The sequence below is a fragment of the Engraulis encrasicolus genome, chromosome 3, assembly GCF_034702125.1.
Source record: "Engraulis encrasicolus isolate BLACKSEA-1 chromosome 3, IST_EnEncr_1.0, whole genome shotgun sequence".
In the NCBI taxonomy this organism is placed as follows: domain Eukaryota; kingdom Metazoa; phylum Chordata; class Actinopteri; order Clupeiformes; family Engraulidae; genus Engraulis; species Engraulis encrasicolus.
In genome coordinates this window covers 49125130-49229180 of record NC_085859.1, presented here as the reverse complement: position 1 = coordinate 49229180, position 104051 = coordinate 49125130, and the positions used below count along the sequence as shown (strand labels likewise).

At 41.1% G+C, this 104051-nt stretch overlaps 5 protein-coding genes and 1 long non-coding RNA gene across 7 annotated transcripts; 3 read left to right on the top strand and 3 right to left on the bottom strand.

Moving 5' to 3' along the window:
* The first annotated feature begins 9675 nt into the window (after positions 1 to 9675).
* zgc:158260 (uncharacterized protein LOC571389 homolog) lies at positions 9676 to 17683 on the top strand. Its single transcript, XM_063195609.1, has 8 exons — positions 9676 to 9813; positions 11088 to 11478; positions 12271 to 12422; positions 13149 to 13317; positions 14602 to 14799; positions 15570 to 15707; positions 17183 to 17260; positions 17424 to 17683. Exons 1-8 carry the CDS (start codon positions 9758 to 9760, stop codon positions 17529 to 17531), a joined length of 1290 nt encoding a protein of 429 aa, XP_063051679.1. The 5' UTR covers positions 9676 to 9757; the 3' UTR covers positions 17532 to 17683.
* Positions 17684 to 17992: 309 nt separating this feature from the next.
* On the bottom strand, positions 17993 to 22011 carry smn1 (survival of motor neuron 1, telomeric). The gene is made up of 7 exons (XM_063195610.1): positions 21916 to 22011; positions 21667 to 21738; positions 20509 to 20619; positions 19911 to 20099; positions 19508 to 19588; positions 18860 to 18970; positions 17993 to 18264 (listed from the first exon to the last, which is right to left on the bottom strand). The coding sequence occupies exons 1-7, from the start codon at positions 21961 to 21963 to the stop codon at positions 18193 to 18195; spliced, it is 684 nt and encodes a 227-aa protein (XP_063051680.1). The 5' UTR covers positions 21964 to 22011; the 3' UTR covers positions 17993 to 18192.
* Positions 22012 to 22211: 200 nt separating this feature from the next.
* LOC134446270 (uncharacterized) lies at positions 22212 to 23972 on the top strand. The gene is made up of 5 exons (XR_010034391.1): positions 22212 to 22309; positions 22719 to 22826; positions 23207 to 23275; positions 23512 to 23555; positions 23853 to 23972. It is a non-coding gene; the product is annotated as an uncharacterized LOC134446270 (long non-coding RNA).
* An 822-nt stretch (positions 23973 to 24794) lies between these two features.
* Positions 24795 to 37271, bottom strand: mccc2 (methylcrotonyl-CoA carboxylase subunit 2). The gene is made up of 17 exons (XM_063195608.1): positions 37051 to 37271; positions 36715 to 36781; positions 36247 to 36331; positions 35694 to 35795; positions 33190 to 33317; positions 32162 to 32274; positions 31744 to 31857; positions 30921 to 30985; positions 30705 to 30804; positions 29983 to 30078; positions 29328 to 29400; positions 28990 to 29066; positions 28686 to 28752; positions 27880 to 28036; positions 27243 to 27357; positions 25520 to 25605; positions 24795 to 25033 (listed from the first exon to the last, which is right to left on the bottom strand). Exons 1-17 carry the CDS (start codon positions 37183 to 37185, stop codon positions 24916 to 24918), a joined length of 1698 nt encoding a protein of 565 aa, XP_063051678.1. The 5' UTR covers positions 37186 to 37271; the 3' UTR covers positions 24795 to 24915.
* A 158-nt stretch (positions 37272 to 37429) lies between these two features.
* Positions 37430 to 46058, top strand: rhbdd3 (rhomboid domain containing 3). Its single transcript, XM_063195607.1, has 6 exons — positions 37430 to 37996; positions 39144 to 39394; positions 40207 to 40339; positions 41392 to 41518; positions 44357 to 44596; positions 45886 to 46058. The coding sequence occupies exons 1-6, from the start codon at positions 37822 to 37824 to the stop codon at positions 46040 to 46042; spliced, it is 1083 nt and encodes a 360-aa protein (XP_063051677.1). The 5' UTR covers positions 37430 to 37821; the 3' UTR covers positions 46043 to 46058.
* A 5295-nt stretch (positions 46059 to 51353) lies between these two features.
* Positions 51354 to 103122, bottom strand: emid1 (EMI domain containing 1). Of its 2 annotated transcripts, none has more exons than XM_063195605.1 (15): positions 102613 to 103122; positions 95662 to 95775; positions 91600 to 91703; positions 79874 to 79960; positions 76879 to 76940; positions 76199 to 76295; positions 73927 to 74025; positions 72965 to 73051; positions 70948 to 71043; positions 69680 to 69732; positions 62008 to 62070; positions 61877 to 61921; positions 57770 to 57814; positions 53412 to 53496; positions 51354 to 51506 (listed from the first exon to the last, which is right to left on the bottom strand). In XM_063195605.1, exons 1-15 carry the CDS (start codon positions 102798 to 102800, stop codon positions 51361 to 51363), a joined length of 1371 nt encoding a protein of 456 aa, XP_063051675.1. In that variant the 5' UTR covers positions 102801 to 103122; the 3' UTR covers positions 51354 to 51360. The 2 variants fall into 2 exon arrangements, with proteins under 2 accessions (XP_063051675.1, XP_063051674.1); XM_063195604.1 differs by lacking the exon at positions 53412 to 53496 and adding an exon at positions 52871 to 52961.
* Positions 103123 to 104051: the final 929 nt, after the last annotated feature.

The following is a 104051-nucleotide window of genomic DNA, read 5'->3' as shown; positions in this document are numbered from 1 at the left end:
ATAAAAGTAGTTTCATTTTTGAGCACGTTGTGCAGACCTACCTCTTCTCCCAGATCCATTAAATTGGGAGTTAAATCACATAGGCCCATCACTATGGCTTCAAAGTGTTTTTTTGTTTTAGGACAAAACTAGTCCATACAATTTAAAGCTTTAACTAGCCTACATAGTTACAATTACATAGGCCTACAACATCATTGTTTTATTAGGCTACATAAGCTATCCCAGGAAAAGGAGTGCTAAAAGGCTATACCATCATTAAATCTTGCATTTTGAAGTGTCCACTTGTAAAGGAACACACACTGGCCATATAATCAGAAAACTTATAGTTTGAACGGTTTGGCCAATATAACGCACCCTATAGACTACTGTACGTGAATTTACAAATCCCAGAGTGGCAGGGGGAAGCGAATGCCCAATTCCCAGGATGGGATGGGCAGGGCAACTCAGACGGGATGGGACTAGTCAGGGCTACTCAGCAATGCTGATATAGGCTACACTATTGATGCCCACTCTGCAATGCTATTCATGCACGATGATGCAGACATGTCAGTAGGATTATTTCTTCACACGCTGTGGGAATGTGTAGTTGTTTGTTGCAGACAGTGCACTTTAAAATGGCACATATCTTGTGCTTGGATGTGCTTTGTCTGAGTGTTCAGTTTGAGTGTTCTCAGGTAGGCCTAAAATCCAGGTACAAAATTGCTGCTATCAGTGTTTTGCACCGAAAAAGACATGTCTATTACCACTGCACAATTAAAAAAGAGACACTTTGGTAGGCTATAGGTCTTTCACAAAAGCCGAAGTTTGTGGTACTCTATGTGCAAACAAGACTGTTATGATGTCACACATTTGATTTTGTGGATGATGATGATTATGATGATGATGATGATGGTTACACTTATACAAACTAACAATGTGCAGTCAAATGATGCTTGCATGTACAATCAGTTGCTTTCCCTTTTTTGTCCTTTTTTTTACCTTACCTTATGAAAGCTGATAAGCCAGAGACTCACATGTCATCATTGTTGCATTGGATGCCTGATTGCTTCCAACAATCAGTGTCTCTGCTCCTTTTACAGTTCCCTGGTGACATGGAAAGTGACAAAATGCAGGTTGGGGTGGCAGATTGACTTTTTTTTAAAGGTGCACTGTGTATTTTTAGTAGTTCATGTCCAGAATTCATGCTGCCCATTAAAAGATGTTACCTTTTTAATAAATGCTTACCACCACCATCAAATTTTAAGTATTCCTTCTGACTAGGAAAATTACGCTTTTCATACATGAAAGGGGATCTTCTCCATGGTCAGCCATTTTGAGTTTCCAGAATTAGACTTTTCTAGCTGGAAAATGCATTGTACTTTGGTCTTACTATGTAAATATTAGTTTATCACTTTGTAAATATTCATGAGAAAGTATCAAATTTGGTCAGCAGAGTTTCAGTAGCCTAAGTAAAATAGTTGCAATACCTACTCTGGCCACAATCTTACACAGTGCACCTATAAAGAAGAAGAAGCATCTGACTAAATCAGTCCATGTAGTAGCCCCTACACTGCACGCCATACCTCCTATACGCTGTATAGTAATTGAAAAGTTAACAACCACAGTACACAAGGCCTACGACCTGACACAGGGCCTTTAGTAATGGACTTGGTCATTGCCATTCTGGTAATAGCAAATTTATAATGCCATGTCTTAAAAGGCTGCTCAAATTCAGGGGTGAAGAAAAACAGAAAAAGAAAAGAAACCGATTATTCAGTGTTCTCCCCACTAGGACACCATTGGCATCCAGGAAGAATGCAGGCTGTGTCCTGGTCTCCATGACTCTGTCTGGTCTCAGTGAGCTCTTTGGAGCCATGAGTCATTCTCTGAAGACTGATGCTCTCAAACCACCACTGCCCTTGTCAAGTGAGAAATCCAGTCCAAACGTCCACTGCCCTGAAACCCAGTGGACACAGGCTGATGGCATGGAATGTGGTCTTCTTTATCTGGTGTTGAGCACGTATTTCAAAAAGGCTGCTATCAAGCTCAACAGCGCAGACTATGAGTTGATTTTAGTCATTTCTTTGAACTGTCATGGGACAGCTGTTACGTTCAACAACAATAACCTGTATTTACATAGCATTTATATAATATTTATTATACAGCATTTTTTATACAGCTCACTCAAAGTGATTCCAAATAGGCCTATACGATTCTCTCATAGTCTGTTCTCCTCTCATCCTGGCTCTGCTACCACTTGATAAATATTTAGGTCAAGCTCACTTGCACAGGCCATCACTCAATGTGGCACTTCAGGAAGCAACATGGCCATCATGTGGTATTAGGACACAACCATGACCAGTGAGTCTACTTTCAAAAGTATACATTCAACGGGAAATGTTTTTGCCATAAATATGGTGAATAGGTTTAATAGCCGTTGAATAGAGGCAGGCTCTCAATAAGTCTGCTGTTAAAATGCTTCTGGGGAGCAGAAATAGAGTAGGCAGCCGTGGCCTAGTGGTTAGAGAGTTGGTCTTTCAATCTAGGGGTTGCAGGTTCGAATCCCCCCTGACCTCTCCCTACATCTCCATCCATGGCTGAAGTGCCCTTGAGCAAGACACCTGCTCCAGGGACTGTAACCAATACCCTGAAAAAGAATTACTGTAAGTCGCTTTGAATAAAATGAAAGCGTCAGCTAAATGCAATGTAATGTAATGTAATCAATTTACAGCTATACAGGTGGATGAAAGAGGAAAGGAACAATATAACAGGAACAAACGAGAGAAAGAAAGAGACCTACTGTAAGGGGAAGAAGGGCAGTCAGGCGCTTGAGAAAAATAGAGAAACAGAATGAGAGGTGAGAGAAGAACAGACAACAAGAGAAACATTTGAGTACTTCTCCAGCTCCATAATTCACTTGTTATCTGGTATGTTTTCACACACTGTAAATACGACTTTTGGCAGTGCACCCAGAACATATGCATGGCCCAAATTCTAAGTCAAAGTTCAATTTTCAAAAGTTTATTTGCCATGTCAACAAAGTTGAAAGGAATTTTTTGTAGCATCCCCTAACATCAAAACAAAAAAACAAATCAAATACAAACAATGGACAAGACACACAACTGCAAAGCACATACAATAAATAAGTGATTGTGAGATGGGTAATTTGTACTCTTGTAATCTTTTCCTTCCTTCACTCCCTCCCTTCCCTTTCCTCAGAGAAATTAAGTTGACTCATACCAGTGACAAAGTCAACAACATTAAACATCATTGTCTTAAGATGAGGATGAACGGGGGGCAACGTGCCAAGACTAAACATGAAACATTATTGTCCATCATTATCATTTGGATGCCCTAATGATATGAGACTCATTATTCTTCTCGTAACATTATGACTTCCCCAGCAGCAGCATGGGTGTGAGGTGAGGCATGGGTGTGTTTAGCACTGGGAGACGCCTGGTATGCCTTTCAGATTTTTCAATTTGAGTATGCACAAAACTGAACTGGGATGTGTTTCAAATTACACAGAAATCCTCTGCGGTGTCTTTTTAACAGCTGTCTTTGAGTTCTTCCCTGGAAATGTAAAAAGGCCTTCACATAACCCTGCGTATGTTCTGAGTTTGTAGGCTAGAGGTGTTCCAGAAGCTGACACCAAGAACTGCAAGCTTCTCAGAAACACAGAGCTCCTGCGTATGCTCATCACAGCAGGAGAACGAGAATGCCAAGGATAAACATTCACACTTTTTTTGCTTTTTTTGTAAGAGGGGGGGGGGGTGTATGAACTTTCGCCTAGGAGCTTTTCCTTCTACCTGCAGACCTTTGAGACAGGCCATTGAAAAGATTCATTAAAATTCACATAAAATATAAAGAGGCTGCTGTAGCATGAGCAGACTCTGACAATGCATGTAGCAACGACACGTAAGTCAATATGCACCAGTAAAGAAATTATCAAGTAAAAATATAGAAGACATCTGGCTGCACCAGCTTTCTCCTTTTTATTTTATGCCCTGTCCTGTCCTACTTGCACTGTATAGTGTCAACCCTAAATGTGTGTGCAGTACGTGTCCCTTTGTACTTTTGCACATACATGGTGCTTGTGAGCTTTCCCCAATATTTCTTGTGTCTGTGGTGCAGAGAGTTTTTCTTGGCACAAAATCTAAACAACAGGACAGAACAGATGTGGATCGACTGCTGTAGTTAGCAGGGAGTCTTGTTTTCTGTTCAAATACTGGTGTCATTACTCTTACTGGCTCAGTTAATACTGCCCTTGACACTTTCAATAGAAGTATGCAAAGGTTTGGTTATCCTCCTGTTAGAAGGTTATCTTCCACACACCGCGCTCTTCCGTCTTGTTGGTGCGTCTCTGAAGTAATCTAGTAGTAGGGAATGGATCGCACTCAATTTTTCTTCTTTCTTGTGGTTTTATTTTATTTTAACTTTGCAGGGACTGACATGACAGACGTTTCGGCTGCACAGAGCCTTCTGAGGCTCTGTGCAGCCGAAACGTCTGTCATGTCAGTCCCTGCAAAGTTAAAATAAAATAAAACCACAAGAAAGAAGAAAAATTGAGTGCGATCCATTCCCTACTTATCCTCCTGTTAGAAAATCATTACAATGTTTGACTTTTGCCTATTGCAACGACGCCATTTTACATGTTAAATCTTGTAGAAAGAGATGCATTGAAGTTGTGAACTAATGTTCATGGGTGCCACAGAATCAACACACAAACAAACAAAAAACATGCTTGTACATAGATTTGGGCACCCCAAAGCAATAATTATGTTAATATTACGTATAGCCTACCTTTTGCTGATATAAAGGCCTGGCCTGTGGGTAGTCCGAAATATCGCAGCAATTTGGATTTAAAAAAAAAAAAAAAAAAAAAAATGCTCGGCCCAAACTGTTAAAACTGCTTCAAGTTTCTTGCCTTCCTTACTTTGACAGCCTGGTTTAAATCAATTCATAAACAGTTGGTGGGCATTCCAGGACTTAAAGACTTAGTAAATATTTAACTATTTAAATATTTTAAATATGATGAACATGCAACATTAGCAAATGTTTTATTAATGCTTTATAAAACATCTACAGATAATATGTTCAAGATCTTCTTTTAACAGAGTATGTTTTAATAATGTACAAATAATTTATAAATGTTTGATAAATATAAAATAATTAATATAACATTTCCCAGTTATTTACAAACATTTGTTAATGTTTTGTTCATAATTTGTGTTATTAATGTGTTATTAATGCTTTATAAGCAGACATTATTATAAAGTATTACCATAAATAGGCTAATAGTAATATCCCACAACACCGGCTTTTGTTCACTGCATCATTCTTGGAGTTGATATAGTCACCAAAGACACTGAGAAAAACTGCAACAGGACCTGAGAGTGATATTTTGGTCTGGTAGGTCAGCAGGTCCTTGAACCCCACAGGGAGTGAATGGGTGCATGCCTACACCAAACATGGGCTCAGAATATTTATGGCCACTGACAAGTTCAGGGAGGGGTTACAACTTGAATGGAAACCACACTTGTGCAGCTTACTGCAGACAGACTGGCAAAAGACCCATACTTTTGCAGGACTGTATTGATCCCCTGGGGATCCCCTTGGGGATCAATGATGTTACTCTACTACTGTACTTTCCAGAAACAAGGGGAAATGTAAATGTACAAAATATAAGTACAAGACTGCTTCCTCTAGTTGTAAGATGGATTAATTGTGAAGAGACTGTTGCACTCGTGGTAGTTCTTGCTCTCTGAACTTGGAATCACTGGCATCTCTGATGTGTCGGCCCAGCCCAGAGGTACATGAGAAATATTAGAATATAACTCTAATTTCACTGCTTGTCTTACATTTTAGTATACCTATGCATCTGACAAATAAAACTCATAATATCCTTGTATCTAGGATAAATGCTAAAATTGTGAAATTGATAAGAGCTCTTCAGAGCAGGGGCGTCAGCAGACCCAATGCTATACAGGGGCACAGAAGGGCACCAAGAGATAATGCTAGCGCGCAAAGTGCGCAGGCAAAACTTTTTTTTTTGTTATTTATTTTAAAAAGCTTTTAAATTAATTGTATTATTGCAAGTAGTGCATGTACACTATTTTGTGCACATTCTTTAGATTGCTCTGTATGCTAAACGTCAGCTAAACTCCAAGATAGCAAGATTGTTGTTTTCTTTTGTTAAACTCATACCGGGGCACAATAAATCAATACCCAGGCACGTGCCCCTGTAAAATAGGTCTAGCAACGCCCCTGCTTCAGAGTAAAAAACACATGACAGTTGCTTTCTTATTTGACATGACCTGCAGTTTTGTCACTCTGGCCCTCTATTGTTTCTCCAGCCAAAGCCATCTCACTAGGCTAAGACAAAACCAGTGGTGCCCAGTGTGTGATGGGCTCAGATTGAAATTCAACAATCATAACATCTGATCAAATGTCAAAGTGTCAGTTGACTCCTTTTTTCTTACTGCACCAAGGTGACAGAAATGAGAGCAAAGAAGAGGCGCATGATGGTTAAACACCCACTTTATCACCATTTACACTTGTTTTTACGTTATTGCTGTATTGCTGGTATTCACATTTTACTTGTTCACACTGTCAATGGAAATGAAAAGAAACTGCAGCATTTGCTCTGCTTCATTCTGGGCCAATAAGTCAATCAATCTAAATGCCCTGCACTTACCAAAGATAAGAAACTATCTTCAAAATGGTAATACTGCCAAGTCAAACATATCTGTATGTACAGCAAAGAGGTTTACTAACAAGACACATGTTTTTACAACGTCAATTTCCAGCCCTGATCAAACGAAATATGGTATGAGCTCAACACAAGACATTCCACCCTCTGAACTGTAAAAGACATATCCTACTGACTGAATAGAGCCTTTGGGGAACACTTGTATAATTTCCAATAAAAACAAAATGGAAGCGGAGATGGCGGTATTGTCTGTATGACAAGAAAGGGGGGAAGTGGAGCGCGACTGGTGTGTGGTGGGAGTTATGCAAGTGTCAGTGGGGAGGCTGCGGGCCCTGCCTCCTCTCCTGTTGCCTCAGGAAACCTAGTCGACCTTTAGGCCCCTGACGGCACAGCGCAGGCGGTATACTGCAGGAAACCTTTCCATGTCTTTCTTGTGCAGAAACATAAACAAGAACTTAATCTCGTGTCCTTGCGTGTCCATGTCCTCGCCTTCCTTTGCCGTCTTGCTAATTCCCCGTGACGACTTTACTTTGAAAATCATATTAGTCATAGGAAGACATGCTTATGGAAAACTTAGAAAACAAAGTGGTCACATGAAAATGAATGGGAAAAAATAAAACACATTACCATTATCATGCTTTCGATACTACTTCATCTTTTACTAACACATGAAACATCATGCATTTGCATGTGATTAGGATCAAGGTCTGTATTATAGGCCTACAGTAGGGGCCTATATACAGTGTACATGTAGATACACAAAAAGGAACTTAAAGGGACACTGTGTGAGATTTTTAGTTGTTTATTTCCAGAATTCATGCTGCCCATTCACTAATGTTACCTTTTTCATGAATACTTACCACCAGCATCAAATTCTAAGTATTCATTATGACTGGAAAAATTGCGCTTTTCATACATGAAAAGGGGGATCTTCTCCATGATCCGCCATTTTGAATTTCCAAAAATGGCCATTTTTAGCTGCAAAAATTACTCTACTTGGACCATACTAGAAAATATTTGTTTAATACTTAGTAAACTTTCATGTAAAGATCAAATTTGGCAATAGGCAGCCCAATTTCAATAAGCAGCATAGTTGCAGTACCTTTTTTGACCATTTCCTGCACAGTGTCCCTTTAAAAACAAAATATCACTGGCCAATGTGATTGCATTGTACTATATAGTATACTATGTTTGCCGTTATCAAAATGGGCAATGACCAAGCCTTTATATCTGATTCGTAAGACTCACCAAATACTGTGTTGCGTGGCCGGCGATTTCATCTGTAAGGTCTAGCGCAGAGGCGATTCTAGTGTCAGTGGGGACCCCAAGCAATAACCCAAAAGAATGAACATTCGAAACAAATCGGCCCTATTATAGTTTAAAGTTGAGCTATTTTTCACCATGCACTTGGTTGGGGGCCCCAAGCGGCTGCTTGCCTAGCCTGGTGACAAGATGCGCCTCTGGTCTAGCGTCTGCATGTAACTCACCCAACCCATGTGAGCAAGGTCTCGCCATGGAAAGATACCACTACCATGCTGCTCAGGGGAGAATGAGGAGAGGAGAATGGAGCCCAGTACTGGTTTAGTCCATCCCCCACCCACCTGTCAGGAGTCAGGAATTGACCCTTATCATCGCAAGTCCAATGTCTTAGCCAGCCTTTGACTGACCGAGGCAGTGGTCTTATATTAGAGTCTGTGTGTGGGTAGCCGATGTAGGCCTACCACGGGCGTCAGCTGACCTAAAGCTATAAAGGGGCACAGTAGGGCACAGAGAGATAATGAAAAACATTTTTTGTGGTTATTTATTTAAAAAAAATCTTGTAAATGAATTATATTATTTCAAGTAGTGCTAAGTGCGCTATGTTGTGCGCATTCTGTAGATTACTCTGTATGCTAAAGTTGAGCTAAATTCCAAGTAAAAAAATAGCAAGGTTGTTATTTTTTTGTGAAACTCATACTGGGGCACAGAAAATCAAAACCCAGGCACGTGCCCCTGTAAAGGTCTGGCGACGCCCCAGCGATGTACCTGTTGCATGTAACATTGTAAAAGTTAATCGTCAATGTCATGACTGAGGCCAGTGCAGTACTCATAAAAAGAATTAAATTTTTCATTTAAGCAAGGTACATGTATTTAAACGCTTGTGTCCGTTTTCATCCCCTTAGTTTTAAAGTGTTCATCACTTTTTAAAGTGTGCTTTATTTAGTTCAAGAATACACAAAGTGTGTAGCCTACTTATACTGTGTATTTAAAGAAAATGTCTGGACTTAAAGTGTGTATATACAGAGTGCGTGGTGTACATTTAAGATGTGTATTTAAAGTGAGTATCTGGCACGGCAGGAAGAAACAGGGAAACAGGAAAGCTTTTAAATCTTTTGAAGGGTTTAAATGTCCACTGATGACAGCACAATGGAGGGAAGTCCTTCTGGAAAACAAAAACAAAACCTTTTGTGTTTTTGTTATGAAGAAATGAGAGCCAGGCCAACTGTTCTGAGAAGTAGGCTAGGCTATAGAGTCAAGAGCACAATGAGACAGGTCATGTTGCCCTTTTTATAGAATAATAATAACAACAATACCAATAACAGAAATAATAGTAATAAGGAACGTTATTATTATTATTATTATTATTGAGAATGGATGATCTAATTGCAGTGTTCCCTGATGAAGTTGACATTCCCTTGGAATCAACTTGACTGGCACTTTGGCGTAGAACTAACTAGGCCTATTACACATTTTTTTTAAACATTAACTGTTTAAAAAAACAACAACAACAAAAAAAAAAAAAAAAAAAAAACGCATTGACCTGTGCTGTGCTCTGACCTAGCTGGCTTTTATAGAGTTGCGGTCCCTTCGACCATACGACCATTATCTATGTTTGCTGTAACTGTAACACTTTGTTTTTGCTACTTTGTTTATTCGGTGACATTCCACAGACAGAATGCGTCTAAACCGAAGATTCTAGAGCCGAGCTCTCTGTCTGGAATCTTTGGTGTGTAAACTTTGTTTTGATGCCATGACAACCAACCGAGACGCCATGTAGCCTAGATTGTCAAATTGCTTGGTAGAAAAATGTCCGACGATTTCAGTGCCACTGTTTTAACAAGAAACGCGCCTTCTTTTCCTTGGTGAGATAGCACATTTTTAAACCATCAATATCGTTGCATTTTTTGTAAATAACGAGAAAATGGACTTGTAGAACGTTTGAGCTCCTGCCACGCTAGATTCAGATTCTGCCCATCCCGTGAGAGCCAACATGCTGACAGACGGCTCCATATAGGGCTCTGACAGAGGGACAACATCTAAAAACAATCTGTATGGACTGTGATAATTCGACTGTACTTTTGCTCCTAAGAAAGAGGATGCTGCATAATGATAATTAATCCATTTTAAGTACTTTCTAATCTTTTATTTTAACTATTTATTGCTTAATGAGCACGGAATGCTCTATTTCGTTGTAGGCCTTGCTACAATGACAAAATAAAATAAGGGGTTCTAAATGCTCTATAGATAAACTTCATTCCAAAACACAGTCTCTGTAAAGATTCTCATTCATCCATGGCATGACATTTAAAGGAGCTAAGCAACTGCTCTTGTCTTTGGTGCACTAAAGCTCCAGACATACAAGGGTTGGACAAAATAATGGAAATACCTGTCATTTTGCATCTGTCATTTTTGCTTCCACAGTTGATCCTGTTGGATGTGGTTCATCCTTCTTGGTGGTATATGCAGACATTACCTTGGATACCGTAGCTGATACATCACAAAGAATTGCTGTCTCGGTCAAAGATGCAAATGTTACATGCGCACCAAGAATGTCTCCTTTTTGAACTTTGATATGTCACCCATAATGTTGTGTGCATTGCAAGATTTTGAGCAAAACTGTGCTCTTATCCTGCTAATTAAATCTTCACTCATCACCTTATTGGTGCAATGTGCAATTAATGAAGATTAGTCAACAGGCTGATCCACTTGAGCCATGTAACTTCACACTCTAAAATGACAGGTGTTTCCATTATTTTGTCCAACCCCAGTAGCTCACGTGACTAGACCTTTTCTCGAATTCATAAAATAGTAGGGTTTGCCCATTATGCATGCTTCGATATTCATCATTCAACGTTGTGTAGCGAGGGTTTCAGGCTTGCAGCCTGTGAGGGTTGCTGGTTCCCGACACTGCCAGTTGGGTGGGAGGAGTGATATGCCAGTTCTCTTCCCCCATCCTACCAACACCGAGGATACCCTGGGCATGGTACTGTTTTGTCACACTGCTCCCTTCGCGGCACCTGTTGGGATACCCACATGCATGATGAGTGAGCCCTAAATGCAATTTCACTGTGTGCTATGGAGTGCTATTAATGGCAATTACAATTGAAGTAACTATCACGTTCATGTTTTACAACAGGTACAAACAAAAGGTGTTCTTCAAAGCAGAATCCAAGAAGAAGAAGCAGCTGTGTGGGGCTCTGGATGGTCATCGTTGGCGCTTTGTGAACGCCAGGCTAGACGACTTCAGGAATGGATACCCTTTAGAAGCAGCAGCTGAAGAGATCTTTCTTCCAAGCCAATGTAAAACAGCTCCCATAGTTTTTGGGAAAACTGGGTCAGCGTCATCATGTCCCTCATTGGCGAAAGCGAAGAACAGGTTGCCTCCGCTCTCCAAGGAGCAGGTGTGCTTCTCCAAGGAGAACCCGCTGAAGCAGATGCGCAGTGAGCAGGTGGAGGCCGTGGAGGCCGAACTGAGGAAGCACCCCCTCGCTCTCTATCCCCATCTGGAGACTGGCATGGCTGCTGAGGTGAGCAGCGAGGATGGACAGGACCAGGGCTGAACTGGGGACCAGACCAAAGGCCAGTCTTTGAGGAAAGAAATAAATAAATAACCCAACAACATAGGCCCCTTGGCCCACTGAAACATGGCCCATGTGTCAGATTAGCAGACCAGGCTGCCCCCCCCCCCCCCCCCCCCAAAAAAAAAAAAAAAAAAGCCCAAACAAAAAAACACACATTACAAATTTGCACAAAATGACACAATTTAATTTCATGAGTCATAATTTATTACCAAAGGTGACAACATCATTTAATTTAAAAAGTCATAATTTATTACCAAAGGTCATTACACAGGGGGGTAACTTTTGGGCAATGTTGCTGACAATGGGTAGCCAGGTGAGACACAGGGCAACAGAAAATGTGCAGCAGTCAACTAGATAACAGAAAATCTATTGCCAAGGTGACAAAAACTGCAAAGATGGATGTCGAAATTTGCTGCTGTTGCTGTTGACCTGTCTTCAACTTAAGTAAGTTGGCCTATCAGGCTCTGTGTAATGTCAGAGTAAGAGTAGAGCTATGGTAGTAACGATCTTTTCAATGACTTATGCTGCGTTCCACTGGTGGAGCAGTTTGCATTATGACGCTACATAGTTCGCAAGCCTATCTGTAATGCATTGGAAGGCCTAGCTGATGAATGTGAATTATTCCAATCCATATATGAAGTGTTTTTTGATACTATTAAGAGATGTAAATGGAATGAATAAAATCAACTCACCCAATCTCACCTGACCCAATATTATTATTTTTTTTCTCACATGCAGTTGTTTGATGAAGTGCTTTTGGTGCTGGATCCTGATATGGACATACAAAGGACTTTTGGGCATAAAAGTGAGAAAACGTGTCAAGATGTTGGTGAGTCAGAGAATACTCCACAGGAGGAAAGGGATGGAATGGTGGCACCTGTGAATGAAATGCAAGTATACCTTTCAAGTGCAAGTATTAACTCTAAATATCTATGAGAACAATTGAAGAGTTCAGATGCAAAACCCCCTAAGTGCCTTTTCAGAAAATAATCTTAATTCATTTTTATTTAATACAAAGTTATGAAAATTGCATATTTTTTATTTTATTTATGTAATATTACTATTTATATGTATAATCAAGTACATGAATGTAAACCAAACCAACAACAGGGTTCTCTAAAAATATAGAAGTGCAGGTCTTCAGAAATGGAGTTAGGGGGTTTTGCATCTGAACTCTTCAATTATACAATAATCGTATCCGGATCAAATACGTTTTCAATGTCCTCTTTTCTTGGCTGGACTTGCTGGAGTACCTTGTAGTCCCCCAACAGCACTGTTGGCATACTAATACTCCTCAATAGGTGTGGAATCTTTGGCACGCAGGCCGTTTATGGGCCGTAGGGCTGTCTTATTTGGCCCCCGATATCATTTTAATGTTATGCAGTTTCACATGAAATATGACATGTTTTATAAAGCCACCTTAGAAATGACTATATTGTTAAGGTGGCCACCTTCAAAATAGGCCTAGTGCAGGGGGAAATCCTGGTTTGTGTTCATAGAACATAGAACCCCCCCTGCCTTAAGGGTATGATGCTTTTATGCAAATGGCAATAGAAGAAATCAAGGACTTTACGGTTCTATTTTAAACACTGCACGTTTTCTTCTCGCCCATGCAGACCAGCAGAGTCTAAAAAGAAAAACATTTATAGGACGACCTTTAAAGATACTCAGAAATCTTGGGATGATGAAGACCAAGGAGTGAGCGTGAAAGGCCTGCGCTCACCTTCTCAAGACGAGGACATCAAGAAAGTCACTAAGAACTTTTGCGACTGGGTTGCCTCTCTTGTAAGTGTCCTGTTAGGAGGATGTTTTCTATATCATCCAGTGGTAGAAATCGTCAATGTGCAGCCCTTTTGGAGTTACTGTAAAGCTGACATTCACTCATGGAAGAGTAGAAATCTTTGGAAAAAACATTGTGTTTTCTATGGACATTAAATGGGCCAGATGAATGTGTTGCTTTCATTTCACTTTGAAATCTAGTTACTGGAGTGAAAGCATACCAATAGTATCAAGTTCAAACTTGAGTTCAAACTGTAGCCACCATTTAAAAATGAAAAAAAGGGGTAAACTATTGAATGCCAGCTGTTCAACAAATGAAGAGTTCAGATGCAAAACCCCCTAAGTGCCTTTTCAGAAAATAATCTTAATTCATTTTTATTTAATACAAAGCTATGAAAATTGCATATTTTTTATTTTATTTATGTAATATTACTATTTATATGTATAATCAAGTACATGAATGTAAACCAAACCAACAACAGGGTTCTCTAAAAATATAGAAGTGCAGGTCTTCAGAAATGGAGTTAGGGGGTTTTGCATCTGAGCTCTTCAAATACATACATGTATTTGGTTCTCGATCTCCTTTTAATAACCTACTAAATAAGCACTTAAAAGTTAGTTCATATACAGTTTAACGATATTACAAAAATCAACTTATTGGACATTATCTCCATAGTGCATGTTTCCAGAATAACAGAAATATGTTTACAAGGGTCATTGTGACTAAGGGCAGTCATGGGTGAGCGGTTAGGGCGTCAGACTTGCATCCCAGAGGTTGCCGGTTTGACTCCCGACCCGCCAGGTTGGTGGGGGTAGAAATCAACCAGTGCTCTCCCCCATCCTCCTCCATGACTGAGGTACCCTGAGCATGGTACCGTCCCACCGCACTGCTCCCCATGGGGCGCCACTGAGGGCTGCCCCCTTGCACGGGTGAGGCATAAATGCAATTTCGTTGTGTGCAGTGTGCAGTGTTTACTTGTGTGCTGTGGAGTGCTGTGTCACAATGACAATGGGAGTTGGAGTTTCCCAATGGGCTTTCACTTTCACTTAAGAAATCAAGAGAGATGCCCAGCTTCATGAGTTGGGATTGCAATACTGTCTTCAATTGTAGTGTTACAGAGTTTTCTGCAAGGCATTTACAGTCTTAGTTCAAATGTTGAATGGTGAGAGAGTCACATAGCAAACTGGTTCTTTTCATGAGGAGACCGTCGCGTTCCATCTATGCACCATACATACAGTACTGTACATACTCCACTCTTCAAATGCAGTATGTATTTTACATCTCCACAGGGTGGTAACTCCAAGAACCTCACTGAGTCCACCTTACTGGGACTATTTGTCAGCGGCTATGAGAAAAAGCCATCTTTGATCTTCCCTATTGAAGTGGTGAAGCCCAGCAACGTTCCGGAGGAGCTGCGGGGCTCGGGGATGGTACAGAGGAGGATGCTGATGACCGACTTGCTCCTCAAAGACTCGGACACTCACGAGGTTTGTTAGTTTGGGTTGCTATTTACAATTAAGCAACTGTGGTTATGTCATCAATACATGTAAAAAAAAACCCCATTAAACGATTGAACGATTGAAGGTGGGACATTATGAAAAGTATTTAGGCCTACTGCAGTATTTTCTCAACAAAAACTGCTGCCTTTCCCCCCATGAGATAAAGTGATGTCTGTAGTCCTGCCTGTTTTCGCTGACTGCTGCCCTGTAGAAAATACTGTATTAGCATCTTGGCTTTGGCTTTGCTGATTTGTGTCTTTGACCTTGAGACGTTGACAGAGAAACAATTTAGAATTCAATCACAATTGTGCTGTTTCTTGCACTAAAGCCTTTGGAGAGAGTGTCCAGTAAAGCACATTCAAGTCTGGTTTAAAATAAAGGAATAAGGTATTTTTTTAATACCATCAAGACATTTCTTTTTGTAGTTAGTTTTTTGTTTGGTTGTTGTTAGTTTATGTTGGTTGAAAGAAAGAAAGAAAAAAAGAAACACAAAGAAGAAAGAAAGAAAAGAATAATCAAAACACTTGGGTTGCCTCTACTGTTTTTACTCTAAAAACTCATGTGTTACAATATGTAAATCAAAACCTAAAAATATAAAATCTTAACTTTAGGAAATACAATCAACAAAAAGTAACATTCCCTTTCAAATGTATTAGATAGATTACGTAATACTCTCTTACTACATGTTAAATCTCATTCTCAAGTGATAAGACCAATCACACTTTGAAAACCTAATGCTTGTAATTTTCCACGTTCAGGCTGGACGCAGAAAGCTCAAATATGGGGCATGGTACCTGGACACTAAACTGTGGAAGGCGCGGCCAGCTAAAGAGCCACTAAGGGATACGTTTGCTCTGGAGGAGGACATGTTTTTCCCAGAGAAACCTGGTCCACTGGTAGGTTAAGACAACTGCAATTTTCCTTTACTTACATTAACTGAGATCCTGGAAATGCAGGCAAACTGCACACAATTCACAAGTCTAAACCCCCGTCTTCATACTTTCACCCAGATTCTCCAGCTTTGTGCACAGAGTCAGGGTAGGGGGGAGGGACTGTGATGCAGTGCCATCACTAGGGTTGTGGGTATGCACTGAGTGCCATACCAAAGAGCCTGTCCCTTCCATGTCAAGTGCTTGTTTGGTACCCTAGAAACCTGGGTGGGGTGACTTCTCCCATTCGCTACACGGACACCAGTGGAGTTTAATCAAGTCACCATTCATTAATCAGTTATGCTTTTGGGCCTGGCCAGTCCACAGATGACTAACATGTTTTATTGTTGAGTTATAAGATTTCATGTTTTGGTTTTTGGGTGTGGCCAGTGGCAATGGTAATGGAATATAGAATATAATAATAATTAAAAAAAGCAAAAACATCTCCTTTATCCTACATAAGATGTTGGTAAGTACATATAGCCAGAGATGAAAAGAAAGATGTTTCCTTGCAACATCTACTTTTTAGTTGCTCAGTTGCTTCCTTCCCACATTATGGCAACCAATTCAACACAATAAACCAGAGGTAAAAAAAAAGTGCATAGACACTTTAAATCATTCTAAAACATACACATGCTCCAGGGAAACATCCCCTACCTTACGTTTCACAGCCTTAATCCTACAGCAAGTGAAACTCTGTACTAGCTAGCCAAAGATGAAAAACATCTCCAGGTAACTTTAGTGCAGATTTCACAGGGGGTGGGCCTGGGCTCTTCACAGAATTAGAGGAAGGCAACACAGCGGGTCAGTGTTCTTATAAACGTTTTGCCACAGCTTTCTTCACTAAATGCACGTTTTGTGCTCTCAGTGGCGCCCCATACTCCAAACCTCGAGAACCACGAAGACATTTCTTGACTGTGGCAGTGGCAGTACTTCAGCACCACGGCCAGCGATCTCGCCAATATGCTGCGTAATCTAACTACAGTATCTCAGCTTCTTGAGTGCAGTGGTCTGCACGGATCCCGTGACGCACTTTGATGATCGGTCCACCACGTGGACAGCAGCTCTTTTGCAAGAGCCGCACGATCACGAGAAGTCTGTTCTCCAGTGAGAACAAAGATGTATGCATATATGTGCTTAATCCAAATTTCAAAGAGTGAAAGTAATGAAATTAACCTTGAGAACATTGCTGTCTGTGTTGCATGGGCCTAAAAAGAGTCACACAACACTGTAGTAAACTTTGAAGTTAAGAATCTGCAGTTATCCTTCATAGCTGCCAGGTCAATGACACTTCTACTGTGAAATTCCTGCCAACAGAACCCATTTTTTTTGTTTCACACAAAATAGTAAGGTATTGGTTCAAATGTGACAAAGCTTTTGCTCATAGAAAACAAGATCCCAGCACCTTGTGCCTCAACAGATGCATTTCTTCCCTTGAGCAGGACGATGAGCTGAAGCAGCTTCATGGAACACAGGCATTGAAACAATTCATCACCAGCAGAGGCCTCAGAACACCCAGAGTAAGAAAAGACGTGTGCACTCAAATTCAGTAACAAGAATTTTATCTCAAGAATTGTAACTTTTTATTCTAGTGTAACCCTAGTCCAAGATACAGTTTTAGTCAATAAATAAATGTTTATGTTCTAATAATATTACTAACTTTCATAACTCTTCTTTGCCAAGTTCCTCAAAGCGGTCATGACAGACGGGGACAGAGAAAAAACAAGCAAAGTAGTTGACAAAACAACGCTCATGCCAGTGCAAAGAGGAACACATGCGCTCTCGGCGTGATCATTCTTCAGTAAGGCACAAAATGGTGGCCCGGATAAGGAAGAACAGAAGTAACGGTTGACCATTTTGTTTTACATTTTGTTTGGTTATCCCAAGATGAATGCAAGAAGCCATTACTTTCAACTGAAATAAAATCTATGACATAAATGTTATTACATCACCTTTGTTGTTCTTCTTGAATGTGCTACAGGATTCTTTTTACATTACGGTCCTGTCTGCTATGAAGAGACATGCAGCATCTGGCATCTTGTATCTACAGATTGTTGTTGTAGCTGAATTTCACAAACTGCTACTATGCAACCAATTGTATCCCTGGCACCCTCCATTGACTGTACTTTCACAGTAGTCCAAGGTGACAAGCACTGAGTTGACTGAAGACTAGCCTCCTTACTCTTAATGGGCTTGCTATATCGACCTCTTCGCCATATTTGGAAGGAGGAAGAAGCAGCCATTAACCACTGTTTACAAAAAAAGGTAACTTTAATAGTTTGAAAAGCATAAACATCAGACCATTGGAACAAGGTTGAATAAAAAAGGCACCAAGTTGACAGTCCCACACATGTAACCGAACATACATTCACTTCCGCACATACACTCGAACATACACGCACACACTTCACTTAACAAAGGAGTAGTCTGTTACACAACTGAAATGTTCATTTCATGAACTGTCAGAAGACTGTCTTGTGCCACTGGACTCCTGCTCCTGTGCTCTGCGCCCCTGTTTAAGACCCTGCAAAAATATCAAAGAGGTTAAACTACGTATAGTATTTGGGCAATAACAAAGAGTATTCTTTACTTTTTACTGTGTACATCCTTGAAAACATTCACAATGTTGTTCTGGAAAAGTAAGAGAAGCCTGAATAAATAAAATGACCAAAGCATCTGGGAACATACAAGAGAGGCAAACCTAGTCCTTTCAAGGTGCACTGTGTAATAATTTTAGTAGTTTCTTTCCTGACTCCATGCTGCCCGTTCACAAATGTTACCTTTTTCAAAAATACTTACCATCACCATCAAATTGTAAGTATTCATTATGACTGGGAAAATGGCACTTTTCATACATGAAAAGGGGGATCTTCTCCATGTCCGCCATTTTGAATTTCCAGAAATAGACATTTTTAGCTGCATAGTTTACTGTACTTTGGTCAGACTAATACATATTAGTTTGTTAATTAGTAAATATTCATGACGAGATCAAACTTTGCAATAGGCAGCCCAGTTCCAATGAGCAGCATAGTTGCAATACCTACTCTGGCCACCCTCCTACACAGTGCACCTTGAAGGTGCTACAGTATATCTAAACACAAATCCTACTGTGCACATACCAGGTAGTATCCTGTGTGGTAGCCACTCATATACCACGAAATCAGCATGGCACCAAGGGCTTCATTCTCTTCGATAATGTCAGCGATCATGGGTGGTGGTGGAGGAAACATCTAAACAGCAGGAGACAGTAACAGATGATCACAAATCCGCAAAGACTTTTTCTACGCCCATTTCACACAATATGTTAACCTACGTGGTTGATGTGATGCTTTCCGTACCACACAAATTTTCTGCTGTGTAAAAACCTTAGCTGAGCTTGAAGGACTGAGTTAGTTTACATCTTGCAGAACTAGTTAGGAAACATGCACATCCACCTCTCACATTCTGGCTGCTGCACTAAGGAAACATTGAACCAGTAAAACAAAGTGAAATCAGAAAAAACAAGATCTGGTTTTGATTAATGTTGTGGATTTTATTTATGTTTACATCTGGCCCGGTTTAAGTAGAGTAGAGCCTTGTGTAAAGTACAGTCTACGGCGGACTTCTGCAATACCTGCTTGTGAACAGGGACATAGCATCAAATACTTTGCCCTGTTGATCCCACATTTATACATTATAAAACAAAAATCTGAGTCCCCCCTGCCCGATATGTGGGGCCCTGGGTGTGACTATGCCCTGCGTTTACCCCCCTATTTCATGGCACTTACCGGGAGAGGAGCAGGTGGAATGAATGGTGGCGCACAACCATGCACCTGTGATCTGCGGTCAGTAGATTTCTTGCCTTCACTCTGACAGACAACATGGAAGAGAAGCACAACTAATGAAGATGTGATCTCAATGAGATGGCAAGAGAGAAGGCTGATGAAAATGCAATGTGTCTTATCCTTAGAAGGTGTTAAGTATATAATCAGAAGGATGTAGCCTTGTCTGTATTTTTTCAAGGAGCAAGGAAAACACTTGCACTATTCTCTATTTTATTCATCCTGATCGCTTATTTGCCGCACATCACATGCATAACAGCAGAGCCGTACACCTATAAACGGCTCTGCATAATACAGTGGCGCCACCTACAGGACCAACTAAGCAACAACGTTTTGAACGAGCCCTTACTCTTTCTGATTTTGCACCCTTTTCATCGCCTGTAGGTCGGAGGTCCTTCAAATTGTGCTCTTCTTTGTTGCCATAGTTCTGGTAGACGACTACACAGGTCCCACTTGACTGATCGATAGACTTGATTGTGGCTGGATACCAGTTTCCATCCTCTGTCCACAGGGCACAGCAAGTGTCTCCAACTTTCCACTGCAATAAAATAACAAGTTTTAAAAAGATTACCTTGCTTCTAGTTGCTTGGCAAGAGCATTCTCCACCTTAACATATCTGGTCTAGTGTTTTCTATATAATCCAAGAGAAAAGGAATTAAGTCCGCAAATACTGCTTGTCTTCTGTGAAAATGTAGTAGCAAGAGCACAACGTTTCGACCTTCAGGTTCTCTTCATCAAGCCTGACATGCCTGACACAAAACCCCTTCATCAAGCCTGACACAAAACCCAACATGGACATGCCTAAATAAAAACAGATCATAGGTGTAGGTGCCAGTCCATGTGACCACCCAGATCTGTTTTTGTGTTTAAACAATCTGTTGGAAGAATAGCACAACATGGTATAACAGTGCCAGTTACTGTCAGAAACGTTTTCATTATAATTTTACCTCTCTACTTGAGAATGCATTGCTCTTTTTCCTGCTACTGTTCTTTGTGGTGTTCTTTCGCTTCTTTCCAGGTTGTTTGCCTTCAGGATTCTCCTCTCCTTTGAGTGCATGCTTAAGGGTGCAAGGTAATAAAATATTAAAACACAAACACAAATCATTTACTCTTGACCAATTCATGTTTTGAAAAGAAAACTTTTATCATACTCATTTTGTACTGTGAAATTCCATACTCTGAGGAAGGGATGGAAAACTTTCATGATGAGGGCCATGTTTTTTCATCGATTCCATTGGAGGGCCATATGCAGTTGGTTGCTCACTGACTGCCAATATTGTTTGGAAGGAATAGGTGTGTGCTCTATCCGTCAACAGTATACAGTAATAATAACAGTTTGATTTAGTAGGGATTTCTTTAAGAAACCTGTTCTTTTGTTTTACGTTTTTTAAATCTACGGTCTGCAGAGTGTGGAGGCCGGCCGCATGTGGCCCCCGGGCCTCCAGCTGCCCATTCCTGCTCTGAAGACCACCTAATCCATGCTGTTCATTTCTATATTATCTTAGATCAGGGATGTCAAGCTCAGGCCCGGGGGCCAAATTTGGCCCGCGGAGCCATTTTATTTGGCCCACGAGATCATTTCAAATGTGTATAAGAGTTGGCCCACGAACACCATAACTGTAGACTAGAGTATTAAAATTTGAACATGAAAATGTGTACATCACAGGAATATGAGTGGGCCAAGGCTATTGAAACAACTTACAAATGCAACAGAATATGTGAAGGCACATTTGAACTATGATGGGAATCTGTTAAGACATACATTTAAACATGAGCAATTTTAGTCCATTTTTGTTCAAAAAAAATATTGAGTTTGGCCCATGACTTCGCTCCAGATTTTGATTTTGGCCCTCGGTCAATTTGAGTCTGACACCCCTGGCTTATATAAAACCAAGAGGCACTGGTGCAGACATTTCTACAGCCTACAACAGTTTCTCATGGTCATCCCCATGTAGGCAAGCTGGTGTGGGATGCAGGCTTTCATGAACTTGTAGGAGCTTGAAGTTCTTGTGTTGTGTGTCTTGTTATCAATGGGAGTCCTTGGGAAGTCAATGATGGCAGTGGCCTACCGCAACTCGCACAAGTTAGTTTTGAAGTGCATTTACCTTAAATGAAGCCACTGCTTTATCATAAGCCTTTATTAGAGCAGTGTCGTCCCAGATGTCAGAGTCGTCGCTCTAGAAAAAATAACAACGTGTGCTTGTTATTCCAAGAATCCCAGAAAACAGAAATTTAGCTCTTTACTAGAAATCAAAGCTTTACTTTGATTGTCTGAAGGCACGGGACATCCAAAACCCAGATACAATACAATTCGAATGAAAAACAAAAGGGAGAGTGTGACACAGTACACTTACTTGGGCTGCTCCTCGCGAGAAAAGCACTTCATCGCGATCATTTTCCATTTCGGCACTCGGTAAAATAGACGTGTGCTTTAAGCAGCCGAGTTGATATTATAGGCGTTATGTGTTAACGTATAAATACCCTTAACACAATTACTATAACCAGACAACCTTCTGTGACTCTTCCATGATGGTTGTGAGCAAACCACTCCGTTTGTTGAGCGTTCGGCGCTTTTTTGATGACGTTTCATGACAGCGACAGACGTACTGCTAAGCAACAGAGCAATCAGGCAAAACTGTTCTTGTCAAATGTTTTATCATGGAAAACCCACGTGTATCTGGAATATGTATTATGTCTTTAGCAACGTCTTGTGGTAAAAAAGTACCCTACGGAACACATTACTGATGGGTGAGTGATTTTACATTCAATCACCATCACCAGATTCCATCATCACCACCACCATCAGCTTGTGCAGTAATGTGCAGAATGATGCTGATGCATAGAGTAGACCCAATGAGTAGACCTAATGACTGATTTTGCCACAAACTCGACCACAGAAAGGGCTATTTGCTTTCCTTACAGTTCTGTGGCCATGCACTTCTAACTGACCATATAATATCTTAAACTTCTTGAGTCACACTGCTTGCTGCTTACAATAATACAGTTTCACTGTTCTTCTAAAAACTGTTCTGATCAAGGAGGTCTACTGTATCATTAGTTCTGATTAAAAAGAAAAAAAAAAGCTGAATAGGCCTAGGCTACTGAGAAGTTGGTAGTCAAGCTCCAGATAGCCTATTTTTTGTGTTACATTTCACAGCAACAGACAAACCTTTTGGGTGTCCACTGGTATGTTTCAACAAGCTTTCATCATAAACTTCCCTGGCACAACGGGAATATCAGATAATCTCTTTGCAAAGCTACAAAGGTAAGCCAGCCACATGCCACCAATCTGTGTGGCGGTTTGCAGAGCAGTTCTCTCTCTCTCTCTCTCTCTCTCTCTCTCTCTCTCTCTCTCTCTCTCTCTCTCTCTCTCTCTCTCTCTCTCTCTCTCTCTCTCTCTCTCACACACACACACACACACACACACACACACACACACACATGCCATTCAATTGGTTACACCCCACTATCCACATCAGATTTAGTGGATTGTAGTTTTTGACACCCTATAAACCAGCTTAACAGTGGCCAGAGTGGTGGGACACCCACCCTTACCAGGTTTCTGTAGAATTTTAGTGCCGTAGACTATGACACTTGGCATGCCATTTTAACCATAGACTGTTCTGTCTCTCTCCCTCCTCCCAGTTAAAGGTCTCAAAATAGAGAGATGTGTTTCAAAAGAAATTGAGCCATTTGAAGCAGTAGCAGAGCAAGGTGGGTATGAGGAAACATTTCCATTTAGTTGGTTACGGCGGATTCATTCATTCATTGCATCTTCCTTTGTTTATTGTGGCCTGTAGGCATATTAATAGTCTAATTATGATGCTGCAATATATGATGAATAGAGCGGACAGTGTCTGACAATAAGGCCTTTTTAAATTATTATCAAAACCGCCTTAGCACTCAAGTATCATCAACACACAAATTAACACCCTGTACCATCATTGCAGAACTAGAGCACACAGAGGACCATCTTCAGACCAATAATATCTCAGTGAGTTTCAATTATTTTTCACTTTTATGTTAACATAATGTTGGCATATGGGTAAAACGCTATTTTGATGTAATTATAAACACTTCAATAATGTGTGTTTTTCATAAACATCTCTAGCTGAAAGCAAATGCTCAAATTCCCTACAATTGAACGGTTCCGTACAAAAAAGCCACATACTTTACATTATGAATGTGGCCCACATTCTTAGGTGCAATATGCATGCATTTGTATGTGCTTTCTATTAATACTAATGGTGTAAATTATGTCAATGTGACCTATGCCTTTATTTTTCCACAGCTCAACACAAGTGCAACACTTTTACGCTTCATCATTGCGTCAGGCTATGACCAATTTGTTTCAGTCAATGACCTAACCGTCAGGCCTAGCAGTTAAATAATGTTATATGTGTGTTCCGGAGTTTTGTATTATTTATTTTATGCAACAATTTAGAACAGATTCTTCTGGTCTTTCGTATGTTCTAGTTAAAAACAAAACAGCTACAAAAAAAAAACCTACCACTTAGAAGTTAGGCTGTTGTGTCTTCAGTAATATTATGTGTAATAACTTTACTTTATAACTTTATTTTATTAATATATTTTTATTTATAACTTTATTTTATTAATATCCCAATCTCTACCCCTCTGATAAGTTTAATGTTCAGTGTGGTCAGCTGGAAAGAAATAAAAAGTGCTAAAACTTTTTTTTACTTCAAGTTAATGTTAACAATAACTATGAAAAAAAGCAGTTTGTGAGTGGCAAAATAAATGTTGATAATGAACAAAGCATTACAAACTGTGAACTTAAGGAAATATTTGTGGTATATTCTAGGGCTGGGACTCGATGTTTTTAATCGAATTAATCTATAGGCTTTGAAATTAATTAATCGAATTAATTTCATTTTAATATCTGACTTGAGAACAGTGAAAAACATTTTTTTGAATAACTACAATAAATAAGCTTAATCTAAAAATATTGTTCATTTTTAAAAGAAGAGAGAACTCTTCTCAATTTCAGCAGGCTGTTCACCATCAGGCGTAATACTGCCCTCCACTGGTCTAATCCAGAACTATGTAGCTATATTATACAGCGATTATTTAAAAAAAAAAAATTAATTAAGTTAATTAATCGAATCGCGTGATTAATTATTCGAAATTAATGCGTTAATGTCTCAGCCCTAGTACATTCTGATCCAGACAATAACAGAGATTTTAAAAAGCATTTCAAGTTACGACAACCAAAGAAAATTTAACATTTATTCACATGAAAAAATAGTGACATACAAAAACAGCACTGCATGTTAGAGTTCCTTAAGAAGTCACCTCTAGCCCTTTTACATCGTCAGTAGTGTTAAAAAAAGACCTCACATTCTAAACACACCAAATCTGGTCTTCTGGATTGGAGCGTTGAGGGCAGCACTTAGACTCAGACCCAGGACGAGTCGCGTGTCAGCAGGGTCAATAATTCCATCATCCCAAAGCCTGAGCAAAAAAACAAACAAACAAACACAAAACAAACAATAAAACAATTTCACTTTTGACGCATATTAAGAAGACTCGAATATGCAATCGGGTGTAGAACAGCATAGTAATGTTGAGAAGCACACTTACTGTACACCCCAATGCAATCTACACTACCTGTATAATGCTTTGTATTATGTTTGGAAGCTATGAGTGCACATGCAGATTGCATGTCCCACACTGTTATCCAGTGGCTGTTTTAGATTAGCCGTTCCAACCAGGAAATCCTGTTTTGGTTGCAAATTGGCGATTGAAAATGCTTCAAATGCATCAAACCGAGCTATGTCTGTACACAGTCATTGGTCAAAAGGGTCTAAACATCACGCTGAAGTAGAACAGGCTTCACACTACAGACACAGACAAATACCGGAACGTCCACAGCAAAAATACACATCAATGGTCATCTGCATGGGCAGAAATAGTAGTAAATAACATGATGAATGATACCTTGCGCTGGAGTAGAAGGGATTTCCTTCCTCCTCAAAGCGCCTGATGATTGGCTCCTTCATGGCAGCCTCCTGCTCTGCCGTGAACTTCAAATCAAAGCAAAATGCCAGTCAGTCAGTCAGTGTTGCATTGTTCGTCACAGAAGGGCAAAATGTTGTTGCAAAGCTACTAAAAACAGCCATACAACCACACTTATACATAAGGTAAGCGTACCCATTAAGCCCACCAAAATCTAAATTTCTTTATTTTTCAATCATCTTCACACAATTTTTTTGTGAAATGATTTCTTAAATAATAATATTTACCTCTCTTCTCAATGTTTGTCACTGAGTTGATGAATATTTCAAAGTACAATATGAAGATTTTTTACGAGAAAAGTGAAAAGTCTGAATGGGCTTAAATGGTACCTTTGGTACCATTTAAGCCCACTTGTGTTCCAAATAAGCTCATATTGTTATTTCTCTATGAAAATACCTGGTGAGGTGTGTGAGCTGAGTTTAAACAGTGTAGCCTACATGGCATAAATGGTTTCAGACCAAAATATTCTTCCAAAATGAAAGATTTGGTCAAAAAATAATGCATAAAACCTAATTAAATATTACATCATATGTTTCATAAAATTCTTCATCCAAACACAGAAATTTATTTTTTCTTATTGATTATTGTTAGTTCATTACATTACGCCTTTTTAACCAACAACTTGAGATTGTACAGCACTTTTTATGTTCCTCAAAAGCATTTTTGGGTTAGCATGCATGCCAGCTTGCATGCATTTCAATGGGGTGTACCATTTAAGCCCACCTAGTACCCATTAAGCCCGCCTATACAAAAAGCTATTTTATGGAAATAATCAGCTCCACAAAACATTTCATGATGCATTTCTTTAAAGATCAATGCCAAACAAACTGGAATATGCTTAGAATTCATACCTAACCACCTTAAGTCTTACGGTAGAGTAAGATAAAGATGGTGTGTGGTTGTATCAAGAGAATATCGGCGTTTGCTCGCTCATAAAACACATCTTTCCATTTGAAGGGAAATGCTATAATTTAGTAAAACACTGCATGTATATATATATAAATCATTACATTTACCTCTTAGTTCACTAAATATGAAAGTATTTTCAAAACATTTGACTTAAACTAGCTGAAATTCTATGATTTCTGACATGTCCCAAAACAGCAAAGTTTTGAGGCAACTTCTTGTCAGTAGTCCTGAGACTGGATTCACTTGGACGGGGATAACTTGACGATAAAAAATGTGATTTGTTTGCAATAAAAAACATTTTGTCAGTTACTAAACCCTTTAATTGGATAGGGTGATGAACAACAAAATTCACCTTTTCCCGTTCTTTAAATTGACCTCAAAGTTGAAAGTGGGCTTAAAGGGTACATGGGCTTAATGGGTACGCTTACCTTACTACATCACTGTTATGCTCCTACTATTATTTTATACTTCTTACTTTTGTGTTATTTCTGTGTTTGTGACAATAGAAAAGTACTTAAAATGGCGGATCTTATAGGCGTTTAGAGAAACAAAGCAGAAATATTTTACCCCTGGATGGCACACTAACGCTAGACGAGGGGCCATTGGTTTCCCTGGTATTTTCATCTGGGGCAAATCTTAACTTGCAAATTAATCATTTCCATTAAAAAAAAAAAAAATAATTTACTGTACAGTGGTTAGCCTTCATCTGTACAGTGGTAAGCTTTTATTCCTATACCTCCTTCCCTTCTCGTTTCTTCTGGTCTTTTGTAATGGTGGCCAGAACAGTAGCAGCCTGCTCCCCTCCCATCACAGAGATTCTGGAGTTGGGCCACATGTACAGGAACCTGGGGCTGGAGAGAACAAAACAGGGGGCAAAAAAAATGCCGGAAAGCATTTAATTAAAATAGCCTATTAATAATTCAACACTGAGCCTGTTTATATGGCGGCAATAATCGGGTTATTGGAATGAACAGGTTATTGGAAAACATTTTATTGCTGTTTATATGCTGTCCGTCGGTTGCCTGTGTTCCACTAAAGTGTGTGACACGAAGCTAGAATTTAAGGCTTGTGATTGGCTACTTATCCTTCTAGAATGTCAATAACCTGATAATAACCCAATTATGCTGGATACATGTCTTGAAAAATCAGTTTATTAGCCAAAAACCTACCTGTGCAAATCTGATTTGTCATAAACCGATAACGGCAATAAACCGATTATGAAAACTGTTTATTCAGTTTACATGAGCGCTCGAATAAACCGGTAACTCCAAAAACCGATCATAAACGGTTTATTGATGCGCATATAAATGGGCTCAATCACTGGGGTGATCACAAATAGAATGTAACTTCAAAAAAAAAAAAAAACATATTACCTGTACGCCCGTCCACACATGCCATAGTTCCCAGCTCCGTACGACCCTCCAATGATAACGGTGAATTTGGGCACGTTGGCACAGGCTACGGCAGTCACCATCTTGGCACCATCCTTAGCGATACCTCCCGCCTCGTACTCTCTTCCCACCATGAAGCCTTCGGGACACAAGAGAAATGTTATTTCACTGGTCAAAATAAGAGCATGCTGGCCTGGCAACCTGTGAAAGTGCTGTATACACATTCTGTAAATTAACTGGGGTGCTCAGTTACCTTTGAGGGGCATTAGTCTTTTTATTTTTCTTATATTAAAGGGCATTGGAGGGCTTATGATGAGGTGAAGGGGGCATTTATTCAAAAAAGTTGAAAAAAAAAAAAAAAAACAGAAGAAAAGAAAAAAAGAACCACTGCTGTAAAATTGCTTTTTAAAGTGGGTTTTTTTCCCCCAAAATAATTGCACATAATAATGGCTTAACGGTTCATGGTATGACATGCACATCTATTTTCATGTATTTTTGTGCTAAAATGTAATTTGCAAAAAGTGGTAGCTAATCTACAGTATGAAGGTACTGTATATAAAACCTGCACTTTTACAATATGGAGCATTGGGGATGGAAGAGAAAAGTGTTTTGTTTAAAAAGTATATGGATCTAAAGAGATATGTCCAAAATAATTGCACACAGTGATGTGTCAGTGATACAAATCTATTTTATTGTGTTGTGTAAATGGTATGATAAGGTGCTGGTGCTGTATACAGGTGTTGGTGCTGACGGTGCTGTATAGACAGAACCCCCACTGAAGTTTTTACCTGTTATGTTTTGAAGAAATATGAGAGGAATGTTTCTTTGACAGCACAACTCAATAAAATGTGCTCCCTGGAAAAAAAAAAGAATGTTAAAAATTACTGTCCACTTGGAAATGTCATTTTATCTTGTTTCATGACAAGCTATGCCAGCTCGATACAGACAGCATGTGAAGCCAAATGAGCCATGAAGCAAGTGAAAAACCAACAGGTTAAGCATCCAGACATTAAAAGGAATATGGTTAACAGTAACTGTGACAACTGATTCTGGGGGTAAATAAGTAGAGGTGTGCTGGCATCACACGGTCACCTTTTTAGCCGATTCTGAAAACAGAACTCCATTGTTTCCAATAATGCCAACTGGGTATCCAAATATCCTAGAAAACCCTAAGGAAATAAATAGAACAATTGCATATTAAAGAAAATATAATTTTGATCTTAAGCGAATATATTTTTTAATAACATATAGGCATACAGACTAGAAATGGTCACAAATGGTAAAGGTCATGAATAGTGCTTAACTGATTTCAATGATCAATGCTGCTATACTACAAAGTTATTTTTAATTCTCATTGGACTGAGCTACCATAAAATCAATTACCACCAACACTTTGTCTTCGTGGCAAATTATTGTCTTGTTATGCATACCTGTTACGAGAGTGTCTCCATAAAATGCCTTGAACTCATCAAATTTACTGCCATCCACAATTCTGGCGATAACCTGTAATTAAGCAAACAACATTATTTATTGAAGTATAAAGCATAAAGAAATGAATGGGACTTCAGAGGCAAATATACCCGATCTACCAAACCCACTGACACAAAAGCCTATTTTCTAGTAGTTCAGTTCAAATTTACAAATTTTAAACAGAATGCTAACTATTGATTAACACCATAGTCAGTAAACTTAGCAGTGTTATGTACTGGCCGTTCTTTTTCCTGTACAAAAACATCTTTCACTTCATGAGATCCCTCAGTCCCTCGTAGAAACTTAGTAACAGTAGTTAACATTATGCTTTTTACCCCAACCCGGACTCTTTGTTTTATTTTGTTTTGTGTCGTTTCTATTATTGAAAAATAAAAATGGGGTGAAAAAAAAATCTGTGTTTTGTCGTGTATTTTTCCACTGACGTATGCACTTTGGGTTTTACTATTTTAGCTACTGTGCCCATCTGATAATATGCATCTTAATTGCTCATAGAATCAGTCAGAGAAAATGGTTATTGTAATACTGTACATGGTTAAGTTCTTTCGTTAATTGGAAGGCACCCCACAGCAACACAGGAATGGTAGTTGCACATACCTCTCTAACGTCAAAGTTTCTCTTCAGGTTTTCTCCCACAATACCATAGAGCTCGTCAGCAGGGAAGAGGGGAGGCTCAGTTGGTTCCACGGTCACCTAGGAGATAATTCGTTACAAAATACACATTACACTGTGCTCAAGCTGCTCTCAGAAATAAACATTGGACAGAATGAAAGGGTCAAGGCTTTTATCGTAGATCAGTGTTTTTTTTTCTTTTTTTTAAAAGGTGCACCGTGTAATATTTTTAGTAGTTCATTTCCACAATCCATGCCATGCCATTCACAAATGTTACCTGTTTAACAAATACAGTACTTATCACCATCAAATTCTAAGTAATAAGTCAATATGACTAGGAAAGCACTTTTCATACATGAAAAGGGGGATCTTCTCCATGGTCTGCCATTTTGAAATTCCAGATATAGATATTTTAGCTGCAAAACGTACTGTACTTTGGTCATACTGGTAAATATTAGTTTATTACTCAGTAAATATTCATGAAAAGATCATATTTGATTGAAAATAGGCAGCACAATTTCACTGAGCAGCACAGTTGCAATACCTATTCTGGCCACAATCCTACACAGTGCACCTTTAATATTAGGAGAGATATAACAAAAACCTTCACAAAACTTAAATATAAATTGGCCTTTTCAACAAATGAAGTCAACATCGATATCAACAAGCATTCATTAAAAATATTTAGATATAGTAGCTTTACTCACATCAATATGTTTCTTGTAATTGAGATTTCGCACGGCTTTCCTTGCCAAATGTAATGCATGGTCATCATCCAAAGCATAGTGGTCTGTTACTCCAGATTTTCTGCGGCAGAAAAGCAATACCGTTTTAGTTTTTTACATTTCAACTTGATTTTCCACATCATGCATTTAAATAAGAGTACTGCAAGAGTTCCATCAGAGATTTGATGGGCATCAAACCTGCAGTGAAGATCTGCACCTCCCAGGTCCTCTGCGGATACCTCCTCCCCTGTGGCAGCCTTTACCTGTTCAACACAGCACAAGAAACAAGTATATCACTCTTTACCTGTTCAACACAGCACGAGAACCAAGTATATCACTCTTTACCTGTTCAACACAGCACGAGAACCAAGTATATCACTCTTTACCTGTTCAACACAGCACGAGAACCAAGTATATCACTCTTTACCTGTTCAACACAGCACGAGACCCATCTACATCATTCCTTACCTGTTCAACACAGCACGAGAACCAGGTACATCGCTCTTTTTATCCCATAGAGACAATCATTTTCACACAAAACAGCCTATTTGTCCAAGGACAGCAGATGTTGGTGACTTGTGTCTCACCGAGTGTCACATACAGTGGACATACACGTATATTTCATCCCCATCAGGGTGTTACACTGGCACCTGCCAGCCAGTCGAAAAGCGGGTAAAACTTGGCTGTGGCCAGTTAACATTTCAGCATCACTCACAAGCCATTTTGGCAGGTAGCTTACTCCAGCTTACCAGGAATGCTATATCAGAGTAGACTATATTCTGTTGTTTGCCCATTGTGCATCAACTGGGGGTACCACAGATGGTACACAAGATAATTTCACACGTGACCTGAGGAAGGCCGACAGGCCGAAATGTTGTCACATTAGAAACTTGTTTATTTAAATCGAGAGTGTGCAGCACTTCTCTCCTCTCACACAACAAAGACACAGATCATCATAGCACATACAGGCACATAAGAAAGACCAACACAGAATAATAAGCAATACAATGTGGTGGCCTACCAGAGGAGGGCCGCCCAGGAAGATGGTCCCCTGCTTCCGAACAATGATGCTCTCATCAGCCATAGCAGGCACATAGGCACCTCCTGCAGTGCACGAGCCCATCACCACAGCAATCTGTAATAAAATGGATTAAGTAATGCATCTGCACCCTTTTTTCCCTTTAAAAAAACATTTGGGGGGGCTTTTCAAGCCTTTATTAGTATTTTCCCCCGAGGTAGGACAGTGGAGGAGAGACAGGAAGCGAGTTGGGAGATGGCCGGAAAAGGACCCATCTTTAATAATTTCCAGAACATAAACGAAAAAACAAAACAAATCATGGCCATCCTCCAGTGTTAACCGTGTAAGCTTTTAAAGTCTAATTTTTAAAGATGATGCGTATACATGTAGGAAAAATGTTTGTTTGACAAAATAGATTTACCTGTGAACAGCCCTCAGATGAGAGTCTGGCCTGGTTGAAGAATATCCTCCCAAAGTGGTCTCTGTCTGGGAACACGTCAGCCTGCCTGGGCAGATTGGCTCCACCAGAGTCCACTGACAACACATAATCATAAGTCAAAGGCAGAACCAATGGCATTGCAATGAAAGCGGATGAGGGAGAATCAAAATGATATAAATGAAGACATTATGGATAACATTGTGGATGATCAACTTGTTTACTGAAAGGAAATCCCTAAGCTCTTTCAATGACATGAGAACACAAATATGGGGGATGGAGTGTATACAGTAATAACTATTCCATGTAAAGCATTTATTACATCTTTATAACATTAACTAATGCATATATTATTAACCCAGTTTCTTTTAATATTTCTCTTCAGGAAATCATTCAGAGACAGTACATATACAGTACATATCTTAATAATATATTTGGACATAAAGGTAGAGCCAGTTTTTTAGGGCGCGGGCAGCGGGGGCATAATGCCTTGCTCTAAACAGCCTCACAAATGTGCCCAAAACAAGAAGCAAACCTCCAGGCAAACCTCCATTAATAACTCAGATTAAATAGTTTCCTTCGAGTTTACATTGCACTTTCCTTTAATTCGGAATTGTGAAGTGTTAACATTTTTTTTATGGCGGAATTACGTTTTATTCAGATTTAAATGTAATCAATTCGGAATTAAATGTCCCATGTAAATGAGGTTAACAATGTTTACACAATGTTTACAACCAAGACAAGCAGACTTGCAACAGGTCTTCAGGAAGCTTTGGGTTCCATGAGGGATTTGGGATTGGGGGTGGGTGACATTGACATTGACTGATGACAGTTCAATCCAGTCTTTGAGAAAGCCGTTAAATGATAATCACAGGGGGGGGGGTCTTCTGCTCATATATGCAATCTAAGGTCACGCCCTAGACAGTTTTGCTATCACGGCCCAACTCTGACCTCATTTTGTCCTTCTTCCCCATTTCTCATACAAATCAAACCCAACTCTTCTGGTTACTCACCCAGGTAGATGCATGGTAGGTGGTTCTGCTGTGCAATCTCTTGAGCACGGAGGTGTTTTTTCACAGTAACTGGATAATAGGTCCCACCTTTCACTGTAGCATCGTTTGCTACGATGACACATTCAACCCTGTGGAGTACAATGACGTGATGTTACGTGATATGACGTGATGGAGTACAGGTGGTGATATTACAACTTAATTTGAAGCGGACAGAAGAGCTCTTCAGAGAGTGGTCAGCACAGCTCAGAAGATCACCAGCTGTCCCCTGCCCTCTTTAGAGGAGTTGTTCTCCTGTCGCTGTCTAAAGAAAGCCAAGCAAATCATCAGAGACCCCTACCATACTGGACATAAACTGTTTGAGCTGCTGCCATCAGGCAGGCGTTACAGGGTTCTGGGTACAAAAACAAACAGGCTAAAAGACAGTTTATATCCAAAAGCAATCTACACACTTAATTTTGCACAGCTGACTTTTTAAAATCTGAATTATTTTTATGCAGTATATATATAGGTTTCTTTGTTGATTTTTAAGCACTGTGAGCATCTGCACTTTACCAATTTCGTTGTACCTGTACAATGACAATAAAGTTTCATTCATTAATGTGTGTTTTGAAAAAACTGTATACTTGGATGTAAACATATACTGCAAGAACACATTTTCAAGTACAAAAATACACTTGAACTGGCAAAATGGACGTTGACGAGTGAATCCATCCGAGCGGCCATTGTTGTGTGAAACAGTTGCTGCCTTTCATTTATTTTTCCCCTTCTCTACTACGTTTAAACTTTGACAATGTTACATCTCTGAAAATATTGCAATCATGATTGGTTCGGCTGCATGCCAGTTTGGGAGCTGTGCGAATTTGAAAAGCCACCAAGATCCCTGAGTATCTTGCAAAGCTTAGCAGAACCACACGGATCTGGCGAGAGCCAGGTTACAAAGTCATCACTTTGATTCTCTTTTGTTGAGCTTTTGAAGCTGTCATTCTAAAATGGAAAGAGTTAAACAAGGCCAAAACAAGGAATGTGCAGAAATTTGCCTGAATAACCCTTCAATTAATCACTTTTGATACAATGGCCTATGAACACATCCTATAAACACAGACCCAAGTTACTCAAAACAAGATGGATCCAGTTCAGTTAGGTTTCTTGACTTCTTTATGCAAATAAGCTTCATATTAATCCATTCCATATCTTTTAATGGTCAGAACGCTGAGAAAGCCATTTAAAGGGCATTGTACTTTTGTTGTTGTTGGTCTTTTTGACTTTACTTATGATAGGACAGTGAAGGCGGTGACAGTAAGCGAGCGGGGCGAGAGAGACGGGGAAGGGCCGCCAAAGGACCCGGGCTGGGAATTGAACCTGGGTCAGCCGCATGGTAGACGAGTGCCCTACCGTTCGGCCACGGCAGGACCATAAAGGGCATTGTACTTGTGCTTCTGCATGAATTCCTTCTTGGATTTCGAGCAGAGCTTAAAATCATTGTCCAGCTGAAAACTCCAACCTACCCAGGCACAGCTTCACGTTTGTGACTGACTCAAGCATTCTTTCAAAGAATCTGCTGACACTGAAAGGGATCACTATTGAGGCCCTCAAGTTTGATGCGATTTCCAGTATGTGTGCTTGTCACAAAGCCTCATGATGAGATTGTCCTCCCATCAAATTTTACAGGCAATAAGTACTTGTCATAGAATTAGAGTAGGTTTTTTCCCCCCATCATCTATAACTCTCCTTGTTTTGACCACATTACACTCGCTCATTGTCATCTGACCACAGTATGATTTCCCACGTTTTACCATTGTTCACCTATGCCTATCAGATACTGTTCTAGCATACCATCTTCCTTTTCACATGGATTGTTCCAATGGATTCGTACTACACTTCAGACTATAGCAAGAGACTGTTAAAACTTTCCAAATAACACCTTGCAGCTTCTCATAACTCACAGCAAATGTGTTTTTTTTTTGTTGTTGATATTTTTATGGGCTTCTTGGGCCTTTATTTCGGATAGGACAGTGAAGGTGCGACAGGAAGTGAGTGTGGAGAGAGATGGGGTAGGGTTGGGAAATGACCCCGTCCGGACTCGAACTGGGGTCCCCATGGGCATGCAAGCCCAAGTGTGGGGGGCTTAGCGCGCTGCGCCACAGCACCCCCATAAATGTAGTTTTTAGGTCAGTGGAGATTTGTTTCCCAAATATTTTTTATATTCCAGTTTTATTTTTGCGTATTAAAAACCAGTGTATTAATGCCATTATGCAATTATTAATTAATGTAAACACACTCACTACGGAACCCTGACTCTCTTCAAACGGAGATAGCATATGTCAGAATGACATGCTTATAACAGGTGGCGGCAACTCTTGAAGCCTCATGAGCCACATAGGCTTGTAAGAGGATTGAGTGAGAGTGATGTGTTTAAAAAACAACTGACTAAGACTGACTAAGACCCAGACTCTCTACAAAAGAAAAAGCTATGAGACAGAGAGATGTGTTTGAAAACAACTGACCCCGACACTCTTCCGATTCCAGTGATGATCCCTGCAGCAGGTACCTCGTCTTTACCATATAGCTGGTATGCCGCAAACTGAGAAAACTCAAGAAAAGGCGACCTAAAAATAAAAGTATAAGAGTACAGTTGTACAATTCCCATTTTCTGTAATGTTTCACAGAGAGTTGTTCTTCAATGAAAAAGTTTTTGTACATACTGGATATGGACAATTCTGTTGTAAAATGTAACATATTTGACAATTAACTGTTATAGTTCACATACAGCGCTGTGTGATGACAACACAACCATCTCTTAGTCACAGTGAAACCATTCTGATTCTTTCAACAGAAAGTAAGCAAATAATGCAATACACAAATATATTGGATTTTTACGGAGTCGTCTTGTTAGGAGCACAGGAGGATCACATGCATGATGAGCATGCTTGTGTAGGTAATTCAGTAGTTGCATAGTCATGGCAATAAATGCAAGGAATGCCACTCTGTTCAGTAAGACAATACAAAGTATTGTGCAAATTGGTGTGATCCTCTTGTTTAATAATCTGCAAAAATTACCCTGGGTCCAGAAGTCTGTCGATGCGTTCTCTGGGAAGAAGCTTTCCCCTAGATGTGTGCAGTTTTCTGGCTTTTTCACCTCCTCCTATGAACAATAAATAACAAAGGCTTAAACATTTGTGCAAATACTAAATTGACATAGAAATTAATAGGCATAAGTTATTTAAATATCCATATATGATCTTGTAGCCAATTCACTTGATATGATACTTGTAAAGTGGATAACACTAATGCTCTGTCCTAGCAGATTTTTTATTATTATTATTATTTTTTTTAAAGGGCACACATACAACTTGATAATGCTGTAAACATCAGAGCACATCTCTCTCTCACACACACACACACACACACACACACACACACTTTTCCCCAGCAGTGTGTAATTACGAGCAATGCAAAAAGGTAGATGAAGAGGTCAGTTCACGGTTTGACCTTCTGGGCAGCACGACAAATACTAGAGCAACATACCCAGTTTGATTTTCTCTGACCTTTCCTTTAAGTCTTTGACGAGTGCTTGCATTCTTTCATAGTTTTCCTGCAAAGAACAGTAAACATCAACCAGTTAGTTGTGTAATCAATCAACAGTTTGTATTCAATGTCAGCTACAAAAACAGATCAGATGATTGGGCCTTCGGGCATCCTGTGGATCTGATTTGTGACACCTTGTACAACCCATGAAACATAGGTGGTCTGACATTATTGTACTTGTCCGAATAACCATCAATATTCCAAACATTTGCGTGGCGTTTGCTAACCAAAAGGCTGGGTGGCTAGTAAGCTAAAGGACAAACAGAGCGAACCTACTTGATAAACTGGAGACTGTACATCGGGCTGGATGCCCAGCGTGGCGACATTGTCTGCATGGTAAAGTCTCACAGCGGCTGGAGAGCGTCTGAGTGCAGATAAGGCTACTGCTGGCCGTAAAATAAGCCGAAACATTTTAGACGTAGACTGTCAACTCTACGACTGTATGTTTGTTGGGCCACTACGAGCTGTGCGAGGTCTTCGTCTTGCAAGTAACTCCAGCATTCAACTTCAGTGCATTACCGCCACCAACTGTTTGGGGTGCGGTAGTAGCAGTCAAACGCGAAGCGCAATGTACTCGTACCAATCATTGACTCGTACGCTTGTCTAATAACGGCACTGTATGTCCAATTTGGGTTCCCGTACACCCTGTCAAACGCTTCCGTAAACAGTCATGCTTCTCCGTGCGAACTTCGGAGTAGGTTGACTAGCAATAATTTTATTCAAACATTTTATTCTACCTTTTCTATCGCGTCAGCAGATTCATATTAAATTAGAGGTACAATGAGCGTCAATCAGCTTTTGATAATGGTTCATATCGGTAGGCTGGGTCTTCACGGCCAGATGTCATGTGGACCACAAAACAACAGCTCGCCTGGTCAAGTCTTGAGTTCTACTTGCCTAATAATGTGAAGAATTTCACAAATTGTAAGCGCACACCCATAGGTACACTTGTAGGTATAATATTACTCTGAGTTATCTGTTAAACGGCGTGCCCTCATGACAGTGACCGCAGGGGAACTCTGTGTGACTGTTATTATTTGAGAAAATATGCAAAACTTTCGGAGTTTAGGCCGTCTATGTAGGGTATTTGATTCTAGTTCTAGTCGCCCTGGATTTTATTTCGGCACTGCTCTACTAGCCGCCTTAAATGTGCTGGTGTGGCTCAGCGGTTATCCAGCGAGCCTCACCCTGGGACCCGGTGGAGAGTTTCCAACTTTGAGAGGTAATTTCTGTTTGATTACATTATATTGCATTTTACTCGGCGGACGCTGTATCCGAAACGATGTATTGGTTATACTTAAGGCATCCTGGGGGTGTGTCTTGCTCAAGTGCACTTCAGCGATGGATGATGAAGGTGTGGGAGTCGGACTGTGTGATTCCTCCTAATGGTAAGGGTGAGATTCGAACCTGCATCCCTCAGATCAGGGTGGTCTTTGGATCAGACTCTGATCCAAAGACCACCCTGATCTCCAGGCCACGGCTGCCCCTTGCCACAGTCCTAATCACTGGGGGTATTCAAAGCATGGTTATAAATGGGACACAGAATAGTAAAGCAATGAAATTGAACATGCTTTATTGGCAGGGAGAAGATTGTGCATTCATGGGCACAGAGCTGTTTGTCATTATTGTTTTCCTAGAAGGAAGCAGTAAGATCTGTTGGCCTATCTACCACCATAGACCTGAATTATACTCTATACGTCACTGTGTACCACTCCTTTAAAAAAAAATTATAATAATAAAGTAAGCATACTCTGAGGTTTGTCAGAGCATGTGATAAATTCACCAGCTGGGCAAGTTTTATCATCCTACCTACCTACCTACCTACCTACCTCAGTGTTGGAGATTGAGCTTAGGCCTTCCAAACTTTGGGTGCCATGCCTTTGATTCCAGATAAGACCAGACTTGTTGGCTCCCAAAAGGAAAATCGGCTGTAACTTCAATAGTATAGAAACGTAAAATGTCGAAAAATTGTCATCACGCTTTCCACAATGCCTTTATGATGAATTAGTGTCTCTAAACATAGCCAAGCTGTGTTATTTCAAGTGCTCATAACACTTTTAAGGCCTGTATGTGTCTTCAAACTAAAGATATGGGAGTCAAAATGTGTTTCCACATCATGTTTGGCACCCAGACTTGGGAGGACCTAATCTCCAAAACTGCTAAAGGTAGAGTGCTAAAACTTGGGATTCTTTCAATTGGCATCGAGCTCCTGTGTGTGAAAAATGATGCAAGTCGAAGGGGGATGCCTGGTGAGGATGTGTGAATTGACACCAAATGACCCACTTGGATATTCCCAAACGTTCTACAAATTGTGTTCCATGTTTTGCAACTCAAAGCACATTTTTAAAATGGACCTTTTCTGTCCGCAGAGTTGACTTTGTACGCGTTCAGCCATGAGGACCTAATATCCCTTGTTTGGAACACCTTTCTTCTGGTGTGGCCGGGGCTATGGCAGGAGCAGCGGTGGGGCACCGTGTCCTTTCTATCCCTGGCCCTGCTCTCTATGCTACTCCTGCCCCCGCTCTACACCGTGGCCCTCTTCATCACGGCCGATGAGACCAGCAGAATCAGCGGCTCCTCCGCCATCCAGCTGGCCCTGCTCACCGCTCAGAGCCAGCAGGTCAACTCAAGTAGTCAAGTCACTTTATTTTTTATAGTATAGTACAGGGATGTCAAACTCCGGCCCGGGGGCCAAATTTGGCCCGCAGAGCCATTTTATTTGGCCCGCCAGATAATTTCAAATGTGTATTACAGTTGGCCCACATACACCATAACTGTATTAAGTATTAAGATTTGAACATGAACATTTGTATATCACAGGAATATGAGTGGGCCCAGGCCATTGAAACAACTCACACTCAAATGCAACAGAATGTGCAGGCACATTTGAACTATAATGGGAATCTGTTCAGACATTCATTTAAACATAAGCAATTTTAGTCCATTTTTGTAAAAAAAATAGAAAACATTGAGTTTGGCCCGCGAATTCGCTCCAGATTTTGATTTTGGCCCTTGGTCCATTTGAGTTTGACACCCCTGGTATTCTTGTAGTACATTTAAACGCTATGGGTTATTCAACACTGAATGAACTAATCTCCACACATTTGGGTCTCAAAAAATTCTGAAAGTATTCCAAGTATTCCTTAGATATAGCATGGGAAATTGCACAATCCTTCCGATATGGAAAACATATTTTACTTGTGATACGGTCTACTCTGGTGTGAACGAGGCAACCTTCGGTACCCAAGAAGAGAATGGATAACATATTTTTAGCTATATTTGTATCTGATAATATCTTTAGAATAGTTTGAGAAGCAAGTGTGTGGAGATAAATTGAGACATTGAATGACCTCAACGCAGTTGACTTCAGTGTGCTTCACAACATACAGTAAATAATAACATTTCTGTAACATAAGGTACATATTTTTGCAGGTGAAGCAGAGGAGACTGTTGGGCTGTGTTCCTGTCTGGATGCTGCCATGGATCCTCCTCATAGTCCACTTCTTCCTGCTGCCGGGAGCTCCGGGCATGCTACACTTCTGTGCCATCTGTTTGGGCTACAACTGTATCTTTTTTGGAAATTAGGGACAAATGATAAGCTCTGACACTGCTGATACTGCTTTACTACTTTGATTTGTCTAAAATCATTCAAATGTTATGGTCAATGGCATGTAGCTACACTTCCGTGCCATCTACTTGGGCCACAATGGTATCTTTTCTATTTTTGGATATGAGGAACATGTGATTGTTCATGTATACTGCTATTCTGCTTTGATGTGTCTAAAATCATGGTAAAGGTTAATGGTCGAAACAAGGTGAAATGTGGAGGTCAATGGTCAAAGGTGAAATGTAAAAGTCATTCTTTGCTTTGTAAGGGCTTGCTTGAAGGGTGACAATTTCGATATGACTACTGCTCTTTTGCTTTGATTTGTCTAAAATCACTCAAATGTAAAGCTCAGTGGCATGTCACTACACTCCTGAGCCAGCTGCTTGGGCTATGATGGGCAATGGCATGTTTTTCTTTAAAGGTGCTTTGAGAAGTTAATGGCAAATAAACTTAAGCAAAAGATCCTAATGGATCACTACAGGTTAAAGGATTAGGAAACATGTTACATGGAAATACTGATTTCAATGGCAGCAATTCATTAGCCTGGTTCACACCAGACGGTGTATGTGTAGCTTCGGCGCCCCCTGGCGTCTGGTACACAGCCATAGAGCACGCTCCGTCTCCAACCAGAAAATAGGCTGAGAATTTATTGCCTCAAAATCAACGGTAACTCACATTGAGGAGTCACAAGACAGATTAGAGACTATATTGACTCTTTAAAGATTAACAGGAAGGTTTTTGAAGGAATTTGTTGGTGAGGAGGCCGTGCCGAAGCAATAAATTCTCAGCCTATTTTCTGGTTGGAGACGGAGCGTGCTCTATGGCTGTGTACCAGACGGTAGTGTGTGTAGCTCTGCGCCGCCAGGGGGCGCCGAAGCTACACACACAACGTCTGGTGTGAACCAGGCTAGCAATTCATTGCTTAGTTAATTCATTTTTTAGCACAGTTAAATCAACCCAAGTGTCACCAAGGTGCCAAGGAATGCGTCGTTTTCTTAACTCAATTGAAGACACTCCCTCGCTGATCAGTATCATTCAGCGATTTGAGGACAAATGTCTGATGAGCTTTCTGCCTGCCTGCGCATACATATCTGCAAAAGCCAGATTTCAGCTACCGACACATAGAGTTCATCAAAGGTAAGCACAGAGATCAGGTAATGGGTGGTTGACATGACGCCCTGTTTTTACGTAGCATTAGTTAAAAAACCTACAAAATTGATATTTTTCCTCTTGAAAGCAAATGTAAATGAAAGAAGATGTGGTACATCATGTTTCATATTAGTCTTAGATGAGAAGAAACATTTTTGTTCAGATTTATGGAAAGGTTTATATGGGTGGTTGACGTTTAGCGTAACGCAAAAAAAAAAGTTTTTCAAATTCCTAAAAAAAATTATGGATAAAAATTGGGAAAAAATAGAAAAAAAATAAAGCACTTAGTGGTCTGTGAAATTTCACCTTATTTTTGCCATTTTTGGGAAAATGTTTCCTGCATCAACTCATTGCACAGGCATGTCACACCGCAGGAAAATGGAGTCACACCACAGGGAATTCACTGCATTATGGCCATTTTAATCCTTTTGTATACATGACTGACATCTGAGCTCATGATAATGATATTATGTTTAATCTTAATATGCGTTTTCATTTATAAAAAACTTTTTTTCCTTCTATAAGAGCAGTCACACCACAGGACACCATAAAATGAACCTAAGCATTGCGTGACAGAAAGATTGCAATATGAAGACATATTAAGAGGTTAATAACTGAGGTACTGACTGGTTAGTCTTTAAGACCCTTGTAGTTGGCCTTGCAGCTGCCCATTCACAAACATTGACATACATGTCACCCCACAGGACGCAATTTGTGTTACGAAATTGAACTTGTAGTTAATATTACTGTCTTGAGTTTTTTTCACATTCACATATCTTAAAATAAAGTTAATATTTATGCAATCATGCCAAATGCTTCATGCATTTTTCAAAATGTTGTTGGTTAATTTATATATATATTATATTCCAGGTTTCATTAATGTTACAGTCACACCGCTGGATATTTGACATATAAACCTGTACATAAATCTTAACAAAAATGCTTCTTCTCATCTAAGACTAATATGAAACATAATAAACCACATCTTCTTTCATTGACATTTGTTTTTTAAAGGAAAAATAACAGTTTTGTAGGTTTTTAACCAATGTTACGAAAAAACAAGGCGTCACGTCTCCCACCCATATGTCAAATGTCCTGTGGTGTAACTGTAACATTAATACAACCTGGAATATATACAGCTATAAAATAAACCAACAACATTTTGAATCATTTCTAAAGCATTTGGCATGATTGCATAAATATTAACCTTAAAAACCTTAAACCTTATACCTTAACCTTAAAAAATATGAATTTGAAAAAAACTCAATACAGTAATATTAACTACAAGTTCAATTTCGTAACACAAATTGTGTCTTGCGGGGTGACATGTACCGTAAGTCAGGTTTGTGGACAGGCAGCTGCAATGCCAACTACAAGGGTCTTAAAGACAGGCTCCTAAACAGTTATACCTCAGTTATTGGAGAGTGGTGTGGAAGTTTAAGGTGACTATTAACCTCTTAATATGTCTACATATTGCAATGTTTCTGTCACACAATGCTTAGGTTCATTTATGATGTCCCGTGGTGTGACTGCTTTTATGGAAGGAAAAACAGTTTTTTTATGAGTAAAAACACATATTAAGGTTAAACACAATATCATTATCTAGTTAGCATGAGCTCGGAGGTCAGTCATGAATACAAAAGGATTAAAATGGCCACAATGCAGTGAATTTCCTGTGGTGTGACATGCTTAGGTATTGTGTTACCCAATCCTTACTTATTTTTCATGTATCATGCAAGGATATAAGGATACCAGGAGATTCATTCATCACATTCACATATTTATTACAAGTAATACAGTGAAACCATGCAGTGAAATCACAGTTGTCTACCTGTACCATGCATAGGCGTGTGTGGGTGGGGGTGTGGGTGGGTAGTAGTGTGTGTGTGGGGTGGGGGCATTGGGGGTAAATTTGTACAGAATATTAATCATTTTATGGTATCTTACAGAAATGTCACACCAATGATGTCACACCGCAGGACACATTTTCCCAAAAATGGCAAAAATTAGGCGAAATTCCACGGACCACTGACATCCCCATTTTTAAAAAATATTTTTTTCCCAATTTTTCCACCCATTTTTTCAGGAATTGGAATATGTTTCCTCCTTTAAGTGTGTTACGGCCTTAAACGTGAACCACCCTAATAAGAACTGTGTGGCAGACATCAGCTCGGGGTAGTCAGTCTATAGGCTCTGGTTCTTAACCGGCGGCCTATAGGGCTTGAAAGTGACGTCACATTCTCCGATTTCATGGGACCACACAGCATTTTTAGTGGAACATTTTAGCATGTAATCAATAATGGGTAATTCAATATTTCAATCCACTTCGAATTGTGCCACGAGCGTCACATATGTTGTTTCTGATATTTTTGTATAATTTTTCGTATGAAACACCAAGCGATTTAGAAGGGTGTGTTTCTTCACATTTTGCATGCAGACGTCCTTGGAACAAAATATTGATACTTTTGCATGAATTATCTATATTTAGCTCCTTAAACAGCATATTTGTCGTCCAACGCATATAATGACTGGAATCAGAAGATATTTACTCGCTACCATGCTGTTAGATGGTCAGCTAAGGTCCTGTGAAATGCGGAACTAAGGGGCGGGACTTTCAAGCCCTATATGTACCCACAATTCCCCTTGATCATTCCTATTAACACTGCGCTTTAGGGATGACAGCCTTAGAAGTCCATATAGTTTCAGAAGAAATAAGGGAATGCTTGAGTGATGGTCTGAGTATTTTCTGTGTTCAGCATTAAATAAATCATGAATTTAAATCAATGAATTGGCTGGTAATCACAAGTATTTATTTTCCTAATCTAGATCTGAGGGCCACATACAGCCCAGAGTGGAGGCATCAGACCTGGCTACAGCAGCCCAATATCCCTCCCCCTCTGCTCCATCAGGGATACATCCCCCATTGGACACATTCATGTTCGCCTCAGAGGCACAGGCTCTAGATGATCAGATGTTAACGGCAGGAATTATGGCCTCGCTACAGTACACTACAGAGGAAGAAGAGAAAAGAATCGAGTTGCCCAAGTCATCTGTATCCTCCCTGAGGTAGGTCATGGGTCAGTAGTTGGGTTCGCACACAACTTACAGCAATGGGCAACCTGGCTTCAGAAGCGCCAATCCAGTGCCACCTTTTCCAAATGACCTGGTTTTACCAGTTTAATTAAGGCCTGGTTCAATTGGACAGTTACAAATCAGGCCATTTGTACTATGTAGCACTTGATGGGCAAACTTATGAATTCGGGTTGTCCATCACTGGCAACTTTACAACAGCTTTATATGCATTCAGCTTTACAAGAGGCCCAGTGAGGATTGTATTACAAGTTGTTAACACATACATGGATATTCCGTTTTAAAAATGTCCCATTTAGGGGGCTGAAGTGCACCTGTCAAAATGGAATTTTTATTTATTTATTTTTATCTACATATCGTGTTTAAACATAAACGGCTAAAAAAACATTTAAAAATATCTGCATACATGTAATCAACACCTTAGACCATGCAGATGAACACATCTATTGTTTCTGGAGGATACCACTAAAATCCACATTAAAGGTGCGTAAAAAGGGCATTTGGGCACGTTTTTCGGCAGATTTATGGCAATAGAAATCAGTGGAATTTAGTTCCAATTGGGAAGGATTTTCCAGACGAGGTTTGAACATTTTCTTGGGCTGGAAATCATTATTCTCACCTGGCAACCCTGCCAGAGAACTCAGTCCTCCTTGTGCTTTCTTAAGATGATATCAGTATGGCCCTGACGTGGCCTAACAGTAGGGCACTCATCTGCTATTCGTCCGACCCGGGTTCGGTTCCTGGCCCTTCACCGTCTCTCTCTCCCCACTCGCTTCCTATAAAATATGATAACATCAGTATGGTGAACATAAATGTTTGCCTTTCTATTCCATTTACAACCCAAGCTGAAGCAGTTTGTAATTATGTTCTTACTCAAGTTTTAATTTAGCTTAGGAAGTAATCGATATACTACAGTATGTTGCAACATAATTAATTTCATTTAAAAATTACACAAACTTGAAAACTACCTTGAAGTACTATCTGCATTAACAGTCTCTGCTTGTTACTGTCTTGCTTAGATACCCTTCTTGCGGCTATTTTGAGCTGAGGTAATGGTTTTGGGTCAGCTGTACTGTTTGTGGGACTGATAAACAATAGTGTTTGTCAGACATTTTCAAGTATTCTTTGAGTAGTAAATAAGCCGAACTTGATTAAAAAAAAAAAACCCTTGCAATGGTTACAGTGGCTCAAATTCAAATGCAACTCTGTTATAATGATATTTTTTGGCCTCAGAAAATGACCCTTCACTTTTAACCATCTCTTAGGCTACAGCAACTAGAGAAGATGGGCTTTGCCACAGAGAAGGCTGTGGTTGCCTTGGCAGCCTCTCCACAGCTGGATGGAGCCATCTCCCTGCTCATCAACGGGCAGGTTGGTGAAGAGGCAGTGGTGACATCCAACAAGAAGAAAAGTCACCCTTAAGATTATTGTATATTTATTTCATTTTTTGTCACATTACAATCAGTCATGCACAGAAATAACTTTGAAAAAAATGAAGGTAATGTGCAGGCTGGGTATTTATTTAATTTAACAATACCATTTGCTGTTCATGATGTACATGGCTGGCGATTGATGGTTCATGTTTATGAAGGAACAGAATGCTTGGGATGGGTAGGGTAACTTATTGAGTGAGTTACCCACTGTTTGTGTATGGACTGTCTATTCAGTCTCTCTCTCTGGTGGCGGTGTCAAAATTGTTTTGGTGGTTTTCCAGATTGTCGCAATCGATGAGGTACGGTATACACCACGCTCATTCATGTCACCTACATTTAACACATTTATTTTTCAAATTAGAATTGACTACTGAGGAATATTTTCCATGTTACATGTATGTCATCAGAGGGTTGTCGGTTGTGCTCCAGCTCCTCCTAATTAGATAGATGTGAAGAGACAGTGAATCTAGCATCTTTATATGGGTCATTCTACGTTTCCAGTGCACTTTTGGCAAACGCAAAATGCCAATTATGAGTTTTTTTGGGTTTTTTTTTTTTTCAAATAAATGACCTAGATGTTTCCATAGAATATATATTTAAGTTTCCAAACAAACAAATTGCCAAGCTTAATCTTAAATCATTTGATAAATACTCTAATGAAAGCAAACATTTGCTTGATTATTTTGTCAACAGTTTTATGGACAAATACATTCAAATACAAGTCATTTCAAACATATATAAAAATACTACAGAGTTAAAACAACATACGTTTGAAAGTGCTTATGTCCCTTAGCAATAATGTTGTCATTAATCTGTGCAACTGATATAGAAAATGTGATTGTTGAGCTTCATAAGTAGGATTTTATGATTCACTGTGATACAGACTGGCACATTTTTCATTACAAATCTCTGTAACGTCTGATTTGAATTTAGTCACCCTCCTTACACAAGACCTCACTCTCCAGAGATAATCCCTAGTGTCTGTTCATAGGATTTTTCCAACACACAAGGGATCAATAGCACAAAAACACTTTCAAAACAGTCAACCGTGTTACTCAACTGTGTTACGGTCAACAGTGCAGGGGAACAAGTCAGCACTTTTTTAGGAGAAAAAACAGAGCAGACAAACCCATCTCCCTAGAAGACAAATTATTTTGTTTGCTTGTCTCTCAATATGGGGATAAATTGGCAAAAACATACTCCTCCTCAACTGTCATAGCTGATGCGTAATACCATATACGGTAACACGGCTTGACATTTCAGCCATTTTTAAGGTGTTGTACTAACTGAGGACCTCTGAAGTCCCACCACAACACCTTAATCAATTCATGTATTTGTATGCTTTATCTGTGTTTCTCTACATGTGATTTCTCATTCAGATTCTTATGAATATGTTGCTAACACAGTTGACAGGCAATTTTCCCGCTATGAGAACATGAAAAAGAATGCATTAAATTATGGAAGGATGGAGCTCAAAACTTACCAAAAAGTCTTCCCATATCCTGCCAGAGGTTATGACATCACGTGATGTTATTTGTATGGCCTAAGACCAAACCATTACTGATTTATGGAGGGGGTTTCAGACCGTGACACGGTTAACATAGTTTTTGTTGACACGTACAAAATGGCAAATTTCATGTATAATGGAAAGCGCAATGGTCTTTCTGACAATTTTGTCATATTGTGATGATTACTGTGAATCAACATTTGCAATCGTCTTGGACAAAACAAGTTTCTTTACATGCTAATATGAAGTCTGAATCTGACATTTGGAAAACAGGACGGCATGAAAACGCCCAAAACCAGTATTAAATATTCATTCTTGCTGAGGGAAATAATGCCATGTCTTCACTTTCTGTATTATATGAAAGGTAAATGTGTGCTAATGTCTAAATCATCATTGGATGCAGTTAATAGTTAGTGGAATTGGCAAATAAAATCCATGGACTTAAAAGCGCAGACGAATCGTAGAATGACCCATATGCTGGGTATCACCTGGCATGGGAACCTTTGGCCAATGCTGTAGGAGGGAGAGTTTGAATGGGCATGGTGAATCTAAGGCATTACACTGAACAACTTTCATCAGGCTGCTAATCAGAAGTGATTTAAATGTAAGTGTATGTGCCACTATGGTATGTAACACATTCTTCAGCTTTAAGGTTATTGAGTGATGAAGTGTGTGCCCACCACTTTGTATGCCTACATAATCTAGATTTCAGGATATGGTGGGGGGTGAAACAAACAGAGGATTCCTATAGTGTCATATTCCTTTCAGCAGAGGAAGTGGTCACTTTGTCTACACCTCACAATCAGCATGTGAAGTTGTACAAATTGAGAGAGAATGTACAAGTTGAGTTTACATTGTCTTTTTTTCATGATAGAACTGAGAATGCCAGAATAAACACACATTGATAAAACATCAAATGCCTATGAAGTTGTGTTTACTATACAGTATATAAACATAGTTAACAATGCCAGTGGGCTGTAAAGGTTCAACATAATGTTAGCATGGCAAGCCAGACTAAATGTGAGATTAAATATGAATATTTAGTCTGGCCCCGATCAATCAGACATCGGAAGATTGCTGATGGGAACTACCCGTTGTTTTTCAAACTGTGTCTGTGCCTATTGGTCAACACTTTGTTGTCACTCCCTCAAAACTCTGTCCGCTTTGCATCCAAAGATTCAAAACAAATCAAAACAAATCTCCTGCGTTGTGATTGGTCTGCTCAGTTTCAGGGCATGGGGCATTTTTTGAGGCTAGACCCAGTCGCAGGCAAAAATAATTTTGGCTGCTGGCGGTGGGGCTAGTTCACTAGGCTAACGTAATGACACAATTTAAGCAAATTTTAACACTCTTGTGTTTGACCTGTTATGCATCAAACACATTTATTTCTAAATCAGTGTCCTGACAAGACAAAAGTATTATGGGGTATTATGAATAGTTAAACTAAAGAATTATAAATAGCTCAACTAAAGTGGCATACTTGCATATAATTTAATGTTTTGTGAAATTCTAAATGATATACAAAACTTCAGTCATCAACCATATCATTATGTCATCATTTTCATTCAGATTACTGCACACATCCACACAATTATTCAGTGTTTTTTGTACATTTTAATGGGGCTTGTATATATATGCTTAGCCATGATAAAAGGAATAATACTCTTTACAAACTTGCATAAAGCAGCAGTGTTGTCCCAACTTCGGAAACTGGGGAAAAAACGTACTACACATATGATGCAACCATTATCTGAACAAGTTGATCCCAATGAACACAAGAATTATCAGAAAAATGTTAAATTGACTTAGAGAAATTATCTGTAAATAGTAAATACCCAGACAGAATGAATAAATGACGAGGTTTTTACTCTTTGAAACTGGGCTATACTGTACATCTATGCTGAGCATGACTGAAAAACTCATCACAAACCTCACAGTCCAAAAAAAGGAAAACACAGTTAACCGATATAATATATGTCATCATGGATATGGAAGAATCGGGTGATTATATGTGAGTAGTTGTGGTCCTCAGCCTGAAGTCAGGCGCTAGACTTCAAGTGCATTCACACTAAGAATAAAGAAAATGAAAACAAAAACATTACCATAATCAGAATACACAGCTATTATGACGTGAAGCTGTTTTGATCCCAAACACAATACAATACAACATGTAGTATGTATATCGCGCTATATCACAACAACGAAGTTGTCTCAAAGCGCTTTCCAAATACACACACACACAAGCACATTCCCACATCAGTTCTGGAGCCTGCTGTACAGTGCCAATGGTCCGGAGTGCATATGAGGAAGTGTGTGTTCACACATGCACACACACACACGCACAAATACAAATATTCCTAAAAAAGATTACTCTGGACACAATAGTAACATAAGCCTAGTTTCATAACATCAAGACCTAGCCCACTAGCGCAGGAGTACTGCAGCTCTAAATGACCACAGCGTTTGCATTATTCATCAAATTGCTCCTGAAGTAAGATAGTACAAATACCTCTTGGCCCTGCCATTGGTCTCTGAACTCTAAAATCAGCCTGAGTTGTGTTTATAATCAGCTTTGCAGGGTGTTAAGGTCCCTTAAATAGTTAAGAGATGATGATTCTAAAAAAGAGAATGATAAAAAAGTCTAAGTGGCTGAGGATATTTTCTTTTTTTTTTAAAGAAAGAAAGGGATAAAAAGAAAAGTTGCTGTAATATTAGGAAATATAAGCAAATAAAACTTCACTTTAATGATGCAAAAGTAAATGTATAAGGAATACTTAAATGTCAAAATGTAAAAAAGTTATATTTAAGTTATATTGCTAGTTACATATTAACAGAATGTAACTTAATGCATTCAAGTAATATATGTCATCTCTTCCTGCATACAAACCTGAACAAAGAATCCCAAAACAGATGTGCATGTATTCATACAAAGTTATGAAGTGTAGTCTGTTTTTTCAAACTTTGACCTTTGAGTGACTGATACGGGGAAGATAGAAATATATTGACCAAACAAACTACACTGACTATGCTGGACATTATCCTGGTGTCTTATTCTGTATAAATTAGATTCAATGTAAATGGAAAGATGTACGTATGTATTTGTGTATGGGAGATGTATCCTGGTGTCTTATATAAATTAGATTCAGGGTAAATGGTAAGATGTACGTATGTATTTGTGAATGGGAGATGTATGTATGAATGCATGATCCTATGGAAGTCACTTTATTTTTCCTGCACATAATTTTTTCCCTCACAATCCATTTCACTTTTCAACATTTTCATTTTTAAGAACTACCCTTTCTTAAATACAAAATCAATTTATCAACACAAGGTATTAGCACCTTTTCCACAATTTACACCTCCAGGATTTTCTGGTGGAACTTGTAAATATGGTGAATATGTCCATGGAGGTGGTCTCCCCTTATCACCCATCCATCTTCCCTGAGGCTTTCTCCCATCCTTGCTTCACATGTCCCTGGGAGAACATCACAGAGGTTTCTGCTTTTCAACAGGTAAAATGAAGCTACGAGAGAATTGACATTGTAGTTGCCTGTATCAGATATGTGAGGGAAGATATAGTCTCCTTCATGACCTCTTGAAGCATAAAGGTTATTTAGAACTCTAAGTTCTCACATATTTTTATGTTGCTGATTTGTTAAAACGAGCAAGGTTTTCACTTTGGGACCCCTCAAAAAGCTTCCTCCGTGTGAAGACATTGGCAATATGAGGGAACCGGAAAGTGGTATGACCTGTCAAAAGAGATGTCTGTCAAGAAGATGGCTACTGTCACGACCTCCTGGCTAATTTCCAGAAGGCTTTTTCTTGACAGTCAGAGGAGATGGTAGAGAAAGACGGAGAGATGACAGGGGTCCCGTTCTCCTCTTGTTCCGAGTGAAGTCGTCTGCCGTGAGACTAAATGGCCCATCTCCTGATCCGATGTCTGGCTCTGAGGCAAATAAAAACAGAAAGATTGTCTGAGATCCACAGTACTATGCACCGGCCATTAGAATACATAAAGATTAGATACATAAAACTCCATTTTGGGCCTAGCTATGGGCCCAACTCCTGCCCTCACCAGACGTATGGTAAATGTTTGCAGAGGAACTAAACTGAACGGGGAAAACAACCAAAAGACATTTCTAAGGAGCATGGGAAGCCATTGTACGTAGAAATAGAATTTTTTGTTGTGCATCTGGAATGTGCAGTCTCCTTCCTAAGGAAATATTTGCAGTGGCTTTTTTTAAACAGTAAGTAAAATCTACCAATTTTAAAACGTGTAAGGAATGTAAAATGTAAGGAATAACACCCTAAAGAAATCTCCAGGTTACCCGTAAGTCCAATTAACCTAATTACTCTCTCGATTTTACTGCAGTCAACAGTCATGAAGATCTTGTGTCGTTTCAACCTTTTGTCCACATGGTGTAAAACGTGACATTCAAAAATGTGTGACATCACAGACCACAGACCACCAGAGGTCCATCTGCACCGTTAACCTGTGAAGACTTCAAATGTAAATGAAATGTAAAAACTGACAGTCGCATTACACCTGTGTACTGTTCAGCATGCTTTAAGGTCAACCCTGTCTAATGCCATTCCGTAGTACAGTCACGAAAATAATCTATAATAGTCATGACACCGTTACAAATTTAATAGACTATTTTAGTGACCGTACTACGAAATGGCATTAGACTGAGCTGTTAAGGTACATTGTGTAAGATTGTGGCCAGAATAGGTAGCCTATTGCAACTATGCTTCGCATCGACATTGTGCTGCCTATTGCCAAATTTGATCTTTTCATTAATATTTACTAAATAATAAACTAATATTTAGTAGTATGACCAAAGGACAGTAAGTTTTGCAGCTAAAAATGTCTATTTTATGGAAATTCAAAATGGCGGACCATGGAGAAGATCCCCCTTTTCATGTATGAAAAGTGCAATTTTTACAGTCATATTGAATACTTAGAATTTGATGGTGGTGGTAAGTATTTATTAAAAAGATAACATTTGTGAATGGGCAGCATGAATTCTGGAAATGAACCACTAAAATATTACACGGTGCACCTTAAAGAGAGAGGTGTTATGCACTAAATCCATGCTAGAGCAGTGGCACCAAATGAACTCGCATACAGTATGCACTAAGCAGCCTTTTTTTCTGCATGACTTTGTTTTCATCTCAAATTTTCAATAAGTACTGGTAATGATTGGTCCCCAAGAGCCAGTGGGTGATAGCAATTTCCAATAACAACCATAGCATGCCACCATTGAGATAGACACATGCATTGATGTATTAGCATTGTGTTAACGTTACCTGGCCAGATGATTGCTTCGAGCAGTTGGACCCTTCGAGCGAGAAGCTCAAGGTCTGCTTGCAGGTCACGGTACATCTGCAAACTAACGTCCTATCGGGAATAGCAGTAATAAACGTCTGATAGGAGCAATGCAGAGGTGGAGAGTCTGCTCCACCAACCCACCCCTCTTTCATCCTTGTGTTCCAGGAGTAAAGAGGGGAGTGTTATGCAGACCTGTTCCTGACCAGAGGTGAGGATTACAGCTTCAGAGAGTAAATAATAATTTTGCTGTGACTCCAGAAAATGGCTTAAATGGCAGAGATTTTCCTTTCCCTGAAATTTTCAATTTGATCACAAAGATTTGCAGGAAGTGGAAATGATCTCCAGATGGCTCCCCCCAGATTTGTAGTATACAGCAGGTGACTTGGCCTTGATATTTCACCCCAGGGTTTTTACTCTCTGAAAATATCACCTTCACCTATGGTCCACAGGTTTGGACCTATACTTGGGACCCTGTCAGTATCTGTCCGTCGACCCTGCCTTAGACCACCTACTACTCACCATGTATACCAATCATAGTCTCGAGGATTAAAACCCTCTCGGCTAAGATCTTCAGTGCTTCACGGATTTGATGAATTCCATCGCCCTGTGAACATAGATACAGCTGTCAAGGTATCAGGCCAGCAAGAAGCCAGTCAAAGCACTTGCAAGGATGCACGTTTTTCTTTCACAATGCTGCAAATCAATGCCATTAGAATGGGTTAATGGTTCCTGTACTGTAAAAACCATCGCATAGAACACAAAGGCAACACACAGCATGTATCTTTTTATGCAAGTTGAACTTAACAATGCCATTAACAGTAGGCTGCACTGTTAAGTTGAACCAACATATCAAAGTTTAATTGCAGCACATTTCCTTCATGCTTTAAGTTGTTTCTATGCGCCACTTTTTACAGTGTCACGATATCAGGCAAAGGCCAAATGCAGCCCGTTGTGGAGGGGCACAATCTACATCCACAGTATTGTCTTACAGAATCCATTAGAATGGGTTAATAACTACCAGGAAGATGCAAGTTTTCATTCACAGTCTCAAGAGAGAATGGGTTAATAGACCCTCTAGAGCTTGTGTAATGTCTTGTTAAAGTTTCGTCTTCGCCCATAAGGCAAGAGCATGCAAGACATCTACATGCAATTTTATCCACTATGGTCATGGGTGTAGCACTCAATCTTTGTCTGGATAATGTTAAGTGGGTAGTAGTCAAGCAATTTATTTACACTGCAGCTTTAAACTATTAAAAATGTATTTGATGTTGAAATCCACATTTGGAGTGCCATGTGGAAGGGATATATCGATCTGTAAGTATTACATGATGTGTTATAAATGATTGACATGATAAACAGTGATGGGCAGAAAAACAACAGCACCACATACACTCAGTAAGGTGTCAAGCTCTTCAGTTTAAAATAGAGTTTATATAGTCTCTCAATCTATTAGGACCAGGGTTGAAAAGAGGTGGACCTAGTACAACCACAATTGTGGACACCCACACCCAATCTCACACCTTCAGCTCAGTAGTCTGTATAAACCTAAAAACTTTTATTTCAAGTACACAAAACATTATAGTGTGTCTCTGCATTGCAGTGATTATAGGACTACTGCCATTGAAATGTTAGGGTGTTCCCATGGCAATGGATTACAGGTAATGGCATTGTTGAGGAATAATGTGGTTTAGTATGAAAGGAGGAGACAAACCAATGGCTTTGAGAGATTGTAATATATGGTGAGAATGCACACATACTGTACACGGCAGCGATGTCACCATTAGTACATCATACATTGAAGTAGACAAACAGAAAATGGCAGGCAAAAGAAAACAGGACAAGCAGTAGTGGTAACATGCAGAGTGAAAAGGAGCTGCCGCTTCGAAGCTGTATCTTGTATTCACATACCTGGCTTAAACCGAAAATATTTTACAGCACTAAAACACAGACAGCACTAAACATCCCAGAAGGGATAACTGTGGCATGACACGTAGAGTAGAGATCACACAAATTTAGAAAGGGCTTGTGAAGTGATGGATATGCTGCTGTAACGATATTGTATTGAACTGAGAAATCGCAATAATCACAATACTGTATAGTGATGCAAAAAGGCTCCTTCAAAGTTCTGTTCCCGTTTGGTCCAGAAAACAACCACATGACATGATGTGATAGTGCCTCCAAGCTTCAAATCATTATCATTATCAGTTGTATTATTAGTTGCTAACTTTATTTGTGAACCGAATTGTGAGTTGAGTGTATCGTTGCAGCCCTCTTATGCTATGCATATTTTCTAAACATCTTTTGGATAACATTCGTTTTAGAAATGCCCATATAGCCTAAATACTCCTCTTGGTGTATTGAGTAATTTTAATGATAAGATTTGCATGCAACTGAAAAGGTACACAGTAACAGTACATTACAATACAAATACATTACACAGTGGAAAACAACTGTAGATGAACATAGATGAATGTAGCTCTAGTATACATTTGTAGAGGTTCAGCCAACCTGCATAAATCTGCAGCATGTTCAGTACCGAATTTCGCCAGATAATAGGCGGGGCTATTGTGAAAAAAATAATTTGTTTGTACCAAGCAATAAATAGGGGCAGGCTACAAATGCAAAGGCTTTCTAATGCAAAAATTGAAAAAAAAGGTCAAGTAGAGTGGCCATTCACTGCTCCCTTGGTGGTCACCCTCCCACCCCTCTTGTGCTTATTTTTTGTTACAAAAGGACAACGTACAGCAGGAGCAATATTATATGCACATTTAAAAATAGTTTAAGAAAAGAAAACTTCATAAAACTCTCAATTTCGTTAATATGAGGCAATGGTGCTACATTATTAGTTTCTGATCCAATATCTTTCATGCCCGTTTGCATGATAAAATAGGTTTGATGTCTGGGAGGCTTGGCTCCATACGGTGGTACAGTAGGCCAGAAGAGAGAGAATCATGGCATAAAAGAACACAATATATAGTATATGATAACTTCATTCTGAATCATTCTGAAATGGTTCAGGCTTGTTCGAAGCATTGTAATGAGTTTCTTAATGTGTTTATTAAACTTAAGCTAAGATTCTAAAATGATTACTAAAATTTTAAATTCATTAACTTTGTCTATTGTGTCCTGGTCAATTTTGATGGAACAGGTGGCTTTCCCTCTTACAGAGAAGCACATAGATAGTGATGTTAGGAGTGAAATGGTTGCCTTTGAGAGCGGTATACATCTTCCATCTCCTTCGTCAAGATGTCTGCTGCTGCGTTTGATGTTCTGGCTGGCACATAAATTACTGTATCATCAGCATACATTTGACAGTTAGCTGACTGACAGCAACTACTGTCAAGTGTGTGTTCAAGGCTGTTTCCTGATAGGCAAAAGATCATCATGTCTGAAAAGCAACACGCTAAATGATTCATCCCGAGGTTAATGTAGGCTTGTTGATTCTGCGAACATTGTTATATTTTCTACACCTGTTTACCTGTATCATACATGAAGGCGCGTGCAGCTCCTATGATCGTTCTTTGCTCTTAAGGGGCGTTGTCCATGGTCCTGAACATTATCAGCGTTTAGGCTACCTATAAAGCGGAGCGCGCCATATATTAACCGCCATAAAAAAACTGTTGAGGGGCTTGCGACATATGCCATACATGTTTATTTGTCTTTATAAACTTGGCATTAAGGAAGTGTGTTGGGTAAAAACGAGATGGTGATCTCTCCTTCGCCTGGCGCTATAGGACAGGACATCATACATCAAACTTCCATTCGCCTGCCTCTGGGGCAAGCGATGCCTGTTCTGTAATTATCACTGTGCAAATTCATGGTAATGTTGGTCTCAAGGTAATGTTGCTATTTAGCCTATTTGATCTCTCTTTTTATAATATGCGATGCGCACAGTCACACACAGTATTCTAAACTACAATGTTATGGCCCTAACCACATTAAAATATATATTCACACTGCATCCACAAAGCCTGTCTCTCCATCACATCTTGTAGGCATAGGGTGACGTCAGGTAATTTGAGCCATAAGCTAAAATGAGCCATGTAAGGTTTGAGTGTCCTAGCCCTTTAAATTTTAGCAGCCAATGACTGCCAACTACTTCAGTAGACTACTAAAACTGTACTTGATGTAAAATAATACATTTGATTGGTATGATGTGCCACACTTCAAGACTGTTGAGAAGAACTGTGAGGTAAGTATACTGGCAGACAGTTCTGTCTTGAAACTTAAAAGGTTGATAAATTGTTAAAAAACGACTTACAGCTTTAAAATGTAGTCTAAATACATGTAGGCATTCATCAGATATGTTTCTAAACGTGTGTTAAGAGAAGCTATTTTTCAGAAAATAACACCTTAATGTACTGAGGTAAATTGAGTCATGCATTTCAGGTAAAATGAGCCACCTTCGAAGTTAGCTTTTTAGCTAATATTCTAATGGTATAGGCCAGGTTTTCCCAAAGTGCGAGCTTCCGCTAGGGGGTGCGCAAGATAAAAAAATGCAATGGCAGTTTGGAGTGGGATTTTCGGTTTCTTTAAGTGGGAACACAATAAAGACTTGTAAATAATCTTTTTCTTTTTAAAATTTTAAATCAAACGTTTTCATTTAATGAGCAGATTAAGCAGAATGCTATTAAAATACACATCACTATCAGAGAAGAAGAGAACTATTAATCATGAAAGCATAGATGTGCAATCTGCTAAAAATGTGGATGCAATTCATGTGAAACAACTCATTTACGGATTGGAATCACAATGGTTTGTGAAACATTGGAAATTATACTTGTACTATAGCAAACTATTTTATTTAATTCAAACCAATCAATACAAATATTGGGCAAATGTGACATTAATATTTGAATGCCCTTGAAAACTCTTACCGGTAGGCCTTTCTCTCCGGGCTCACCCTTCAGTCCTCGCTCACCCTAAAGGCACAAAAAAGAGGTTTTAATCAAGTCTTTCACAAAGGCTTTTTGTTTCATGAACATATTTGGTTAAATAGGTTGATTCCAGCTTAAGGTAATTTGCCGATCTTCCCCATGTCTTTGCTGTGAAAGCTGTCATTCTCAGCATTTTTTTTTAGTTTGGCTCAGTTCTTGAAACAGAGATGACCTTCTCAAAACATGGACAAATATGTGAAGTTTTTGAAAATGTAATGTAGAAGTATAAATAGATCTTGCTTATCTAAATGGATAAGGTTAATTCTCAGTCTGATTTAGGGGGACCAGACGTCCCGATTTTAGAGGGACAGTTCAGTTGAAAGGGACAGGGGTTGTGTGTCCCCAGTGGTGTTGCACCAATACCGACACCAGTATCAGACGGGGCCCTGATCCAGTGCTAAAAGGGAGGTATCATATCGGCCAGTACCAACAAATAGGGCACCAATACCATTTTTTTTGTACGTCACTTGAACGCAGCCTTCTATCTCCAGACACTCGCTACGGTAGTGTTAACTATCGCTAGCTTTTTCATATGGTGGGAAAACAAACCAGGAGAAGAAAATGTCTGCGGTGTGGAAGTATTTCGTTACAAAAACACCTGCAAGTACATTGGCTAAATGCAATGGTTAGTGGTTAGAGCGCTGGGTTGGCAACCCAAGGGTTCCCGGTTCAATGCCCGACCAGACCACGGCTGAAGTGCCCTTGAGCAAGGCACCTAACCCCCACACAGCTCCCCGGGCGCCGCTCAGCAGGCAGCCCACTGCTACGGACTAGTGTGTGTACTTCAATGTGATTCACTAGTCCAAATGGGATAAATGCAGAGAAAGAATTTCCCCTAGGGGACCAAAATTGGCTCCAATCCAAATTGGCTCCAATTGGCTTCGTTAAGATTTGTGACCTGAAAGTTTCGAGAGGTACAGTTAAACCGGGCAGTTTCAATACCTCGACCCTGATCAAACATTTGAAGTCGAAACGTGAACAAATCATATCTGTTCCATCTGACATCTTGGTTGAGGAGATCAGCCCAGCCCAAGCCTCAGCCTCAGAACTTGTGTTGGATTCTGCACAGACAAAACCAACTTTGGTGGAAGATCTAGAGCTGGTGTGAACAATGTGTTCTACAAAGAGAATAAGGTCTCTGCCAACAATTCAGTTAGAGTGGGCTGCGCACCTTGTTCACAATGCTCTCCAAAGTGCTGTGGACACAGTTCCATGCAACATCAAGGCCTTCATTGTGAAAGTGTCTGGGCACTTCAACATCTTCACTGTCCGAACAGAGCAGCTAAAGGGGTTAGTTGATTTCATCGAGTTTGAGTATGCCATGATGCTGAGAAAAAGCAAGATGCAGTGGCAGTCTTTGGGCCAAGCTGGCAAGGGAGCGTTGAAGCTATACCCTGAGCAGCATTCATACTTTGCCTCTCAAGATAGGTAAGGCCACTTGTCACAATCTCGCAGTTCCTTCAGAATCCGCTGCGCGAAGCTTGGCATGGGTTGCTGTTTAGCCAGCTAACCTTGTTCAGTGACACAGTGAAGGCACTGGAGAGGCAGAAAAACAGAGTAGTCCACCTTGCGAGAGAAATTGCAGGAAAGGAAGCTGGCCGTCTTCACAGGTCTCAAGGTAATGTTGCTATTTAGCCTATTTGACACAGTCACACACAGTATTCTAAACTACAATGTTATGGCCCTAACCACATTAAATTATATATTCACACTGCGTCCACAAAGCCTGTCTCTCCGTCACATCTTCTCAGCGCTGATTAAACTCAGCCTATTTAACAACCTTGAGGTGCACAGACACACAGACACTGACTTTTCATATGCTTGTCATTTCGCCGCAGTTTCTCATGGACTGAAGTGGGAAATAACAAGTGTTTTGCCAGATGACCCTACAGTCATCATGTCATCTCAGTTTCAAGAAATGAGCCAAACCAATGGAGGAACACACTGTAAAGCATGGGCGCAGATAGCGGGGGGGACGGGGGGGACATGACGTACCCAGATTTTCATTCACGCGGACCCGTCCCCCTCACTTTTATGAAGAAAATATCTGATTTCTGCCTTTGCATTTTGCAATGTGCGAAATAGCGCCTCCCTGGACCATTCACTTTCATATGTGGCAAAAAACGGCATTACACTCTATAAACGGCTCTGTCAGCTCACTGTGTCAGCTGACTCAACAGTGACACCAGGTAGCGACATAGAATCTCTATGCTTGCGATGGTGTGGTGAGGTATTGCAGAATTAAGCAAATGCATTGAAGTTAATGGCAGTAAATCTATTTTTTCATTGGCTAACACGCACTGAAGTCCCAGATTTGAAGCGCCATTAGCTTTTTGCTTCTCTCGGTGATTGGCTTTTGACAGGGCTAGATTCAGGAAGTGGAGAAGAGCAGGCGTCATATTTACATTATATTTGTGGCTCAGACCAGTTGCTTTTGTTATTAAAGTTAATGTCGAAGACAGTCCCTTTCTTGCTAACTGTGATGTGGATTACAAAAACTGTGGAACGTGAACGATGGTGGTGGAACGCATGGATTAAAAGTTGGGATTTAGCTGCTTTCAAGACAACGTTTTAAGGTAAGGTCACTATGGGTTCATATCGTGACGCTGTTTGTAGTTGCTGAAGTTAACAGATGTTAATTGTTCAGAAGGGGTTTTTTGTCTCTGTCGTGGACCTGTTTTCGAGTGAAAAGACAGCTTTGTAGGGCCATGCCATGCCAGCTGTCAATCAAAGCCAACGCAAGTAGCTGTCGTGTCGGTCTCTTGTTTTGTAGCCTAGGCCTATGCTGTGAACATCGGACTTAATGTCTTTTTTACGGATTTTTGGAATGATGATTGCGGTGGTGTCATTCTGTTGGATGCATTTACTGGATTGTTGTTAAACGGCGGTATTAGGCCTACTAACGCAAACGTGTGGATTATGAAGTGGTGGAGTGAACTGAAGGATACAATATGACACGCAGCGTGGTAGAAAAATGACGAGTAGCCTAGTGGCAGAGAGGTTGTCTGAAGAGCTCAAGAATCACCATTTAAGTCGCTTTTATCAAAAATGTCTAATCTGGAGGAGACCATATAGCCTAGTTTGACTTGGTTACCCAGTTTCTTGCTTAGCCTACCAATATATCAATCACACGCCCCAAAACCGTGCCTGGACTCAAGTTATGTTTGCATGCAAAACCACTGCGAGACTGGTCGTCTTAAAATTTCTACAGCCATAAATCACACACTGTTGCATAGCCTGCTGTAGGCCTACATTAATACAACGTGAAATTTGTTGACAGTTCTCCTGTTTAAAGTTTGAATTGGTTGGGAAAGTAGCACATGCTGATGGGATGGGAGAGGTGTTAGAAGCGCGCACTGGGGCGGGGTCTTGGTGGGAGACTCGTGCACATTCTGAGTAGAAGCTGGAGCGGTTTAAACTTTGTGATGTTTTAATTTTTTAATCAAGATTTTTTTTTTAATGTAGTAGACCTAGGCTACTAAATCAAATAAAATTATTTAGCGGAAGATGAATAGGCGACTAACAATAAAAAAACGATATTCAGTGTATTATAATCAGGGCATTATAATAGCCTAATAACCCATCCCCCCCGGACGGTTTGTTGTGAAAATGTCCCCCCCAGTTTTTAAAAGCTATCTGTGCCCATGCTGTAAAGCCCCCCTTACCTGTGTTTGAGGCAAGCCACGCCCCGAAACCAACCCAATATTCTCCCCGTATTTATGCACTAAAATAACTGATGCCTCTAGCTCCAGACAAGAATCAATAATCATGGCTTTACATGGGGAGGGAAATATTGATTTTAGTTTGGCAAAATTATAATGTTCACAAGTATAATTTTGGTCACAGCCTCAATGCAGACAAAAGTCCAAGGACCCCCTCCAATCTCTAGAGGGCCGAACCCCAAGTTCAACCAATGAAATAAAGTCATAAAAGCCCCCTAAACACCCCTGCATCACAAGGTTCAACACATGAGGAAAGTACTGAAATTATGAAAAATGAAGATTATGGAAATTATGATATATTGAAAGACATTGTCAGGCTTCTTACTGGATCTCCTTTGAACCCTCTGTCTCCTGGGTTTCCCAGAGGTCCCTGGAAAATAAAAAATATTAGTGACAGTGCCTTCTGAAGAAATTGGTGATTGATGGGAAGATTTGGCTAAACGGAACTTAAGATACCTTTTCACCTGGTGCCCCCTTAGGACCCACTGCGCCTTGTGGACCTGGTGCCCCTGGATTCCCCTAGAAAACAAAAGGCATATCCTTAAAGTGACACCAAACCCAATTTCCTCATTAGCCAGAGTATTTCAGGCTGGCGGAGCCCTTAAAAAAATAAATAAAAAATTCCAAGCAGTGCTTGTAATTGCAGAGGTCACCAGGGGCGGTTTTAAGGGGTGGCATTTGCCATTTGAAATAGGGTTTGCCACCCCAGCTGCCACTAATAGACTCTAGCCGCAACAAACGCGATACGCGGAGCTCGTACAGGTAGCGTGCCCACGCAATTAGCGGTTCAACAAAACATCGTTTTATCCCCACACACTCTTTGATGCATTTTTGCGTAGACATCATGGTTGTGAATTGGGACATATGGGGTACCCATCGAAAGCTTATTCTCTTCTTTCCAGTGGTATGCATGTGACATTCAGTTGTCATGTACATGTCGACAAAAATGACACATATAAGCAGAGAGGTGTGATTTTATATCCTGAAGAAGACAAAGTCGCAGAGAAAATGCACTGTATTTCATTCGTTTTGTTTTCCTTCTTCCATGTGTACCAATGACGATTTGTAAGTATGCCCATGCTCTATAGTCCATGTGATAAATATATAGATTTGTTTTGATAGGCTGAATGGAGATTAAAGGGGCATTCCACCGGTGGAGACATGAATATGTTACTGAAAGTGGGTCATATTTATAGTAGAATAGTAACATACATTTCTAATTTGGTGCCTTCTTGGCCAAGAAAAGGCAGAAAATGACTTTTTAGTGCTTGTGGATTTGTGACAACAATCCCCATAATGCACAGAGATGCTCAAGTTCCACAGGCCACACCCAGTTATTTGGGACTCTATGCATCATCCCTCCCTCAACTTGCAGGCAGTGTTGCCAGATTGGGCTGTTTCCCGCCCAATTGGGCTGCTTAGGATGGTCGTGTGCGGGTAGGCTGGTTTTGAGCATTTTTTGGGCTGGAAATCATCAGCCTCATCTGGCAACCCTGCTTGCAGGTGCATCACAGTGGGACAGACATCACTGGAAAGGAGAAGCTGGAGCACACTACAGCTTAGTTTTCAAGACTTTATTTTGTGCACACACGCGACCAACGTTTCTGTGTTGCTACACCTTCTTCAGAGTCAAATGATAGCAAGAGAGAGACACACATTTCAAGACTTGACATTCACAGGTGATCCTACTTGGTTTGGCTAAATTGGTCTGATCTCATTGCAGGTAATTGACCCCACCCCCCAACACCAGGACAACATTGTAGACAATTAGACAGCTTGCCAACTTCCCAAAACAAAATAAAAAAGTGAAAAAAACAATACACAAAGAACATTGTCAATAAAACCACAGCTACAATTATTACAAGACCACAGCCGCGATGCTGGAACAATTTGTTACAGAGAGCAAGACATATTGTGTTCCTCATTTATGCCCTGAGGCTCCACTGAATTTAGAGTATGAATCCAAAATGCCTTTCTACGAAGCCTCTCTGTCTAATTGTCTGCAATCTTGTCCTGGTGTTGGGGGTGGGGTCAATTACCTGCAATGAGATCAGACCAATTTAGCCAAACCAAGTGGGATCACCTGTGAATGTCAAGTCTTGAAATGTGTGTCTCTCTCTTGCTATCATTTGACTCTGAAGAAGGTGTAGCAACACCGAAACGTTGGTCGGGTGTGTGCAAAAAATAAAGTCTTGAAAACTAAGCTGCAGTGTGGTCCAGCTTCTCCTTTCCAGCTATGCCAGTGACTTACTGGCAGTGTTGCCAGATGAGGCTGATGATTTCCAGCCCAAAAAATACTCAAAACCCACCTGGAAGCACTAAATCCCGCCCAATTCTATTGATGTCGATGGGAAAGATTGGGCGAGTTTTCCTGTAAAATGCCATTTTTACCCGCAGACGGCTATCTCAAGCAGCCCAATTGGGTGGGAAACAGCCCAATCTGGCAACACTGCTTACCGGAGCCTCAATGCCAGTGATTTCAAAAGCACTGGGACACTGATCTGTGATAGGTCTGTTAGAGCATTAGGTCCAACCCCCTATGGGCGGGGTTGAAAAGGTGGGAAAAAGGCTTGTAGTCTCAACAGAAATCCACCTCTCTTACACTTCCTGTGTCGATGATGCAAAATGACCATTTTTACATCATTGACATAGGAAGTGTTAAGAGATGAATGCGGGTTTCTCCTATCTCAGGGGGAATTGAGAGATTTTTGCAAGACCATTCAAAAGTATGACTGGGTGTCTAGCAATGGAAAGCCTAATGCAAAATGGGTGGAGTGTCCCTTTAATGGTAAACTTTATGGCTAATTCCTGAGACTTCATTTCAATCCTTCTGTAAATTCTGCTAATTTCTAAGGCCAAAATATTCACTGGCATGTGCTAATTGCTGTCTTTGTGGTGGAATGGTGCTGTTGGTGATTCTGTAGAGTATTTAAATGAGTAACCACTAAGCATGGTAGCATTGTTAAAGGTGTCAAATTGCAAGCTCTTGGCAGCATTGCAATTACAGGGACCAGATTGTAGTATGTAAGTAACTCTTCATTAGCAAAAGCCAGTCTGAGTAGACTTAGGCCTAACTGTTTTTCCCTGAATGCTCAAGCTCATTTTTGTTACCTAAGTCTTCACACAAATACCAACAACCAACTACCACACAACTCAGTAGCAAAACTGTCTGGATAAATTGTAAACCCAACACAGTTGCACACAGATGTAAAAATGAAAGGTCTTTGTACCAAATTATTATTATAACACACTCCCATCACATTAGCAGCACACATTGCAGCAGCTAGACGCAGTGGATGAAAAACACTCTTTGCTTCTTGGTTTTTCTTTTCATAAAGTAGGCCTATAGTTTTGAGGATGTTAGGATTTAATGAGTGTGTTGTGTCCAAATCATTTTTGTAACAGGTAAGGTTATTTGGTGACAGGTTTTGGTAGCTGTGATGAGTTCTGCAAAGTCAGCCTAAGTTACGAAACTTGAGCTTTAGGGAACTGAAGAAAAACTGTAATTATTGAAAGATATTTGAAATGACACACAAAGTGCAAGCGGTAGAAAATAATTCGATTAATCCACAAAATGTATTACTTGACATAAATTGTGACCAGGGCTCGAAATTAAAGGCCAACTTTCGATTAAACACAGTTTTACTTACTCCTTTTGAAGATCGGACGGTCACCCCAAGTTAAACTCACTTACAAGGCTCTCATAGCGGTGCGTCACCTCGCCTGGCTGTGTTTCCCGGTGTTTCCCAATTGACATAAATAATGCAGAGAAACGAGCGAATCACGAAAGCCTTTCTGTGTTTCGTCACGTCGAAAGAAGGCGTTGCCCACAAAGGTTTATGTCGACCCATTTTTCTAAAAACATGTTGAGTAATTTTTTTCTGTTTGTTTTCAATACAAGCAACGTCTGGTGGCCCGAAATCTAGCTTAGCTTAGCTATCAGCTGGTTGCTACTCTCAGGTACACACACAGCACAAAGCCTCATCCATACAGCAAGCCCACTCTGGTTGCTCCGTGCCTGCAGCTCGCCTAGGGGTCGCTGTCGCTCCCTGAATGGAGCATGCACGCCTCCGTTGGTGCCCCTATAGTGCAGTACCACCCGGGGAAGTGGCGACTCTGTTTTCCATTACATTCTCTCCAAGAACAGGAGGACTGAGCCAATCAGAGACTCATTTCCACGAGAGCAGGAAGAGTGAGCCAATCAGAGACGCATTTCCACGAGAAACACGGAACACCCTCTCGTTTCTCCACAAGCCACCTTGCTGGCTTGCAAAAACGGCTTGAAACAAAGCAACCAGAACGTTTTTTAAAACAGGACCAACGCGTAACACATTCAATAACAATGGGGAACTTACTTTACTTTACTTAGGCCCATCGCTCCCAATGGAGCATAGGCCATCAATGACTCCTCTCCATGCAGCACGATTTTGGGCTGTCCTTTCCGCCTCTCCCCAGCTGGTTCCCAACCTCTTCAGCTCCGCCTCAGAGTCCCGCCTCCAGGTGTTTTTAGGCCGTCCCCTCTTCCTCTTTCCCTGTGGGTTCCACGTCAAGGCTTGCCGTGTGATGGTAGTTGCTGGTTTCCTAAGGGTGTGCCCAACCCAACCCCACTTTCTCCTTAGTATTTGTTTCTCCACTGGCTCCTGATTCCCTTTCCTCCAGAGTTCCTCGTTGCTGATTTTGTTTGGCCACCAAATCCTGAAAATCCTCTTCAGACAACTGTTAATAAACGTTTGTAACCTTTGTACGGTCTTCTTTGTCATCCTCCACGTTTCAGAGCCGTAGAGCAGGACGGATTTTATGTTTGAATTGAAGATCCGGACTTTGGTTGTCATAGATATCTCCTTGGAGGACCAGATGCTCTTCAGGATGATGAAGGCTGCTCTTGCTTTTCCAATTCTTGCTGTTACATCTTTGTCGGTGCCACCCTGTTTATCCACGATGCTGCCCAAGTAGGTGAAGGAGTCTACTTCCTGGATAATTTCCTCTTCTATTACTATTGGATTGTTGGTCAAGTTATTAAACTTCATTATGTTGGTCTTCTTCCTGTTTATCCTTAGCCCTACGCCTAGAGATGTCTTGACCAATTCGGTGGTCTTTTCCTGCATCTGCCTGTGGTTGTGCGAGAGGAGCGCCAGGTCGTCTGCGAAGTCTAAGTCATCCAGTTGCGTCCACAGGGTCCACTGAATACCGTTTTTCTTTCCTGATGTTGTGTTCTTCATGATCCAGTCAATAACTAATAGGAACATGAAGGGTGATAGGAGGCATCCTTGCCGAACTCCGGTCCTGACCTCAAAACTGTCAGACACTTGGCCTGCATGTAGCACCTTGCATGTCATTCCTTGGTAGGTCTTTTTAATCAGGCTGATGATCGTCTCTGGAATCCCGTAGTGCCGCAGTAGTTTCCACAGTGTCTCCCTGTCCACACTGTCAAAGTATTTTTCATAGTCTACAAAATTTCCATATAGGGAAGAGTTCCATTCAATAGATTGTTCCACAATGATACGGAGAGTGCAGATCTGGCCTGAGCAGGATCGGTTGCTTCGGAATCCGGCTTCCTGGCCTCTCAGGAAAGAGTCCACAGCTTTGCTCATCCTGTCCAGTTGTATGCAGTTGAGAATTTTTGCTGTGGCTGAAAGCAGGATTATTCCTCTATAGTTGTTGCAGTTGGTGGGATCGCCCTTTTTTGGGATCTTGATGAGGGTTCCCTCTCTCCAGTCTTCTGGGATTGTCTCTTCCTCCCAGATCTTTGAAAAAAGGCTGTGCAGCATATTGAAAGCAGTCTTTATGTCAGCTTTGCTAGCTTCTGCTGGTATTCCATCTGGTCCTGCAGCTTTCCCATCCTTCATGGAAGTGATTGCTTTCACAATCTCTGCTTTGCTGGGCTTACATGAGTTAATTGGTAGTACTGACACTGCTGGAGGCAGGCATACCTGGTGGCTCTGCTGGGATAGGTTGGTTCAGTATCTCACTGAAGTGTTCTGCCCAACGTCTTCGCTGATCTTCATTTGTTGTGAGTGGTTTTCCATCCTTGTCCTTCACTGGCTTGTCAGTCTGTTGGAATTTGCCTGCTAACTTTTTAGTTATCATATAGAGGTCTCTCAGGTTGCCTTGACCTGCTGCCATTTCCGCTTGTTTGGCCAGATTGTCTATATGATCTCGTTTGTCCTTTCTGATGCTTCTCTTCACCTCTTTATTGGCTTTTGTGTAGTTCTTCTGTGCCCTTGCTTTCGCCAGTCTTGTGGTACTCGTGTTCAATTGGTCTTTCTTCTCCTTCCTTTCTTTCAGCCTCTGATGTGTCTCCATGGATAGCCATTCTTTGTGTTTTGTCTCCTTTTTCCCCAGCACTTCTTCACATGTGTCCTTCCACAACTTCTTTGTGTGTTGCCATCTTGCCTCCATGTCAGTGTCAATGTCTTCTTCCAGTATCTGTAGCTGATGGTATCTGTTTGAAAGGTTGATCTGGAATTTTGTCTGCACTTCTTTATTCTTGAGAAGCCCAACGTTGTATCGCATTCTTCCGCTGGTGGTTGTGGAGTGCTTCTTCAGTCGTAGCTTTGCACTCATTATCAAGAGGTGATGATCTGATGCTACATCCGCACCTCTTTTTACCCGCACATCTTGGCATGATCTTCGGAACTTTCTACAGATGCAGATATGATCTATTTGGTTCTCTGTGATGTGATCTGGGGATCTCCAGGTGGCTTTGTGGATCCTTTTGTGGGGGAAGATGCTGCCTCCGATTACCATTTGGTTGAGTGAGCACAGGTCTGCTAAGCGCTCTCCGTTTTCATTCATCTTAAGGGCTTCCACATAGGAGGTCAATGACGCAGAGCAGTGAAAGCCGAGAGGAAGCTGCAAGGCTGATCCCCCTTCTAACTCCCAGGAAGCACACCAACATCGCCACATGGAACGTCAGGACTATGTATGAAACAGGGAAGACAGCACAGGTCGCACAGGAGATGAGAAATTACAACATCTCTCTCCTGGGGCTATGTGAGACAGGACAACTGCGACTAACATCAGGAGAGATGGTGTTATATTCTGGCCACACCGAAGATGGCGCACCGCACACGGAAGGGGTGGCTCTGATGCTGGCCCCACAGGCACAGCGTTCTCTCATTGGATGGGAACCAGTAAGCCCACAAATTATCACCACCACAGTTGCCACCAAGAAGAAGAACATCAACTTGAGCATTATCCAATGTTATGCCCCAACAAACGATGCTGAAGAGGAGAGGAAAGACGAATTCTACGATCAACTACAGTATGTGCTAGCCAGACAGAAAGCAAAGGATATCACCATTCTCATGGGCGACTTCAGTGCCAAGATTGGAGCCAACAACACAGAAGGCTATGAATACATCATGGGAGCACATGGATTGGGGCAGATGAATGAACAATGGGGAACACAACAATATTAATGAAATGACGTTGAGAGGCCATCTTTAAGATTTTTCATCACCAACCAAAATGGCTAGTATGCTGATCTTACTAGCCAAGCACACACACTCACCAAAGTTGGTATCCACCAGCCAAATTGGCTGGTATTAATTTAGAGCCCTGATTGTGACCAATAGCTTTCCTTACTGTGACCAATAGCTTTAATACTTGACATCATTTCAGACATAGAACTTTAGGGTGCAGGGTTTCACTTTAAGGGATTCACTGCAGGCCTAACACAGTGCGTGTGTGTCGTAGCGTTTATCATTTACACTTCGCCACCCCTGTGCCCCCCCAAGAATAAATGTCTAAAACTGTCCCTGGAGGTCACTGGTACTAGGCTAGCGCAAGTGAACATCCTTTTTATCGACATGGCATCATTCAGCGTTTGGATAATGCACCGACTTGAACCGTGTATCGTGTGGTGAGCACTACGACTTTGCATGTTAACTCGTGTTCCACAACCCTGTGATCGGTTAAGCTGGGGGGGCAACCGCCATTCCGACACACCTCCACACAATCATACCGCCATTCCGACAACATGTTACTCTTGTGGGGAGCTGTCCATGCGCGAGCCTACACCTAAACGGAATTCCCGAAGCTGACCACGTGCGTGGTGCTGAAATATGTGTTTGTTTTTTAAGCATCGCTGGAGTTGCAGTACATGTTCATATCATTCAGTACTTACATTTGGTCCGATTCGGCCAGGCGGGCCCACTGGACCAACGGGTCCAGGAGGACCTTGGAGGGAAAATAGAAAAAAATCAAATGAAAGGGAAGAAGGCTCTTGAAGAAGTATACTAACGGTCAAATAGCTCATCACTCATTCAAATTACCATACCGTAGTGTCTGGGTGGGTTAATTATTATTGTTTTGTTCCCAGATATAATAATATTTAAGTGCAGTAAAAGCGTTCTATACATGTGAGAAGTGATATAATATAATATACACTTGTGTCTGTCTGTGTTCTCTAAGTCTGTGTTCCCTACATTAGCTTATGCGGCTGGCTTGAAACCTTGAGGGATGAAATGGTAATGTGGAGTAAGTCACCAATATGAATTCAATTATTTCGTGGTGCATTTGTACACTCATTTGTGATGGCCACAATGTTTACAGACCCATGAGGTCTTTAAATTAAGTAAATACGCTCACGTTAGCAGCCTCGTGAGCAGCCGGCATATTTGTTTGATTTTTTTGTCATTCCTGGACCATGTTACTCGAAAGCATTGTTGTCAACCACTTAGCAACTTAGTAGGTTGTCAATGGGAAATTGCATTGGAACTTAGTTAGCAACGATGCTGTCAAGAAACGCACCCCTGGACCAAATATCCTGTGGTAGCAGAAAGCGTTGAAAATGGGCATGTTTGTGGCCGTGACTATACAGTAAGGTGGATACATTACAACCAAATGTTAGCAATTGACTTAAAGGGACACTGTGCAGGAAAATGGTCAAAAAAGGTACTGCAATTACGCTGCTTATTGAAATTGGGCTGCCTATTGCCAAATTTGATCTTTACATGAAAGTTTACTAAGTATTAAACAAATATTTTCAAGTATGGTCCAAGTACAGTCATTTTTGCAGCTAAAAATGGCTATTTTTGGAAATTCAAAATGGCGGACCATGGAGAAGATCCTCCTTCTCATGTATGAAAAGTGCAATTTTTTCAGTCATAATGAAAACTTAGAATTTGATGGTGGTGGTAAGTATTCATGAAAAAGGTAGCATTAGTGAACGGGCAGCATGAATTCTGGAAATAAACAACTAAAAATCTCACACAGTGTCCCTTTAAATAAAATGCACATTTCAAACACCAGGAAAGTTCAATCCTCCCCCGAGTAATCATCTCTCAATTCCGCTTGTCTAGACCCTCTGAATGGATGAAATTAGTGTGAGGGTATGGTAAGACCAGGCTACTAGATTACGGCTTTTCAAATCCAAAATCAGATGTTCCTTACCTACTGGACCTACTGGCCCTTGGGGCCCCTGCGGACCCTGTGCAGTTGATCTTTGGTCAGGAAAAGCATTAGATAGAAGTAGATCTTTTGAGTGGCCTGTGGACAAAAACAGAGAAGAGGAACTAAAACCAAATGTTAATAATATAATTTGTGTTATATTTTCTTTGTGTTATTATACAGGCAGGGCTGTAGTGGTCAAATTAGAGGTGGGTAAACTATGAATTTTTTGATCAGACAGACCGTGACGCAACGCAACGCGACACAGCACAAAGCGACGCAAAGCAACACTCCAAGGCCTTTCACTTTTTTTTTTGTGCAGATTTTGCATCCAAGATGTTCACCATTGACAATAAGCCAAGGGTTATCTTTTTTAAACCGTATGTGTTGTTTTTCTGTCCAGATACTGGGATGGCATCTGCTCTCTCTTTCTCCTCTCACTGTGTCTTCAGTCTCAGATTCTGCATCTCCCTCTACTTCAGACTCTCCACTCTCCATCTCTCCTGTCCCTGTTTCTTCTCTTACTCCTCTCGCACTACCTGTTTCTTCATCTCCTATTTCATCTTTCTCTGTTTCCTCATTCTCTGTTGGTCCTCTTTCATTTCCTCCTCTTTCCTCTTCTATCTCTATCTGATCTCCTGGTGTTTCTCATCTCCCTGTGATCTCTGCCTCATTGTAGGCCTACCATCACTGCCTGAAAAAAATAGAATTTAAGAGTTGTGGGGCTGAGAACACCAGTTAAGCAGCCTGCCAATTACACTGACAACATAAAGGACCACTCATGTGGGCTAACTACCTATGTCAGCATAAATAGCCTATACAGCATGTTTTTTTGTTATATTGTTTAGAAAATATAAGATAGCTATTTTTTGTTTTACACATGCCAATTCAATGGCTGTTTAAAAAAATCATAATATAAGCCATCATATAAATCGTATTTTTGCGGTATTTAGAATGACAATTGACCTTTTATTTGATTGTATTATGCCCCTGTGAAATTCATGTGGCTACCCCATTGCCCCCCAATAATACATGTCTGGTTCCGCCACTGGCTATTCTCATTTCACCTTGAAGCACGAGAACGTCTCGTGTTGTAAAATTATTGTTGTAAAATTAGCCTACACTGGTGGCATTGCTAGCTTTCGTGATGTAGAATGACTAGCGGTGGGTGACGAGTGCAATACAAGGATAGCATGACTACGCATTAGGTAATCTGAAAGCTCGTTCTGTCATTGCCATAATTCGTCAAGTCAAACTTATTTATAAAGCACATTTAACGACTCATGTAAATTGATCTCTGTAAGTCTTACTTTGTACTTGAGGCATTTTGCTGGCATCTGAGGAAGTGGAAGCACTGGCCTCTTCAAATATCTCCTAATAGCCATGATGATTAACTTTGAACAGGTAGGCAGGCAGGCAACTACACAACGTGTATGTGTTTACATATTCCCTGGATCCTGATTGGTGTCGCCGCCGCAGCCGAAAGGCACTGATTGGAAGGTCACATACCCGAATACAGAGCAGATGAAAATGATTCCTACTAAAGCGTTGTATGTTCAACAATATTTTTTAAATGACACCAAATTTATTTTGGATTATTCCAACGGCAGATCACAAGGCGCAGGGAACTTTGACGTGCGTAATTGCCATTAAGAGCTGCGTAAACGCTATTTAGAGGTGGGTAAACGCTATTATAGGTGGGTAAACGCTATTTCCTAAATTCCAGAGGTGCGTAAACGGCGTTTACGTGCGTTTACCCTCCACTACAGCCCTGTATACAGGTATATAGATTTTCTTGTTCACGTGCACAGAAAGGGATATTGTGGTATTTGAATGTTGTGAGGAAAAATGGCCCCTTGTTTGGATGGGTATAAGGAAGTACATAAGTTCATTATGGGTGTGGTTTAACAGCATAGAACTATTATGGAAATGTGTGCTAGGAAATCTGTTGGCATTACTCTTGGTGCAATGAAAATGTATGACATTGTAGGACAAATGTAGGACATATGTGCTTTTTTACCGATATCTGTTTGTGTAGGAGGGCCAGGGGGGCCAGGCGGCCCAGGAAGTCCCCTCTCTCCCGGGAGACCTGGTGGCCCACGGGGTCCTAGGGAAAGAAGTCATTTATAAAATAATAGCAAGACAATACACATCTGACCAAAATCACCAATCTGACAAAATGGGTAATAAATGGTGGATTCTAATATAAAATATATCAGCTATACAGTTGCTTTGCTTAAATATCACCTAGAGCCTGATAATTTGTTTACATGTTCAATGTTACATGTTGAACGTTAAATGTTAAATGTTCATTAGGGGCCAAGCAGCGAAGCTGCCTGGCAGCAGCGAAGCTGCCTGGCACCTATAGAGTTTGTACTGTTTCTTCAGAGTTATTATTCATCTTTCTTCTCCTCTGGATGTCTATGGCAGCCCATAGAACCGTATGGTCGAAAATGCTGAAAATCGGCACACGCGTTCAGGACCGGCTCAGCAACACGCACAGCAATTTTAAGGTCCCCAGCCCCAACCCTCTAGCGCCACCAGCAGGCCAAAGTTGCAGGTACATTTCTGCTTGTAACTTTTGAACCAATGTTGGTACCCCTGGAATCCTTGGACCTAGACGAATCCAACGTCATTTTCCGCCAGGATAGTTTTCCCGCCATTTTGAATTTTGTGATCCCAGGGATACCAAGTTTTTGAAAATTGACCCAGCGGTTCAAAAGTTACAAGCAGGAATGTACTTGCAACTTTGGCCTGCTGGTGGCGCTAGAGGGCTGGGGCTGGGGACCTATAAATTGCTGTGGGTAATGCTGACACGGTCCTAAACGCGAGTGCCAATTTTCAGCATTTTCGACTATCCGGTTCTATGGGCTGCCATAGACATCCCTAAGGAGAAGAAACATGAATAATAATAACCATAAGAAAACTATAAGGTGCCAGGCAGCTTCGCTGCTTGGCCCCTAATGAAAAGTGACTCTATACCTGCAGGTCCTGATGTTCCTTGTGAGCCAGGTGCTCCAGCCGGACCCCTCAAACCAGCATCCCCCTTTGGGCCAGGGGGTCCCCGAGCTCCAGGTTTTCCTTTGGTCACAAGTGACAAAAATATATAAGAACTAGGCTTATCCACTAGCAGTGTTAATTTTGACAGGAATTTTTTATTTAGTTTTAGTTTTAGTCTCTTGACGATAATGTAATTTTAGCTTTAGTCACAGTTTAGTCATCTTAATCATTTTTGTTTTAGTCTAGTTTTAGTCGACTAAAATTCATACAATTTTAGTCGACGAAATCTAAAATAATTTTAGTCAACTAAAATATTAAACTCCACACTTTCGAATCCTTTGCTATCGACACTAAAGTGATTCTTAGCAGAAGTCTTGTGCCTACGCATAGACCCTTAAATTACAAACATTAGCGACAGGCCCGTCACTAGGTTTGAGAGATAGGGGGGGCTTAGCCCCAGAGGAAGACAATGCGAAATGCCGAAATTTTTTCAGCTCACCTGCTAAGGTTTTGTCTATGAATTCATTATTTTAAGAGCAAAGAAATCCTGCACATTGTGCATTCCACCAACAAACTTTAATACATTGTTTTGATCATCCGACCTTCTTCATGTTGTATTAAAGTTTGTTGGTGGAATGGACAGTATGCAGGATTTCTTTACACTTGAATGACAACCCCACTGGGATAATATCCTACGCACCTGCCCACCTACAGAGGTGTGCAAAAGCGTCTTCTTGAACAATTATTTTAAGAGCACCATACCGATTTTTAAACACTAGTTACAGTGTTTTTTTTTTATTATTCACATTTTAATGAACATTCCTTATATGTAAGCTAAACAAAACATTTAAAAATGTTTCAACTGATGAATATTATGTACGGAAGTTAAAATGATTAGATAAAAATGCCGAGAGCATAATTTACACAAGGACTAGGAACTTTAAGGAGTTACTAACTGCGCGTCTCCAGGAGAAGCAGTGGTCAGGAAGCGATTCATTCAAACAGGTTCCTTACTTGGAAAACTATGCATCCCCGGCAGATATTAGGTCATTTTTACTCCATTAGTAGCTATTTTAATCAGTTCATGTGTGTTTTCAAACTGTTAAGACAAATATTAAAGCTCAACTATAATTTCAAGACAATGTCAAATTGATTTATTACACGGGTATTGTGAGTGAAAATTGGTACTTTGGGTCTGACGATTTCATCCGTGTAAGTAATTACACTTTTCTCAAGGTGTTCGTCACAAAGCACAATCCTCTACCTGTTTCCCCCCCGCATAACATATTGCTCTGCACCCTGCTTTTATTTCTGTGCAGTGGGATATAAGTGTCACTAAACAATAAATAAGCAAACAGGAACTTGTATTCAGATTAACTTGCCTTCTTGGTGGTTCGTATTCAGTGCTTTACTGCATTTGTTTTTGGAAAAATAAAAAATAAAATAAAAAAATAATAATATATATATATATAATAATATATATATAATATATATCGTTAAAGGGGGGGGGGGGTAATACTAATATAGGGGGGGCTAAAGCCCCCCTAAAATAGGCCTAACGACGGCCCTGATTAGCGAACATTGAAAAAAGATCAGACAACGACCGTCGGGTAGCAGGTTCATGAAAGCAACAGGGAGTGGAGAAGTTCCGCAAAAATGCATCGTTAGAGAAAGATGTTTGCTACTGTGCGACAGCACCACCACTATTTCATGACTGCATAAACTTCTTCGTCATGGATAAATGGGCAATAACATTTTTTCCAGCCAGGATTGCACTGAAAAGTAGGCTACTGCTGTTAAAAAAAGGTCACGGGTGTGCGGCACCGATGCTGCCTGTCACTGTGCCTGCTGCGTGTGTGTGTGTGAGGGAGGGGAGGAGGGAGGAGACGCGGAGCAGATGAGGGTTGCGACTTGCGAAATAGCAGGCAATTCTTTTCCAATGTTTCAGTGACATATTAACAAAAATGCTTCCTATTGGTTTTCGTCTCCGGTGGTATTGTAGTCACATTTTTATTTTTTTGACGAAAATATAAATCAATATCGTTATATTTTTCGTACAAATGCATGCTGTTTTTTCGTCATCGTTTTATTGTCATCAGGGGAAAAACAATCGTTAACGATAATTATGAAGAAAATATTTTGTCACGAAATTAACACTGTCGAGTCGCCTGAATACCGAAAACGACATTTAGTGTATTATATCCATTCATATGTTGTATGTATGTATATGGATCGTGCAGGCACAGTAGCTTACCCGTTAGAGGGGAGTCTGAGGGTGGTCCTTTGGGCTGGGCTGGACCTTTGCCTTGCAGTTGGTCACTCGAAGATGCAGGACTACTGAGGAGCTGAACCTTTATGGAAGGGTTATTTTGATTAATTTGATGAACTGGGAGATTGAGGTAACCACTGAAGTGCAGTTTACATCTATTTTCTACTAAAGGACTACTCCTTTAAACAATCGACCAGGTGATAAGTCAGTAAAATCCCCAAAGCAGAACGAGTAAATAGGTCCTGTTCCATTACTATCACTTGAATTGACTTTTGTCCCGACACTTGGTTTAGTGAGGACAAGTGCTGTTTAACCCTTAAAATTCGTAGAGATCTGTAGCCTAGCTATCAGGGTTGCCAGATGAGACCGATGATTTCCAGCCCAAAAAATGCTCAAAACCCGCCTGGAAGCACGAAATCTAGCCCAATTTCAACTAAATTCTATTGATTCCTATGGCCAAAAATGTGCAGGGAAAAACTCGCTCAAATGCCCTTCTTACCCATTTTTACCTGCAGACGGCCATCCTTAGCAGCCCAATTGGGTGGGAAACAGCTCAATCTGGCAATACTGCTAGCTATTGGAACTACAAAGTTCTTCCAATCTTCTGGTCTAGCCAAGCTGCATTGATTGGACAAATGACATTGATGTACCCTGTACACGTTTACCTTTGCTTCTAGAGTCTTCAGACGATCAGACAGCACAGTCACTTGACTACAGTTCTGGCATCCTACAGCAGAGATAAAAGTCACTTATCAATTGCAATGTTTCAATGTTGATAGAATATTTACCAAGCCATAACAAAGATATTACCTACCTACTGTAGTATTAAGAAGTTAATAAGTTAATAAACACTAAATGTATGCATCAAAACATGTATAGTAAGCATGTAAGACTCTTAATGGTGGATGTAATGTGTACAGGGGTCAACAGACCTTACCTTCGAGGACCCTGCGCTACCAAAACCAGAACGCCTTCCACTAACACGATACTGTCTTTCCTCCAAGTTCACAAGGTGTGTCGGGGGAGACCCCCAGACAAATACATACAATAAGAAGGTACACTGTACAGGTCCACAAAAGGCAGTACATCTCAAAACGCACAGCATCTCATCCAGTGTTCACCTACTCCTCAGGTTTCTCTCTTCAAGTGTCTCTCTCCCCAGAGAGCCTCTGACCTATGACCTTTATAAGGACCCAGAGGTTAGCCGGAACCCCTGTGTGGTGTGGATGTGTTAGTGTGCTGCTTGCCTCTGTGACAGCCGCCAAGACGACACTACAGACCCACGTAAGTTATTTCTACATTCAAGTCACTGCTCAAGCCCCCCACCCCCCCTCCGGCGGCCACAGACCTTAACCCAGACAACTTTGCCACTTTTTTCACGGAAAAGACGGCAAATATTAGCAAGCAATTCTGTGAGCCGCCCTCCCCCCCAGAAGATACCCCCCTGGCAACCATGTAGACTCCTGCAACACTCCATGAATTCACTCTACTCTCTCAAGAGGATGTTTCCAAACTCATCACAAGGAGCCGTCCCACTACCTGCCTACTGGACCCAGTGCCCACAAATCTTCTTCAAGGCTTTGCCCAAACAGTGGTCCCAGCGATCACATCCATCATGAACTCCTCACTGTCCTCCGGTACTGTCCCCTCTGCCTTCAAAAAAGCAAGGGTGACACCACTACTGAAGAAGCCTACACTTAACCCTGCTCACGTACAAAACTACAGACCGGTCTCACTGCTTCCCTTCCTATCCAAGACACTAAAAAGGGCAGTTGCAAAGAAGGTCACCAACTTCCTAAACCAGAACGGATTACTGGACCCAAAACAATATGGTTTCAGAAGTGGAAACTCAACTGAAACTGCGTTACTCTCAGTGTCTGAAGCTCGAAGGACTGCAAGAACGGAAGGACTATCCTCAGTCCTCATCCTACTAGACCTGTCTACAGCCTTTGACAGTCAACCACAAGCTACTCCTGAGGATACTCAGGTCCATGGGAATCACTGGCGTTGTCCAACTCTCTACGACTCACACCCTCTCCACAGGTGTACCCCAAGGATCAGTGCTGGGGCCCCTTCTGTTTGCAATATACACCTCCCCCCTGGGACGTGTGATTCAAACACGTGGGTTCTCCTACCACTGCTATGCTGATGACACCCAGATGTACCTGTCATTCCGTCCAAAGGACACCACGATTTCGGCACGCATCTCACCTGCCGGACCACCACCTACAGCTGAACCTGTCCAAAACAGAGCTCCTGGTGATCCCAGCTAAAGAGTCACTCAGTCACAACATCAACCTCAAGATTGGCTCCACCATCATGACCCCAAACAAAGTCGCCAAAAACCTGGACCTGTCGATTCCAGATGTCCAACGTGCGGCAAATCAGACCTGTGCTGACAAAATATTCTACACAAAGACTGGTCCAGGCCACGGTCCTGTCCCGCGTTGACTACTGCAACTCACTCATGACAGGTCTACCTGCTTGTGCACTAAAACCCACTGCAGATGGTCCAGAATGTGGCGGCATGGTTGATATTCAATCAACCCAAAAGGACCCATGTTACTCCTCTATTTATTGAGTTGCAGTGGCTACCGATCGCCGCCCGGATCAACCACAAGGCCTTGACCCTTGCCTACAAAACCATCGCAGGAACGGCCCCAGCTTATCTGAAGGACTTACTAACGCCTTTTGTTACGGGAAGAGAACTGCGCTCCTCCAGCACAAGACGTCTGGCTCTGCCATCCAGTCGCTCTATGTACTCCCAGTCAAGACAGTTCTCCGTTGTGGTACCCAAGTGGTGGAACCGTCTCGCAGAGGCAGCAAGACTAAGCACATTCCCTTTCAGTCTTCAGTAAAGACTTACCTCTTTCGTGAGTATCAACTAGACCAGTGTTTCTCAACCTTTTTTTAGGCGAGGCACCCTTTCAATTCATGAAAAATTTCAAGGCACCCCAAACCAACACTGGCATCGCATCCGATACCACAAAAGCTTAGAAAAGTAACACATTTGGAGACGTCACACGACCTACATTTACTTTAATGTGCGTAAATGGTAGATGAAAGATTCCACTGACTAGCATTAACTTATCAATTTAGACGAATATGTATTATATTACATAATTTATCAGCCACATTTCCATGGCACACCTGAGGGGGGCCTGCGGCACCCCTGTTGAGAAACACTGAACTAGACTAATGCTTGAGCTGGCCTAGCCCCAGGGCGGACTCTTGACAGGATGTGTGTGTATGTGCTGTGTGTGTACTTGTTAAAAAAATCTCTGCACTTGTTGTTCTGTATATTTCCTGTGCACTTTGTATTTGCTAGTGATGTTGGCTATGATTATGTCCTCTTTTGAAAGTCGCTTTGGTTATAAAGCGTCTGCCAAATGTAATGTAATGTGTATGTCCAATGCACTACCCAACAGTAGATAGATCTTTCTTACAAAAGAATTTTCCAAAAACCTCCGGCAAACCCTATACCTGCCTTTACATTACAATAACTTGATTACTTCTCCTCTAAAAAAGTGCCTGCTGCAATGTGGCTGACAAATATTACTGTTACCAAATACATGTGTGACAGGCATGGCAAAGACAATCAACTCTGACCAAAATTAATGAGTAAGAAATGTAAAACCTGGCAAGAAAAATCAACCTTACTTTGCGTTTCTCCAGCTTGTGGAGGTGACTTGGTGACCAAGTTCTGTTTCCGCACGGCCTCTTGGGCTGGAAGCTGGTTTCCTGAAGCTGAAAAGTATCAGGAAAAAATGGGCAATCAATTGTAAGGCAGGAGAGCCAGTCTGATTGGTAATTTAATGTAATGTAATTTTATTTAATGCTATTACAATTACATTGTGTACACTGTGAGGAATCAAGTGATGGGGTAGACCCTTTGCCATACGTTGAAGGGTTTTTGTTTTAATCATCAGCTATAACACACGTATAAGGTACAAACACCAACTCAGACGAAGTTGGGTAAACTGTGAATACTGTGTAATACTTTTAGCTGTTTCTTTCCAGAATTCATGCTGCCCATTCATTAATGTTACCTTTTTCATGACTAGTTACCACCAATTCTAAGTATGCATTATATATTCACAAAAAGATCAAATTTGGCAATAGGCAGCACAGTTTCAATGAGCAGCAGAGTTGCAATACCTACTCTGGCCACAATCTTACACAGTGCACCTTTAAGGATGCAGAGGGGTTCATTCATAACCTAGTTATTGTTTAAAATATTGAATTACCATTGAATTACCATGATTGCGAATCGATATACAGTGCCGCCAGTTACTATTGGCACCCTTGAAGTTTAAGTACATTATGGGACATATCTCCAGACAACAAATAATAAGGTCAACCATGATTTTTCTATAGATAGCTTGTGGTTGATACTAATATAAAAATAATCAACAGCATTAAATATTAAACTATGAGAGGGAAAAAATTGAAGACGGTAAAGCTCCCTGGATCACTGGTATTGGCACCCTTTACTGGATACCATTGTGGAAACCTAATTTGACTCAATTATGGTAAATCGCAAATGGGAATCACCTTTGACTACTTGCTTTTGCCCATATAACATGAATTAGGCAAGGAATTATGATATTTGTGTTTAAATAACCACGTGTTACAGCTTGTGTGTCTTTCACCAATGTGAAGACAGAGGACCTGCCTGAGGACACCACAAATACTATTATTTGCAAAAACAAGACCTCCAAATAATAAAAGGTCATCTCAAAAGACCTTGGTATAACATTTTCAACACTGTGTTGTGTTATTCATAAATCTGCCAAACATGGAGCTGTAAAGAACATCTTTGGATGTGGGAGGTAGGGAAAGACATTGGAAGTCGGTGCAAATAATGAAAAAACACAGGGGCTAACATCTACAGACCTGACTGTCAACTTTGAACTGTTTTGGGTAGTTTTTTTCAATAAGCACCCCGTGTTAAACACTACACAAAGTAGTGCCTTTTGGTTGGAGACCAAGGCAGACCACATTGCTTAATAAAAGTCATAACAGGGAACACCTGACGGCTGTATGAGAAAATACAGGCATAGCACAGCCCTTTTAAGAATGTTTTAAGGTCAGATGAAGCAATAGCACAGTTTTTCAGTGACTTACACAAACAGCATGTTTGCATACTCTGCAAGAAAGTCTTTAAGGAAAAGGACACCCTACCAACAATCAAGCATGGTGTCCGATCCATAATATTATGTCACCCCATTGTTGCACCAGGTATTGGAGGCTTTGACCATATCACAGGTATCATGACAGGCATCATGACATGACAGGTATCATCATTTACAGGAAAATTTGTAACCATGGCAAGAACACTTGGTTTGAGTTGAACATCATGTGCACTCCAGCAAGACAAAAACCCAAAGAACACATCCAAATGCACAGTGGATTGGTTGTAAAATGAAAGAACACAGTCATTGATGAAAACCAAAACCTTCGGAGGCTGCCATTGCTGTCTAATAACCCTTGAAGGAGGGGTGCCAATATTCCTGGACATGCCCTTTTTCGTGTTTTTGCTTGAAATTACAAAATGCATTTGGAAATAAATACTTGTCAATTCTAAATATCTTATAATGTTCAATTAAAAGATCCTGATGGTAAAAGTTGTGTATATTTCCATGTATTTCTGGATATATTGCACACTTTGTAAATAAAATGAAAGGGTGCCAATACTAACTGGAAGCACTGTAAGATATATTTCTGTAATTAAAATCATTGTATAGGTTTATGAGATCATGAAAAATATGTTGTCTATAGTCTTGCTGTAGCACTCCAACAATTAAAGCAGAGAAAACTTGACCATATTATGAATATGGACCAGTTCATGTACCAATATAGAAATAATGCAGATCAGTGATGCGTGGGTCGACGAAAAAACAAGCCTGCCAGCCCATGCCCAGCGAGTCCATGACTGGACTTATGACCCCAACTTGCCTGCTCGGAGCCAAGTGATGAAGCTAGTTCGCTTAACTAGAAGCCGGCTGGAGGAAACGACTGGACCGCCCATTGTTGACTGGGTGGTGATTGACCGATGCACGAGAGGCCTTCCCTATGACGCGAATAGGTATGTTGCACAGCAAGGGGCTATGTCACTGGACACCTTAATTGAGTTATTAGAGAATCACAAAGTCATGGCCGGTCTCCTGTGCTCAGAGAATCCCAAGCCAACTAACCCCAAATCAAGAACAGAGAGAGAGACAGCAGGTAAAAGTACTGGCCGTGCTTCACCTGGATGGACCGGACCTATGACAAGACCAACCCAGTACATCCCCTCTCCTCCCAGCTGCTTCTCCTGTGGCCGAGAGGGACACCTCGCCCGAGATTTTCCTGATAGAGACGAGTCCATGCCTACAGCCAGGTCCACTGACAGCAAGAGCCTCTTCTGCCGACACCTCACCACCTGTTGGGCTCATGAAGGAGCCCCTGCCCCAAAGTTTCCAGTGAAGGTTGCAGGGATAGACACAGAAGCCCTGCTAGATTCTGGAAGCATGATATCCCTCGTCCGACCTGAATTCGCCAATGCAACTGAAGGGGAAGAAGTTTCAGTGTCATGCATACATGGAGACACAAGGAAGTACCCTACTTCAGAGGTCCACATGATCACCCCCCGTGGAAGATTCACCCTACGGGTTGGCGTTGTTAGACAACTGCCAGTTCCTGTTCTCCTGGGAAGAGACAGCCCCTTGTTCACACATCACTGGCCAGCACAAGACAAGGTCCCATCCAGAGGAGTGAGACTTCTCAACCAGCATGGGTCGCCATGTCTTCGGCTGGTAGCCCCACCCCAGTCAGTAATTATGAAGCAAAGGATGCAGGCCAATCAGGCCCTACAGCCACTGACCCTGAGTGTGCTGCTGAGGTAGAGCCACTGGAGGACATCGCTTCCGATGAGGCGTTCTCTCAATTCCCCCAAGTGGAGGCAAGTGAAGGCCCGAAGTCAGGAAGATACGGCCTCGCCCAGCTCTGCGATGTCAACCTGACCCAGGCATGGCGAAATGTCCAAGTGATTGAGGGACAGAAGCAAGATGGGGTGAATGAAGTGTCTTTTCCTCATTTCATGGTTAAGAATAACTTGTTATACCGAGTGACTATGGATAACTCTGAACGTTGTGAGCAGTTACTGGTACCAAAAGAGTACATTTCAAAGGTGTTGTACCTAGGAGGTCACCTAGGCCGAGAGAAGACCTATGAGCGAATCACCCAACGATTCTACTGGCCAGGAGTTAAGAGGGCTCTGGAGGATTATTGTCGACACTGTGCAGAGTGCCAGATCAAATCTCCAAAGGTACAATTTCAAAATCCCTTAATACCATTACCCATCATTCAAACCCCATTCAGTCGAATTGGCATGGATATAGTGGGTCCCCTCCCAAAATGTAGCCGGGGACATCGCTACATTTTAGTGATTCTTGATTATGCCACCCGCTATCCTGAGGCTATACCCCTCCGCTCTGCAAATGCAAAGACGGTAGCCCGGGAGATGTTTTTGCTCTTCAGCAGGGTGGGACTGCCGCAGGAGATCCTGACGGACCAAGGGTCATGCTTCATGTCGGGGGTCATGAAAAAGCTGTGCCAGAGTCTAAAGGTGAGACAGATCAGAACCTCCGTCTATTATCCCCAGACCAATGGACTGGTCGAGAGGTTCAACAAAACCCTGAAGCACATGCTACGCAAAGTAATAGATGTGGATGGAAAAAAATTGGGATCAGTTGCTACCTTATGTCCTGTTCTCCATTTGTGAAGTTCCACAGGGTTCAACTGGATTCTCCCCATTCGAGCTGCTATATGGGCGAAGACCCAGAGGGATGCTGGATCTGGCCAAGGAAGCCTGGGAGGAGCAGCCGTCGACCCATAGGAGCATCGTGGAACATGTGGAACAAATGCTCCACAGAATGACCCAAGTATGGCCCATAGAGCAGGAACATGGCCCATGCGCAACAGATTCGGGTCTATAACCGAGGAGCCCAGGTGGGAGAATTTAAGCCTGGTGATAAAGTCATGGTCTTTATTCCTACTAACAAAGTTCTGGCTAAATGGCAGGGACCCCATGAGATAATGGAACGAGTGGGACCCGTCAACTATAGGGTGCGACAGGTGGGCCGGCGAAGAGGGCAACAGATCTACCATGTGAACTTGCTGAAACCGTGGCATGAGCCGGTCCCACCACCCACTCCAGCCTTGGGGGCCTATCTGCCCCCACAAAACACCCCGGAAGTGAGAATGGACGACCAGCTATCAGCCAAACAGGTGCAGGATCTCCGAGAGCTGTTAGATGGCCACAGAGATGTGTTCTCTGAGATTCCTGGACGAACAACAGTCGTCACCCATGACATAAAGACCGAACCAGGGAGAACTGTTAGGCTGCCACCCTACCGCATCCCAGAGGCCCGGCGGAAGGCCGTCCGACAAGAGGTATGGATGATGCTTGACCTTGAGGTGATTGAAGAATCCCATAGTGCCTGGTCCAGCCCAATAGTCCTTGTGGGGAAGCCTGATGGAAGCATTAGATTTTGCAATGACTACAGGAAGCTGAACGAGGTCTCACAGTTTGATACTTACCCAATGCCCTGCGTTGATGAGTTAGTGGAGAGACTGGGGCCTGTCCGCTTCATCTCCACTCTGGATCTGACCAAAGGATACTGGCAAGTGCCCCTCACTCCACCAGCCAAGGAGAAGACGGCCTTCTCCACACCAGATGGTTCCTTCCAGTATCGGGTCCTACCATTCGGCCTTCACGGAGCTCCTGCAACATTCCAGAAGCTCATGGATAAGGTGCTCCGACCACATCAAGAGTACGCAGCATCTTACCTTGATGATATTGTCGTCAGCTCGACGTCCTGGACAAGCCACCTCCAGCATCTGTCTGATGTCCTCCAGGCCCTGAGAGGTGCAGGACTCACAGCCAACCCAGCAAAGTGTTCCCTAACCATGGATGAGGCCAACTACCTTCACAGTACACAGTGGGACGGGGAAATGTGAAGCACCAGATGAAGAAGGTGGGTGCAATAGCTGAATGGCCCCAACTGCAGACCAAGCGCCAGGTGAGAACATTCCTTGGGTTGGTGGGATATTATCAACAGTTCATACCTAACTTTGCCTCTCTAGCCTCTCCCTTGTATGAGCTGACCAGGAAAGTCGGTATGGGGTATGCCACTATTTTGGGGCTTAATACAGTTAAAATCGTTGGCCAGGGTTTATAAAGGTGGTAAAGTACACGGATCCATTGACTTTCACTAGCTTAGCGACATACTCCCTCTTTTAACTTGTCTTAAAGCAAGACAACGCTTAACATGAAAAATAAGACACTTTACCACTTTTATAAACTCCAGCCAATGATTTTAAATAATACTTCTGAGCTTTGGTGACACAAATCCTGCCTCTGTCTGCTCCGTTCCATCCACCTTTTGTTAACTGAGGCCAGGTGGCCACAGCTGGTTTGACTACGCTAAATAGTATGTACAACCACAGAAAAATCATGGTTGACTGTAATCACATTTATATAATAGTGTTACTTGGTAATAACGTGAATACTATCAATGTGAATTAGTAGGCCGTGTGTGTGTGTGTGTGTGTGTGTGTGTGTGTGTGTGTGTGTGTGTGTGTGTGTGTGTGTGTGTGTGTGTGTGAGTGAGTGAGTGAGTGAGTGAGTGAGTGAGTGAGTGAGTGAGTGAGAGAGAGAGAGAGAGAGAGAGAGACAATTACCATCCCTCCGAATAAGATAATATGGGTAAATGATAGGCCTACATTTCCTGAATCCTTAGAGTCATGCTAGTATTGCAGTGTTTTCTGTAGTGGTTTCCATATTATAAGGCTCTGGCTCACGGCCTATTAGCTGTTATAAATTGAACAAAAACTCACTGATTCAAGTGGCTTATTGGTTGTCTAATACTTTTGAAATGAATCGCTGATAAGAATTTTTAAAAAGTGCTCAGTTTACTAACTCTTGGAACGCCAAATCAGCATTCAAGAACTAGACGCACAGCTTTAGATATTGCCACCTTGGACATCATTGAATCACACGTTGACTACATTCACGGTAAATATATATAATATTTGCACTTATTCATGACACTGAAGACAATGGAAATGTCTACTTGTAGCCAAAGGGCCGCAATCTGAGCTGAAAGAGTTGACTGAAAGTTTCATGGAGTAAAAAACAATTATAGAAAAAATAAAAACACTTGCCAACTTTGTGGCTTGACCACAAAAAAAAAGATTTAAATGACCACTGGGTTTAAAGTATTTCCACCACCCAAGATAAATGATACAGATGACAAACTCAGCAATTTATAATGTTACAGTCCCTTTCTCTATGACTACATCATATGCAAATCCCATTATGCTTCTCTAGCACAGCTCATATAGAAGACAGGGCATCAGCAGGTTACTCATTATAAATGTAGTGTAGGACCCTTATACATTTATTATTTGTCTGTGTGTGTGCGTGTGTGCGTGCGTGTGTGTGCGTGCACGTGCACACATCAGCTAGTTGTTAGGTCAGTTCATAACAAACACTCAAGGGAGTAACGCCTATGGGTGACCACAACACATACTATAACTGTCTGGCTGGCTTAGACAGATATATTTGTCCCAAGCCACAAGACATCTTGGGGAGCCACAATGGTCCTAGCCACTCCTACTTCTGGGCTACCACAGTGTACATAAAATTAAACAAGCGTGCACTCTGACAAAATCAGAAGCAGAAACATCAAGAAATTCCAGAGCACAGACAAGTACGTTCTGACGTTGACATTCTAAGCCAAAAATTCTCATCGACTGTTGACACTGTAGGTGAATACAGGATTTGAGGTTTTGCTGGAGGTTGTCCTGAGGTTTGGCGAATATTAGTTTGTCCAAACAAAAATAAACCACTGGCAAAGTTAGAAAACCTCAACCAAACCAAGCCTCGCACTCAACACTGGAATAGTCCACGGGGAATGCCGCTAATGTTAAAACATGCTTGCATCACTATTGCGGATGTATTGTCTGAACAGTCCCTAGTCACCAGGTTTGGCCCAGATGGCAGTGTTCTTCTAATACAGGCAGAGTCCTGGCAGTAAGATCATAGCCACAGTACGCTACATCAAAAGTTTCATATACATGTACTATATCTTTTATCTCTCGGAACACCCCAATAGCCAATGCAATCAGATGTGGCTTATAGAACACACAACACATTTCTTTTAAACTAGTGAAGACTACAATATCTGCCAGCCTGGCCAGAGGTGTATAACGTAGAGGTAGAAATAAAATCATGATGTCAGTCATGCGTGGGGAACATATGGCCCGGGTGCCGTTTTATCCAGACATAATGTTAATGTTGTGCAGTTTCATACGAAATATGACATGTTTTGAAAAGCAATCTTAGAAATTACATTTGCAACACACATTCTATTTTCAGGGGACCTACTAGTGATGGTGGGGTCTGTTGTAAAGGTGGCCTTCAATATAAGCTTAAATGCAGGGGAAATCCTGTTTGTGTCCACAGCACTGCCCTATAAAATCTGAAGTGGCCCTTCAAATGAAAAAGGTTCCTTACCCCTGATGTAAGTGCTACATTAGTGAATGTTATTACGTAGTTGTTACACCAGTTATTCCGTTGCACCCAATGGCGGCTTTTACTTTTCTTTTCCTTCTGCATCTGCTTTATATGCCTCTAATCCTGCCTTCTTGTTATGTGCACCTGTTAACTAACTACTAATGTATGTGTACTATGTGCAAAAAAGCAGAAGTAAATGGCTCTACAAAAACTGTGGTGGGAGGACTAATTTGTACTATTTTTCACATAATTTAACAGGGGTGACATTAAAATATTGCCTAGGCAGGGCAAAATAATTAAATCCACCTTTTTTATTATTATTTTTTTTATCAGCACAGCCATAAAATATATGACAATTTCCCTGAACAAATTAGCTTTTCGTCACACTTTGGTGAACCAATAACAATATCCTGATGTATTTTCACTCCAAAGTAGACCAAAGTGGAGATCCCAGTGGAAGTGGAAGTTTAAACATGACAACAGTTGAATTATTCAGATGCAAAACCCTTTAAGTACATTTGTGATGAGTCCACAAAAAAGGCTGCTTTCCCATAAATTTACTTCACTGCAGTAAAATTCACATATTTTTGTTAATATGGGCCAAATTGTTGTATTTCATAATATTTAAATGACATTTTGAATTTAATAGATTACTTATTCTAACTTTAACTATTTAAAATGTGTTTTATACTGATCTTTTTAAGATTGGTTTTGGAATTTCCATTCTATTTAATTGACTAATTAGCTCATCTTGATGATATACGGTATGTGCTTAATAGAATAAGCATTTGATCTAACCATGTGGCATGCATGTGTAACAGGCCCTTGTGTATACTTACTGAAGCCAGAGCCATTTCAATATTACCCAAAAAATGCCAAATATGCCAACAATTTCTGCTCTATTCAGTTAACCAATTAGTTCATTTTCTGTCTGTTGACACACTGTATGTTAACAGTAGAATGAGCATATTGTTTTATATAAATATGTGGCATGCATGAACGGCAGGCTGTTTTTTTTTTTTTTTACTTTCTGAAGCTTGAACCCCAAAAAAAGCATCTTGCATATTTACTCTTAACAGGCCAAGAGGATGTGCATTCTCCAGAAACCGTAACCATGGTGGCCACAACCGTGCTGGTGTGCCAGTTAGGTCCACACTGCAGTCGTTCAGCTGTGTCCTCCACACACCCAGCATATTCTGGTGTGGAGCCACAACACAAAATAGGATCAGACTGTGGGTAACGGGAAGAACAAGGGAAAAAATCCAAACACATGTGCTCTCTCTGCTATGCACATGTACCCACTACCCAGCACTTGTGCTCTTCAGACGTGAGGAAGTGGGCAAGGAAGGTAATTAAAGATGCAATATGTTAAAAAATACTTTGGTAAGGAACCATGAAATGGACCCGTGTTCTGGGATTAGTTAAACAGGTTAAAAATTTAACCTGATATCAATGACTACAAAGTACAGTCTAAAATGGTTTGTTTTGGTTTTGCATGTTTGTTTAGTGTCTCGTTTTAGTTTAAGGCTTGGCTACATGCGTGTGTTGGTCTGTGTTTTTGTGCATGCCTGTGCTGGGGGAGATGTGGTGAGTGGGTGATATATTTGTGTGTGTGTGTGTGTGTGTGTGTGTGTGTGTGTGTGTGTGTGTGTGTGTGTGTGTGTGTGTGTGTGTGTGTGTGTGTGTGTGTGTGTGTGTGTGTGTGTGTGTGTGGGTGTGGTGGGGGGGTGTTCATACTTTGTCTGGCCCACAGGCATGCTCTAGTTTTACCCATAAACCATTGCTCCTGCTTTGCCCTGTCTGTCTTTCCCCTATGCCTTCCTCTGACGTCGCCTATGAAAATAACGGTATCCGCCCACACTTAAAACATATGTTTACAAAGCTCTCCAAGGGTAACTGTTTCAAACCATGTTTGCAATAAAGTTACTTTTGGCAAACCTAGTGTCTTTATTCTACTGAAGCTGTAAATAAATTGGCTTCTAAAGCCAATGTGAAGGACAGCTTTTCTTCGAGGACTACTATGATTTATTATGTGTTGCAAGTTCGCACACTGAAAAAGACACTACGCTCAAGCACAAAGAGTATTTTCATTCTTTTTCTGAGAGTAGAGTAGACGTTTCAGGGTCCTGCCTTCACCAGGACTCTAGAGCAGGGTTTCCCAAACTGTGGTGCGTGCACCCCTGGGGGTGCGCGGTCTGCCATAAGGGGGTGCGCGAGCTAAATAGAGCAATGGTGGATATGTGAGTTTTTATCCAGCATTAATGAACATGTAGTTTTTAATTCTTTAGTGAATTGTATGCTGGAAGGGTCCATCTGAAGTGTAATTTATAACTCCTAGACTTGTCATGCAACAAGTTCCATTGTAATGAAGACAGAAAAAAATGTCAATTATATTGGAAATGAGGACTCCCAAAAATTATTCTGTATAATGTGCGGCAATATTCGCATAGGGGGTGCGCAAACCACACTGAAATGTACAAGGGGGTGCACAGGGGGAAAAGTTTGGGAACCGCTGCTCTAGAGGCACGCACACTGAAAAATACACTGAGGTAAAAGCACAAGGAGTTTTAAAATGATTTTTCTGAGCAGAGTGCTGTCTGCGCTTACAGTGAGCCCAACTACTCTGTGAGAGCACTCTCACCTTGAACTGTTCCATATCGGTCCACCCACCTGCTTACTTGTCAACGCATCTTGAGCGCAACAATATCACTGGCCTCTTTATTATGTGTTGCAACACAATATTTTAAATTGAATACAGTAGGTATATTTATTTATAAATGGTAAAGAATTAATTCCAGCAGGCGGCAGCTGTGATGTACTGATGAACTGACCTTCACTGGTAATGTCAAATGTAATGTTGAAAGTCGCCGGACTTCTCCTTTAAGCGCTGATGATGATTATACACAGATGACTATACAGACAGAAATAAATAAATAAAATCTGACTTACTGTGAACAATCATTTTAAAACACTAAAAAGTCAATAGTTTTGTCAGAGATAGCTTTGGCAACTTAGCAGCATGGCAGGCCGCCATACCACAATCACTGAGGCAGCACCTTAATATCAAAGTAAACTTACTGAACTCAGTCGGCTAAAGAGTGTGTAAAGGTTTTACTACGTTCATTAGTCAAGTGATTTCACATTTAATGTAACATGAGCTCACTGAAGTGTTTTTCAAGACGTGAAAACCCAAATGACCTGGGCAAGTAAACAAATCATGATCTCTTTTTGGAAATTTAGAAACCAAACTTAGTCACTGGTTACGGTAAACCTGAGCAACTGTTGGAAGAAAAAAATACCCCGTTGTTGGTTTGGTTTACATTCATGTACTTGATAAGACATATAAATAGTTATATTACATAAATAAAATAAAGCAATGTGCAATGTTGATAGCTGTGTATTAAATAAAAATGAATTAAGATTATTTTCTGAAATGGCACTTAGGGGGTTTTGCATCTGAACTCTTCATATACAAGTTTAGTGACTTCTACCAGACAATTGCTTTAACCAGTTTAAAAATGATCCCAAAACATACTGACCTTTGACCACTGATCACGGTAGTGACAACTTTGTCTCAATACATGACTTCATCATGGCATAAAAACTTATTTACCAGAAAACTTGGTCACTTTTCTGGCTGGATATTTCCAGGAAGGGGAAAACATCTTTTTCTTCAGAGGTTTACAACTCATATCCACTGACTGTGATTATGGCATTGTGGGATATGCTGGCTGTTGCCTGTTATATTGTACTTTGAATCATCTTACATATTGTTGACAACACTATCATCATGGGTGCAAACTTATTTTTAGACACAACTTACCCGTCTCGCAGTTGGCTCCAGTGAAGCCAGGGCAACACTTCCACTCCAGAGAGGAGACTGTGCGGTAGACCACCTTATAGGATGGGCGCACCACGGTACGATAGCTGCACAACACAGGCAACAAAAAAAGCTGTTCACCATGAAACATGCACTGTAAGACATACATGCATAGCAGTGGCACAATATTATATATGATATGGGAAAAGCATGTGTGCCATGTAATCAGGGCTAGAAAAGAACAAAAAAAGGTCCAGGCATGTTTGTGAAGCATCCTCTAAATCAGGGGTGGGGAACCTTTTTCATTCGAGGGGCCACTTCAAATTCCTCCAAGTGCCGTAAAAGTGCTCCAAAGGCCATACTATGAACACAAATTTCCCCCAGTGCTTTAAGCTTATATTGAAGGCAGCCACCTTTATACCAGAACCCACCTTCACAAGGTCCCCTGAAATATGACTTAATTGTATTGCAAATGTAATTTCTAAGATTCCTTTACAAAATATTTCATATTTCATGTGAAGCTGCATAACATTAAAATTATGTTGGGGGCCGGATAAAACGGCCTCAAGGGCCGTAGACATAGGTTCCCCACCCCTGCACAAAGTTGTGGGGCAGTCTCTAAGACAATCCAAATGAGCCAACAGCATCGGCCCCTGAGGACTATCGGCCCACCGGAAAATGCCCTATACGTATAACCAGCGGGACGAGTGCCATGTGCATTACGGCCCTTTTTGGGGATAACATTGGGGGACAAGCTATGAAGGGGGAACTAGAAGCAATGTGGATGATGCCATTTCATTCAATGCTACCCCATTGTGTGTCCATGTTTTTGCAAAGAAAATAAATACAGTGCAAAAGCAGGATGGACAGTGTGGATGGCAGTGCACCCTCCGCTCCCTGGCAGACATTACCACCAGGCCAGTCAGCCACCAGCCACACTCCCTCAGGAACTGGGAACACAATCAAGGAAAATACACATCCTGGCTTCACCTGTTTCAACAGTGAACCACTGGTAGGCATACATGGGTCCATAAAAACCACTAAGACCAGTTTTAAAAACAACTTTCTCAAAACCAACCATCTCATTAAATAAACACAGGTTCACATATTCAGTTACTCATATGGCATTGCTGACGTTTCTGAACATCTACAGTCAGCACTGACCTTTTCATTTTATTTCACCAGGTAGGTCAACTGGAAACCGTCATATGATGTGTGTGTTGTACTTCACATACAGTCTTTACCTATTACACTGTACCTGTTGACATCACACTAAGGCACTCCAATAACGCCTTTAATTAATCAGAAAATGATTAAAAAAAAATATATATATAAATATAAATATATATATATATTTTTAGGGGCTTTTATGCCTTTATTTGATAGGACAGTCTGAGATGGTGACAGGAAGCGAGTGGGACAGAGAGAGATGGGGTGGGATCGGGATATGACTCTAGCCGGACTCGAACCGGGGTCCCCGTGGGCATGCAAGCCCAAATGTGGGGGGCTTAGCGCGAGAAAATGATTTTTTAAATGTAGGCCTATTCAGTGGAAAATGATTTTGTAGAGATATAGTGAGAATGAGGCAGGGAAGAAAAAAATGTGTGTGTGTGTGTGTGTGTGTGTGTGTGTGTGTGTGTGTGTGTGTGTGTGTGTGCACACACGTGTGTGCCTGTGCGTGTTTATGTGTGAACTGGATTTAGGACCATGTGGTGTTGCCATGTTCTGTGCAAGTAAAAGGGTATAAATAAAACACGATTCGAGCTGGGTTTGCATGCCCTACTTAGAGGAGCATCTGTGAAGCGATTGTTTACTTTTGTATCCAAGTGTTTTTTTTCCACATGCCTTAAGCGGTTTGACCATAGGTACACTTGGTGACTGAAAAACACATTTCCAATGTCTCATACTGCCTTGAGCAGATTGCAGAAGAGTATTGTCACCTAACTACTTGCACCGCATGCCCTTCAAGGTGTAACGGGAAGGAGAATTCTGTATAATCGTATTACATTGTCAAGATTCTGGATAGAAATTTGACAAGTGACCAAATATGCTTCAATTGCAAACTTCTGTGCTAACCCTGTTACATAAATTTTTGACCATAAAGTACACTTTACTTGACTTGAAATTTGTAAGGAATCGTTGGGAAAAAGTCAAATGCGGTTGCAGTTTTGCAATCAGATGTCTACTTTTGCTATATAAGTCATATCTTGGCATGTTTCCAGTTGTTGTAGTACGCCCCCATAACACGATTGATGCGGTTCTCGCATTTACTGCTGTCAGCCGGGAGGCCAACACGGCCTACTCAGAATCTCAAACCATTTGTTGTGGTTCAAAAGAATGTTTAGTGAATTGAGTCCAAGTTGGATGATATTTTGGGCAGTTAGAACCATGGATAATTTACACCGTGTAATTACGCACAATGATTTAAGGTTCCACTACGTTGTGTTGCTTCCATCTCGCCAAGTTTCTTGTGCTAACGCAGTTCGGAGTAGGATTTACAGTTACAATCGCCTTTGCACTTCATAAAAGCCAGGAGTACTGCAGGGCAATAAAATGCAATTAGACTATGTAAATTGAAATGTTCACTCTTTTCTGAGGACAGTGGGCTCTTGGACCTCATCATATCCTTTTCTTTCCTTGGCCAAAAGGAAGACCTCTGAAATGTGGATTTTGCAAGGCATAAGTGTATGGACTGCCATTCTTACTTTCAAAGATGCATGGGCCGATACCAATTAGCTATTGTGAGTTTAGTCATCACAACTGAGAAGAAAACAAATGCATTTGGGGTTTCAAGCAAAAAGAGAGACAGATGGCCAACATTTTCATCTGCACTAAAACGCTGTCACGTTAAAATTTTTAAAGCACATATTGGATATCTACTTCAAAGGAATAGGATGGAGGCAGCAGATATGTTTTATGTCCCCTTTATTGCTTATTCTTCTACAGGCTAAAACTGGGGCAAAATGAGGTGTCACCCAGTGAAAAACAACAAACACTAAACTAAGTAAAGTAAACCCACACACTGTTTACACACGTGTCTGTCCGCTCCAGAATTTTCCTCAGCTCTGATTAAGGCACTGAATGTCTCAGATCCCAATCAAACAGCCTAACCCTTATCACATCCCTTCATTACTCCTGCTCAGACACTTCCTGCCAATCAAAGCCGATCACAAGGGAGTTCCACTTATGGCCAACAGCTGAAAGGAAAGGACACTTGGGATGAGGACCACGGCTCATTTGAAATCATTTGAAATCTTGAACAGCAAATTGTGATCCAAACCCATCGCAAAAGTGATTGGCATATACAGTACTTACAGATTCTAGAACCTGACTTGACTTGACACACACATGCTCACACACACAGACACAAAACAGGATTACTGGTCCAGCCGAAGCTTTCGCTCAGCACAATGGAAACACAGGGTTTTCATATACTGCTCTTATATCTTGGAATTCTCTTTCCCGCGAGATTCATTTTTCTGGACAGATTTTACAAATGCTCTAAACTTATTTATAAAAATAAATTATTAGGGCTGGGAATCGATCCAAATTTCCTGGATCGATTCGATTCCGATCCAGAAGGTCACGATCCGATTCGATCCACAATGTCGATTCGATATCGATCTTCTGTATTGCTGTGTTGTCACTTTAACCCATTTATGCCTAGAATCCTAAGACCAGTTATAAAAACCTAAATATCTCAGCCTTTGATGGCCACACAAACATGAAATAGTGGGCATGTGGGCCTACATGAATGTGGATGAGAGCTACAGGATGTGGTTGAGAAATAGCACCTATAATCATCTGCAAAAGATCGACCCACAAAGTTGTAAAATCGATATTGCACTATTCGAATGTGAATCGATATTGGATCGCCGATCGATCTTTTGAACCCAGCCCTATAAATTATATATTTAAATGATTACCTTATTGATTTTGATGTATTTATTCACCTTTTCCTTTGTTGTATTGGTATTATAATGATGATGTTATGTACAAGTGTCATGAAAGATGTCATGAAGGCCATAAGTGCATGCATTTCCTGTAGCCTGTACATGAACTCACCTTCCTCCAGTGCAACCCTGCGGCCAGCGGCAGGTCTGGTAGACGCGCTGGAAAACCGTCCCATTGTGCACGTGACACGTCACTGTTTTCGTTACAGTGTGAGGACACCAATTTCTGCAATATAAAATGAAATGCACATATCAATCATTATGTTCTTCTTTGACTTTCACCGTGTTCAAAGGTTTGTTATTTCAGTGTTCAAGAGAGTCCTTGTGCACAAGCCCTCAGTAATGCAGGTGCAGGTGTGAGGCAGGAGAAGGTGAATCAATGAACAAAATTCAAAAGACACCGCACACTGCTTACTTTTCTTTACTTTATTTTTCGGAGCGAACAACGCATTTCGCCCAATGCGTCATCAGGTTCGCTCTATTCTATCTTAGAGCGGAGTACACACACAAAGCTAGCTTTTCGCTTGCTCGCCTACTCGCCACTCTTTCATGGAACGTTCGCTGAAAGTTCCCGCGGCTTTAACTGCCAATGGACAGCCGAGAAGTACCGAACTCTGCATTCCAATTGGTTACTCGCTTACTCGCCTCGCTCGAAGATAAAATATTTTCAACTCGGAATCCGCCCACATCGCATCGCTTGTACAGTACTCGCCTACTCGCCTGCTTATAAAGGGCCATACACACACGTCGCTGCTAGTTACTCGCTCAGCGAATGAACTCAATAGAATGTCAATGTGTCCCAGCGAGACTCGCAGGCGAGTAGGCGAGTACTGTACAAGCGATGCGATGTGGGCGGATTCCGAGTTGAAAATATTTTATCTTCGAGCGAGGCGAGTAAGCGAGTAACCAATTGGAATGCAGAGTTCGGTACTTCTCGGCTGTCCATTGGCAGTTAAAGCCGCGGGAACTTTCAGCGAACGTTCCATGAAAGAGTGGCGAGTAGGCGAGCAAGCGAAAAGCTAGCTTTGTGTGTGTACGCCGCTTTAGAGCGAACCTGATGACGCATTGGGCGAAACGCGTTGTTCGCTCCGAAAAATAAAGTAAAGAAAAGTAAGCAGTGTGCGGTGTCTTTTGAATTTTGTTTGTTATTTCAGGTTAGCACTGATGCAGGCAATTTGTTCTAAATATATCACCTGCCCTCTGGAATCCAAACAAAATTACAAGTAAAAGGTTCAAATCTTTGGGTTGACACATTAGACCACATGCATCTAGACCAGTGATTCTCAAAGTGTGGTCTGGGGACCACTGGTGGTCCGTGACACAGCTCAGCTGGTCCGTACGGGGATTTCTAATTTTCCAAGACAAGCTAGCAGTAGGATATATTTGTAACATTATTACAAAAATGAGCATAACTGAAGTCTTATTTTCATCACAATAACCACGTAATACATGTGAATAAAAAATAAGTGATCTGCATTGAAATGAGCAGTGTCAAATTAGCACCTGTCAACTGTCAATTCGGTTGACAGGTGGTCACTGAACATTTTTGGGGGGACAAAGTGGTCCTCGGTCTGAAAAAGTTTGAGGAACACTGATCTAGACCAGGTTATCGATTCATATGCTCTTGGCTCTGATGTAATGCGGCAGATTCCCTGATGATATACTACATACAAGAAAGAACAAATTCTGTGTAAATCTAAATACTGTTAGCTAAGGCCAAAAAAATGAAATTGTTACATAGGCTCCCCCTGCTGAGAGACTTTGGAACCTAAACTGTCACATTGCCATTTTTAAGCATTAGTCTTTTTTTTCATATGCATTTGGTATGCTTTATATTCAAATTGAACCAACAGTTGAAACAAAGACTGTATCATAAAAATGTGATTATCTCACTAAAAGGATATAGGTACATACATTAACTTATTACATTATACAGGGCAGTCATGGGTGAGTGGTTAGGGCATCAGACTGGTTCGACTCCCGACCTGCTAGGTTGCTGGGGGGAGTAATTAACCAGTGCTCTCCCCCATCCTCCTCCATGACTGAGGTACCCTGCGCATGGTACCGTGCCGCCGCACTGCTCCCTTACAGGTGCCATTGGGAGCTGCCCCCTTGTACGGGCGAGGCATAAATGCAATTTTGTTATGTGCAGTGTTCACCTGTGTGCTGTGGAGTGCTGTGTTACAATGACAGTGGGAGTTGGTGTTTCCCAGTTGGGCTTTCACTTCACTTAACTTCTTTTTCAAAGAAATACAATATACTGTACAATACAATACAACCTGTATTTATATAGCGCAATATTGTCTTAGAGAGTGCTGACAATGAGCACACCTCACACCATGAAAGGAGCTCTAAGAAACCAAGTCTTGGGAGGCCTGATGAGGCAGGCAGGATTCCCTTTATAACAAATTCTGACTTTACATACTTGATCACACTTGTATTGACTGCTGGCCCTCACATTCAAAAAGTGTTCAGAGGAGAGTGGACATTTTGGGGAAGGTAACTCTACAGTAGAGCCAGCTGGCACCAGACACCAGAATGCCTTTAATGCCAAGGGGTAAGTTATGTTACAAGTGCCCAGCACAAATAATCTGACCTGAGACGCTGGTGTGACGTCCCCTTGTTTTTAACAGGCCCTGCAAAATTTTGCATAAAATGCAAAAATAAAATGTCCTTTTCTGCAACGCATTTCACTTTGATAGTAAGCAGTCGTTAACAATACATCTCGAAATAAGAGTGACGCAAAGCCTGGTCTCCAAGTAGCAATTGTATTCAGTTTTTGTTAATTGCAGACTGTGGGTTTGTGCTTCTCCCTTTCTTCTTTTATTTGGCCGTTTGTTCATAAAAGCCCTTTGGAGAGGGAGTCTGCACTCCCGACCCTTCACTACTACGCCCTACACGTGTGAAAATGTGCTGCCACATCACATCAAAGCAGCTGACTCAGCAGACTACTTCATAAACCCGAGACACCCACCTCAACTTAGCTACTGAAAAGAGGACACAGTAGCCTAAGCGTAATTCTTAACTAGCACATCTGACTGACCGCATAGATTGGCAACATGTTTCTTTTTTTCCCCTTGCCCTAGTGCTTCCAGGAGGCCCGGGGCTGATCCTCAAAGCCACCATTGTAAATCTTGCTGTTGCTTTTGCCACAACAATGCCACCCAGGACGTACAGTAGGGTGTGGGGACACACAGGCACAACACATCACCTGCTGATGATACAAAATCACAAGTCAAGCCATATGTACAGTATGCTGTAAACTCAAACCAGTAAGAACATAAACATTTGGCTTTCAGTTAAGACATGGCCCCTGTAATAAACTTTTTTTATTTTTTTTTTAGCAGAATAGCAATGACCGACTTGTAATGTATTACTAAAGGCTATGTGTGATGTTGTAGTGGTGTAATGAAGTTTTTTGAGAGTCTATTACATCGTTCCAGTGTCAGAATGTTGGCCGAGAAGGATGCCAATGAAGTCTTCTAACCCTATTACACTCACAAACACTAATTTTGGAAGCTGTTTTTATTCTTTTTACATTTTTCTTGAACTACTTTACCTCTTCAGCTCTTGTTTTCTGCTCACTCCAGCATGTTCAAATCACACAACAGCTTTAAGTAGGGCTGTAACGATACACTCAACTCACGATTCGGTTCATATCACGATTTTTGACCTACGGTTCGATACACCCCACGATTTCTGAAATGTATCTCCACTGAAGTTTGGAAACACTATCACATCAAATCATAAGGTTGTTTTCTTGAGTAATGGGTAATAAAACTATGAAAGGGCGTATCACGATACTGCCTCCTTGTATCACGATACAGTATTGTGACTCGGTGTATCACGATTTCTCGGTTCGATACAATATCGTCACAGCTCTAGCTTTAAGTGTTGCATTGATACAGGGTTAACACGGGCAAGCGTGGAAAATGGAATGGAGATCGTAAGTTACACAATTGTCTTTTAAAGATCTAAGTTAGTGTGTAATTTCCAATTTCCTAATTGTATGCTACCCATTCACAAATTTGAGATATTTTTCATCAGTATTTACAGTACAAAGCAAATAAACAACCATTTACAAGTATGTATTTGTAAGCCCAGCCGTGGCTCAATCGGCTGGGCACTCGACTGCTACACCGGCGACCCGGGTTTGATTCGAGCGCGAGGTCATTTGCCGAGCCCTCCCTGTCTCTCTCTCATCCCCGCTAATTTCCTGTCTCTCTACAACTGTCCTGTCATAATAAAGGCATACAAGTCCTAAAAAGCTATACGGTATTTGTAATGGATGCCAACTGGCAGAGTTCAGCGGTAGAGCGTTACTGAACCTCACTCCCAAAGGCTCGTACAGATATAGACCTGAACTGTCAGTCTGGACCTTGAGTGATCATCATACTGTGCTACCCATGACTAAACTGGAGCATTGACTTAAAGGGGTGGGTCTGAATGCAGTAGGTTTTGCAGGCCAAGATGTATTCAAATGGCAGATTTATATGTAGGTGTAGAGATTTGACCACATGTATGATCAGTTTAAATTTCCAAGCCATAATGCATACTTAGAAAAAGATGTTGGTGGAAAATAATCATGATAAAGATCAGATTTGTGAACTGACAGCATGAGTTCTGGAAATAAACTACCGGTACTTAAAATGGACCTTTGTCTTCTATGAAAATCGTGTTCATCTGCTACTGTCTTGTTATGCTTTATCTACTGATCCTACTTTCAGCTGTAGTCATAGTTGCCTCTCCAAACATCCTCAGACTTCTTTGTAACTCTCATGTGCATCCGCTACGCACTGCAGTCTGGAGGTTTGTTGACCTGCATGGATCTTTACAGCTTTTGTGTAATCATATTTTCCGAGTGGGATATAAGCTTCAAAAGAAGTTTACCCCACATAAAGGAGCAAAAAGTCAAACCAGTGTGCAGGTTAACATCTTTCCTTTGGAGTATTGAACACTCCTGCGTTTACCAGCATCTAGAAGCTGTGCATGGATATGTTTGCATTGTGGGAATATACAGTAAGCTGTCAACAACAGCTATTGGCCCTTATGATATTAAAAAATATTGGAGAATCTGAATTGCAATGTAAAACTAACCTTGACAAGAAGCGGCCATGGACAGTCAAGTCATCAATACAGATGCAGTCTACAAGATATGGCAGAGCAGGCTCTACTTCCTCTGGAAGAGGCTGAGATCTAAAAATGTCAGCAGCAGACTTCTGCTTATGTCCCCCCAGTCTGCCACGGTCAATGCCCCCAAAGCAGATTCAATGGCAGGTCCCTGGTTTGCAGAAACAGGTAGTCTGTGAGGGTCAATGAGGCCATTCAGCTCAACTCAGGGCTCCACAGGAACATGATTGACTGAGTGTCTACGTCTGGTACACACACACACACACACACACACACACACACACACACACACACACACACACACACACGTGCACGCACGCACACACGCTCTCTCTCTCTCTCTCTCTCTCTCTCTCTCTCTCTCTCTCTCTCTCTCACACACACACACTTTGTAGCAATTGCTCACAATCAGTGTTTTCTTTGTTCTCCTGTAGATTTGCGTGTGGTTGTTGCTACACTAGGCCAATACTAAAAAAATGTTGTTGTGAAAAGTTGTGTGAATGCCTATGCCTTGAATGTGTGATGTTAATGATGCACATATCATATATTGTATGCTTCTGGACACCTACATTTCCTTCAGGATATCGAATAATCAATTGTTGCATCAGGCGAGATTGTGGGAAGGCTATTCATAAAGGGGATCTGTCATAAAATCCAACCCATGCTCAAGTTTGAAGGCTATACCTGATGTCTAGCTCCTCTGGGGTAGAAATTAAATAATGGCATTGCATTACATTGTATTTATCTTAAATGCTTTTATCCAAAGCGGCTTACAGTTCCTTTAGTGTTTAGTTGCTGACTCTAGATTATTGTGGGGTTTGATGCCTTGCTCAAGGGCACTTCTACCATGGGTGAGAGATAGGAGAGGAGACCACCCACGCTCCTCCCTACTGTGCGGGATTCGAACCTGCAACACATACCAAGCTCCCAAACCATCAGGCTACAGCTGCCCCACAATATTAAAAAAGGATTGGTTTAAACTTTGAAGTCTTTTACACACAGAAAAATACCACTTTTTTTTTAAACACCAGAAGGACATTGAAGGACCAATTAGAGACGTCACTCAATGCCAATTAACACGAGTTTCCCAAAATGTTGTGATGTATAAAAAAAAAAAAGAAGAAGAAGAAGAAGAAAAGAAACAAAAAAGAGAGACTAAAACACAAATTGTGCAAGTGATAACTAATGTAGGCTACAGACGTTGTATAGACTTACTAGTGACTGCGATAGGCTTTGGGGAGAGGAAAGACGACAGCTGAAACCATTGTGGCTGAAACAATAGTGACCCGGCCACCTCTTATGTTCGCAGTCTATCAGTCAAAAGTCATCAATCAAACAGTGCCACAGAGTGTTGACTACAATGCCGTAGGCCTACATCAGTGTCTGCGACTGTGTTTGGAGGAGCAGACAGACTATTAGGAAACGTATCAAAGCAGTTTTCATCTACTAAAATAAATAATGAAAAATAAAAACCCTACAGTATTGTCGCGCACTTGGGTTATAAATCGCATGCAGGAGAGCCCGTGCTGGAAGGTGTCTCACATGCCCAAACGCATGCCACAGAGAACAAAAGAGTATTTAATTTGGCCTAAATATTGACATACATTTGCAAGTTGCATTTTGTTGCGTGAGAAATGTTGCGAGTTCTCCAAAGTTAGACAAAGTTCAGGTGTCAAGGTCAGCCACAGGAAACCCCTGATGCGATTTCGGCACTTACATGTTGTTGTGGTGAGGAAACCACAGCCGTACGTGACCACCTGGTTGTCCATTTGGCTAGGAGTATGGTAAACTGCCGGGTTCTCCAACCAGCGGTGTGGAGTTGCAGGAATGATACACATAATAACGTACTCAACGTTTGTACATTGTCCGAGTTCAATGGACGTGCAGATGGCTCGTGGTCATTTTAAGATAAAAGACAATGAAGAACTCTTACCTTTTCTCGTAAATCGGTGTTCGTAACGGTCCGGATGTGTCTTTGTTAGGCTGTGTGCTACTTGAAAACTTTCTCGGCATCGTAGCCCCTGTCTGGTGAACACAACAGGTTAACCAGAGCAGCAGCAAAAAGGTCCACCGTAACCTTTTTGCGCAGAACGCTGGCACGTAGTTGCATGGCACATTCATTGCGGCGCGAGGTTGCGTTGCACACAGTCTGCAGCTGGAGAAATGTCGGACGAGGACCGTAAATTTCCCGTGGAAGTGCTTTAGTAGTAGCCTAAATGGTCCAACTGCTCAGCGCGTAGACAAATAACTCGGGACTCATTAAAGCATCTAGGCAACTACTACCATTCAATAAATTGCGTAAAAGGGTGGTGATTGGAACAAGGCACGGAGAGCTGGCACTCGGCCACACCGAGGGATTCGTTTATGGTGGCAGAGCTAGAAGCGCACGGTCGTTTTATCGTTTGCCACCTTTTGCCGAGAACAGGAATAATGCCCCCTGACTGTTGGGGATTTGACTGGGCGCGTTCAAGGACTGGCAGTCCCTCCTCTTTTTGAACTCTCCACATACACCCTCGACGGCAAATTTTACTCGATAGCCTTACCATACAATGGGCAGTATTGGAAATTAAATACAACACCCCCAGACTTTCAAGACGAGTCTTGCGTATGTGCACCATATTCAAGGCTTAGGCTATTCAAGATATTTCTTATTTCATTGCAAGTGCCATCGGACAGAGTATTTGGAAGGACGATGAGAGACAGCGCTGAGCGGAATAAAAACAGGAAAAGTGGTGGAAGCAGAGTTCGCATTGTCTGCATCCCACTGTTTAGATTGCGGCTACACTGAAAGTACACAAAGCTCCCAAAGCAAATGCATGGAACGCCACATTTCTGAAGACTCTCAGCATTCTACACAGCAGTGATTCTAATTATGCCAGACACTATTCAAAAAGTCCAGGTGGCACTATTTTTCTCCCCACACAGTGACTTTAACTTATACTTGCAATTATGTGTTCACACAACCATAAAGGGACTGAATATGAAACAGTTTGCTATAAACAAACACACAACATGGTTACTATTAGTGGCTGTAATTAGTTTGTTACAAATTAGTTGTAACCCCCCTTATACAGTCACGCTCAAGGCAGGGCAACTAAGGAAGTATGGAAGTAGTCCATATAGTTTAAAGGTGCAATATGTAAAATTTCCCTTCTTAAAAAAAAAAAGTTGAGAATAAGTGAATTGAATTGAATAACCAGGGATGAAATGGGACCAGGGCCGCCAGGGGCAGAGCCCAGCTGGCACATAGGCTGATATCAAAAGCAGCCAACTCGTTTTCCACGCTTTCTATCTATCAAAAAATTAACTTGTTTACCCTGACCCGAATCTAGAGCCTCCAAAACAAAACAAACTCCAATGTAACCCCTGTTA

Excerpts from the sequence above, each read along its gene's own strand:
- mccc2 (XM_063195608.1), bottom strand. The coding sequence starts at position 37,185 with ATGTTTCGGCTTATTTTACGGCCAGCAGTAGCCTTATCTGCACTCAGA. Across the intron at positions 32,275-33,189 it reads CCTACCATGCATCTACCTGG|TGGACTCTGGTGGAGCCAAT; the intron begins GTGAGTAACCAG and ends ATGTGTTGTCAG. Across the intron at positions 25,606-27,242 it reads AGAAACGAGAAGGGAAGGAG|TTCACGGCAGAGCAGGAGGC; the intron begins GTATAGGAATAA and ends TTTGATTTGAAG.
- rhbdd3 (XM_063195607.1), top strand. The coding sequence starts at position 37,822 with ATGCAAAACTTTCGGAGTTTAGGCCGTCTATGTAGGGTATTTGATTCT. Across the intron at positions 37,997-39,143 it reads AGAGTTTCCAACTTTGAGAG|AGTTGACTTTGTACGCGTTC; the intron begins GTAATTTCTGTT and ends TTCTGTCCGCAG. Across the intron at positions 39,395-40,206 it reads TCACCGCTCAGAGCCAGCAG|GTGAAGCAGAGGAGACTGTT; the intron begins GTCAACTCAAGT and ends ATATTTTTGCAG.
- zgc:158260 (XM_063195609.1), top strand. The coding sequence starts at position 9,758 with ATGTCCGACGATTTCAGTGCCACTGTTTTAACAAGAAACGCGCCTTCT. Across the intron at positions 9,814-11,087 it reads AACGCGCCTTCTTTTCCTTG|GTACAAACAAAAGGTGTTCT; the intron begins GTGAGATAGCAC and ends GTTTTACAACAG. Across the intron at positions 11,479-12,270 it reads AGACTGGCATGGCTGCTGAG|TTGTTTGATGAAGTGCTTTT; the intron begins GTGAGCAGCGAG and ends TCTCACATGCAG.
- smn1 (XM_063195610.1), bottom strand. The coding sequence starts at position 21,963 with ATGGAAAATGATCGCGATGAAGTGCTTTTCTCGCGAGGAGCAGCCCAA. Across the intron at positions 18,971-19,507 it reads TTCCACCTGCTCCTCTCCCG|ATGTTTCCTCCACCACCACC; the intron begins GTAAGTGCCATG and ends CCTGCTGTTTAG. Across the intron at positions 18,265-18,859 it reads ACCACACAGGATACTACCTG|GGTCTTAAACAGGGGCGCAG; the intron begins GTATGTGCACAG and ends ATATTTTTGCAG.
- emid1 (XM_063195604.1), bottom strand. The coding sequence starts at position 102,800 with ATGAATGTGCCATGCAACTACGTGCCAGCGTTCTGCGCAAAAAGGTTA. Across the intron at positions 95,776-102,612 it reads ACACCGATTTACGAGAAAAG|AAATTGGTGTCCTCACACTG; the intron begins GTAAGAGTTCTT and ends TTTATATTGCAG. Across the intron at positions 69,733-70,947 it reads AGGGCCAGTAGGTCCAGTAG|GTCCTCCTGGACCCGTTGGT; the intron begins GTAAGGAACATC and ends TTTCCCTCCAAG.